The sequence below is a fragment of the Manis javanica genome, chromosome 6 (assembly GCF_040802235.1).
Source record: "Manis javanica isolate MJ-LG chromosome 6, MJ_LKY, whole genome shotgun sequence".
Lineage (NCBI taxonomy): Eukaryota > Metazoa > Chordata > Mammalia > Pholidota > Manidae > Manis > Manis javanica.
Window position 1 is genome coordinate 48,627,854 of NC_133161.1, and position 139,291 is coordinate 48,767,144.

Genomic DNA, 139,291 nt, shown 5'->3' on the forward strand with positions numbered 1-139,291 from the left:
CAGCTACGCTTCTAGGCCCGCAGCCTAATGCGCTGCGTGCTTGTCTATCCACGCCCGTTCCCCAGCCCCACACGCACGTATTAAACCTTGACCCAGGGCCGCTTCTGGACCCAGAGGCACGCGCTTCCACCCCAGCGGCTAGTTCCGGCACCTGGCGCCACTGTCCCTTCCCTCTCCAAACAGGGAGGTGGGTTAAAGCGACGGCACGTCCTCCCGGCAAATTTTAAAGGGCCTGCGGCGACTAGAGAGGAAAGGGGTCAACTAATGTGTGCGGTGCGTGCGGATAAAGCATTCGGCACGCGTGGGTTTCGCCCAGCCCGGCCGCGACCATTGGCCGCTCGGGGCTCCTGAGGCCTCGGCTACATCCACACCCGGGCGGCGCGTTGTCGCGCTCTCCCGGGCTGGGTGGCGGGGCCGGGGACCGCAGCGCCGAGCGAGCATCTTGCAGAACAAAAGCTCGGGTCCGGCCCTAGACTGGGAAACGCCAACACCGCCTCCTTCCCGGCTCCGGCGTGCCGAGCCCTCGCCATCCTTAAAGCCCAGCGGAGCGGCGGGGTCCCGCCTCCACGCGCGCTCACAAACCAGCGGGGCTCCTGCAAACCACCGAGCCCGAGGCCCGGAGAGTCACGGGTATTCAAAGCTCCTTCCAAACCAAACCCACCACCCAAGGACCCTGTGCATTATTTTTTATTATTTTCCAAGCAGCCAGAGTTGTCATGTTTTAATGACGGGGAGGGGGCCTCACGGCGCCCACGTTTGGAGCAGGTGGGGCAGGGGCGAGGGCGCTGCAGGTCTGTGCTGTAAATAGCTGTCTTTTTGCTGTTGTTGTTCCCACTCACCACCCGCCGCCCCCCTCCACCCGGGTTTTTTTTTCCTCTATCTTTCCGCGACGCAGTTGCTATGGGTTACCAAAGCGGTTGCCATGGGTTACCGGACCGAGGCCGGCTGGCTCGTTACCTGTCACCCAGTCGCCGCCGCCGCCGCCGGCGGAGCGGCCCGGGCGGGAGAAGGCGGGAGCGCGCGTGTGCGGGACGCGGCGCGGGGAGGTGGGCGCGAGCCGCCGAGGCGCCGCAGCCAACAGGCGGCCGAGGGTGCGGCCCCAGGAGCGCCACCGCCGGTGGGGTGGGGGGCAAGGCTATAAGGAAGACCCAGAGGTAAGAATCTAGCAAAAACACAAATTACCGCCCGGGCTGTGCCTCTGGCGGCCAAGACAAGCGGGGTGAGGTTTTGGTTGAATCTACACTTCTGGTGGGGGAGAAAGGGTATTTTCCTTTTTAGCATAAGCAATGTGCATAGTGGCTTTAGACCAGAGTTTAAATTCAGCAGAAAATTATAGCTTGATTTTTTTCTTCTCTTTTTCTCTGTATCATTTGAAAAGAAGTCTTTGGGATTTTGGAGAAAGAAAAGGATCATTAACTACCAGAGTTTGGGCAGCTAAAATAAATTAGTGACCAATGCACTGTTTTTAACAATGATTTAGAAAAGTTTCCAGCAAGAGTTAACAGCAATTTTGTCTTAGACAATTGTGACTCAATTGTGACATACATATGGTAAAGAACAGAGCCAAAATCCTTTGTAAATATTTCAAAGTTTAAAGAAACTGTTTATTTACACTCTAAAATCTTTGAACTCTATTCAAATGTATTTTCTTATGACCTTTATTTGCAAAGAAAATTGTATTTGGGCCTTGAATGTCAAGTTGCAGTAACTAATGTGAGACAGCATTTTGTATCTGAAAATGTGTTTATATATAATAAATTAGGAAAAGGTCTATATTCCAACACAAGCAGACAGCTGTATTGAAATAGTTTCCTCCATTGAAAAGATGCTTCATTGTATTCATAGGATACCAACTAAGCAATTTAATTATTAAGAGGAAAACTATTTAACCTTCTGTTTTGCTATTTTTGTCTTAAAATTTTAGAGGCCTTTCATGAAAAAGGGTCTTCTGTATAGCTGAAATACTGAAGACCTTATTGTACCACAGGACCTCAATAATGAATCCTTAGGTGCCAAAACACAAACTGAATTCAAAACGACATTAAATGTACTGTTCACTATAATGGTAATTATGAGTAAACTAAATGAATTTGTTTAAATTCTTAATAGCCATAAATGAAATTTTATTCTTTTACCTTAACTATCATAAAGTTATTACATTGCACATCACTTGTTTTTATTTAGTTATTCAATAGAATGTGAACTAGGCTTGAAAAGTTCCTGCAGGATATTTAATATTACTAAGAGACGTAGCTACTTAAATATTTCTGATTTTCCTTAGTAATTTTTAAAACTTGAAATTTTGACTAGAATCTAAATCACTTTTTACTTAGTAAGCTCTAACAGGTTGTTGACTTTCATTGTTGACACCTTTAGGTTATATATAAAACCAGTTCTCAAACAAAACACATAAAACTGGCTTTATAGGTGAAGAGTTTACCCTTTGCAGAATTAGCCAGGGAAATACAGTTTTGCTATTTATAAATCATTAAGCATCCGGGATTAGAACACTTTAAATTATTAAAAATAGTTTTAAGTAAACACCTATTTTATTTAGTTTACTTTGTTTAGTTACTTAATAATTATTTTCTTTTCCTAAAGAAAGCTTTATAAAAATATGCCAAAGAAAAGAAAGAGACAAAGCAAGAAAACCATTGGGGACTGAAGTTCATCTAAATATCTCAGCTCCAGGAAATCAGTTTTAAGAAGCCAGTGCTTAGATATCAAACCAACCAAACCAAGGCTAAAAGCTTCAAATGTGTACAACCACAGTGAATGCTAAACCAAATTTTACCGAAGTACTTCATTAAAAATTACTGGTCATTCAAAAAAACACTGAATTTATGTCTAAGTCAGAAGAAAAATATTCTCTTGTATAAAATAAGTGATCCAACAAACTAAACTTGATTTTTTCATGTTTAATGTGAAAACAATGATTCTCGTGAAGTTTACACACCACAGTAGTATCAGTATTGATGGCTATCTTACATCATCTAAAAATAATATGACAATTAGTGGCACACTACAGGCTTTTCCAAACTGCTAAAAAACAGAAATAACATGAATTCAAATACATATTGCCAAGGATCTAGGGATCACTCAAATGACTGGATAGCAAACTTTACTTGTTAGCAAGACAAAAAGAAATTGCTTTATTTCCTGTATTAAAATAATAAGTCTTAAATGATAAAATAACACAATTTAAGATACATTAAATCAAAATATTTACGAAGTTCAATAATGTTTTAGACCAAACATAAAACAAGAAGAAGAAATTAAGGAAATCATTCTTATTCTAAATTTAATTTTTTTTCTATGGGTTCTTAGTTACAGCATTTCCAAAGACTTTTTAATAATACAATAACTTTTAAACTCCTAGTTAAAATGAAAGGAGGTAACATTTAATTAAAGCAACAAGTTATCTCAGTTATGTGAAATTATCTATCTTCCTGTTAGTTTCAGAGATATTTTGTACCATTCAACAAGGAAGAAACGTGCATAATTATCTCAGGAAAATGCTGCCTCATCTGAAATTTGAAGTTCAATGTAGTTTATCTAAGACATTGTATCTTTGAGCATGGGAAAAAAAAGACATTTTATTAAATTATACATATAAGAAACGGCTTTTTAAAAATGAATGATAAATTCTGAAATGTAGTAAGTTGATACCCTTTTCTAAATTATGGAAATGTTTGCTGGTAAAATTAATTTCATAAGACCTCTAACTTAAACATATGTAATAAGTAACCATTACTGACACTGAAAATTATCTAGTGATAAGAAATTACACATTTAGTCAGAAAATAAATCATTAACCTGTAATTCTAATTACACAATGATAATGAAAACAAATGATTTGTTTCCAGAAACCATGTGTTAAAGCTGATTTTGGACAATGAAAATGTATTTCTGAATCTATATATTGCAAATGTAAGCAAAATTACTAGCACTTTTTCTGTTTTTTCTAAGATGTAAACATTATCTTAACATATCTCTATTCATAATACACATTCTCCATCTAAGCATGAAATAGAATACTGGCAAGTTAAACTTAAAATATTTCAAATGCCCAAAAGCAAAGCATTTTCCCAGTGCAGGAGAGGTACCCACAAAATATCAGCCGCATGTCTGAAAGAGGCAGTCTGGTCTCCGCTGTCAGTCTGCACAGTGGGTAAGATCATACTAGCTGTGTATACAGTAACACTGCCCCATTGATACAAGAAAGAATGTTCAATCTGGATTTTAAATGCTACATATTTACCTATCTTTTAAAACTCAATAAAACTAAGTAGGTTTCTTTAAACATATAAATCATTTCATTTAAGGATCTTTTTTTTTTTTACCAGTAATGTTTGCCTATAAAGAAGAGCATTGCATTCACAGGCTTTTAGCTTTTTACAGAAGCTTAGCAAAATAAGACAACATAAAAATACCACTAATAAACAACCCAATACCTTTAATAATTTAAATACCTAATATCATGACAGTGAGCTTTAGGTAAGAATATATTATCAGCAAGCTTTCTTCTCTATGACTGGACATAATTTGCTATTCCTAAAATGGTAACATTAGAATTATTTTTCAGGATTCCTGTGGAGCTGCGCTCATTTTACATCCATGTGAACTGCTGTCATCGCTACTATGTCCAAACCCAGAGGATGAACTGGAAAAGAAGAGAGGGGGAAAATAATAAAAAGAGGAAATTGGTTTTCACAACACACTCAAAGCCTGAGTAACAGAGGAGAACTTTAATTATCTCCAGTCACAAAGAGAGACAGGAAATTTGGACTTTTAATTAGCCATTTGGAGTGCAGTTGGATATTTTTTTAGCTAGATAATTTAAACGGGAATAATTCAAGTCTGACTAAATGAAAGTCACATAATCAGAATGCAGATAATTGAATTTCTACTGCATTCATTAATTCAGTGTGGAGGTGTGTGTGAAGACTACTATGATGAGCTGTCACAGCTCAATAAAATCTCAGTCAATTAATTTTTTCATTATCTTAGTATTATATCAAAAGAGTGAAGTGTGTGTATATATCTATACCCATGCCTATGTGCACTATGTGTTATATAAACACATATTCACTAAATTAAAATGCAAGGGAATACCTTTCTGAATCATAATCTATATCTTTTTCTTTTTTTCCTTCTTCATCTTCTTCAGGAAAACGTCTGTTCATCAAGGCAAACTTGTGGATGGCTTCTTCTACAGAGTACTTAGTCTGCCCAGAAACGCAAGCCTCCATGTCGTCTGAATTCAGATGGCTCTGCAAGAAGAGGTGAAGGCTGCTATCTGAAAGCAGAAGTGCGTTCTGTAGGACCCTATGTCACAGCAAAAGGAGAAATAATTGGTGAACAGGGATGGACGGTTATGGAGTAGGAGAGAGAAAAACATTAGAAATGTGCTACCAAAGTAATTTCTCTACTATGGCAAACTTTGCACCAATCAAAACTCTGCCTATTAAAGAGATGAAAGCATATGTTAACTTTTATTCAACTATTTGGAAATTTAGGTGAGTAAAAACATGAAGCTAATAGTTAAGAACATCTGTTAAAAGAATAAGTTCAGGGACATTTCTTCAATTTAACCATCTGTTGTGACCATGTGGATTAATTATGAAAATATTTTGCTTATAGTCATAGAAAATTATGCTACTTAAAAAAAATTTACTGGCAACCACCGAGTCGATTCTGTGATCTTTATTGGCTAGGCTGTCATGAAACATCAAAACCTTCAACTACTATTAAAAAGTAGATTAAAAAGTCAATATATTTCTCAGCATGTTTTACATTTAAAACTTTACAAGTAAAACATATTTACAAGGGCTCAGTTGAGAGGTGGCTTTTCTTGAATACCTAGAATTGACTAGAACTTTCTCCAAAATCTTCAGTAGCACTGTAAATCTATGCTGTTAAAATGAGCCAAAAAATAAAATCGTTCCCAGCCAATTTTACCATATATATTATTAAAATATGATGATTTTGTGGTAAGTACATACTAGCCTTCTCACATTCAAGATCAAAGTTTATAAAGAGAGTACAGACTTCAACTAGCACATCAGAACTACATGGAGGATTAAAAACTACCCCACAGCAAAATCCACACAGGCTCAAATTCATATTATCAGGGAATGTGGTTTTTTTCCCTGAAACGCAGGTCTTAGAACAGGCAATTTAAGTCAAAGTGGACCTTTATATTTAAATAAAAGTTGGTGCAAAGACTGTGATATATGATAATTTAGTCTTTCATAGTTTAGTAATCATATAACACAAAACACTAAGAACAGATATAGGGGACAAAACTAAAAACCTAAAACCCAAATATAATTTTGCACAACATGGGAGTTTTTATAAAGAGATTTGTGAAAAAGAGATTATGTATTTCGAACCAAATGAGCTGTACCTTGTATTCTGCATTTTTAAGCAAGTAATTAGAAAAGTAAATCTCTTTTGGCCATTCATATCAATTTTCTTAAAATACAGGGTCATTGAAAAATATAACAACATTGTGATATAAAATAAAACAGAATTATATCTTCAAGAAGGCAAATGTCTAAAAATGGTAGTATCAAAACCAAAATCTAGCTGTCCCCTTTGCTTCCATTGGGCTTACAAACGTAGTCTGATTAAATTTCTTTATTGGCCTCCTAAAGGGAAAAGGAAAACCTTTGTGCTTTCTTAAAAGGCAAAATCTTAAGCAAAGAAGCTAAATTCTCCCTCCATGTCCTCTGCCTTGGGCCCTCCCAGAAGATGGCCACAGCACGTAATAAAGATTAGTTTACCAGGTATAAGCAGTAAAGTAGTAAATCCTTGTTGCTACTCTTTGAGATTTATTTTCTACATTTACAAATGTTTACCACTCTTGTTTTAAATACTTCAAATCAAGAAAAGATTTATATAGCAACAACCCATCAATATTAACTTGCATTTGCTGTGAAGTTTGAAGAGTGTTTCCTGTACGCTTCTGCCACTGGTTTCCTGCCAGCCATGGTACAAGTAACTGTTCATAGGATTATACTGACTGCTTTATTTCTGTTGGAAATGTGTTTTATTTTCTTTATAAAATAATGGGTAATCTTTAAAATTGATTTTAGATGGTTCAAGGCATTACGCTACAAAAGTAATGAGCACTAATGCCAATGATATTGGACACAAATTCATTTTAGCTTTATTTCATGTCTAAAGCAATTCTACTGAGCCTTGAACTGCTCACGCGCTGTTATTAACTTGCTAGTAACCTAACACATGGGTACAGCAAAAAGTGATCAGAGTCCAGGCTGATCAGGACCTCAAGGCTACTGTCCTTTTTCTTGAGCTATAATTCAATTTCCAATTTTACTGTACATTAGACTCATTATTTCCCAGTGTGTTCTTTTCTGCTTAATACTGCCACCTGGAGGACACACAGGTGAAAAGCAAGAGGGAACAGGGTACACTCAGCTCACAATCCTAAGTGGGAGAAGGATGTGGCTGGAACTTCCAACACCCACACAGGCCCAAAGTGCAAAAACAGTACGTCTGCTAGACACGGTTTTGGCTTTCTGACTTCCCTGCCTGGCTAGATAAATTTATGCCACTGTGCTCCATGGTGTGAGTTTTAAATGAGCAAAAAACAATTTGTAAGATATTTATGATTTTTTCCCAGTCAGATATCTCATTCCAAAATTTAAAGAAACAGAAACTTTGAGTGTTTTCCCATCTGGTTCAATGAGCATAACTAGTTCATTTTAAGTAATATCTGCTCTACTGTATTTCAGAGAGTGTTGTAACTGCTGTCATTATATTAAATCCTATTTTTGCCACATTTTCCACAAACAAATCCAATAGCACATAAACAATTTCAAACTTAATATAAAGAGTACTTTGTAAAACAGTCAATAAAATGTCATATTTATAAGCCTCCATAAAAATAAACGTATATAATTTTCAAGGCTTTATAAAAGGAACAAAAAAAAGCTTCTAGAATTTTAAAGGAATTTCTGAAAAGATATTTACAATGTGTCAAAAGCTATTCCTTTCCCCCTAACAACTTTAAACTAAATAAAGCAAAACATGTTTTCCCCTTGGACACAGTTGCAAATCTGCTTTCCTCAACATGATTTTAATTCCACCTGTTTACCTCTTGCCATGAGAAAATAATAAAACCTACAAATCTTTACTGAAGACATTCATGATTTGTGTTGTGGTGCCCTCTATTGAACACAAAGACTTATAAAAATTGTGCATGTGTGTGTGTGTGTGTGTGTGTTCATGTATAAAAAGTAGCTGTAGGGTTTCCATGGTATCCTTCTATAAAATATTATATTATTCCTTACATTTTTAAGAAACACAAAACTGTGATAAAAAAGTCTATACTGTAAGGTAAATGTAATTATATTAATGGGATGGATTCAGTAAAATAGGAAAGCTGGCTCCCATTTGTGATACCAATCAAACATAACTACCAGAGTTTATAAATTTAGTCTATAACTTTCTTTTCCCCTAACTATTAGTTAGAAGTGACTTATAGTTTATAACCAGCCAAAGGGGAAAATCCAAAAGTGGGATTGTAGCCAAGATTGAAGGAAACTTACTGTATTTGAAAAACCCCACCATCATACCAAATTTAGCTAGCACTAAAGAGTTCTGCTAACTATAAACTCGCCATTTCCTGGGATTAATATAGAGCCTACACCTTTCCCATAATTTCTTTGTCTAGAAATTGAGATGATAGTCAACTCCTAATAGCTGTGGGCATTCAGATAAAAATATGTAAAAAGCTAAAAATACAGCATGTTCAATAAATGGCATAAATTAGTATTTGCTACCTAGTTAAAGAAACAACTTGCTAATTCCTTTGTGAAAATTAGCCTAGATATGTATTTTGCTATTAAATATGTATTATTTCATAAATTACCTTAAAAATGAAAAAAAGTATATTAAATATATGCACATATGCACAAAGACAGCAACACTTTGGTTTCATGGGGTTTGACTATATTTAGTGCTCTTGGTTCACAACTTCAAAACTTACATAAAAAACAAATTTTAAAAGTACACTAAAAAAGTCAGGCAGAAAAAGACAAATACCAAATGATTTCCCTCATTTGTGGAGTATAACAACGAAGCAAAACTGAAGAACAAAATAGCAGCAGACTCACAGACTCCAAGAAGGGACTAGTGGTTACCAAAGGGGAGGAGGGGTAGAGAAGGGTGAGTGGGAAGGGAGGGAGAAGGGGATTGTGGGGTATCATGACTGGTGCACAAGGTGTGTGCAGGGTCACAGAGAAGACAGTGTAGCTCAGAGAAGACAAATAGGGACTCTGTGGCATCTTATTATACTGATGGACAGTGACTGAAATGGGGTATATGGGGGTGGGGGGGAATCTCAATAATAAGGGAATAACCACATTGTTTTTCTTGTGAAACCTTCCTAAGAGTATATATCAATGATACCTTAATAAAAATAAATAAATAAATAAAAGTACATTAAAAATCTACAATACAAACATATTTTCTGCCTCTCAATTTCCTAAAGTCCTCTACAAATAAACAAGGTACAGGCTATTGATGGTGGTCCTTCATAACTGGTAACCAATGGGGCCTCAGAGAATGTCAAACTGGGGTCTGGGCACAGTGCCGAGATGGCTGATTTGCATGTTGCATCCAGTTTCCCAAAGTGGGCTTGGTCTGGGGGGACACCAAGGGCCAACATGGGAAGTTGCTACTTCTACACCAACTAGACAAGGAACAGGAGAGCTCTGCATTAGAATCTGAGGGACACAGGAAGGAGGATGGGGAGGATAAGAGGGACCACAGTATTAAGTCGTTTAAGTCAGGCCTGAATCTAACCATGTGATATTAGGCTCACTGCTTCCTTCATGTTCAAACCACGTAAAAACATCAACTTTCATTTTTAATGTAAAGCATCAGCTTGGAGACTAATGTTCACACACTTTGATGGAACAAATAACATCACAAGAGAACTTGGCGTCTGTTCTATGATTTGACTCCTGGATGATAATCCAGATCCAATTTTAATAATCCCACCCATCCTTGTATGAATATAGTACTTCCCCACTAGAACAGAAGCTTCACAAGGATGAGGATTTGTGTGCATTTTGTGCAGTCTTATTTCCCCACTACCTAGCCTGGCCCAAATTTGTCACTTAATAAACAGGTTTTCAGAGACCCTTCTGATACATCATCCAACTGACCCAACCACCCAAGTGAGGTCAGCAATGCATGTGTTACATTACCACACTCTTTACAGCAAAGCAAGGTACAGTGGAATTAAGTGACTTTTTCAAGGTCATATAGCCAGAAAAATTTAGGAACCAAGATTCATGGGAGACCCAGACCCTAGCTTCTTGAGCTTCTGATCCAGGACACTTTCCACTGTGAGATCTGCATCAAACCCAATCAGCAAACAGCCAAAAGACACAGCATGCAAGAATACTGGAGCATAAGCATAACCCTGCTATGGCCTAATGACACTCACTCAGTTATTGATTTGGTAGACCAACTGTGGAAGGAAAGGTGGTGCTCAAGACAATGAAGTGATTCCTTCTCAAAAACATATGCCTTGCACTTAACAAGCAACTTAAATACAGAGATGCATGCTATCCTTTGACCTCAAATAAGGAGACACCACTACAGAAGACAAGCAGCTCCCCAGTGCTGAAAAGGACTGCAGGATTTGGCTGTCCCTGTGCAGGCCTCACTGGCAACAGCCAGTCTGCAGCTTCCCGGAGCAGCATCTGGAGTGACAGACCACCCTGCAAACTCAGACTGCAGGGACCATGACTTAAGGGAGAAGCCATCAACCACCTGGGTCTCACCCAGACAATAATTAAAACTGGAGATGTCCCCAAACAGAAAGGGAAGAAACAACTGTCCAGGTTTTTATTCTGTCATGCTGTGATACCCAGAAGAACACCACTATAATGTTTTCTGAGTACGTGGCTCAGTTAATCGGTTCTTCTTGCCTCTTGTCATTTTTACTCCTCTGGCTGTTTTTTCTTTTCCTACTCTCCCTCAGTTTATAACCTTGGATGTTTTGTTATGTTTCCACGACCCCCTTCAAAGAAAGGCACTCTATCAATCTAATATTAAATAAATATTAATATTCATGTGCATACTTAATACCCAAACCCCTTATGAGTGAGCCATATGGGGAGAAGGCAGTATATTATTTCAGGATAGCTTTAAGATACCATGTACGGAACTCAAAAGGAGATTACTCCAAATTCTAAAACCTAGTAGAAAAGAGAGTTCAGGAGATTGGGTCCTGAATTCATGTCATGTGACAGCCTATTTCCTTATCTATGAAATAGGTAGGTAGAAAAATTAGCTCAAAACCATTTTATGTCTAAGCGCATGAAGATAATATTGGCTAATACTTAGATATCACACATTATATGCCAGACTGTTGTAAGTGCTTTAATCTATTAACTCATTCCTCTCTATAACCTTATAAGGGAGGTACTACTTTAGCCCCATTTTATAGATGAGAAAACACAGGCACATAGGAAATAAAAGAAAAGCCCAACCACCAGAAGTTAAGTAGCAGACCCAGAATTTGAGCCCAGGCCATCTGGCCTCAGAGTCTGTATGCAAACGCATGTGCTATTCCCTGGGATGAATATTCCAGTATTCCAGAATGGGGAAAAAAGAAATGAAAGAAATGTAAATTCAAGCCACTTCCATTGCAGTACCTACTAACACCAGGTAATCCAGAGATGATAATTCACTGAGACTATTCAGACACCAATCAAGCCCTTTACAAACATTCCGTCTAAAGCGCAGAGTTAAACTAGTCATTAAGAGATGCCCAAAAGAGTATCAGCAGCCCATGTAGAGCTGATTGTAAATAGAGACAGTTTTTAAGAAATATCATTTTTAATAAGGCATATTTGTTTCCTAGAATACTTTTCTTTTGTCAGCTAAACTCGCAAGCAATTTGGCTCTGAATTAAAGCTTAAGGGATCATAGATTTATTATGTGACTCAATTAGTTCATTGTTTTCTTTCAGGAAAATTTGTCTGAAATACGCACCATATGATATGAGCCACAAGATGGTGTTCTAATACAGGAAATGAACTACTGAGCTTGACACTAGAGAAGATTATTAGCACTTCAAAAACAGTACTGTTCTCCCCAACATGATCATGCAACACTCAACTCTTGCAAAGTACCTTGCTCACATCTGTCCAGCAGCAAGAACTTCTGGATACTTACTTTCTGAGGAAATCTTCCAAACCCTGACGACGTTGATCAACATGCTGGCGATTGTTCATGTTGAAAAATAGGTTCTTAGATGGAAGTTCCGGCAGTTGTCTTACGAGAAAGAAAAAAAAGTCAATCATCAAATCAAGGTGGTCTAGTTCCAGAAATCCTTCAAAGGAAAGCAAATTATACATGATAATTATTGCACAACTATCATATAGTTATATATATATGTTATGTGTTTTATTTATATATGATTATATAATTAAGGTACGAGAAAATTAACTTAAAAAAACATTTTAAAACATTTTTAGGGCTTTCATGATCTAATACTCAAAAAGTTGATGGAATTCAAGTGATAAATTTTGAAGTCAGATGCAGTAGCCACAAAACTAACTAAAGCTATATATATATATGCTACAATCAAGAAGAAAGCATATAAAATTCTCCATATTTAACACATATCAAATTTTAAAATACTGAATATAATAATAATAAGGTCCCCTCAGGATACTCTTTAAATCACTTACACCAGCAGTGCATTACTTTGGAGTCTCTGCCTCAGCCACACAAATTCTCTGTATCTTCTTCGTACGCAGGATGTTTTCATGGTAAAACATATGCTATTGGTCTGTTTAAGGAAAAAGAAAAATACAAGTCTCAGTTGAGGAAAAAATGCTTTTCTTATAACTCATTATATACCCCTGATATTCATTTTAAAAAAATACAAACAGGATTTTAAAAACCACAAGTACATCTGCACTGACACCAGACTCAAATCTTGCACATAGCCCACCAATATAACACCCTCTGACATAAATGATCAGTACAGTCCTGGGGCGAGGCATGACCCAGTCATTCATTCCCTGAGTCCTGAAGGAGCCTTCTGCTCACCTCTTACCACTGGTTTCAAAGACAAATCATGAAAATTAAACAAATTCTGGAGCATTAATGTCCAGTAAGAACTCAGGATCATCCACTGTATTTTACCACTATCCATCTAGCTGTGAAACTGGAGAAGCCTTTAGGGATAGAGACACCTTTTTACGGTCCTTGGTGACATCAAAGAAGACGTCATGTCCTAGACATGGCCACCACTACAGATCAGACAAATCACCAGGAACCCTGAGGTGACTTTTAAACAAGAGAACATTTCCCTTCTCTACCAGACATGCAAGGGTGATTCGAGTTAGAAGTGCATGGACCTGCATCCATGTGGGGGCCGATTCCACCCCAAGCTCTGCTTCAGGGCAAATCACTTCCACTCCAGTTTCCTGAATGGTAAAATGAGGATCAAACAGCACAACCTAATCATAGGGTGGTTGTGAGGACTAACAAAAAGCACTTGGGAAATGTTATCTTATCAGTATTATTATTAGTTACTGGGTATTGGTTCCTTTCCAGCTACTAGGGCAGACTTGGGAAAAGCCACTTTCAAAAGTCTCATCCTGAGCAAAACCGTAATGCTCCTCTTTTGTAAACACAAGACTGGTAAACAATGTGTGGTTCTCCTTTGGGTAAAACAAAAGACTGGCAAATATTTGTCTGTTGGTTTTGTAAGAGGATCTGTATCCTCTATATTTATTTCTAGATTCTATTTCACAATCTTTACATTTCCCAATAAGAATTTTTTGTCCCTAAGATTGGTATTATTTAAAAACTGTAATTATTCCACCAACTTAATAAGCATCTAGCAGTTGTTTTCCTTGGGAAATGTGATTATGTACATTAGTTCTTAAACTGTTTCCATGAAATGTATGGTACAATGTCTGGTATTCCCAAAGTTTGTAAAGTTCAGAAAACCTCAGGCTACAGAGAGGTTAAGAAACCTGCCCCCAAAGTAATTCCTGGTCTAAACCCATCATCTTTGATATGGCAGCAAAACACACTGGATGGAGTTAGTGGCACAGTAACATTCTGTATGTGGATTTCAAAGCACCCCAGGGTCTCACTCAAATGTGATCCTTGAGGACTAAGACAGCAGAATTAGTGCCCTAACAAGGCTTGGGCAGGCACCTCTCAATGCTTGCTCCCCTGAGTCCCAGCCACTGCAGGAACTCCCCATGCCTCAGGTACAGACCCAGACTATTTCAACTCCCCCACATTTCTCTGATAGAATCATTGCGCAAGTCAATAACTGGAGATCCATCTGGCCCCTACACTAAACGAAGATCTATCCTTAAGTCCTTCATTTGCAGGACGAGTTCAGGAGAGTATATATGACAGAGTACCCACCCTGTTAAGTGCACTAGTTTAAAATTCCAAGTAAATGCAAAGATTTCAGGAGTTACCTGATATCATTTCCCTTGTGGTTAATTTAAACGGGTTTAACACCAGCTTTCCTACCTGTGAAGCTCTAAGGGTACAGCGCCTAAGCAAGGCTGATTAGGACTCTGCAGTCCCCACTCCCTCCATTACTAATAGTACAACAGGTGGAAGCCTCCTCAGGCCCAGACTACACTGAGATCACTATTTTATAAAATTCTTCTAAATCTATTTGCTTGTTTCTGCTGTCTACCAAGCCCAGATTTATTCATTGTCAATTTAATTAGCATTTTAGAGAAATGCCAGACCACCACCAAATAATATTTGTAGAACACATCATTTGTGGCTCAAGATGAACATTTCTGAATCCACATCTATTTCCATAGCAGAGAAAAATCTATTCATTACCTCCCTGAGGATATTTAAATTTCATGCCTACCATAAAGTGTGTGATTAAGGACCCACAAATTTTTTTTAAGGAAGTTAAAAAGGCAACTAAAAAATGTCATCTCATTTTAAACGCTTAGTATTATATACTCGTGTTATAACTGTCCACACAGAATGCATACCTGGTGTGACATTATGAGTAAAGCCAAAACAAATTCAAAATACAAAGCACACCCTGGCAATGGCCTTCAACACAATCATCACAAAAGCAATTCTGAGTTTTTTACTTTGTTTATATTCTAAGTTGGGGAACCTTGAAAAAAGAAAAGAAAAAATAAGGAAAAAAAAAAGATTTATGGCTGGTGATTGGACATCCAAAATACCAATTCAGATATTTACAATGGGAAGATTAAAGGTGGCTAAATATTACTTCACTTGTGCTATGTAGTCACAGATAAAATCTAAGTCAGTTTCTATGTCCCCAAGAGAGGTCTGAACTCAATCAGATGGGAAAAGTGACTATCTTCATGATCAGGGAACAATAAGCTATGACCTGTGGGCCAAATCCAACCTGCCACTTGTCTTTGTAAATAAAGCTTTATTGGAATACAATTACACTGACTCATTTATTGTTGTTTATGGCTGCTTTCACCCTGTAACAGCAGAATTGAGTCATTTTGAGAGAGACTGTATGGCCCACAAAGCTGAAGACATTTACTACCCGGTCCTTTACAGAAAAAGTTTGTTGACCCTTGTTCATCATAGTCTTGGAAGGCCACATACCACACAACATTGCTCAAGGGATTATGATACCGTATTATTTCCAAATAAAGTACATCATGTCTAGTTATTTACTTATACTAATAACTCAGAATCTGACAAAGGGAAAATAATTGCACACATTCATTTCCTTTCTTATTCCACATAAAAAACAAGGTACATCTCTTTTCTGGAGAACTCTACAACCTCTCAAAACTTAAGATTCATCAGTCAGTATATTATCCAGAATTATGCTAAAGAGATCATAAAGAAATATCATTAATGAGCTATAAATACTCTTCAACAGTGAATATTAGATGTATCCACATCTTCATATATGAAGGCAATGAACATTAGAGTATTACTATTAACAAAGATATAATAAGAAATTCAAATAAGTAATATTTCAACTTTAGAAACCATGACCACAAAAATTACTATGATTTCTATAGACTATTAACTACATACTTACGTGAATACATATCTCATAGTCAATGTAAGAATGCCAAAAGTCCTCTTTCTGAATCCTAGGATCTCGAACCCAGACACTTACAAATTCCTGTAAGGGCATCACAAACAGAGAAACGTATTTCAGAATTGCAAGTAGGGATAGAAAGAGCAGAGAAAAATGACTATACTAGTACAAAACTGAAATGAACTTTAACCAATGTGATTGTAATCCTTTGAAAAACAAGAAGTAAAATGAATGAATCAGGCACCATAGGAAGTCCAAAAAAACACTTTTGCCACAAATGGAATTTTTTAAATAATGCAAAACCAAGCTGGCTGCACTTTTGGCTGGTTTTACAAGTTCTGTAAAAACAGTAAGAAAGTATACTCTAAAACTGATTTCTAAATTTTAATCTTGAAAAAATAGGTTCACATTTTTCTTGAATTTTAAAAGTGATGATTCCTTACTTTTGTCTTCTCTATAAATTAAAACCTGAGGTCCAGGTCCTGCCTGATAAATCACTTCTTAGAACACAAATAAGAAAAAGCAGCAAAGGTCATGTGAAAAGCAAGCAAGGAGAGTTGAAAATGACTTTGTGTATGCACCCCAGCCTTATAAGAATGAGCAATAGTAACATTAATAGAAAGATGAACACCTTTTACATAACTTTTCTATTTTTAAAATATACTTTCCCATACAGAAGATCATTTCACCTGCATAACCTCATGTTATAGGTCAGCTAGAGATGTTAAAAAAAATACATAGTGGAGAATTTTGTTTTTTTAAACATGAATAGGAAACATCTAAAATAATACTTTCAAAAAAGTGATTGTCACTAAATAAGTTTAGTTTAAAAGCAGGAAAATGTGTACAACAAAAAAGTGTTATGTTTGTCATGATAGATCTTAAAGTATAATTTATTATTCATTTGGTGATTATAAATGTGTAGTTGAATTTAATTTTAAATATTTGTGTTTAAAAAAGGAGGGGTTCTAAGGCTGAAATTTTAGGCATTCTTGCTGCTTCACTCTGGTACATTGAGAGGCAAACCTATAAATGCTCTAGGGCAGAAGCCAAAGAAAGACTATGGGTTCTCTGGACAAAGCACCTCCATTCTAGCAAGCAGACAATAAAATGAGAATTTTCAGTAGAGAAGATTTTTAAAAAGAAATAGTCCACATTCCCTGAAAATAACTTTTTCTACCTATCAAGTTTCACCTTGGAAGGTAAAATACACTTTGTTCTTGCATCTGAGACTTCTGCCCCACTGACTGACCTCAGTATACAGGTTATGAGTTAATGGTTCCAAAGTCGTATTTTAAAATCTTTTCATTATATCTTTTTAAAGTCATTTAGACAACAGACAATAAAAACAAGATAACGATATAGCAATGCTCTAAATGTTTTGGCCATTATTTCTCAAAAGCACATTTGAAATAATAAGAAAGACTATAAAAGTAACTGTCAAAACAAAGTCTCTAATAGCCCTCCTTACATGTAGTGTGACTGGATCAGGGATAAAGGAGTTCTGCACAGAGATGGAAACTGAAGCAAAACACAGGTACCCTGCCCTAGTCTGTACACACCTCACTTCCGTCCCTTGTCAGAATGTGTGTGTATGCATGTGTAACTCATTTTCCTGCAGTACTTTGCACACACACAGACAGTTCTTAGAAGGAACGAAGCAATCAGCAATAAGTCAGTGATCAGAAGGACAAATAGGTTAGAACAGAAGACCAGAGTCCAGAGTAGCCCACGCTTACCCTTCCAAATCTCCCCCCCCACCACACGCAGGGCCGCATTCTGACTTCCATGGGCCCTCAGAAGTTTTGCTTTCATGGGCCCTTTTAGCCACACAAAAAAATATTAAAAATCATACTTTATGATTACATGCCATAAAGATGAATATAGCAATATTACATATTAAAATATTTTTATCTCAAAGTTCATTTTGTTTTTCAGATTTTAGAAGATATTAAGACATTTTTTGTGCCCCTACAAGCAGTATTGGCCCCAGGCACAGTGTCTAATGGAGAAATGGGTGGAGCCTACACTGGGCAAGGCAGAATGTTGACAACAGCTGACAGAGCATCATGCCCCCACTTTAGCCAGAAGGCTCCTAGTCATCAGGTCACATGTAATCCATGCTCACTCACAGGGTGCTGCCAGCTCCACTTTTCCACTGGAGAGGCAGAAGTTCCTCAATATACCATAAGGAAAATTAAATATTTCCAACAGTTTGATATTCCATATTAATAGAGACATGCATCTGTTACTGAAAGAGTAGGCCTTTACACAGAGTCTACAAAAATGAAAAGACAAAGAAACCCATTCGTTGATTTGCTACAAATGTGTGATTTAAAAAATAAATGGTTTCTGAACTAAAACTATAAAATCCACAGTTACCAAAGTGTCACATACCCCCCAACCACTCAGCATCCTATTATTCAGTGATAGTAATGACAGTAGTTCTGAAAAAAGTCAGGATTTTTTCCCCCTATTTATTTGCTATTGCCCAGTTGATAAACATAAGCTTTGAGTAACATGTCCCTTTTCATGGAAAGACATTGAATTTATGGTCACAAGACTAAAGGTAAATTCTGATTCTCCCACTATCTAAATTATGAAATTATTCACTGAGACTGCTTCCACAACTGGAAAATGAGAATAATGCTTGTCTAACCTATCTGTTTGAAGAATCAAATTACAAAATATTGCTAAAAGCACTGGGAAATTTCTCAGTAAGTGCTACGTGAATGCAAAGTATTAATACATAGAGAGGAAAATGCTTATCACCCAAAGTATTAAGGTCTTCCCAGCAGCACTGGCCATAAGCAATGAAGACAAGCTAAACTAGCTACATATCTTTTTTTAAAGTAAAAATTCTTAAGAATCCAGTAGCAAACACCCTAACACTGTACTTTTTCAGTGAAAGGCAGAGTGATCTAAGGATTTCACAGGACTTGCTCAAAACAAGCCCTTCATAATATTGTAAAAGGAATGGACAGCAAAATGCAAATTACAGTAAATAATCTCTTTTCTTCCTGGAAATGCATTGGAATTCTCAGACTTTACCATTACTATCATTCATTAGGTCTCATCTTTACGTAGGCAAGAGTATGTTGAATACATATTCCAAAACCATGCTGGAAAAAAATGTCTTCTAAGAGCACAGCAATGCATTGTAAACGCACACTCAAAATTAACTATGCTGCTAAGACTCCAAATATTTTTTCAATCCCGTAACTCTTTAACTTGGTTGGGGTGCTAACTATCACTATTCTTCTATGGAAAGAATTCTTCCTTCTTGATCTCTTAAACACTGCCGTGGCCCTGAGAGCCACCCCAGGCTGCCGCTCTTCACACCCCATTGCCCTTCCAGGGTGGCCTCCTCCAGACACAGGGTTTCAAGCACCCAGCACGGGCTGATGATTTCATGTCCATTCGAGCCCAGGCACCTCTGCACGCATCCCGCCTCTTGCCTAGACTGCTCCATTTGAGTCCCACAAGCATGAAGTCCATACCCTTTCCCTATAACCTCCAACAAGAAACCCAGTTACCCCAGACTTCTTTGACTCACCTCTGAAATACACACCGACCAAGTCCTCCAGATTCACCTTCCTTTGAGCCACCCACAGTTGTATTCCTCTGCTACTGCTCTGGTTTAGGCACTGCTTGTGCAACATTAATGCAAGAGCTGCTAATTGATCTCTGGGCCTGTATCCAATTCATCTCCCATACTAGACAAGAATGGCTCCAAAGCACATATTTGATTATGTCATTTTCCTGCTGAAAATCCACAAAAACCTGCCCCATAACCTTCAAAACCAAGTGCAAACTCCTTAGCTAGGACAATATAGCCTTTCATGATTTTCACTCTATCTCCAAAGGCTAAGCTTAGGTCCCCATACACAACATGCCAGTCACACCTCCATGCTTTTAAATACGTTTTTCTCTCTCCCTGATCTGCTTGTTCCTACACTACTTTCTGCTTTTTTCTTCTCCATCATCATCTTCTTTCTTTCATGTTCTGCTAACTCTAACTCATTTCCAAAATGCAACTCAGACTCTGGAAATCCTTCTGGAATCCCTCTGGAAGTCTTCAGATTCACCAAGTCTGATTAATCTGACCCTCCTCTGAGCCCCTAATGCCTCTGGGCACACCTTGGGCACTGTCCCAGCTCCTCCCCTTACTGTACTGTAATTACCTTAGGCCTCCTCTATGAGATGTTAAGCAACTTTAGGGTAGCTCAGGCAGTTCTATTGGCTACAGTGCCTGGAGCATCCAATGCATTCCATTAATATCACCTAATTACCAAATGAATGCCTGCAGGAATGAATGAACTGCCTTCCAGAAAAAAAAAAAAAGATGAGATCAAAGTTCAGTTGAAATAACATCTCATCCACTTGGGTTCCTGGACTCCATGAATTAATGGTAAGTTATTCAGCAACTGGTCTAAAGTTTATCTTAATTTAACAAACCCCTTCCTCGAAGGGTGTGCCAATTAACAGCATATGGCCACAAGAGCAATGCTTAAGATCTACAAGAACAAACTGTTTTCTAGCACCCAAAAGAACTCTAGAAACACCTATTTACATAGAAATAATTGAAAAAATCATTCTGATAGCTTCAATAACCTGGGTCCCCTAAGACTTGTACAGCCAACAATTTGCCTACTTGGAGTTAAAATATGTACTTGAAAGTAATAAAAGTACATTTATTTTAAAATATTCTGTAATTCAGATGGGCCTTCCCTCCCCCACCCCACAATTAATAGGAATTAGTGAAGTTTCACCATACTTCCAGCTACAAACAGCACACCCAGGAAGCCAAGGTTCACCTATAATCTCTTAATTAGATGCATCCCTCACGATGCTGCCCACCATTCTTCAAAGGAATGTTGACAGCCTGTCAGCCACAAAGGACAGCTCCGAGTTCCATACCTACAATCATATGGATTTCCTATGAAAATTGCTTCAGCAGCAGCAGTTAGTCAATTTAATAACCTTATTAAACACTTTAATGACTTCTTGGGCCTAATGACTATATCTAGTATGAAGGAAGAAGCAGGCAGAGTGGAATTAAAAATTTAAACTAACTGATCGCTACTCTTCTCCATGTGAAAACAGGCTTCTGAAGGAAGAGAGACTGCTAGACTCTTTGAAAAGCTAATTTCTGTGTTCTCTTCTAATAATCACACTTTGATTTCAGTGTGCCCTGTTCTCCTGCCCCCATCGCTGCCCCAGGTTCAGCCTTTATCTATTCATGCACCTCCCCTGCCTTTTTTCCCTTAGCCCTGACAGGAGATGAAAGTAACAATAAAAACCATAACGCCCAGGGCACTGATTTATGCCAGGCACCGTGATAAGCATTGTACACATTTACCTTTAATCTTTACAACAATCCTTACTATAATTTAAATCCAGTAAGAGGTCAGTAATATTATCATGCCATTTTACAGGTAAGAAATATAAGGCTCCTAAAGTCTAAATCAAATAGACAAAAGGCTGAGCTGGATCTCAAACTCAGGTCTGCCTTGTTCCAAAGCCCGTGCTCTCAAACATGCTCTGTTTAGCAGTCCTTTCAATAATAAATCTCAAGTTATTTCCAATTTCATTGTAATTGCATTATTTTCCAGAGGAAAAATTATATTCTTTGCTATTAGCTAAAATGTCAGTTCAAACAACATGCTCTTCTGAAACTCTGCCCTGCTTGTCTCTCAAACGTTTTGTATTTCATTTTTATATTTCTAGGACCAAGTACAATACTTTACATAATAAGTGTTCATGAAATGTTTGAGAATTAATTGATTGATTACAAAGATTCAAAAACTCAGGATATACAGGTTCTGTACACTGAAAACTATAAGATGCTGTTGAAAGAAATCAAAGCAGCATATACTTCTTTATATCTATATATATATCTATACTGTTCATGTATTAGAGGACTTAACACAGTAAAAAGATAAATTCTCCCCAAATTGATCTGTATAGATTTAATGTAATTGCATTTTTAATCCCAGCAAGATTTTTTAAAAACATAGATGAGCATATTCTAAAATTTGTGTGGAAAGGGAAAGACTCTAGAATAGCCAAAACAATTCTGAAAAAGAGTAAAGTGGGAAGAATCCCTCTTCCCGATGTTAAGGCTCAATGGATAGCTACAGTAACCAAACAGTGTAGTACTGGTAGAAACACATATGTCAATGGAACAAAACAGAGAAACCCAGAAATAGACCTATACAAATATGCCTAAGTGATTTTTTAACAAAGGTATAAAAACAATCCAATTGAAGAGGGATAGACTTTTAAACAAGTGACTATGGAGTATTTGAACATCCACAGGCCAAAAGAGGAATCTCAACCTACATTGTACAAAATTAACTCAAAATGGATCACAGATTTAAATGTAAACATAAAAACCATAAAGCTTTTAGGGAAAAAAAATAGGAGAAAAATCCTTGGAACCTGAGACTAGATGCAGAACTGGAGTGCTAAAACTTGATGCCAAAAGGACAACCCATAGAAGGAAAAAATGATAAACTGGACCTCACGAAAACTAAAAACCTCTGCTCTGGAAACGACCCTGTGAAGAAGCTGAAAGAAGTGAAAATTACAGACTGGAAGATAACACCTGCAAATTACAAATCCCTCAAAGGACTTTTATCTAGAATATATAAAGAACCCTCAAAACTCAACATTTAAAACACAAAGAATTCAATTAGAAAAAAGGCCAAACACACAGACATTCACCAAGGAGGACATACAGATGGCAGCATGCACATGAAAAGATGTTCAACATTATTAGCCATTAGGAAAATGCAAATTAACACTACAATGATGTATTACTACACACCTATCACAGTTTCCAGTGGTATATCACTTTTTTATTTTAGCCATTTTGATAGGTGTATTTATTTCTAGTTTAGCTTTAATCTTTACCGTACAGTAAACTATGTGCTCATTATAAAAATATTCAGATTACAAAAAAGGTGAGTAAAGACAAAATAAAGCAGATTCTCTACATATGGAGTATTAATTTTTCATAGCCTTGATAAGAATTTTCTATTACAAAATGAAAATTTATTTCATTTTCGGCTCACTTTCTCAAGATATTCTTTTTCCTGTTCCAAAGTAGTATATTATGTATTTATTTGAAGACATAGGTGAGATTCATTCATCCATTCATTTATTCAGTTAAAATGAACTGAACACCAGCTCTATGCCAGGCACTGTTCTATACAGCTAATGATTACAGAATTTAACCAATGTCTTATCCAACAGGCTTCTGTTCAGGATTCCCACATAAATATCTCAAAACTGATATTTAGCCTGTTTTACACTTTTAAAAATAACAAGCTTGAAAGGCAGAGTGTACCAAATAACCTTCCTCTGTTCCCTAGTATTAGTTATGACAAATAACCTAAAAGACATATTACAAGGGATATTACCTGTCACTCTATAGCTTGGGGTGTGTTTAAATGCTAGGCTCAGACAGTCTTGAATGATGATTTTTAAGAAAGCTTTTATTACATGAGGATAAATAAGTGGATGAGATTTAGCTACATCTGCCTTTTACATGACTTATAATGGTCAATGATGTTGCAACTTTATACAAGTAAAGAAAATTAAGGAGGGTTACCTTTTTACATTTCATAACACATTAGGAAAAGTGCAGTGGAAAAAAAATCATCTTTTGCAACAAGAAATAATTGCCTAAATGTGTTAAACACCCCCACAAGGACACAATCAGCAAGATCCAGAATGTGAAAGCCCCCACAGGATAAAAGATGAAGTTTCTTAAACAAATAAATTGCAAAGGGGAAAAAGGCAGAATAAGACACTTCCAGCAGTGTATTAACCAAATGCAATCAATGCGTGGTCCTTATTTGGATCATAATGAGAACAACCAAACATGGAAATTTTTTTTTTCAACATTATCAGGGAACCTTGAACACTGACTTCGTATGTGATGATCTGAAGGAATTAATGCCTATTATTTAAGATGTGTAGTGCAGTTTGTTTCTAGGAAGGGTCTGTTTCTGAGAAGGATTGTTTGTTAGAAATGCAGATTGAAGTATTCAGATGAAATTACACAATGTCTAGAATTTGTTTCAAAATAATTCACTGTGGTAGGAGGAAATGGGTGGAGGTGGGGAGACAGACTGGTCGCAAATGAATAATGTGTGAACTGGTTGAGCACAGGTTCGTTATATTATTCTCTTTACTTTGTATATGTTTAAAATTTCATAAGGAAAAGTTAAAACCAGAAAAAGTAAAAGAAAAGCGAGGAAGAGAGGAAGGGAGAGACGTCATAGCAACCAGACTGCTTTATGAAAAGAACAAATGTGGTGCTTGAAAGTGAAAGTAAATGAGAAGCACCGATCTGAAAATGTAACCATTTGTTCAACATGTATTGGCACCAGTAACATAATGATATCCTGAAACTTACGTACCTTTAAAAAATAAGGTTTTTTTCAATATTATGAAACTGAAACATGCATTTGGTTAAGAAAAAAAGATACACAAAATCTCAAATGCAGATTGAGTACATCACAAAAATTAAGTTCCTTCCCTACCGGACTCCCAGTTCCTCGTCCACCTATCCAGGATGTTTATATATACATGTTATATTACATATGTAAAATTGGCATGTATGTGTAATTCTTAACACAAATGGAGCATACTACAAATGTTTTATTCACTGCAAAACCCTGTAAAAATCCTTGTATGTGAGCATATATAATTCAGTGTTATTTGTTTTAAAAAAATGATTTATTTTAGAACAGTTCTAGATTTACAGAAAAATTGTGAAGGTAGTAGAAAATTCCCATATATCCCACACCCGGTTTCCCCTGTTACCACATCACATTCCATAAGCAGGGAGGGAAGGAGGAAGGGAGAACAAATTTAGTTTTGGGTAGTGGGAATGTCCTGTCTTGTCACTTCCCTTCGAAGTCACCAGCATCAGAAGGACACCAGGTGGAAGCCCCACTTATGAGCTGTTCTTTAATGATATTCCTTAGTTCCAGCCTAGCTGTTTTCAAGTCAGTTTCCCAATATTAAAACCATGTTTTCTTAGTGCAAGCCCAAAATGCTCCCATAGGTCTGCATAAGCGTATCTTGAACACATAAATGTTAACAGCAAACGTATCCCACACAGGGGCACGTCCCTCCCACCTCTCCTCCCTCGGCAGCAGGGTCCTCAGGGTGCCAGAACCCTCCCAGCCCACCTGTGTCTGCCCCACTCAGTGTATCCCTGCCATGGAGCTGGTGGATTTATCATCACGCAGGTGTCAATAACTGGTAGTTGCTGTTTTATCCACTATGGCGCCTGCACATTTTGATTGAGAAAAAAAAAACCTTATCCTAAAGGTACAAATCTCTAAAGGCAAACTTCAGCCACCGCAATCCAGGAGAGCCGGAGAGATATACACACCCTCCCCACAAACACACAAAGACTTTCAGCCCACCTTTCTAGGCACATTACAGAGGAAGGAGTGTGCCATTCACACCAGGTGAGCCCTGGGCAAAGGAGCCAACCCAGCACCTTGGAGGGCAAGGAATGTCAGGCTCCACGAAACAGACTGCCCAGCCAGGCCGGAGGAAACCACTTATTCACACATCACAGATGAGCTCAGTGTGGCTAAAGGCAAGGGTCTTCAGTAATGCAGAAAAATCAAACTGCTCATTCTGGACATTAGAATATGGAAAGAACAAAAATGCCTGACTTCATAGAAGACACTGTCTGAACTGTGTTTCCTGTCACAGCCACCTGCCTTTTCATTAGGACTCTGGGTTCTATCTCATTAAGCAGAAGAGTTGATTCAGTTGGGTCCATCTAATTATTCTTATTAAAATATGTAACCATAATATTTTAATTGTAAATTAAAGTTGCATGCATGAGTGGATCTGAATTCATTTTAATTTTACCATGGCCCAATGCCAAGGTCTTTTTATGGGGAAGATCCATCAGCTCAGATACTGCTCTCTCGGGAATTCAGACCAATGTGCAAATGGAACATGTTTAACTAACAAGGGAGACTCTCACTCCCTGTTCTCCTCTCTCTAGATTTATTACAGTAATAAAGCTATTTTAACAAGAGAGACTGCATTTGATTCCCCACCCCTCAAATCTTTCAACGACAAAAAAAATTTACCCAACTTCTACGCTGGCACTACCAGTTATGTGGAACCAAGATATCACTCTTGGGCCTTTGGAATCCTGAACAAGGATAGTAAATGGGTTTCAATTCACATGCCAACCTCATGATTAATTAGCTATGTTGCCACAGGCGCCGAGTGGGAAGTGCTTTACACACAAACTGCTCCCTTGGTCTAGATTCTAGAACAATCAGTGATACCACTTTCAGCCCTTCCATGTGCAGTTAGATAGGACCTGAATTATTTTCCACAAAACAATCAGCCACTAGGATATTTAAAGGCTCAACCCAAACCTCCTCCACTTCTAACTGGTACTGACTACAGGGTGCTGTTAGGGTGGGCAGTGAGATAAAAATAGCTTTTAGAATTGAGGCTTTAAGAAAGCCTCTTTTTGACTTCCAAGCTGAGGTCTGAAGGATAAGGAGGAGTTATCCAGTCAATATGGTGTGAAGGCTGGGGGAAGAGAAATTATTCAAGGCAGTGGGAAAAAGACTGTGAAGCCCAGAGGTCCAGTGTGCATAAAGCATTCACATCCCCAAAGTAAGCTCTAAATCGAGTGAGAAGTGGACTAGGATGGAGGGAGGGGCAAAAGAGGAGCCTGGAAAAAGCAGCAGGGTCAGATCATACAGTCTCAGAAGCCAAATGTAGGCATTTGACTATTCTCAGAGCAACGTGTTAGAAACTAGATCATTCTGGCAACAGGTAGAAAATGGATTGATATGTGATGTACATCTATTCCAGTACATCCAGAATCTAGCCTTGCTATCCTTACTTCTTGCTGACAGAGGCAAAAGGTAAAATTCTGAATATTACACATTTTCCTCTTTATTATTTTCCTTTTCAGTTGAGGGACTTTTCAGTTTAAAATTCCTTCATGTTATAGTAGTATTATATAACCATTTACAATAAAGGATTTTCACAAAGTCAATGAAATGCTTTCTTTATGTAGTTGGTTAAAATCTATATGTAGTTTTTATTAATTGAAATGAGTTTATAATAAAAATCAAGTGATTAAACCAATCAAGCAAAAAAAAAGAAGCATCTTCTAATTGGAAAGAAGTCTTTGTGGCTTTCATTGGCAATTTTTCTTCCCCCAAGAGAACAACTCTTAAAATGTGCCTTTGGCAGGAATGGAAGTACAGCCCTGAAAATAAAACCACTACTACTATAGTATCTTGGTATGGTAACAAGGTAACTACACTTCCCATGGTGAGTATTTAATAATGTATATGATTATTGAGTCACTATGTTATATATCTGAAACCAATATAAGATTGTTTATCAACTATATTCCAATAAAAAAATACATAAATATAGATAAATAAAACAAAATGTGCCTTTGGAATAGTGCCGGCAATCAGTGCAACCCCAGTGGTCAGGCCAACGCAGCATGCCTCAGTGAGGAATTCACTTCACCCAAAGGGAGATCTGGTCCCTGCCTCTGGCTACCAGGAGGTGATATCTAAGTCCCTGGAATGTCCTGCCTGATGGGAGTTTCTTTATTTGGCCACTGGACAGTCCAACGTTAGTAGGATGGGGGTTTATGGGTCACACCAGACCAGCTGTCACCTCTAGAGGAACTGGAGACTAAAGCTATTCGCCAGACCCAAGGAGGAGTGGAGACTAAGTCAGCCATACAGGCAGCTGGTGACTGGGCCCCAGTAAAAACTCTGGACGCCAAAGACTCGGATGAACTCCACTGGGCAGGAGGGTCCTTAACCCACACAGAGAGGACGAGAAGCTTTGCGTGCGGTCCCCTCCCCGACTCTGCCCTATGGGTCTCTTCTTTTGGCTGCTTCTAACTTAAACCTTTCTGTGGAACAAACCTTAATCATGAGTACAATAGCTTTCAGTGAGTTCTGTGAGTTTTAGGAATTATCAAAACTGAGGGTGGTTTTAGGAACCCCCAGCCTTGTAACCGGTGTCAGAGGTGGGGGCAGTCATCCGGGGACTCACAAGTAGCCAACTTCACAACGAACTTATCTCCTGAAGCGAGCATCTTGGTTCCAGAATTATTTGATAAAAAGGACAGGGCAAAATTATACCTGGTCTTAGAGCTGTATGTGGTTCTCTCTGTGGGGCAACATAGAGGGACTGACTGGAAAGAGATACAAAGAACTTCCTGGGTGCTAGAAACATCTTTACCTTGACCCAAGTGGTGGTTACACAGATGTATACCTAAGTAGAAATCTACTGAGCTGATTAGGGCACCTCATGTATTTTTCTGTAGGTATGTTATACCCAGTTTTAAAGTTAAAAAAAAAACAACAACGAAAACAATATCTTTGAAAAGGAGGGAGCACAGCCTGGCATTAAAAGGTGGAAGGGAGCTGTATTACTAAGGAGAACCTGAACCCAAAGACAGGATTGAAAGAATGTGAGGTATAACAAGAAGTTTCTGGAAGGATTCTCCAAAATAGATTGTGAGTGCTTTAAACTTCAGTGCTTTGAACTAAGCACTAAGTGGCCACGTGACACTGTGTGTGTATGTGTGTGTGTGTGTGTGTGTGTAGGCTCCCTAAAATAGCCTGTCCAGTTTAGGCTCAGTTCGGATTAATCTCACCTAGTGACAATGTGAATGGTGCCATTGTACGTAGGGTAGGACAAACAGGTACTTCTGAGGGAGGACCCCCCCTTCAGCAAAGGGTTGGTATGTGGTTGTCCTACCCTCTTCCCACTCAGACGGAAGCTCAGGAAGTTGGGACTGGAGGCCTAGGAGGTCAGGCTGGGTTTGGAAAGGGGCAGCCTTCCCTAAAATGTGAAAAACCAAGTCAAGAGACCCAGGAGGCAACAAGCAGGGCAAAACTGAAACTAATGGCAAACAGTCCCCCTGGGTTGTTATCAGAGGATGGGGAATTCAGGTATGAGGCAACAGATAGGAAACCAAGAAAGCAGGTCAGAGGGAGACTATTCAAAGCAAAGGGTGGGAGGCAGAGTCTGGGAGATTCCTGATGATGGAAAAAGATACTTTTATAAGTAATGAGTGGAAGTGAGCTGAGAAAAGCTCAGTCATTAGAACCAAAGAATGGGGGCCAATGATGGGAGACGGGGGCAGTGGGTCAGGCAGGTGGGTATTTTGTTCTTCCATTAGCCCTCTTCTAGCGTGCCCTGCAGTGTCTTGACTCTCCACACAGACTTACTGGTCGACGAATGAAGAACTAACCTGCAGTGGGTCAAAACGCATGGATTATTTATTTTTGGACTTTTGAAGACATACCTCTTCCTGTTGTTCTGGAAACATCTTCACTACAGGACACAATCAATCTGAAAAATAAGAGACCAAAGCTCAGTGATGGGGAACTTCCATACTGAAGCAGGTATGAGCTTTCACGAGCCTCACCCAAATCCTCTGTGAGAGGGCCTGCCTCTCACATGGTCTCTGAAAGGTGGACCTCGGTTCCTCTGCCCCCCTGCCCACTGCCAGCTGGACCAAGGGGCACATCAGCTCACACAGGGGTTGGGGGTTCAAGACACGGGAAGTGCAAGGCGGCTGGGTGATGCGGGCACTCAGATGGGAAGGCCGGCAGAGCCACTGGCATCCTGGTGAATGAGAGGAGGCCACAAGGTGGGGAAACAGAGGGGCCGTGAAGAGCCGACAGGAGACATTGGTCAGCAGTGAGATGGAGAGAACAGAAAAGATGTCCAGAGAGATCCACCACTGAGAAGAGCTCTGACAGCTTGACCGGCAACCAAACCTTCAAGGAACAGGCTGTCCCTGTGACATTTAAACTAATACAGAGTTCAGACAGCAGATGGTGTGACCCCAAGAAGGATGAAGGTCAGAGCATGGTTCCAGTTGGTAGAACCAGCCGTAAACATCCCTGGGGTTGTCTGCTGTTCTTTAAGCTCCTATTTATTACATAAGCTTGTTGGAGTCGACACCTGCTCCCTGCCAAAGAAAATTAAAATCCTCTGACTACATCCACATGTACATATTCTTACATCCCAAAGGTGGCTATGACTGTGTGGTCTATATTTGCCTTTATATAGATAATATAAGTCTGACTCATTTTCCAGATACTTATTACCATACGCAACTATTTCCTGAGTCTCTACTAATGTCCTTGGCAATAATTATAGGGAATATCAGGAAGCAAGAACATGAGCTTCAGTCTCCAGATTCTCAGGGTGTTGTCGACAAGATGACATGCAGCAGGCAGAGGAAAAGAGCTCCTAAGGATGGCGGAACACCATGGGTAAGTGGCAGGTGGGCATCCCAGGGAGGGTGTCCTTTCACCTGGACAGGGCAGGAGGACAAGAGAAGGGAGGGATTTCAATGTTCATAGGAGGAAGGTCTTCCAGGAGCAAGGTGTGACATGGCATGCACAGAGGATAAAGAAAAGCATGATGGCCAGTCAAGAGATGGTGAGGGAAAGGGTTCATGGAGGGTGGAGTGGACTGAACTGCTGCCACCCAGGAGGTCTGTCCATGTCCCGACCACTGGAACCTATGAAGGCGATCTCACTTGGGAAAAGGATCTTTGCAGGTATGATTAAGGATCTTGAGATTTGATCAAGATTTAGTCAGTCCCTAACTCCAATGAAAGGGTTCTTATAAGAGACAGAAGAGTAGAAAACACACACACACACACACACACACACACACACACACACACACACACGGGAGAAGGCTGCATGACACTGGCAGCAGAGACCAGGGAGACAGAGACACAGGCCAAGAACACCTGAAGCTACCAGAAGGTGGAGGAAGCAAGGAGCGGTTCTGCCCCTTGGAGCCTCTGGTGGGAGCACAGCCCTGGCAGGACCTTCACTTAAAACTTCTGGCCTCCAGAACCGTGAGAGAATAAATTTCTCTTGTTTTAAACCACCAAGTTTGTGGCAATTTCGGCAACCAAAGGAAACTAACAGAAGGGGTTTGTGGGGACTAGACCAGAAAGACAGGCTAGGTTGTAACTGGGGAGGGAGGAATTCATTCATTCACTCATGCATCCACTCAGTCAATATTCATGCAGCTGCTTCCATGTGCCATGTGCTGGGCTAGGAGTGGGGTATGCAGTGAGTACAGCAGACTTGGAGCTCATGAGATGACTTCACAGTTATGATGGGGAAATGATGTGACAGGGAAGGAAAGGTCACCCTGATAGGAGAATGGAGGGACCAAGTGGGAAGGGTCAGGGGCACTGTAGGCTAGGAAGACTATACTGAGAAAGTGGCCTTTAGGATGGTGTAATTCAGCCAGGGATGCAAAAGAAGCACATTTCTAGCAGAGGGACTGGCATGTGCAAAGGGGCAGAGGCTGGAAGGAGCAGCAGCCCCAGAGTTCAGGTTACTGAAGGGATTCCTGCATCCTATGGAAGCTGGACTTCGGGCTGCTTCCATCTCAGCATCTGGCCATGTTCCCTGCACACACCACACTGTTCCATGCAGCCCAACCTCTGCCCAGGTGGGTCCTCTATCTTCATGCCTTCACCCCTTCCAGATACCCCTGTAAACTCCCATCCTCTTCCAGGATTCTGCCCTGGCTCTGCCCCAGTGCACAGTGCACCATACAGTCCCCCATTAACATCAACCTCACTTGGCACCATAGCAGTTGTAAATTCTCATCTCCCCAGTTGACTGAATTTCTCCAACAGAGTGTATCTGTGTTTCCTCATTGAATTAAACTTCACAATCACCCTGTGAGGGACATTTGAGTATCCTCAATTCACAGGTAAGAAAACAAAAGGTCAAAGGGATTAGTTGCCCCAGGTTACATGGAGAATAAGAAAACTTCATCCAGTTTCGACTCAAGGCACTCTGCTCCCCAGCCCTGTTCTTCCCGTTGCCTGTGGCTGCAACCATGACTATGTGATATGAACAGAAGGTGCAGAGTGTGGGTCTTAATTCTCCCCAAAAGGCTTGAGCTCTTCCCACCCAAGCAGAACTCTGCAATTCCAAAAGGGTGTTGGTCACCCTGAGATACTACAGATCAAGTCAAACTGTGAAAGTGGGAAACTGAGAAGTTTAAAACTAGTTTCAAAAGAGACCCACATGGTCAACCTTTAATATTTAAATCAAGGGGGAAGAAGGTGGAGATGGGGGTGGAGATTTTCATTTTTTACTCCATACACTTCTGTGTTGTTTGAATTTTTCTAATTAACACATTAATTTTGTACTTTTTAAATAATTGTTTAAAATAAATTAATACCATAATTCTATCAGAAGAATTAGTAACTCTAACAAAAATTATGGAAGATTTTTATTTCATGTAAAATAAACAGCAGATTCAAATGTATGAAGAGATGTTACCTTCATAACACAACAGAAAATATCATTTGGTACTAGGCCCTGTTCATGGCATTTACTGATGGAAAGAAGCAAATTAAATGATAGCATAATAGTATGGATAAAAGAGATGATCAGTTTTCTATAATTCAGCAAATCAAAGCATTAATCTGAAATTACCCTCTGGAAAAACTATGTCCAGCTAGTGGGTTGTAATATTTTAGATTTGTTTAGATTTCCAAGTTCCCCAGAGGAGCCCATGTATCTATCATAATAATGTACATAGAAAAGTCTTGCCTATGAAATATTTTTATTCCAACAAGTGTGGAAATCTGCCTCTAGATGACCATCAACAAGGCTGTCTTTTTACTTCCCCACCATCACTGGGAACCACAGCATACCCAAATGGTCACCCACTGAGATCCATTCTCCTTTCCACTTACCTTCCTCAAAAGAAGAATTAAATCTCACCACCATTCTAAGTAACAGGGATGACTCCTCAAACCTGTTGTTCAGGTGAGGACTGGGTACACACAGATGACAGGTATATGAGCTGTCCCCCTACTGGGAAACATGGCAGCTTCAGAGAATCATCTGAGAAACTCAATGTGTGTCTTCACAACTCTATCACCACCTTGAGAATTTGATTTGCCAAAACCAGAAACTTCAGGAGAAAATTGCCTCCATTTTCCACCTTGGAATATTTATCTATAAAATACAAAATGTGAAACAAAGACAGAAATCTATACAGAAGGAGTTGGCAAATTTTTTTTCTGTAAAGAGCCAGATAGTAAATAACTGTGGCTTTACAGGCCATACAATCTCTGTTGCAACTATTCAAGCCTACAATCTGTAGTGAGGAAACACTCGCAGACACTAAGTAAGCAAATGCACGTGGCTAGTTTCTAAAACTTTATCCACAAAAACAGGTGGCAACAGTTTGCAGACCCTATCTATGGAGCAATCAAGTACTGTGTTTTCAATTCTATACCTTAATAAAGCCATTTCTTAAGTCAAGAGGCAAAAAACCTATGCAGGGTAAGCTTGGTCTGTATGCCTATGGGCAGTCTCCTCTCTGACAAGCAAACTACTGGTCAAGAATTTACAGGCTGCTTGTGTGGGTGGAATGAGAAAGGATTATATACTTTTTCCAATGGGAAAAAAAGGAATAACAAGTATAGCTTATATCATTCTTTAAAATGGAAATGGGGAAGCAGTGAGGGTTATTTAAGTAGCATAGGTTGAAGTTTCCCTACCATCCCATGTCAAAGGCGATGAACCCAACAAACGAGATTTGGATTTATATCAAAGCCGCAAGGACATCTAAACAGAATGAAACTGGTTTTAGCAAATATCTACACAGAATTAGTGACCCACTGTAACAATATATAATTTCATAAACCAAGTAGACATGTTTTTCTGTATTTCCAACACAAAAGTGAAAAGAAATCTCATATGCTTCTCTAACAAAGTGCAAGTGAATTCATATCTAACCTCATGGTAGGCAGGGCCTTTCTAAGAGTAAGGGAAGATGAGTATATTTCTTAATGGGAAACAACTTCTATACTTTTCTCTCTTTTTATTGCTGTTAGAAGAAATAGTCAATCCTAACAAAATAAACCTCTTCCCCCTTCTGGAGGGGTGGCCAGGTTCCAAGAGCTGGGGACAGGTCTGCAAGCTGGATATGGAGAAAACAAATAAATAAAAATGATACCATTTGAGGCGGAGCCAGGATGGCGGCGTGAGTAGAGCAGCGGAAATCTCCTCCCAAAAATACATAGAGCTATGGAAATATAACAAAGAAAAATCTTCCTAAAATAGACACCACAGGACACAGGACAACATCCAGACCACATCCACACCTGCAAGAACCCAGCACCTTGAGAAGGGGGTAAGATACAAGCCCCGGCCCAGCGGGACCTGAGCACCCCTCCCACCGGCTCCCGGCGGGTGGAAAGAAACCGGAGCGGTTTTTTTTTTGGAGAGTGCTTTTTGGAAGCCTTAAAGGGACAGGGCCCCCGTTGCTAGGGAGGCAGGGTGGCAGACCGGTGAGCGGGTGCCTGGGACCGGCGTCTGAGGACAAAGAATATCCAGCATTTTTCCCTGCGGGACCGGTGGGCGGGTGCCTGAGACCGGCGCCTGAGGACGGAGGAAATTGCGCGTTTTTCCCCTTTTTTTTCTCTTTTTGGCGAGTGCTTTTTGGAAGCCTTCAAGGGACAGGGACCCCGGTGCTACGGAGGCAGGGCGGCAGGACTGGTGAGCGGGTGCCTGGGACCGGCACCTGAGGACAAAGAACATCCTGCGTTTTTCCCTGCGGAACTGGTGGGCGGGTGCCTGAGACCGGCACCTGAGGACGGAGGAAATCACGCGTTTTCCCCCTTTTTTTTCTCTTTTTGGCGAGCGCTTTTTGGAAGCCTTAAAGGGACAGGGACCCCGGTGCTAGGGAGGCAGGGCGGCGGGACTGGTGAGCGTGTGCCTGGGACCGGCGCCTGAGGACAAAGAATATCCCACGTTTTTCCCTGCGGGACCAGTGGGCGGGTGCTTTTTGGAAGCCTTGAAGGGACAGGGACCCTGGTGCTAGGGAAACAGGGCAGCAGGACCAGTGAGCGGGTGCCTGGGACCGGCGCCTGAGGAGAAAAAAATCGCATGTTTTTTCCTTTTTTTTTTTTTTTTTGTTTCTGTTCCCTCTCTCATTGTTGCTGTTGTTGTTTTGGTTTGGAGAGTGCTTTTTGGAAGTCTTAAAGGGGCAGGACAGGTCACTTAGACCAGAGGCAGGGAATCTGGGGATCCCTGGGCACTCTAACCCCCTGGGCAGCAGGGAGCACAGAGGCCCCTTATGGAGATAAATAGCCTCCCAGCCGCTCCCCCTCCAAAGGGGCTCCACCATTTTGGAGGAGCAGCCCCAGCCAGGCCACGCCCACAGCAACAGCGGAGATAAACCCCATAGCAACCGGGAAAGAAGCAGAAGCACTGTCTGCACACAGCTGCCCAGCACAAGCCACTAGAGGTCGCTATTCTCCCAGGAGAGGAAGGCCACAAACCAACAAGGGAAGCTCTTCCAGCGGTCACTTGTACCAGCTCTGCAAACTCTCTCTATCACCATGAAAAGGCAAAACTACAGGCAGACAAAGATCACAGAGACAACACCTGAGAAGGAGACAGACCTAACCAGTCCTCCTGAAAAAGAATTCAAAATAAAAATCATGAACATGCTGACAGAGATGCAGAGAAAAATGCAAGAGCAATGGGATGAGATGCAGAGAAAAATGCAAGAGCAGTGGGATGAAGTCCGGAAGGAGATCACAGATGTCAGGAAGGAGATCACAGAAGTGAAACAATCCCTGGAAGGATTTATAAGCAGAATGGATAAGATGCAAGAGGCCATTGAAGGAATAGAAGCCAGAGAACAGGAACGTATAGAAGCTGACATAGAGAGAGATAAAAGGATCTCCAGGAATGAAACAACACTAAGAGAACTATGTGACCAAGCCAAAAGGAATAATATTCGTATTATAGGGATACCAGAAGAAGAAGAAAGAGGAAAAGGGATAGAAAGTCTCTTTGAAGATATAATTGCTGAAAACTTCCCCAAACTGGAGGAGGAAATAATTGAACAGACCATGGAATTACACAGAACCCCCAACAGAAAGGATCCAAGGAGGACAACACCAAGACACATAGTAATTAAAATGGCAAGGATCAAGGACAAGGAAAGAGTTTTAAAGGCAACTAGAGAGAAAAAGGTCACCTATAAAGGAAAACCCATCAGGCTAACATCAGACTTCTCAACAGAAACTCTACAGGCCAGAAGAGAATGGCATGATATACTTAATGCAATGAAACAGAAGGGCCTTGAACCAAGGATACTGTATCCAGCACGACTATCATTTAAATATGATGGCGGGATTAAACAATTCCCAGACAAGCAAAAGCTGAGGGAATTTGCTTCCCACAAACCACCTCTACAGGGCATCCTACAGGGACTGCTCTAGATGGGAGCACCCCTAAAAAGAGCACAGAACAAAACACACAACATATGAAGAATGGAGGAGGAATAAGAAGGGAGAGAAGAAAAGAATCTCCAGACAGTGTATATAACAGCTCAATAAGCGAGCTAAGTTAGGCAGTAAGATACTAAAGAGGCTGACCTTGAACCTTTGGTAACCACGAATCTAAAGCCTGCAATGGCAATAAGTACATATCTCTCAATAGTCACCCTAAATGTAAATGGACTTAATGCACCAATCAAAAGACATAGAGTAATAGAATGGATAAAAAAGCCAAGACCCATCTATATGCTGCTTACAAGAAACTCACCTTAAACCCAAAGACCCAAAGATAAGCATAGACTAAAAGTCAAGGGATGGAAAAACATATTTCAGGCAAACAACAACGAGAAGAAAGCAGGGGTTGCAGTACTAATATCAGACAAAATAGACTTCAAAACAAAGAAAGTAACAAGAGATAAAGAAGGACACTACATAATGATAAAGGGCTCAGTCCAACAAGAGGATATAGCCATTCTAAATATATATGCACCCAATACAGGAGCACCAGCATATGTGAGGCAAATACTAACAGAACTAAAGAGGGAAATAGACTGCAATGCATTCATTGTAGGACACTTCAACACACCACTCACCCCAAAGGATAGATCCACCAGGCAGAAAATAAGTAAGGACACACAGGCACTGAACAACACACTAGAACAGATGGACCTAATAGACATCTATAGAACTCTACATCCAAAAGCAACAGGATATACATTCTTCTCAAGTGCACATGGAACATTCTCAAGAATAGACCACATACTAGCTCACAAAAAGGGCCTCAGTAAATTCCAAAATATTGAAATTCTACCAACCAATTTTTCAGACCACAAAGGTATAAAAGTAGAAATAAATTCTACAAAGAAAACAAAAAGGCTCACAAACACAATGAGGCTTAACAACATGCTCCTAAATAATCAATGGATCAATGAACAAATCAAAATAGAGATCAAGGAATATATAGAAACAAATGAAAACAACAACACAAAGCCCCAACTTCTGTGGGACACAGCAAAAGCAGTCTTAAGAGGAAAGTATATAGCAATCCAGGCACACTTGAAGAAGGAAGAACAATCCCAAATGAATACTCTAATATCACAATTATCAAAACTGGAAAAAGAAGAACAAATGAGGCCTAAAGTCAGCAGAAGGAGGGATATAATAAAGATCAGAGAAGAAATAAACAAAATTGAGAAGAATAAAACAATAGCAAAAATCAACGAAACCAAGAGCTGGTTCTTCGGGAAAATAAACAAAATAGATAAGCCTCTAGCCCAACTTATTAAGAGAAAAAGAGAATCAACACAAATCAACATAATCAGAAATGAGAATGGAAAAATCATGACAGACTCCACAGAAATACAAAGAATTATTAAAGACTACTATGAAAACCTATATGCCAACAAGCTGGAAAACCTAGAAGAAATGGACAACTTCCTAGAAAAATACAACCGCCCAAGACTGACCAAGGAAGAAACACAAAAGTTAAACCAATTACGAGCAAAGAAATTGAAACAGTAATCAAAAAACTACCCAAGAACAAAACCCCGGGGCTGGATGGATTTACCTCGGAATTTTATCAGACACACAGAGAAGACATAATACCCATTCTCCATAAAGTGTTCCACAAAATAGAAGAAGAGGGAATACTCCCAAACTCATTCTATGAAGCCAACATCACCCTAATACCAAAACCAGGCAAAGACCCCACCAAAAAAGAAAATTACAGACCAATATCCCTGATGAATGTAGATGCAAAAATACTCAATAAAATATTAGCAAACAGAATTCAACAGTATATCAAAAGGATCATACACCATGACCAAGTGGGATTCATCCCAGGGATGCAAGGATGGTACAACATTCGAAAATCCATCAACATCATCCACCACATCAACAAAAAGAAAGACAAAAACCACATGATCATCTCCATAGATGCTGAAAAAGCATTTGACAAAATTCAACATCCATTCATGATAAAAACTCTCAGCAAAATGGGAATAGAGGGCAAGTACCTCAACATAATAAAGGCCATATATGATAAACCCACAGCCAGCATTATACTGAACAGCGAGAAGCTGAAAGCATTTCCTCTGAGATCGGGAACAAGACAGGGATGCCCACTCTCCCCACTGTTATTTAACATAGTACTGGAGGTCCTACCCACGGCAATCAGACAAAACAAAGAAATACAAGGAATCCAGATTGGTAAAGAAGAAGTTAAACTGTTACTATTTGCAGATGATATGATATTGTACATAAAAAACCCTAAAGACTCCACTCCAAAACTACTAGAATTAATATCAGAATACAGCAAAGTTGCAGGATACAAAATTAACACACAGAAATCTGTAGCTTTCCTATACACTAACAATGAACCAATAGAAAGAGAAATCAGGAAAACAATTCCATTCACCATTGCATCAAAAAGAATAAAATACCTAGGAATAAACCTAACCAAAGAAGTGAAAGACTTATACTCTGAAAACTACAAGTCACTCTTAAGAGAAATTAAAGTGGACACTAATAAATGGAAACTCATCCCATGCTCATGGCTAGGAAGAATTAATATCGTCAAAATGGCCATCCTGCCCAAAGCAATATACAGATTTGATGCAATCCCTCTCAAATAACCAGCAAAATTCTTCAATGAATTGGAACAAATAATTCAAAAATTTATATGAAAACACCAAAGACCCCGAATAGCCAAAGCAATCCTGAAAAAGAAGAATAAAGTAGGGGGGATCTCACTCCCCAACTTCAAGCTCTACTACAAAGCCATAGTAATCAAGACAATTTGGTACAGGCACAAGAACAGAGCCACAGACCAGTGGAACAGATTAGAGACTCCAGACATTAACCCAAACATATATGGTCAATTAATATTTGATAAAGGAGCCATGGACATACAATGGCAAAATGACAGTCTCTTCAACAGATGGTGCTGGCAAAACTGGACAGCTACATGTAGGAGAATGAAACTGGACCATTGCCTAACCGCATATACAAAGGTAAACTCAAAATGGATCAAAGACCTGAATGTAAGTCATGAAACCATTAAACTCTTGGAAAAAAACATAGGCAAAAACCTCTTAGACATAAACATGAGTGACCTCTTCTTGAACATATCTCCCCGGGCAAGGAAAACAACAGAAAAAATGAGCAGGTGGGACTACATTAAGCTGAAAAGCTTCTGTACAGCGAAAGACACCATCAATAGAACAAAAAGGAACCCTACAGTATGGGAGAATATATTTGAAAATGACAGATCCGATAAAGGCTTGACGTCCAGAATATATAAAGAGCTCACACGCCTCAACAAACAAAAAACAAATAACCCAATTAAAAAATGGGCAGAGGAACTGAACAGACAGTTCTCTACAAAAGAAATACAGATGGCCAACAGACACATGAAAAGATGCTCCACATCGCTAGTTATCAGAGAAATGCAAATTAAAACTACAATGAGGTATCACCTCACACCAGTAAGGATAGCTGCCATCCAAAAGACAAACAACAACAAATGTTGGCGAGGCTGTGGAGAAAGGGGAACCCTCCTACACTGCTGGTGGGAATGTAAATTAGTTCAACCATTGTGGAAAGCAGTATGGAGGTTCATCAAAATGCTCAAAACAGACCTACCATTTGACCCAGGAATTCCACTCCTAGGAATTTACCCTAAGAACGCAGCAATCAAGTTTGAGAAAGACAGATGCACTCTTATGTTTACCGCAGCACTATTTACAATAGCCAAGAATTGGAAGCAACCCAAATGTCCATCGGTAGATGAATGGATAAAGAAAATGTGGTACATATACACAATGGAATACTACTCAGACATAAGAAGTGGAAAAATCCAACCATTTGCAGCAACATGGATGGAGCTGGAGAGTATTATGCTCAGTGAAATAAGCCAAGCGGAGAAAGAGAAATACCAAATGATCTCACTCATCTGAGGAGTATAGGAACAAAGGAAAAACCGAAGGAACAAAACAGCAGCGGAATTACAGAACCCAAAAATGGACTAACAGGTACCAAAGGGAAAGGAACTGGGGAGGATGGGTGGGCAGGGAGGGATAAGGGGGGGGGAAGAAGAAGGGGGCTTTTAAGATTAGCATGCATGGGGGGGAGGGAGAAAGGGGAGGGTGGGCTGCACAACACAGAGAGGACAAGTAGTGACTCTACAACATTTTGCTAAGCTGATGGACAGTAACCGTAATGTGGTTGTTAGGGGGGACCTGATATAGGGGAGAGCATAGTAAACATAGTATTCTTCATGTAAGTGTAGATTAAAAATTAAAAAAAAAAATAAGAAAGAAAGAAAGAAAGAAAAGGGGGATTAATCCTTGATAGGATGAAACTATTGGTAAATCAAAGATCAATGCATGCTTTAAATATCCTTAATGTTGATCACTTAAAGGGTGTCAGATGATCAGCTATGGAGGTACTCTTTTCTGATAATATTCCTTTCTCTTAATAAAAAAAAAAAAAAAGCTGTCCCTGTGTGCTGACCTCCAATGAGTTCTGCACAGTGGTATAGAGGGCATGTCAAAGTGTTTCTATGCAGAAGATCAAGGCCTAGCTTGGATACCTAGAAAATGAACTAAGATAGGATATGAGGAGGAGCTTCTGGCATCAGCACTCTCTGGAGGACTTGTGCCAGGGGATGATCATCAAAAAGCCTCCACAGGGATCCGGACGATGCTGCGGTTGTGGCTGCATCCAGCCCACCGTCTCCTGGACTTGCCATTGGAATGAGGAGGGAGATGTCTAGGCTGGCATGTGCATGCAGTGAGACAACGAATTTGACCGGATCTGTACTGTTGGAACTCAACCAGGAGTTGGGAGGGGTGCAAGTTGTAGCACTCCAAAATCTCATGACTATAGACTATCTATGGTTAAAAGAACATATGGGATGTGAACAGATCCCAGAAATGGGCTGCTTTAATTTGTCTGATGGTTCAAGTACAGTTGGACAATATCCATCATATCATAGATAAATTTTCACAAATGCCTAGGGTGCCTAAATGGTTTTCTTGGCTTCACTGGAGATGGATGGTAATTATAGATTTGCTTTGTTTATGTCACCGTATTCCTATTATGTTAATATCTGTGTGCAAATTAGTTAGTAGTTTAAAACCTATACATACTTAAGGTACTCTACAAGAAGATATGTCAAAGAAATAATCAATCCTCCCATGTTTCCTTCCATATGCTACATCTATAGCTTTTCTTCTTCCTTCCTAATTACAACCCTTAAATAGAATTCATGCCTCATATCAAATTTACCGAGTATCATAATTCCTCCAGGTGGTAAAGATACCTCAAGACAAGTGCTGGGCATAGAAGCCACAGGGCATAAATCTGCAAAGAAGTAAAAAGCTAACCTTTTCAAACAATATGGCTTCTCTCTCACTTACCAACTTTACATTTCCCTGTATGGCCCCGGAAGATGACTGGTTAGCCAGAGACGGGTAAGATTCCTCAAGGGAGGAACAATCTAAGACAGGCACAGTCGCAGGGGGGCCATCAGGTGAGAATTTGGGGATCAACAGAGGTGAGGCTCAGAACCTCACCCCCCTGCTTTGAGAGAAATCTTCTGCATCCGTGGATGTCTTGCTGCCCTTGTCTAGCCTGGATTAATACTTAGTCCATAGGCACACACCTGATCATCTGATCATCTACATTTGCCCTCTTACAGCACTAAACTATGTTTTCTACCTTTATCTTGCATCTACCTATCACTTCAGCATTTTATTAAAAATAAAAATAATAATAATAATAAAGGGAGAAATGTAGGATCAACATATAATTCAAGTACAAAAATCAAACGAATATTCATATTTGACCTGATTGTTTATAGGTCATAATGCGTGATCAAAACCGAAAGTTTCTGTGATGAACGCCCTTGTACTGTTCACCATGTAAGAATTTATTCACTATGTAAGAATTCGTTCACCATGTAAGAACTGTTCGTTATGCTTCAGAAGATTGGAGACTGACGAGAATTAGGCTTGAGATGGATTAATGATTGTACATTGAGCATTGACCCCCCTATACTGAATTTTGTTGTTAACAACCATTTGATCAATAAATATGAGAGATGCCCTCTCAAAAAAAAAAAAAAAACTTTGGGCTATCCTATAAGAGTGCTAATAAACTGGACTTACTTTACCATGTTAAAAAGAAATGATACTATTTTTCTATTATTATTCTCCATGTTTCACCATGTTGCTTTAACACTGCTTCTTCCAATGCATCTTTAACCTTGGCTTAGAGCCTTCACAATACATTTCCTTTTAAAATGTTGAAGAAACTCCACTCTGGGACAATTGTGTTTAGGGAATGCATCTGTCTTTCCTTTCCTACTATGATTCTGTCTCCAGAGAGAGCTATTTTATAAGACAGTGAGACAAGATCCTTGGTATAGAGAGAGGGGAAAGGGTGTGATGTAGGAACCCCTGTGAGCACAGAGGAGAGGGCCCAGGTAAGAGGCTGGCTAAATAGCCTGGGTGGGTCTCAGAGGTATCTAAGAAGGTGCCAAATACCCAAGAACTGTGTTCTCAAAAGCTTATTGCCCACCCTTTAAGAGGAGAATTTCCTCCCATCTGTACCCAGCCTTGGGCCTGTGGCTCCTCCAGGGTACACAAGAGGAGGGAGCTGTGTTTTGTCCACAACTGTGTCTTACCAGCTTACTGCCTAGGAGAGGCTGGTGATGCCAGGGAATTTATGCTGTGGCCACAATGCTGCCCTGTGAAGTGCCCTAGGGTACTCAAGCCACCAAGAGTTTTCCAGGATACCCAGAGGAACTGGTACTAGTAACAGTAAACACCTGTCCGCCCTCACATAAACATAAAAATAGAAAAAATTTTGAGAAGTGATAGGTGTGACCATATGAAAATTTTAACCTGCTCTGTTTCAAAAGGGATGCAAAGACAAATGTCATATCATATTTATAATATATATGAGAAAAGATTAGTATTTCTTAATATATGAAAAGCTCTTATAAACCCATACCAAAGAATATTCCTGTAGAAAAGTGAGCAAAAGTTATCAATAATCGATTCACAAAGCAAAAATAATAAAGGTCAAACTTAACAACAACAAAAAAACAAACAACCTGATTAAAAATGGGCAAAGGACTTACATAGATGTTTCTCCAAAGATGACATACAATGGCCAGAAAGCATATGAAAAGATACTCAATATCACTAATCATTAGGGAAATGCCAATCAAAACCACAATGAGTTACTATTTCACATCCATAGGATCACTATCCAAAAAAAAAAAACCCAGAAAACAGAAAAAATGTAGAGAAATTAGAACCTTTGCACTGATGGGAATGTAAAATGGTACAGCTGATATGGAGAACAGTAGAGAGGTTCCTCAAATTAAAAACAGAACTACTATATGATCCAGTAATTCCACTTCTGGGTATATATCCAAAAGAACCAAAAGCAGGATCTCTAAGAGACATCTGCACACCCTTGGTCACAGCAGCATTATTCATAATAGCCAAGAGGTAGAAGCAGCCCAAGTATCCATCAACAAATGACTGGATGAGCAAAATGTTATGTATATACAATGGAATATTATTCAGCCTTTAAAAAGAAAGAAATTTTGACACATTCTACAACTTGCATGAACTTTGAGAGCATCATGCTAAGTGAAATAAGCCAGTCACAAAAAAACAAGCACTTTGGTTCCACTCACTTATATGAGGTCTTTAAAGTAGTCAAGTTCATAGAAACAGAAAGTGGAATGGTAGTTGCGAGGGGCTGGGGAACTGTAGTTCTTGTTTCATGGGTATTGAGTCTATTTTGCCAGCTGAAGAAGATCTGGAGATCTGTTACACAGCAATGTGAATATACTTAACACTACTAAACTATACACTTAACATGGGCAAGATGGTAATGTTATGTGTTTCTTACCACAATTAAAAATAAAACGTTTTTGCAAAAAGGTCAGTAATCTATTTTAAATGTTTACCCTTGCTATAAAAATAAATGCAAATAAAAATAAGACACCCTATTTTTGTCTATTAAATGCAAAAGTTTCTTTATTGATAACACCCACCACTGCAAGGAATGTGAGAAATGGGATGTGGATGCTTCTAGTAGGAATGAGCTATTTCGGTATTTCTGAAAGACATTTGGCTGTATGTTTCAAAAGCATTTTTAAATTGCTTATGTCCTTTGACTCAATTATGCTACAGCTGGGAACTCAACCTCAAAAATCAGTCAGACATGACAACATGGATGGAGTTAGAGGGTATTATGCTCAGTGAAATAAGCCAAGCAGAGAAAGACAAGTATCAAATGATTTCACTCATCTGTGGAGTATAAGAACAAAGAAAAAACTGAAGGAATAAAACAGCAGCAGACTCACAGAACCCAAGAATGGACTAACAGTTACCAAAGGGAAAGGGACTGGGGAGGGATAAGGGGAATAAGGGGCATTACGATTAGCACACATAACGTGGGGTGGGGGGCATGGAGAAGGCAGTGCAGCACAGAGAATACAAGTAGTGATTCTATAGCATCTTACTATGCTGATAGACAGTGACTGTAATGGGGTATGTGGTGGGGACTTGATAATGGGGGGAGTCTAGTAACCACAATGTTGCTCATGTGAATTTATATTAATGATACCAAAATAAAAATATTTTGAAAAGAACACTGGTTCATAGTACATAAAACAATGAAACCACTAACTTGTTAATCTCAACAATATATGGGTTCCATTTATGGTCATGAAGATGATGCTGGAACAAATTTAGGTTTTCAAGTCCAGGAACAAGAAAAAAATACATAGAATTTAAACTCACAACTATTTTGGTGGCATTTGAGAAAAATGCTACCTTAAACTTAGCCATTGTGTGTGTGCTGGGCCTGACCTCCACCTCCCTTCATACACATACTAAGGAGAGCCACTGAGGGAACAACAAAACATGACCAGAATAAAGAGAATTGAAGGAAAGAAACCATAAAAAGCAGATGCAGGATGCAGGCTGACCACTAGAGCAAGGACACAGGTAATACTGGACTTCCTAACTTGTGACGTTCCCTCTCTCAAAACAACCCTACCCTCCCCAGACAAATTGAAAAACATTTTTCACACTGCCCAAATGATCTCCTTCCTTTTTTATGTTACTAAGTTTCTCCTAACCGATGATGCATCTAGGCTATTCCTTTTCCTCTTTTAGAAAAGCAGGTAAATCTCAGAAACTGGGGGCGGGGGCATTTGTGATGTAAATATTTGTGTGATTAGTTCAATCAGACTGCATTCCAATCAACAGAAAGCTGTCTATCTTCAGTTCCTTACTCTTCTCCCCCACCCAAATTACAACACAGAATTTTTTATTAGGATGGAAAAGAAGGGAAAACAATGGTAATTGAGGGTATGGAGTTCTTCAGAGGCTGAGGTATCCCTCAGCCAGAAAATCATCAAAGACCTTAAGTCCAAGCTTTTGAAGAACAGCAGAAAATGCATGACCCTTCTTTCCTGCCAACAACTGGAAAGATACTGTCTCAACTGCTCACTCCACCATTTCACCTGGAAAGAGGACTTCATGGAAATACTATGACACATCCCATCAAAATGCTGCCTGAAGGACAGCATCAAAAGAATAAAATACCTAGGATTAAATTTATAAAAGAAGTACTAAACATATACTCTGAAAACTACAAAAGTGTTGAAAGAAATTAAAGAATATCTAAGTAAATGGAAAAATATTGCCTATTCATGAATCATAAGACTTAACATTGTTAGGATGACAATTCTTCCCAAACTGACCTATAGATTCAATGCAACCTCTATCAGAATCCCAGATGACTTCTTTCTACAAATTGATAAGCTGATTCTAAATTCACATTTAATTGCAAGTGACCTGCAATAGCCAAAACAATCTGAAAAAGAAGAGCAAAGTAGTAGGACTCCCACTGAATGATTTCAAAACTTACTACAAAGCAACAGTACTCAAGACAGTGTGAAACGGGCACAAGGATAAACAAATAGATCGATGGAACAGAATTGAGAGTCCAATAAACTCATACCTCTATGGTCAACTGATGGTCAACAAGGGTGACAAAACAATTCAATGGGAAAGGAATATTCTTTCAACAAATGATACTGGGATAAGTGGATATCCACATGCAAAATAATGAAGCTGGACCCCTACACCTTATGATGTCAGGCAGCTGTGTCTAGGGAGGTCTCTTCTTGAGTACTAGGTGAAACCGCAACCTGGACAGGAGAGCGTTCTTGATTCTGATTAAGAATTCTCGGACAGGTCAGAGGAATGTAGGTAAGGAAGTAATTCATTAAAGCAAAGGTAGCAGCGAATGGCAGCAGCCACACAGGCTGTAGAGAGCAAGGAAGAGCAGAGGAAAGGGAAGCTCACTGAAATGCTCAGCACACTCAAAGAAAGGGGAGTGCAGGCAACCTCAAAGAGGAGGCACACTTAAGGGCTTAGGATTCTGTCTTTTAAGGCTTTCAAGAATGGGGCAAAGGGTGAGGGAGGGGAGTGTGTAGGCCTGACATGTGATCTCATGATGTCTACCTCCAGTGACATTATGTCACTATCCATAGTCTGTCCTCTAGATACTCCGTAAGATAAACTTAACACGAGGAATTTCTTGCCTGTTCTTCTCCAAAATAGTGGTTACCCTCAAGCAGTGGGGACATATCATTTAGGAATTCTCTCCCTGCCTTAAGATAGGGTCGGTTACTGGCTGATCTCTGTAAAATATGTTTGGAATCTTACCTCCAAACTTCCTGGTTTTTAAAATGGAATCTTAGCCTTAAGATGGAGTCCTACCTGTTCTTACTATACTATTTATATCTTGGTATTTTTTCATCATAGGCAGGAAAAATTAACCATGAGGGTTGTTCCATGTCTCTGCCCTATCTCATTTATACCATATAGAAAAATTAACTCAAAATGGATCAATCAAAGACCTAAATGTAAGAGCAAACTCTGTGAAACGCTTAGAAGAAAACATAAAGGTAAATATTCACGGCTTTAGATTTAGCAAAGGATTCTTAGGGATATAATACCAAAAACATGAGCAACAAAAGAAAACACAGATAAATTAGACTTCATCAAAATTAAAAACTTTTGTACTTTGAAGGACCATCAAGAATGTGAAAAGACAATGCACAGAATGGGAAAAAATATCTGCAAATCATTTATCTGGTAAGGGACTTGTATCTAGAATACATAAACAACTCTTACACCTCAATAATAAAAAAGACTTAAAGATTTAATGTATAACATGGTGACTATAACTGATAGCACTGTATTACAAATTGAAATTTTCTGAGAGTAGAACAAATATTCTCAAAAAAAAAGTGATGGATGTGTTAATTAACTCAATGAGGAATCCTTTCACAATGTATATGTATATTAAATCAACACACTGTACATTTTAAATATCTTTCAATTTTATTTGTCAGTTATATCTCAATAAAGCTGAAAAAATCATAAAAAAAGGTTAATAATTCAAAAAAGGGCAAAGTACCTGAATAGATAGTCCTCCAAGGAAGATATACAAATGGCCAATAAGCCCATGAAAAGATGCTCAACCTCATTAGTCATCAGAGGAAAGCAAATGAAAACCACAGTGAGATACCACTTCACTCCCACTAGGCTAGCTAGAATTAAAAATTTAGATAATAACAAATGATGGCAAGATATAGAGAAACTGGAAGCTTCATACACTGCTGGTGAAAATATAAAAGGGCTCAGTCACTTTAGAAAACAGCCAGCTGTTTCTCAAGTAATTAAATATAGATTTACCATTTGACCTAGTAATTTTACTCCCAGGTATATACCCAAGAAAAATGAAAATATATGTCCACCCAGAAACTAGTATATAACTATCAGCATTATTCATAATTTCCAAAGGTGGAAATAACCTTAATGTCCATTAATGGATGAATGAACAAAATACGGTATATTCATACCATGAAATATTATCCAACAATAAAAAGGAATGAAGTACTGATACATGCTATAACACGGATGAACCTTGAAAACATTAGTCACAAAAGTCCACATATTACACAAGTTCATTCACATCAAAGTCCAGAATAGGGAACTCTGAAGACAGGAAATAGATTGCTGGTTGCTTGGGGCTTGGGTGGGGCAGTGGAGGGTAGAGGTTAGAAGTCTGGGAAATGATAGCTAATGGGCAATGAAATGAGGTATTGAAAATGTTCTAAAATTGGCTATGGGGATGGCTGCATATATCTGTGACTATACTAAAAACTACTGACCTGTACACTTTAACTGGGTAAATTGTATAGTATATGGATATTTCAATAAAGCTGGTTTGTTTGGTTTTTATAAGTGCTACCCTGAAATTCTGGGCCTGATCCATTTCATTCACAGCCCTGGTGTCCCTCATTTTGCAGCTTGAAGGCCCTCCAGGCATCATGCATCCCCTGGGATCCTCTCATGCCTTTGTGGCCCTGACCCCAGCCTTCCCCTGCCATCTCCTCTTCTAGCTCTTGCTTCCACTATGCCTCAGGGACTCTTAGCCTAGAGCCAGCAGAGGCCCCACATTCACACCTATCTCAGCAACTCTATCTTCACTGGGCTCCGGCTCCTCCACTCCTCTCTTCCCTTGTAACTCTCCCAGCTTAAAGCTGCCCATTTCCCAGGACCAGGAGAAAACCCAATTTCCCTGGTCACTATTATCTCCAGACAATAGGCTACCAAGAAGTGCCTAGGACGTAGGAATGTGGCCCGCTCTCTCCTCCTTGCTTCCTGACGTGACTTCCTTCTCCTCAGATTCCTGTTGCTTGTTCCTACATTTTCAGGGGCTTCATCTGCACGTTCTTCCTCACTTCTTCCTGACCTCTCCAAGAAGGACCTCATTCATGAGGAATGACCTAACATCCCCAAATATGGCCCTAGCATATCTCCTTCATTCCTGTAACCTCACACTTCATTTACCAACGTGTTTCCCATGGGGCCACATCCCAACCAGGAACTGTTCTTTGAAGTATAAAACTCCAAGTCTCCTCCGAGGACCACAGCCCATCTTTCCTTTTCTCACTTCCACATTCTCGCCCAATCCGCTCCTCTACTCTAAAAGGCCACCAGCACTTTGATCCTAACCCCTCCTATTCTCCCTGGGGACCTCACTTCCTGTACCATTCAAACATTCTCCCTCCACGATGCTTAGTTCCCTCTTAGTTTCCTGTCCCCTTGACACACAGGCTGCTTCTCCCTGTCAGTCCCCAAGCTCACCTGTCTCCCCCACTTCCTGCTATCTTGAAGAAAAGCCCTTTCTGTGACTGGCTCCATCACCAGCTTATGAGCTCCAAGTTCAGTGGGGGCCTTCCAGGGTTCAGGAGCCTTTCCACTCATCCCACAGCTTCAGACCTTTACCGCCCACCACCAGCCACCTCCTCCCAGTCTGCTCCCCTTATCATCTGTCATCTGATAATTGTCATCTGGTAACTCTATTGCCCACATCATCAAAACAGTAAGACCATTAGGTTGACACTCTTCTCCTTGGTTCTCTGCACCCTTAAAATCTACCCATATATTCATCCCCTTCCCTCATCTCAGTGGTGGATGAGGAAGACACACTCAGAGAAGGAGGCAAGAGCCTGGTTACATAGGCCCTGGGGACCACAGTGAAGAATCTGGAAGCCTCTGGAGCATTTTCAGCAAGATGGAATCAGACGTGTTTTGACAGGATCCGCCAGTTGCTGTGTGGAGAATAAACTGTAGGGGGCAAGAGTGGGGCAGGCAGACCTGCTGGCAGGCTACTGACACACTGCTAGCCAGAGGGGATGGCGGCTCACACATGGGAGCAGCAGCAGAGGCACGTGCGAGGTACGTGGTTGTTGGTCTATTTCCTCATTTGTGCTTCTCCAGCAGAGAGAGCAAGTGATGATACACGGTTGCTAGGAGAGGATTCTGTGAGACATGATGCAGGGGAAGGAGATAGACACTGATGCAGCTCTGGTCTAAAGGTGACCTCGTGATGCCAACAATGGGAAAAAGGGCATCTTCCCCCAACTTTTGCAGATACCATAAGGCTGCCCTTGAGGGCTCAGACAGCAAGTGGCATGTTTGTGGGTGGGCGACATGAGCAGTTTCCACGGTAAGACACAACACATGGTTTCCAGCAGATGCCACAGACTCAGTATCATGTCTACTTTAATTATGGCAGTTCCCCAGTGGGCTACCAGCTGCCCTCTTCTCTTCCACTCTACTCTTATCCTCTGATACGGCCATCACTTCTGTATCACATGCAAAGGAGTCCAGAATCAAAACTGCCTTTGAGGCTAGCCTGGCACCTCCTAGAGACTATTTCCATCGAGACATCCTACAGACACCGCACATTTATTGTGTCCAATCCAGGCCAAGTGTCACGATACCTTTTCCCTGCCCTAACATGAACTAGCCAATTCTAGCACCTCCTGTGTTGCCCATTTTAATTAACAGTCAGAAACTACACAGTGACTCAGGTAGGAATCCTAGACACTGTCTTCGATTCCTTCCTTTCCCAGTCCAGTGAGTCATCAAGCCCTGCCAGTCCTCTCTCTAAATGCCTCCATTCCTTTCTTCCAGCCTTCAACATCACTGAACTAGTTCATGCTCATATCATCTCTCCCCTGGACCTTACCTAGACTAATGGTAGATTCCCAGGGCCCACCACACTTAGCATATGCTCAATAAAAGATTCCTAAATAAGCAAGAGAGAAAATACATGAACGAACAAAATGACTGAGTGAACAAATGAGTGAGGAAATCAATGAATAAATAAACAGAAGAAAAAATGCATACTGTGTAGAAATTAAGAAAACTATGGACATATCATCCAATGAAGGAGATGCAGCGAAGCAGGTACAAGACATCCGGTGATAATGAACAGGTGTTATAGGGGTTGGGGAACAGAAACTAACACTTGCTGAATGTCTTTCATTTGTCAAGTTTTAAACCAGGCACTTCACACACAGTTCACACATGTCTCACCCAGCAAGCATGTGATATATTGCACTCCAGATAAGGAAACCAATATTCAAAAATTAAATAACCATCCAAGGTCACCCAACTCATATGTGGCTGAGTTCAAATTCAAACCTAGGTCTTGCAGGCCCCAAATTCCCTCATGATTAGTGGACAGAGGCTTACAAAGTAAGCTGGACTTCAAAGGACAGTAATAACCAACACACAGAGAGTGCTTCTGACTAATAGTCCCTAGTCTAAGAACTTAACATATAAACTCATAAAAATCCTATGAGGTAGGTATGAATATTAGCCTCATTTTACATTTAAGAAAACAGGCACCAAGAAGTTAGTAATTTGTCAAAGGTCATACAGCTACTAAGCAGCAGAACTGGGATTTGAATCCAGGCAGTCTTGCTCCAGATCCCATGGTGGTCGTCCCTTTATATGTTTTGCCTTAATGACAGAGGTAAATGTCAGAGGTAGGCTCCAGGTCAGGGGGACAGTATGATTATAAGCAGGGAGGCAAGAAGGTGCAAGTCACATTTAGGAACAGAAAGTGGTTCACTGTGGCTGGGATGGAGGTAGGCACTGGAAAGTGGGACTGGAGAAAAGATGGGATCAGACACATGGCTTCCATTAATTGGTCCAGAGTCATAGGCCTTCTTGATATTTAAAGTGCCTCCATCTTTCACAAGGTAGTGAACAGCTGGAGGAGCATGTTTGCTCTTGTTTTCTTAACCAAGGTATACAGTTTTCTTGCATTTGAAGGTGGAAAAGCTAAAAGGCAAAGGAATAACTGATTTGTTCAAGGTCCTACTATTAACTGACAATACAACCTCCCCTACAGTTAATGAAGAGAAAGAGTGGCACCCTAACCTGCTGGCATTTATTTCTGATACAGTTTTGGCCTGAAAAGAACATTTTTTAAATCTAATTTTGTTTCACAGTACTTCAAATGTAATCAGATAAACTGCCATCTTTATGCCTCAATACTGTGAGGTTATATACAAATCAGTCAAATATAAATTCATATTTATAAAACTTTGCTAGGAAAAAAATTAAAGGCAGGCCCCAAAAACTAACATTTAACTCTAATACTGCTTTGGGAAAGGAGAAGAGGCTTGTCGAGTAATCTAAACAAGACTATAGGTCATTCTAAACCTTCCAAGATCCTAATCTCATCTTGAAAAAAATGTCAATCTTGGAATCTGTAAGTGCTATTCTAGTTCCTTCCTTCAGAAGTATCTAGCGTGAGGAAATGATCACAGCTTCAAGGCCCCCCAGCTTAAAGGAGACCAACACTGTCATTCCTGTCCATCAGGGGAGAAACCCAAGCAACAAAGAGCTAAGTATTAAGTAAAAGATCCCAAAGAAATGTTCTCTGACCTCTGAAAGTAAATATTCTAAAGTAAAATAATTCTTTTTACATATTTGTATGTAAATTAAATTAAAAACAATACAATTCAGGAAGTTGGAAAAACAGAGAAGTAAAAACGTCACCCATAACTAGGGTGAGCACATACCCCAGTTTGCTCACGACAGTCCCAAGTTTATACCTGTCACAATGTAACTATTCACAGTGTGCACACGCAGACACACACACACACACACACACACACTTTGAGAGTACTCAAAAAGTGTCCTGGTTTAAATGATAAATTATTTCTGGTCACTGTTTATAATCAACAACTATAAATAATTAGCATCACAATTCTGGTGTATTTTCTCACATGTTTATTTTTTTATTGCTATAATCATGTTTTCACTAGCCTATATCTTCTTTTCTTCAATTTTCATTACAACAAATATATCATTCTATGTTTCTAGATAATAGGTCAGCATATTCCACTGAGTAGACATTACGTTTCCTCTATTATTAAACATAAATAGTTTTAAAGGAAATGAATTTGTGGCATACTTAGAAGACCAGCATATGATCCTCAGGAGAAATTTCGACCTACGTGAGGGAGTGACAAAATTAAAAATAACTAGGAAGAAATTTTATGAATTACACTTTTGGGAATAGGGTAATCCCATTCCCTTCTAGACCAAATAACTTCTTCATTCTTCCCTTCAACAAACATTTATCGAGCACCCACCATCTTCAGACACCAAGGCAGGCGCTGTACAGAGACACACCTTCTACTGGCACTACTTCCATATGTATCCTAAGTCTCACCACCATCTGTGCTGGGCAATCCTAGTTCTGAACATCATCATCTCTCAGCTACACTGCCAACAACAGCCTCCGTAATGACTTCCATTCTTGCCCCGTATAATCTATTCTCCATACAGTCAGAGTGATCTTCTCCATGCAAAATTCTTATCAAACTCCTCTCCTGCACAAAATTCTCCCATGGTGCCCTACTGCAATGAGAATAAACTCCAAATCCCCTGCGAGGACTCAGAAGCCCCACGTGGTCTGATCGCAGCCTACCTTCCTGCTTCACCATCTTCCCACTCTCTTCTTTCTGCCCTGCCGCCCCGGCCTTCCCTCTTTCTCATAAATAACAACATACCATACCTCCCATCCCAGAGCTTCTACACTTACTACTCCCTCTTTCTAGAATGTTTTTCCAAAGATCTTTTCTAGCTGAACACTCAGCCCAGATGACACCAGTCACCTCTGCTGCAATACCTTAAGTTTCCTCCCCTAAGTCATTCTCTTTCCAGTTACATTATTTTCTTTTCTTTATGGCACTTAACATAATCTGAATCTGTATTACTTATTTGTTTCTATTTATGAGTTCCCTGTAATGTGAGCTCCAAGAGGGCAAAAATGCTGAACTCACTGCTGCATCCCAGCACCCAGCACATAATAGCAGATGGGAAAAATATAATAGGAACAAATCAACACACAATGGACAGGAGAGTCACTATCCTTGAAGTATTATAAAACCTCTGTTATTCTGAAAAATCTACTAGTACTACTATGAAGACATAATAAAATAAAATATTCAGCCAAATACATGTCATCAACACCAGTAAGTAATATCACCTAATTTAAAGGGATTAAATTTTTCTTTCTAGGACCTCCCAAAATATAAAACCTCTAGCAATCTGAAATTTACAACAGGGTTCCCGACATGGCACACAGGTCCATGACCAAGTTTTCAATGGGTCACAGCAAAATGGGAAAAGGAAAACAACACACTGAACTTTTTATAAAGCTAAACTCTTTCCATTTAAAATCTAAAATCTTTCCATTTAATTTATGTTTCAAATTAAAACACACTCTTTATTCTTAGATTATGTTTTTCCTACTACTTTGGGGTTATCAAAATATTCTCTTTAATAAAATGAAGAAATTGTACCTGATAGGTTTTGTGGAGGTTTTTATGTAAAAGGTAAAAAGTTAGTGATCCTGTGTAAGACCACAACCTTCTTTTAAAAATTTTAGTAATCTAAGTATCCCACAAACCTGGTACCATTCATCCCTGCATTCCCCTTACTTCTTCTCAAGTGTCCTTTGCAGGTTTCACCAGGCTCACAGTTACACCAGCTCTCATCCAGTAATGCCTGCTGCCTGGAGTACCTAAGAAAGACCTTGGAAAGGCTTATTTGGATCTAAGGGAAAGGGGCACAATCAGATTAATCAGCAAGTACATGTCTACCATGGTGGGGAAGAGGGTGGAGAGGAGATGGGAAGGTGATGTGAGCCATGAATTAAACAAAACTAACCCCTCCTTGAGGACAAGTCAGAGCCCAGTATTAAAACCTGGTAAGTTATAACTGAACATTTTAAGTGACTTGTTCAGCCCATTAACATAAGTTGTTATTATTCAACACTGAGAAGTAAAGGACAATGAGGGTACCCAGGGGTCAGCTGGCCTTATCCACTACCTCCTGGGTATATGATTCATTTTCTGCCTCAACGAATCCTTGGGAAGCTATCAGTGCTGAATCCATAGCTTCACAGGTCTGCAGAGTATCCAGAAAGGAACTGTGGCCAAGGTAGTAATTTGGACAGAAAAGGGCTCAGGGGGAAGGAGTAACAAAACTGACCAAATTAAACAAAGCCAATGGGAATCTTTTTCAAAAAAAGATTATCTTGTGGTTTTATCAGCTGTTTAAAGACCAAAGATTAACAAAATACCAAGCAGGTCTTAAAACAAAAGCAAAAAACCTCATGCAAAATGTTGTCAGGAAGTCCTGAAGGGGGAGCTCTCAAGCATGTACCACTCATCACAGCTTACTTGCAATCACTTGACAGCAAGGGGCTAACTTTACTACTCCAGCAGCAGGAAGGAAGAGTTTCTCCTTGCCCAGCAACAACCCTGCCAATGAGAAGCACTGCATCGCAGCCAGTAAGAAATCACCACAACCTGGAACTCTTGGTCTCCCCAAACAGCCCCTCCCAACTCATTCTTTCCTCTATAAAATATAAATGCCCCTCCCTTTGTTCTCCAGACTTGCCTATAGTTCACCACAGTTTGCATGTCCTGAGTTGCAATTCCTCTGCTATACCTAAATAAACTCATTTTTTGATTAGCTAACTGGCTATTACATTTTTAAGGTTGACAAAAGAAAATAAATGAAGGCAGCTAGGGAGTAGGAAGAACACCAAGACTGGCTTTATTCGAACAGCAGACTTGATATATTCAAGTTCTCTATGAATACATCTGGATTGAAATAGAAGTCAAGATTTAAAAATTGTTACCTTCAAATACCACTCACAAAAATTAACTTGAAATGGATTACAAATCTAAACATAAGATCTGAAATCCTTTATAATTAAAAAAAGATCTGAAATCATGAAACTCCTAGAAGAAAACACAGGAATTAAGCTCTTTGACATAGGTCTTGGAAATGATCTTTTTGGATATGACACCTAAAGCACAAGCAACAAAATCAAAAACACTTGGGATCATCTCAAGCTGAAAAACACTGCACAGCAAAAGAAACCATCAACAAAGTAAAAGACAACCTACAGACAGGGAAACAAACCACATATCTGATAAGGGGTTAATATCCAAAATGTGGAGGGAACTCATACAATTCAATAGCAAAAAAAATAAATAACCCAATTAAAAAATGGCAAAGGACCTGAAGAGATACTTGTCCAAAAAAGATATATGAAAGGCTAAGAAGTACATGAAAAGATGCTCGACATCACTAGTCATTAGGGAAATGAAAATTAAAACCACAATGTTATCACCTTACTCCTATTAGAACAGCCATCATCAAAAAGACAAGAGATAACCAATGCTGGCATGGATGTAGAAATAGGAAATCCTTGTGCCCTGTTGATGGGATGATAAACTAGTTCAGCCACTATGTAAAACAGTATGGAGGATCCTCAAAAAATTAAAAATAGATATACCAAATGTTCCAGCAATTACATTTCTGGAAATATATCCAAAGGAAAAAAAACACTAACGCAAAAAAAATCTGCACCCCCATTTTCACAGCAACATTATACACAATAGCCAAGACACAGAAACAACCTAAATGTCCTCCGATGGATGAACTGACAAAGAAGTTATGATATATATATACTATGGAATATTATTCAGCTATAAAAATGAGGAAATCCTACCATTTGTGACACCACAGATAGACCTTGAAGGCATACTAAGTGATAAGTCACACAGAGAAAGACAAATACTGTATGATCTCATCTGTATGTGGAATCTAAAAAAATATCAAACTAAAAGAAAAAGAGTTCAGAGGTATAGTTAGCAGAGGTGGAGGGGAGGGGAGGGGGCATTGGAGGAAGGTGGTCAAAAGGTACAAACTGTCAGTTTCAAGATAAGTAAGAACTAGGATGTGCTGCATGACACGATGACCGCAGCTGACACTGCTGTGTGATATAGAGGCAAGCTGGTAATAGAGTAAATCTCAAGAGTTCTCATCACACAGAGAAATGTCTTCTTCCTTTTCTTCTTTCCTATCTCTATTGCATCTATATGAGAAGATGGGTGTTAGCTGAGCTTACTGTGGTAATCACTTCACAACATATGTAAATCAGACCATCATGTGGTATGCCTAAAACTTACACAGTGACATGTGTCAATTATTTCTCAATAAAACTGAAAAAAAATTTTTTAAGTGTCTCCTTCATAAATTTGTAAAGGGTAAGATAGCTAGAAGACTCATCATGCCCACGAGCTAGCACCTGGCTCTGGGCCACATGCTGGCCTGCCTGCCTCATGGAGGCAGAAAACGGCACTTAAGACATGATTCCACTGTTCGCACTTAGACCTCACCCAGGACACAGGGTGACTGACTCCAAAGTCTAGAGCTCACACACCGTTCACTCAGCATCCTTATTTCTTCTAGGAAGGAATCCTGGAGAAAGACTAGCACCCACGGGCAAAGCCCCATGTGTGAGGCTGCACACGCCAGCTGTTTATAACTGAAAAAGCTGAGCAACCTGAATGCCCATTAGTAAGGGAAAAATTAAACAAAGATGCATTTGTGGAATACTTTGTAGTTGTTAAAAAAAAAGAGAGAGAAATATCTTTTTAAGTGCTGAGATGGGGGTATATTCATGATGCACCAGATAGAAACAACAAATTGCAGAACAATATGCAATGTGATTCCATTGTTTAAGAGTATATATACATGTTTATGTCTGGAGATGCATAGAAAAAGATTCCAGAAAGATATATGTCAAAGTGAATGCAACTGGGGCTAGAAATGCTAGTGTGAAAGGCAGCGTCAAAGTGTTTAGAGCTCAGCTGAAGTCATTCCCATCTGGGTTCAAATCCCAACTCTGCTACTCATGGCTGTGTGACCCTAGACAAGTTACTGAACCTTTCTGTGCCCCCATTTTCTTGCTGGGGACTTCACTGAAGAAAGGGGACTTCTTTTCTTCACTTGATGTACTCCTGGAATATTAACAACTTCTATTTTTTTAACTATATTACTTTTGTAATTTGAAAATATAGATAAAATAAATATGTAAATACATAAACAAGAGCTCCACAGTTATCTTTAGTCCTCTCTTTTGCTGAATCAGGAAAAACAAAAGGAAGCAAGGCCTGAGAAGGGAATGCTCAATCTCTCCTCTCCAGCAGTGTATGGTGTCTCTCCCTTCCTTAGCTAACACATCAGGTTGTATTTTTATTCAGTTCTGATCAGTCAGTCAAAAACAACACTTAATTTTTGAAGCAGGATTTGCATTAGCAGAAAAACAAAACAAGAACTTTAGAGCAAATCCAGATGGTCCAGTGGCGAGCTCAGCCCAGCCCAGATGGGCTCTATGGAAACCTGTGGTGGTAGCAGGCACCCAGCTTTCCTGCCGGCTCTCACTGATAGGTCTTTCCAACCTATACTGCCTATACCCACTTATGAATATATTACTTATTGACAATTCACCTTTTTCAAGCAATTCCCACATAGATTTAAGGCAGCAAATAACAGTTGATCTGAAGATGGTCAACTATTAACATAGGAATTGAAGTACAGAAATGGTAAGAATGAGGAAGAAGAAAAAATGCTCTTTTAATTATAAACTAACAGTCCTAAGCATATTTAATTTTTGCTTGATATGTACCAGTAGCATCATATCCTTAAGGTTTGTACTGTAACACCAAGGCTTACAACAATCAGGGAAAAATCCAGAAAGACATTGCTACAATATCCACTTCTACTGATTCAGTGAAAAAATCTAAACTGACCAAGCTCCTCCATGCTTTTGAGGCCACCGACATTGTCTATGAGCCTTTCTCATGACCATATAAGCATAACAAATCTTTTGACACATACCTTGCTGACATGGGTTTGATGATCTTCAATAACTAGACTTGAAAAGATGCATCAAAGTGTTTAGAGCTTAGATTTGGAGCCAGTCACATCACATCAAATCTCAACTACGCCATTCATGTTTGTGTGGCCTTGGACAAGTTACTTAGCCTCTCTGAGCCTCCATTTTCTCATAAGGGAAAACAGAGTCTTAATACTGCCTATTTCATGGGGTTACTACAAGGATTAAATCAGATAATGTACTCAAAGCACTTAGAAAGTGTGCAACAAAAATTAAGTGTAACCACTGGCTGAATTCTTGGTATCTTTTCCTTCAGAATGTAAGAACAATGGAAGTTGCAAAAATTGGTATTACTCTAGTAAAAAGCTAGATCAGATATTTGCATATACATTTATATCTCCACAGAATGAGAGAAAAGCAAGAGTTTCCCTTCTTCAAGGATGCACAGGGACTCAGCACATTTAGCTGTAATAAATACCCACACATAACTATAAACACCACAACACAAATCACTGGGCAGAGAGAATAGACTTTGGCACAGAGAATACACATTAGCACATCTAATCAAGATTGACTGCCATGAGAAATGCAGGAGGTGTGACCTCATGATACTGTGTCTTAAAATTCCAGTATATTACACTTGCTTCCAAGGCAGCCCCATTCTGACTGTGACTTCACACCAGCAGCTCTGTAAGGGCCTTGCCTGCGTGTGAGGACACTTGGCCTATTTGAAGCCCATCTTTAATAAAATCTCCCTGGAGGCCTCCACTACCCAAGCTAACTGTCCTCAGGTATTTAGTGGCTCTTGCTAATGAGAATAAGGAAAGATTCAGATATGTGTCATTTTAAAGTTTTTAAAAAATTGACAAGAAAACACAGATAGTAATAAAAACAGCTACCACTTAATGATTGTCAAGTATGTGCTGGCACTGTGCTTAGTATATCATGTGCATGGCCTTGTTTAATACTCACATCCATCCATTTTACAGATGAAGACAGTAAAGGCCTAGAAAGGTGAAATAATTTGTTCAAGGTCACCAGCACAAGGTCACCAACATGCCCAAGTGAATGATGGAATTCACTACTCACTTTTCAGACCTCCTTTCCAATTTCCAGTCCAGGGCACTTGCCCTAACTCCCTCCAGAAAAGCCAAATCCCCCTTAGACTTCCCTTGCACGGTTGTCTTCCTCTGTAGTTCTGATCACAGAGGTATTTTTACTCTTATTTGTATAAATATAGAACCCATGTCTGTTTCCCTACCAGACTGAAGGCTCCAGGATGGCATAGCTCCTGGCTGCTGCCTGTGCTTACCTCTGACCTCTATCATAGCACCTGGCACATAATGGGTTCTCCACACACATTTACACTGATGGAATAAATAAATGGGGAGAAACAGTTCAGAAATCACTGCACTAACGAAGCACAGGCAACCCGTGCTCACCCACCTGTGGACCACAATGCCAGCTGCCCCTTCTAGGGGGGCAAGATAACGATAAGGCAGAGGTCTTCTCCAGAACCCAAGTACGACCCCTCACAGTGGTGACACAGCACACCTTCCCATTTGAAGGGCAATACAAGGTACAGACTCACCATCAATCCAACTAATAGGTTACTAATAATAAATCACCTTTCTGTTTCGTTTTGGTTGACTCCACTCCACATGGCTTATTTCTGTTTTATTTTTCTTACTTCAGTCCACTTTCTAGTCCCTTCCTTAAATACCTTTATTCTTAAAATACTCAAAGCAGAATCACATGCCATTCACAGGCTATTTTAACCCTCAACTATGAAACTGAAAGCAAGTAGAAATAAAGGAAACTATATACACAACAAAAAATAGTTATTAAATCTCAGCACTTCACAAGTCACTGCCACAAGGATAAGTCCAAGAGTTTCAGAGCAAGCCCCACAGCACCAGCCCATATTATACTCATTCAACATACAAAAATACTAACACGGGGGAAGCAGGAAGGAAGTCCTTCAGAAGAATGGACTATACTTTGAAAACATGTCCACAGCAAGCTACTTAGTCTAACAAGACAAACAAGGAATGACTTTTTTAAAAAGAAAATTACATTTGCTGCCTGTCAAAACTTCAGGCTTTGGGGGCTCCACATCTGGTTAGCAGCTTCAATTTCACAGGTTTTTTGTTTTTATACCACAGGTGCACAATGAACTTTGAGAGGAGAAAGTCCAGACAAGCAGGAAGTAGCTTTTGTTACATAAATGTCCAGGATAAAAGGGGGAAAAACAAACTTAGCCACATCATTTTGGCAGAGCCCCAAATTCAGGTAAGGCCTAAACAATTTAACCCTTTCTTAACCTACAGTCTTTATGAGTATATAATTCCTCCAAGTATTCTTTGCAGAGCCACAGATGTAACAAGTCCTCCCAGGCTGGCAAAACAAGTATAGCAAGCCAGTTAAGCAACCTTTTAACCAAGAGGAGTGCTTCAAGTGAGTGAAACATTAGCCTTAGGGAGGAAAGACATCAGTTTACAGGTTCTAAGTAAGATCAGGTATCTCCTAGATGAATAAATTCTAGAGATCTGCTGTAAAACATTGTACCTACAGGTAACAATGTTATATATTTAAAAATTTGTGAAGAGGTAAGATCTCATGTTAAGTGTTCTGACCACAATAAAATACATTTTTAAAAAATGATCAAGTATCTGCTAAGTGCTTTTCTAGTTCGCCCTACAGAAGGACTGACAAACTCCAGGATCCCTAAAATGCTGCAGACACAGATTCCCTTTGTGCCTCTCTTCTACACACACACACACACACACATACACAAACACACACACACATACACAAACACACACACACACACACACACACACACACACACACACACACACACACACACACACACACACCGAGCTGCTTCCCCTTTTGTCAGTTAATATCTACAGCTTCATTCCTATGTGTGCTTCATGTATCTTTTTAGTGTACTCAGTCCTTTTCTGAGAGATGCAGCATGGCATATAAAGGAAAAAACTAACGCTCTGTTCCTGGGTCAGCTACCACCTGTGTTACCAAGTCTGTTTACTCAGTTGTAAAATGATAAAGGCAGAGGAAGGGAAGGGAAGCTACCATTGTGACCTCCAGGGACCTGCACAAGTCTAACATGAAAGTTTTAAGAAACTATGTGGCCCACACTTTGGATGAAGTAATCCATAGCCAGACCCACACACAACCACTGGCATCTTGAGTTTCCTCAGAATCTCATTTTAAGCAACTCAAACTGCTTCACCACAATGGTCCTACACCTTCAGTTACTCCTCCTGATGACTGTAAGGAGGCCCACAGTGACAAAACTGGTCATCTGCTGCAAAAGTGGAGTTCCTCTCCCACTTCCTCTGACAGGACTGGGCAGCGGCCCCAGGTCAGGTGACACACCTGGTCGCCACGCTCACCTGTCGAGGAAGGTGATTCCTCCTGCTCACATTCCAAGAAGGCACGGATGGGAAGGCAGCGCCACCCAGACACCAGCTGTATGCCCTGGCAGAGGGGATAGAGCCTCCACCCCTGCCGCATGATTAAGCAAAGCCAAGCGCTCTTCCATGTTTTCCGACCCACCACCCAGGACCAACAGGATCACAGCCCAGGCCACTGCTTCATGGCAAACCAAAGGCCACCATTTAAAATCATGACTCTGTCCAGTCACAGACATGACCACGTACCCATGAACTGTTATCACATAAGCTCTGCTCGCCTGTTTGTTTTGTCTCCCTAAGAGCAGGGCAGGCACTGTGTCTGTTTCAGCACCAGATTTCACTAGTTGCTGGGCACAGTACCTGCCACTAGGTAGGCACTCAATGAGTATGTAATGGATGGATGGATGGATGAATAAATGCATGAATGATTTCCAGGTCACAACCACCCTCTAAGGCCGGGGAAGTACTATGATCTGTTTCTCAGATAAGAAAGACACCTAATGGCAGGGATGACTTGTGCAAGGACCAACAGGCCGGGACTGCTTCACATGGCCATAATAAATCCACCACCTGCCCCTCTGAACAATTTCACTTTTCAGATAATGTAGCAGAGAAGAGGCCTTGGAAGACTGACATGCTGTCATCTTCCTTTTGAGGGGGTAAAAGCAGAAGCTAGAGGAGGGGCTGAAGGGTGAGGAGAGCCAGAAGCATAAAGCTCATGGGTCGGGGGGGCCTGCCTGGCGGCCCCTTTTTCAGCAACAGTCCCTGAGAGGGATCTGAGCAGCTGCGAGGGAAGAGGGATTTCCAAAAGGCAGAGAGAGATTGCACAGCGAAGTGACAGCCGATCTGGAATATCCAAATTCCCACTTCTGCTTCAAGTGCCCCCATCTCAGGATTATTTTAAGAACCCCAAGGATTCTGGTGGCTCATCTGCTCAGAACCAGCTGTACATGCTGAAAGGCCACAGAACCCAAGTGGCCAAGGCCAGCAAGGAGCTGGCTTCAGAAAGACAACAGGGAGAGGCCCAGACTCACCCCGGGGGCCCAGCCACCAGCCTGTGGGGACCTGCCAAAGCCACACAGTTCAGGTGTCTGCTCCTCTCTCTGTATTGACACAAAGAGGCGAAAAACTGGCTTTGAAGAAGCAGGTAACTCTGTGTGTCCACATATGAGATCCAGCTATAATTCTCTCCCTGGAGACACTGAACCCTGGTGATCCAGGGCTGATAAGGAACTAGGTGGTGGCCCCTGGATGGAAATCCGCCCACAGAATGGCACAAGGAGTACAGAGGGCAAACGACGAGTAATCACCTTGGTGAGAGACCAGGCCACTCCGAGTGAGGGGACAGGGAAGACAGAAGGGGTGGGAAGAAGATTCTGGAGTCAAGGCTCAGAAACTAAGCTTCCCTCCTTTCAGAGACCTAATCTGTGCCGTTACTGTCACTGTCATCCTGCCTGTGTCTGCAATCCGTTGGCTCCAGCTTCAAAGCCAGCAAAATATCATCTCTCTGACCCTTCTTCCATGGTCATGTCTCCCTCTGGTCACAGTCAGGAAACGTTTCCTTCTTTTAAGGACCCATGTGGTTAGACTGGGTCCACCTGGATAATCCAGAATAATCTCCCCCTTGCAAGGCCCTTAACTTGACCACATCTGCAAAGTCCCTTTGGCAAAGCATGGAAACATATTCACAGGTTCTGGGGTGAGGACGTGGACATCTTTGGGGACATTATTCTACCTACCATGAGCTTTGTATATAAACATTGAACACAGTGGTCCCCAGACAAGTATGGAACTGAGGCCCAATCATACTTCAGCTGCACCTGCCTCTGATTATACGGCTCTTCCACTGGCCTCTGATTGTAGTGAACATTAGCTTTATATCCCAAATTGACCAAGAGCTCTTTGATGGAGAATGTCCTCCCTTTCAATAGCCCCAGACTGAAAGTGATAGTACATGTGGTCACATAAAGATGTCTAATAACCTGGTGATTAAACACAATATTAATGAATCTACAGCACTGGTTCAATCCCCTATCTCAACTGGTTTTTCATTTTATTTTATTTTCATTAATTTTTAAAATTTCACACTTATTTTAAAATCTTTAAAAAAACCAAAATGGTGTAGAATAAAAACGCTCCCCTCTTTCTTCTACCTCCTAGTCATTACTTGTATCCATCCTTCCAGATAGTTATGAACATGCAAGTATATTCACGTTTACTTGCCTCCTCCTTTTCTGTAAATTGTAACATACAGTCTTTCTTATGCCTAGCTCTTTACTTAACAACATAGACTGCACCACAGCTATCTAGGGTCTGCCTCCTTTTTGTGGCTGTGTACTATTCCACCACGCAGATATACCCTACTTCACCAGCCCCACTAACAGACACTCTTTTGCTTTTAAAAACAGTGCTCACACCAGAGACGGGTAAGATTCCTCAAGGGAGGAACAACCTAAGACAGGCACAGTCGCAGGGGGGCCATCAGGTGAGAAATTGGGGATCAACAGTGGTGAAGCTTAGAACCTCACCCCCCCCCCCCGTTTTGAGAGAAATCTTCTGCATCTGTGGATGTTTTATTGCCCTTGTCTAGCTTGGATTAACACATAGTCTACAGGCACACACCTGATCATCTACAATTGCTCTCTTACAACACTAAACTATGTTTTCTACCTTTATCTTGCATCTACCTACCACTTCAGCATATTATCAAAAATAAAAATAATAATAATAATAAAGGGAGAAATGTGGGATCCACATATAAATCAAATATAAAAATCAAACGAATATTCATATTTGACCTGATTGTTTATAGTTCATAATGCATGATCAAAACCAAAAGTTTCTGTGATGACTGCCCTTGTACTGTTCACCATGTAAGAACTTATTCACTATGTAAGAATTCGTTCACCATCTAAGAACTTGTTCATTATGCTTCAGAAGATTAGAGACTGACGAGAATTAGGCTTGAGATGGATTAATGATTATGCATTGAACATTGACTCCCCTATACAGAATTTTATTGTTAACAACTATTTGATTAATAAATATGAGAGATGCCCTCTCAAAAACAAAAAACAAAAAACAAAAAAAAACAGTGCTCACAGTTAATAACTGTGAATTTACTTGAAGGATAATTCCTGTAAGTGGTAATTCTGAGTCAAGTAAGACCATGTGAATCACTTACTCTGAAATTGGCAAGGTGACCTCTGCAGGGAACTAATAATATACATTCACCATGTGTGTATGCGTGAGGTCTGTTTTCCCTCATCCTCCCTAATATGGGTGGTTTTCAATTTTTTTTTTATCTTTTTCAATCCCAAAGAGGCGAAATGTGTATTTCACTGCAATTTAATTGGTATTTTAAAAATTATGTGTGAGGTCAAGCATTTTTCTTGTGTTTAGAAGCCACTAATTTATTTTATATGGACTATTTGTTCATATCCTTTGGCCACTTCCCTTGTTCTTTTCCTTACTGATTTGTAGAAGTTCTTTCTGTATTAGGGAAATTAATCCTTAGTATGTAACATGAAGTACAAATATATTTTTTCAGTTTGTAATCTGTATTGTTTTGCTTACAAGGGTTTTGCTATGGTAATGACTTTTACCCATCTTTTTCTTACAGGTTCTAGGTTTTGTATCATATTTAGGAAGTCCATTCCTACAGCAAAGTTATAAAAATATTTTCCTTCAGATTATTCTAGAGACCAGTCAACTGTAAGCAGTGAAAACTTCTCTTCTATGGTCATGACTTACATCCTGGCTGTAATACGCTATTGGCCATAATGTACATAATCAAAATTAATTTTTTAAGTAACTTATTTTCTGATACTCTGCTGTTTATAAACGACTATCCCAGGACAGTTGGTGAGGCAGGTAGCACAGGACTTGTCTTATTTTACAGAAGAGGACATCAAAAATCAGAAGGGTTAAATGACCATGCAAAACCACACAGTGTGGTCCAGATTTACATTGGGGACCCCTGACTGCCAGAAGTTGTTCTCTCCTCACCCCTACAGTACCTCTCTTACAAAAGGACAACACCCACAGGCGTAATAATCTTAAAGGATGACTCCAAAGTAATTTCTAAAAAACTTCAAGAGAATGTGAATAACTTTCTATTCAAAAAACAGTATTCAGTTATTTAAGTGGGTCACACAGTGATCCACTTAAACAATGACTCACCCTCAAATGGCCATGCCAGTGTTCTCACCAACTGACAGAATTCCATATTCCTACAGTGTGCCTAAATAATCCTACAAAATATAACTGAAAAGTACAAGATGTAAATGGTGCCACCTCCCAAGGCTTCTGAGGGGTCATGAAACCAGAGCTTCCTAATTCAGGGAGGGGCAGGGGATGTGTACCCAAAGCACAGAGGGCTCTTTCCAAACCACACCCTATCACCGAACCTCCCCCAGGCCCACCCAGGAGCACACTGCACACCCCGCCATGTGTAGTGAGGATAGAACATTTTTGAAAACCACTGTTTCAGAGAACAGGGTCTGTATCTGCAGCCCCTACAGACCACATTCCCTTCGTTCTCCGATCATCCCCTCGTCTCAACTCTTCTGCCCACTCACAGTGTCCATTAGCACTAACCAGGTGAGTTCTGAAAGTCAAACTCAGGTCCTCTGTGCTCCTTGTCCCCTCTGATGTTCCCCACCTCCCCACCCAGCCCACCAACGTGGCTCCTTCCCAAACTGCAGATCTTGGTTTAATGCCACCTCCTCACAGGGGCCTTCCCTGGCCACCTACTCACCCAGCAAACTCCCCTGGTAATGCTCTATCCTTTTATTCCTCTTTAGAATTTTACACAGTCTGTATTATGTTACCTATTAACCGATTTTCTTGTTTATTGTCTGTCTTCCCAAAAGTCCCACAAGGGCAGGGACCTTGTCCAAATCATTCCTGCTTTATAACCCTAGCACTTAGCAGAGTGCCTGGTATATAGTAAGTGCCCAATAAATATTGGGTCAATTAAATTTGATTGAAATTAGTCCCAGATAATTCTCTTCATTTCTGTATCACTGTCACGTTTTTAAGCAGCCCAACCACATAGGCTGGGCGGATGGGCTTAAGAACAGCAATGCCCTGCCTCTCCTGCAGCCTACCTCCACTCATCCACGGCTAATCATTCACCTGGGAGAAAAGAAAGATTTCAGCCAGCAACAGCCCACAGTGGAATGTCTTGGAGTCCACATTTTCCTCTACGGTTTTCTATCCTTCCTCCTGCCCTAACTTCTGGATGTGCAGGATGAGATTGGGGAATAAATTTAAATTATGCCACTAAAACCAAAAGTAGCAATCAAAGCAAAAATAACTGATTGCTAACTATACGCTAAACACTGCAAAGTTTGTGACATGAATCATCTCATCTAATCCTCAAGATAGACCCACAAGCCAAGTATTATCATGCCTATTTTGCATATTAGGAAATAATGCCCAAGGTCAGGCAGCTAGTAAATGGTGGAGCCAGAATCCCACCCAGGTAGCCAGATTCAGGAAAGCCCTCAAATGTAGATAGACAGAGAACAACTGGGTACAGAGCATGATGGGAAAAAGGCAGTCAAGAATGCCTCACTGGCCGGGTGACTGGAGGAAGACTGGGGTCACCAGCAGAAAGAGGAAGATGAAAGGGGGCCCTGTTTTTAGACGTTAAGGGAGAAAGTAGGTGAGTTCAGCTGGGATTGATGGAGGACATCCTCCCAGCACAGCCTTTAGGCATCTGGGTACCGATGGGGCTGAGATAAGAAAAGGGTACAGGCATGCAAATTAGAGACAAAAGTCAGCATTAAATGTTCCTATTTTAAACTGAGTGACAAATTTCTCTTTCAAAAAGGAAAAGCATTGCAACACATTGGAAATAACAATCCTCCCACCAAGCTCCACCACCCCTGTCGCAAAGAACCACCACTGGGGAGACAATCTGAGTTACTGTGAAAACAGCAACACAGGAATTGTGAGCTGCTGGCCTAGTTTACATCTGCTCAAAGTGACATCAATCCAGATATGAAGAACTGGTGAGTAATCTGAGGTACAGGCAAGAGGGAGATTTAGCTTTTGAGCGAGGAGCATCCCCCCAAAAGCAGAAGGGCAGGTGCACTGAGTGGGAAAGGCAGGACCGCTGTCCAACAGCACACAGCCCAGTTGTGGATTCTTACCCCACCCTTTGCCCAGGGACCTCGTGTTGCCACTCCGTGCCTCGGCTTCCTCATCTGTGGAAGGGGATAACCACCTAACTTCATGGATCTGCTGGAAGCATCAAATGAGCAGTCACAGAGGCGTTTATCAAGAGTTCACATGCCAACTATTATCACTGTTCATCCTCCATCCTAGACTTTTCCAGGACCCCTGAGGGGGAAATGCTGAAGTCTCGTCCTCATAATCACAGAGCACTGCTCCTTTACATAAATGTTTCCCTTCAAATATCTTTTGTGATGGAATAGAAATATTTGGAGGAGCAGAACATTTTAGATCTATAGGCTCTGAAACTCAGCCCCTGCTTGTGAAATGAATACCTTGGCCATTCCCTGCAACAAATCATCACCTGTGGAAGTCCAACACCTGGCCTTGATCCAAGCAGGCTGAGCGAAGACGTACAGAAAGTCCTCTTAAAAATGCAAAAAATACCAAAGTTATTATTCCTTAAGTGATTTGCCTGAAGTACTGACTGTAATCCAAACACATCTGACATGTGTTTGTTTACAGACTTGATTTGACAAAATTCTCAAAAACACAGGTCCCAGTTTTTCAAGGTTTCCCAACCTCCAGGGAAATAAGCTGATGAGACAAAGCCAGCATGTGGTCTGTGCCTCCTTGTAAATTATTAAATTGATTTCCTGGCATAAGAGTTTTCATGTGCATTTGGCCAGAAGGAACCCAGATTCTCAGAGGCTGACAATCCATAGATAAATGATAAAAAAAGCTCCATGTCTCCTTTTCTGGGACACCAAAGTCCAGAGCTCCAGTAACACCGTCCTGCAAACTCGGCGGCAACCCAGGTGCTGCCTTCTCAGCTTTTCCAAATGCTGCTCTAAAGTATGAAGAGTTGCTATGTCAGTAAGAACAGGGACAATAACTACCATGTAATAGGAAGTTTTTTTGTGTTTATATTTATAATTTCTAAGGAGCACAGGTTCCCTACATAGAGAGCCCCTTGTTCTGCTCTGCACTTTGAGACATTTGGGTTTGGAGTGTCAGAGAACTGGGTAGTACCGTAGTCATATGAAAGCAAAGACTGGAGCTCTTGGGAAAGGGAGGAGAGAGGGAGGGGCATGGCTGAGAGGTGGAGAGAAGGACCCAGGAGACAGCAGGTCAGAAGTCCCACGTGGTACCCTCTCCACTAACACAGGAAAGTCTACTGAACCAGCAAAGCACACGGTAGGGTGGATTCTCCATCAGAGACAGATTTCTCCACCAATGTCAGGGCTGACACCAAGGTAAAACAGCAAGAGCACAGGAGCCTCCACCACCAGCACCTGGGGGGTTTTGGAATTTCCCAGTCATGGGCTTGTGAGTTCTCACCAAGGGAAATTAGTTCTCTAAGGAACAGAAAGCCCCCAGATGACACCTGGGTGAAAAGAGAGTGTATCTTTCTTCCCCCTAGCTGAGTAAATATAGTCTGATTTTGCCATGTAACATCAAAACACCACAGGAATGCACTGAAAAGCAAAGAATGAAGGGACATCCACCGACATTTTGCTTGCATTTCACAGGTCTTAACATTACCCAAGTTCTCCCAGGGAGCAGTGGTAAACCAGGACCACACGACCACACAAACACACAGTGTTGGACAATGTGAGTGCACCTTCCCAACACAGCCTGCACTTCTTTGAAATTGGTCCCCAGAAGATCAAGCTCAGGCGGTGTCACCCCACCCTGACCCTCTCCCATCCACCCCATACTCGTGGCCCTGCCACCAGTCTCAGGCATTTATAGAGACAATCCAGGCCACGTAGTGGAGCTAAACAAATCTGGGGAGCAACATGTCCCAATTTATATTCTTTAAAAGATTATTCTGGTGGGGCGGAGCCAGGATGGCGGCGTGAGTAGAGCAGCGGAAATCTACTCCCAAAACCACATATATCTATGAAAATATAACAAAGACAACTCTTCCTAAAACAGAGACCAGAGGACACAGGACAACATCCAGACCACATCCACACCTGCGAGAACCCAGCGCCTGGCAAAGGGGGTAAGATACGAGCCCCTGCCCCACGGGTCCCGAGCGCCCCTCCCCCCAGCTCCCGGAGGAGAGAGATCTGAACCAGAGGGAGAAGGAGCCCAGGACTGCTGAACACCCAGCCCCAGCCATCCGGACCAGAGCGCAGACACAGTACATGAGCGGGACACTGGATACTAGGGAAACAGGGCAGCAAGACCAGTGAGCAGGTACCGGAGGTCGTTGCCGGAGGACAAAAGAAAAGCGAGGGGCCACCTTTTTTTTTTCTTGTTTTTGTTGTTGTTGTTGTTTTGTTGTGGTGAGTGCTTTTGGAAGACTTAAAGGGACAGGGACCACAATACTAGGGAAACAGGGCAGCAAGACCAGCGAGCGGGTATTGGAGACCGGCACCAGAGAACAAAAGAAACAAGAGCGGCCACCTTTTTTTCTTTTTTCTTTTTTTTCTTTCTTTTTTTTTTTTTTTTTTTTGTTTTGACAAGCGCTTTATGCAAGTCTTAAAGGGATAGGGACCCAAATACTAGGGAAACAGGGCAGCAAGTCCGGTGAGCGGGTGCCCAAGGCTGGGACGGGAGAAAAAAGAAAAACGAGCAGCCATTTTTTGTGTGTGTGTGTGTGGTCATTGTTTTGTTTTGGCAGGTGCTTTTTTGGAAGTTTTAAAGGGGCAGGGTGGGACACTTAGTCCAGAGGTAGGGAATCCCGGGATCTCTGGGCATTCTAATCCCCTGGGCTGCAGGGAGCACAGAGGCCCCTTATGGAGATAAATAGCCTCCTGCCCGCTCCCCCTCCAACCCAACTCCACCACTTTGGAGCGGCAGCCCGAGCCAGGCCACGCCCACAGCAACAGTGGAGATCAACTCCATAGCATCCCGGCAGGAAGCAGAAGCTCTGTCTGTGTGCAGCTACCCAGCACAAGCCACTAGAGGTCGCTATTCTCCCAGGAGAGAAAGGCCACAAACCAATAAGAATGGAAGTTCTTCCAGCCGTCAATAGTCCCAGCTCTGCAAACTATTCCTATCATCATGAAAAGACAAAATTACAGGCAAACCAAGATCACAGAGACACCAGAGAAGGAGACAGACCTAACCAGTCTTCCTGACAAAGAATTCAAAATAAAAATCATAAACATGCTGCCAGAGATGCAGAGAAATACGCAAGAGAAATGAGATGAAGTCTGGAGGGAGATAACAGATGCCAGAAAGGAGATCACAGAAATGAAACAAACTCTGGAAGGATTTATAAGCAGAATGGATAAGATGCAAGAGGCCATTGATGGAATTGAAACCAGAGAACAGGAACGCATAGAAGCTGACATAGAGAGAGATAAAAGGATCTCCAGGAATGAAACAATATTAAGAGAACTGTGTGACCAATCCAAAAGGAACAATATCCATATTATAGGGGTACCAGAAGAAGAAGAGAGAGGAAAAGGGATGGAAAGTATCTTGGAAGAAATAATTGCTGAAAACTTCCCCAAACTGGGGGAGGAAATAATCGAACAGACCACGGAAATACACAGAACCGCCAACAGAAAGGATCCAAGGAGGATAACACCAAGACACATAATAATTAAAATGGTAAAGATCAAGGACAAGGAAAGAGTTTTAAAGGCAGCTAGAGAGAAAAAGGTCACCTATAAAGGAAAACCCATCAGGCTAACATCAGACTTCTCGACAGAAACCCTACAGGCCAGAAGAGAATGGCATGATATATTTAATGCAATGAAAAAGAAGGGCCTTGAACCAAGGATACTGTATCCAGCATGACTATCATTTAAATATGATGGCAGGATTAAACAATTCCCAGACAAGCAAAAGCTGAGGGAATTTGCTTCCCACAAACCACCTCTACAGGGCATCTTACAGGGACTGCTCTAGATGGGAGCACTCCTAAAAAGAGCACAGAACAAAATACCCAACATATGAAGAATGGAGGAGGAGGAATAAGAAGGGAGAGAAGAAAAGAATCTCCAGACAGTGTATATAACAGCTCAATAAGCGAGCTAAGTTAGGCAGTAAGATACTAAAGAGGCTGACCTTGAACCTTTGGTAACCACGAATTTAAAGCCTGCAATGGCAATAAGTACATATCTTTCAATAGTCACCCTAAATGTAAATGGACTGAATGCACCAATCAAAAGACACAGAGTAATAGAATGGATAAAAAAGCAAGACCCATCTATATGCTACTTACAAGAAACTCACCTCAAACCCAAAGACATGCACAGACTAAAAGTCAAGGGATGGAAAAACACATTTCAGGCAAACAACAGAGAGAAGAAAGCAGGGGTTGCAGTACTAATATCAGACAAAATAGACTTCAAAACAAAGAAAGTAACAAGAGATAAAGAAGGACACTACATAATGATAAAGGGCTCAGTCCAACAAGAGGATATAACCATTCTAAATATATATGCACCCAACACAGGAGCACCAGCATATGTGAAACAAATACTAACAGAACTAAAGGGGGAAATAGACTGCAATGCATTCATTTTAGGAGACTTCAACACACCACTCACCCCAAAAGATAGATCCTCTGGGCAGAAAATAAGTAAGGACATGGAAGCACTGAACAACACAGTAGAGCAGATGGACCTAATAGACAATTATAGAACTCTACATCCAAAAGCAACAGGATATACATTCTTCTCAAGTGCACATGGAACATTCTCAAGAATAGACCACATACTAGCCCACAAAAAGAGCCTCAGCAAAATCCAAAATATTGAAATTCTACCAACCAATTTTTCAGACCACAAAGGTATAAAAGTAGAAATAAATTCTACAAAGAAAACAAAAAGGCTCACAAACACATGGAGGCTTAACATGCTCCTAAATAATCAATGGATCAATGAACAAATTAAAATAGAGATCAAGGAATATATAGAAACAAATGACAACAACAACACAAAGCCCCAACTTCTGTGGGACGCAGCGAAAGCAGTCTTAAGAGGAAAGTATATAGTGATCCAGGCATACTTGAAGAAGGAAGAACAATCCCAAATGAATAGTCTAACATCACAATTATCAAAATTGGAAAAAGAAGAACAAATGAGGTCTAAAGTCAGCAGAAGGAGGGACATAATAAAGATCAGAAAAGAAATAAACAAAATTGAGAAGAATAAAACAATAAAACAACAGCAAAAATCAACAAAACCAAGAGCTGGTTCTTTGAGAAAATAAACAAAATAGATAAGCCTCTAGCCAAAATTATTAAGAGAAAAAGAGAATCAATACAAATCAACAGAATCAGAAATGAGAATGGAAAAATCACGACAGAGTCCACAGAAATACAAAGAATTATTAAAGACTACTATGAAAACCTATATGCCAACAAGCTGGAAAACCTAAAAGAAATGGACAACTTCCTAGAAAAATACAACCTTCCAAGACTGACCAAGGAAGAAACACAAAAGTTAAACAACCAATTACGAGCCAAGAAACTGAAACGGTAATCAAAAAACTACCCAAGAACAAAGCACCCGGGCTGGACGGATTTACCTCGGAATTTTATCAGACACACAGAGAAGACATAATACCCATTCTCCTTAAAGTTTTCCAAAAAATAGAAGAGGAGAGAATACTCCCAAACTCATTCTATGAAGCCAACAACACCCTAATACCAAAACCAGGCAAAGACCCCACCAAAAAAGAAAATTACAGACCAATATCCCTGATGAATGTAGATGCAAAAATACTTAATAAAATAATAGAAAGCCGAATTCAAAAGTATATCAAAAGATCACTCACCATGACCAAGTGGGATTCATCACAGGGATGCAAGGAAGGTACAACATTCAAAAATCCATCAACATCAACCACCACATCAACAAAAAGGACAAAAACCACATGATCATCTCCATAGATGCTGAAAAAGCATTTGACAAAATTCAACATCCATTCATGATAAAAACTCTCAGCATAATGGGAATAGAGGGCAAGTTCCTCAACATAATAAAGGCCATATATCATAAACCCACAGCCAACATTATACTGAACAGCGAGAAGCTGAAAGCTTTTCCTCTTAGATCGGAAACTAGACAGGGATGCCCACTCTCCCCACTGTTATTTCACATAGTACCGGAGGTCCTAGCCACGGCAATCAGACAAAACAAAGAAATACAAGGAATCCAGATTGGTAAAGAAGAAGTTAAACTGTCACTATTTGCAGATGACATGATATTGTACATAAAAAACCCTAAAGACTCCATCCCAAAACAACTAGAACTGATATCAGAATACAGCAAAGTTGCAGGATACAAAATTAATACACAGAAATCTGTAGCTTTCCTATACACTAACAATGAACCAATAGAAAGAGAAATCAGGAAAACAATTCCATTCACAATTGCATCAAAAAGAATAAAATACCTAGGAATAAATCTAACCAAAGAAGTGAATGACCTATACTCTGAAAACTACAAGTCACTCTTAAGAGAAATTAAAGGGGACACTAATAAATGGAAAGTCATCCCATGCTCGTGGCTAGTAAGAATCAATATCGTCAATATGGCCATCCTGCCCAAAGCAATATACAGATTTGATGCAATCCCTATCAAATTACCAGCAACATTCTTCAATGACCTGGAACAAAGAATTCAAAAATTCATATGGAAACACCAAAGACCCCGAATAGCCAAAGCAATCCTGAGAAAGAAAAATAAAGTAGGGGGGATCTCACTCCCCAACTTCAAGCTCTACTATAAAGCCATAGTAATCAAGACAATTTGGTACTGGCACAAGAACAGAGCCACAGACTAGTGGAACAGACTAGAGACTCCAGACATTAACCCAAACATATATGGTGAATTAATATTTGATAAAGGAGCCATGGACATACAATGGCAAAATGACAGTCTCTTCAACAGATGGTGCTGGCAAAACTGGACCATTGTCTAACCCCATATACAAAAGTAAATTCAAAATGGATCAAAGACCTGAATGTAAGTCATGAAACCATTAAACTCTTGGAAAAAAACATAGGCAAAAACCTCTTAGACATAAACATGAGTGACCTCTTCTTGAACATATCTCCCCGGGCAAGGAAAACAACAGAAAAAATGAACAAGTGGGACTATATTAAGCTGAAAAGCTTCTGTACAGCAAAAGACACCATCAATAGAACAAAAAGGAACCCTACAGTATGGGAGAATATATTTGTAAATGACAGATCCAATAAAGGCTTGACATCCAAAATATATAAAGAGCTCACACGCCTCAACAAACAAAAAGCAAATAATCCAATTAAAAAATGGGCAGAGGACCTGAACAGTTGTCCAAAAAAGAAATACAGATGGCCAACAGACACATGAAAAGATGCTCCACATCGCTAATTATCAGAGAAATGCAAATTAAAACTACAATGAGGTATCACCTCACAACAGTAAGGATGGCTGCCATCCAAAAGACAAACAACAGCAAATGTTGGCGAGGCTGTGGAGAAAGGGGAACCCTCCTACACTGCTGGTGGGAATGCAAATTAGTTCAACCATTGTGGAAAGCAGTACGGAGGTACATCAAAATGCTCAAAACAGACGTACCATTTGACCCAGGAATTCCACTCCTAGGAATTTACCCTAAGAATGCAGCAATCAAGTTTGAGAAAGACAGATGCACCCCTATGTTTATCGCAGCACTATTTACAATAGCCAAGAATTGGAAGCAATCTAAATTCCATTGGTAGATGAATGGATAAAGAAGATGTGGTACATATACACAATGGAATACTACTCAGCCATAAGAAGAGGGCAAATCCTACCATTTGCAGCAACATGGATGGACCTGGAGGGTATTATGCTCAGTGAAATAAGCCATGCGGAGAAAGAGAAATACCAAATGATTTCACTCATCTGTGGAGTATAAGAACAAAGGAAAAACTGAAGGAACAAAACAGCAGCGTAAACACAGAACCCAGGAATGGACTAACAGGTACCAAAGGGAAAGGGACTGGGGAGGATGGGTGGGTAGGGAGGGATAAGGGGTGGGGGAAAAGGAGGGGTATTAAGATTAGCATGCATGGGGGAGGTGGGAGAAAGGGGAGGGCTGTACAAGTCAGAGAAGACAAGTAGTGATTCTACAACATTTTGCTATGCTGATGGGCAGTGACTGTAAAGGGGTTTTTAGGGGAGACCTGGTACAGGGGAGAGCCTAGGAAACATAATATTCTTCATGTAAGTGTAGATTAAAGATACCAAAAAAAAAGGAAAGAAAGAGAAGGAGGATTACTCCCTGTTAGGATAAAATTAACTGTAAATCAACGATTAATGCATGCTTTAAATATCCTTAATTTTGATCACTTAAAGGGTGTCAGATGATCGGCTATGGATGTACACTTTTCTGATAATATTTCCTTCTCTTAAAAAAAAAAAAGCAGTTCCTGTGTGGTGAACTCCAATAAGTTCTACACAATGGTATAAAGGGCATATCAAAGTGTGGGCAAAGGATCTGTTTGTGTTTATACAGAGGATCAAAGCCTAATTTGGCTACCCAGAAAATGAAGTAAGATACGATATGAAGAAGAACTTCCAACATCAGCACTCTCTGGAAGAGACATACCAGAAGATGATCATCAAAAAACCTCAACAAAGATCCAGGCGATACTGCAGTTGTAGCTGCATTCATCCCACCGGTTCCTGAACTTGCCATTGGAATGAAGAAGGAGATATCTAAGCTGGCCTGTGCATACAGTAAAACAGTAAATTTGACTGGATCTGTACTGTTGGAACTCAACCAAGAATTAGGAGAAGTGCAAGTTGTAGCGCTCCAAAATCTTACAACTACAGACTATCTACTGTTAAAAGAACATATGGGACATGAACAGTTCCCAGGAATTGGTTGTTTTAATTTGTCTGATATCTCTCAGACTGTTGAAGTACAGTTGGACAATATCCATTACATCATAGACAAATTTTCACAAATGCCTAGGGTGCCTAACTGGTTTTCTTGGCTTCACTGGAGATGGCTGGTAATTATGGATCTGCTTTGGTTATGTAACTATATTCCTATTATGTTAATGTGTGTGCGCAATTTAATTAGGAGTTTAAAACCTATACATGCTTAAGTTACTCTACAAGAAGATATGTCAAAGAAATAATCAGTCTTCCCATGTTTTCTTCCATCTGCTACCTCTATAGCTTTTCTTCTTCCTTCCTAACTACAACCCTTAAATAGAATTCGTGCCTCATATCGAATTCACCGAGTATCGTAACTCCTCCAAGTGGTAAAGATACCTCAAGACAAATGCTGGGCATAGAAGCCACAGGGCATAAATCTGAAAAGAAGTAAAAAGCTAACCTGTTCAAACAATATGGCTTCTCTCTCACTTACCAACTTTACATTTCCCTGTATGGCCCCGGAAGATGACTGGTTAGCCAGAGATGGGTAAGATTCCTCAAGGGAGGAACAACCTAAGACAGGCACAGTCGCAGGGGGGCCATCAGGTGAGAAATTGGGGATCAACAGAGGTGAGGCTTAGAACCTCACCCCCCTCCCCTGTTTTGAGAGAAATCTGCTGCATCCGTGGATGTTTTGTTGCCCTTGTCTAGCTTGGATTAACACATAGTCTACAGGCACACACCTGATCATCTACATTTGCTCTCTTACAACACTAAACTATGTTTTCTACCTTCATCTTGCATCTACCTACCACTTCAACATTTTATTTAAAAAAAAAAAAAATAATAATAATAATAATAATAATAATAAAGGGAGAAATGTGGGATTCACATATAAATCAAGTATAAAAATCAAACGAATACTCATATTTGACCTGATTGTTTATAGTTCATAATGAGTGATCAAAACCAAAAGTTTCTGTGATGACTGCCCTTGTACTGTTCACCATGTAAGAACTTATTCACTATGTAAGAATTTGTTCACCATGTAAGAACTTGTTCGTTATGCTTTAGAAGATTGGAGACTGACGAGAATTAGGCTGGGGGTGGATTAATGATTGTGCATTGAGCATTGACTCCCCTATACAGAATTTTATTGTTGTTAACAACCATTTGATCAATAAATATGAGAGATGCCCTCTCAGAAAAAAAAAAAGATTATTCTGGCTACCTTAGGGAAACTGGATTGGAGGGGAGCAAAGTGGAATGAGAGACTCCATCAGAAGCTAATGTGAAAATGCATGACTGGGCTGAGGGGAGGGGAGAGGGACAATCAACCAAGACTTTGAAATGGCTCAGATGTAGGATTAAAACGAGAAATGGCTCCTAGGCCTCCAGGCTGGACAAACGAGAGGATGGCAGTAAGCATTTATTCAGACGGGGAAGGCTGAGCACATGTCGGGTTAGGGTGTGAAGCGGAGGAGAAATGACCAGGAAGCTGGAGATGCTTTGTCAGCTTCCACGCGAACATCTGCACAGGCACCTCCGTAGCCCCGTACCTCATTTTGCAATTACAATGCTGTGTTCTCATTTTTAAGGAAGGTCCCAAATTGTCTAAGCGTTAGGCCCTTCAGAACTGGGGAGGGGACAGACAGTAGTGCTGGGTAAGTGAAATTAACTGTGGCACACCACACCGAAGGAGCCATAGTCAAATTCAATGTTCCTTGTGTAAACCTGGAGCTTTCAAGACACAGCTGGACATCTTCATCAAGGAATTAGTGGGTTAAAGTTATGCAAATAAACCAGCATGTCCAGTGCTTAGCGTTGCACCCGGATCACCGGGAACTACGATACAGATTCCAAGGTCTCATCCCAGACCTACTGAATTAGAATAGCTAGGAAGTGAAGCCCAGAAATATGCTTTATCAAGTTTCCCAGATAATTCTTATGCACAAAAACATTTGGAAACCACAGGTCTAGCGAGAAAGTGGAGAGAAAATGAGAGGACCTAGGTCAGGCCCTGAGGAGCTGCCAGTTGGGGGGTCAGGGGAGAGTGGACAACAGGCAAGAGAACAGACAGGAAGCAGCCAGAGAAGTGGAGGGAAACTGAGGAGTTTGGGGCCACAAGGCCACAGAATAAAAAAGCAGGGCTGGGGAGAGCCCTGGGAGGCTGCATCAGAGCAACTGGAGAGAAAATCGGGGCAGTCAGGGCCAGGTCAGCAGTTTCGAGTCACATGCAAGTAGCTAAATCCCAGTGAGAGGCACAGAGGAGGGCATTAGAGACGAAGCCCTTGGGAAATGAGGGAGAGGACAACTGCGGCTTCTCACCGTCCAGTTTTAAGTGGTTGCCTTTGAGTTACTGTGATATCCTTACAATAAGCCCCCACTGCCAATGCCAGCTTTTGGGGGTCTCTCTGCTTTATAACCAGCAATGGCTAAAGCACAAAGGGATGAATTAGGGAGAATACTATAAACCTTGAAAGAAAAGTGATACAGCCTTTCAAAGTCCATAGATGACCTGCCACCAACAGAGCTCATATTAATGCCCTCCTACTCCCACCAGCTGACTTTAGGGGAGGAGAATCCCGATCAAAAGATGACTTCAGATCTCTCTGCCTTAGGGTTCTTTTTCCTTCTCTCTCATTTTTGAACTATCAGAAATAGATTCTGCCTAGAGATGTCAAAACTGGAGGGTGCCAAGCCCAGGCCAAAGGGTCCTAGGCCCAGGGTAGCAGAAAGTTTCAGAGATGGTGGGTGTGCTGGCGAAAATGAAGGCTAAGACCAACACACAAGATGAGTAAGACATCACCTGGGGGGGCCGGCTGTACCTACTAGACAGAAAGGCCAGACTGAGTTGTACTGTGCTTGTTGGGGAGGCTGACAGAGGTAGGCCTGCTGAACGGAAAACACAGAGCTAATGTGGGTTCCTCCGGAGGCAGCATGGAAGGTGACTCCACTGTCACTGTATCTGGCTGGGTGAGGTCTACTTCTGTGTGCAAAGGAGGTGGCTTTCAAGGCCAACAGGGCAGGTGCCCCACATGCATAAGGGCTGTGCAAGGTTCTGAACAAACGAGGCTTAAGTTGTATCTTTCCAAGTTTTCTTTGATGCCCAGCAAACTTTGGCCCAATTGCTGCAGGGGCCTTAGTGAAATCAAGGAAGCATGAAGAGTCACAAAGAAGTAACAGGCACACCTCAGATGAAAAATGAGGAAGAAAGTCGAAAAAAAAGAGAAGAAATAATCCGGAGCCATTGATTTCAATATTCTTAAGTTTTATCTCTACTTCATGGTTTTATAAAATAACCAGGACAAAAAATTTCAATCACAATAAAGTTGGTCACGGGAATGGAAGCAGCATGGAGAATATAGCCAATGATTCTGTTAAGATCTTCCAGTGTTGACAGATAGTAACCGCACTACTGGGGTAAGGTTTTAATAATATGGGTAACTGTTGAACCACTGTTATATACTCAAAGCCAATATAAGATCATGTATCAACAATACTTAAATAAAAAGAATAAAAATTAAAAATTAAATTAAAAACAAAAAAAAAACAGGACAAAGCTCTGGTTGCCTGTGATATCACTGAAAAACCTTATGATAGCCTAGCCCTCAAATCACAGCCTTCTATTACCTGCATGGAATATGTCTGAGGCTCAGAAGGAGTAGCCTTGGAATCCCACAGCTAATCAGGTACCCGGTATGGCTTTAAAACTTTTCCCTTAATTGTTTTATCAGATGGAATGCCATCTTGGCCCTAAAAGCAAACACTACGGTGGAAATTTTAAAGTAGAGTGCTAGGGGAAAAAAAAAAATGGGCCTGGGAGCAGCTGTGGGTTCAAGTCATGAAGTATCTCCAAACAGTAGAAAATGGCTATAACAATTCCTATTTCACAGGATTAAATGATATACTGTAAATAAAAGTGCCCAGGGCAGTATGTAGTACATGGCGAATACTGCATAATTGTTGGTGCCCATCTCTTTCGTAAAATATAGCATCATGCCGAACATACATAAAATGTTCTGGAAACAAATCAGAAAGCTTTATCACATGCCTGGACACAGGGCTGGTCTAAGCAAAGTTTGTCTTGTCCTTGGTACCCCTTTTTCTTCCCCTCACCCCCTTCTCTGCCCATCTCCAGGAATCCAGGGGTCCTTAGTGGAGGAGAACAGATATTAGGAATTTAGTTAGAAATTTCCAGTCTGAATCTGAAAGGGGTCCAAGACTTTCCTTTCTTTTCTTCCTAAGGGTATCCAGGCTGTCTAGGGGGAAAAAAATTCAAGAACATTTACTTATGTAAGTCCTGCTACTTCATGAACCACATTTCTTGCATGCAAGAGAATACACACGTTTTCAACTACACAGGTGGATAATATGAGATCTGAACCATCCAACCCAGAGACCCCAGGTTAAACATTTACTGGGGATGGAGTAGGGAGCAGGGAAGGGTATGCTAGACAACATCAATGACAGGGTAACAGAACTAGCTGTGCACTCTACCCAGGAAACAAGACTAAATCAAAAGACGAAAGCTGGTATTTTTTAAATGCTTAAAGACCACATAATCTAGGATAAATGTACTTCTGAATTGAGCAATTTTCTTGCTAAACACAACTCCTGCTTCCAGGAATGCAGTTTGGGGCAAATCTTTGGAAAGCATAACAGAAAAAGTGCTAGGAATACTCACCTGGAAATCCAGAGGACTGGAACCTCCACAAAAGGAGAGATAATCCCCTACCCAGACAGGAGGGCCCTATTAACACTAACAGGAGGCCCTATTAAGTCACTTTGTCATTTTGTTATTACAGACATTCTTAAGTATTGCTTTTTTTTTTCAGTACTACATGCTCATTATACTTAAAAATATTTATTATTTTGGTACTTTTTCTAAGTTTAAAATTATTTCAAAATTTAAGTTTAAAAACAGAAATCCATTAATGAAATATTTGATGCTACCCCATTCTAATCCTATTCCCCAAAGGTAATAACTGTCTACAACTTGGGGCATATCCTTCCAGACATCATTTTTCAAAAAAAGAGATCATACTATACCTTCTGTTCTGCACTTTTTGCTTCCATTACTTAATATATAACATATATTCTCCAGATCAGCTCATTTATAGCAACCTCCTCCTTTGTTCATGTAGGCAAGTATATATAGTATATATGATGGTTAAAGTGTTCTAGAAATGGAACTAATGCATCAGAAAGTACACAAACTTTCAAATGTTATAAACACTGCCAAAATGGTTTTCCAAAGGTTGTACGAATTCACAGTCTTCACAATAGTATATGGTAACAATCTATTTTCCCATACCCTCACCAACATCAGATACTAACAACCTAAGCAAAAAATGGTTTCACAGTTGTTTTTAATCTACATTTATCCAATTATGAATGAGCTTAGACATTTTTATATACACGTGAATTGCCTAGTAACAGCCTTTGCCCCTATTTCTAGTGGATTATTTTCTTTTCTTCCTATTGATTTCTAAGAGTCCATGCCTGTTATATCACTGCAACCATTTGCTTACTTATTTGTCATCTGCCTTTTAACTTTGTTTATGGAATCTTTATTTTTCATAGTGGTATAATGTTTCATAAAGCTTAATCAATTCTGAGTTTTATTATAAACTTGGCAAGGCCTTTTCCTACTTCAAAGTCATTTTTAAAAACCATTTTATATATGTATGTATTTTAACATCTATACCTGTTTTTTGACATTTAATCTTTCATCAAAATGGACCTTACTTTTGTGAATGGCATGAGACAACTGTCTCAAAAGACTTTACCACAAACAGTCTAACCATACATCCAATTCCTACCCTTACCATGGAATCATTTCTGGACTTCCTATTCCTGGTCTTACATGATATACTTGAAAGTCTGGCTGAACAATACATTTCAAAATATACTCCCTATTACTACAAATCTATTTTTCCAGATTAACTTTATCAGTTGGTAAGAATTAATTAAGCTAAAGGACTGGCCTAAACTAGTAAAGATCTCTTGACCTATTATTCTTGTCACTGTCACTGTCTTGTCATTGGAGCATCAACCTTTTCCTAGGAAGTGGCCTTACTTCCCAGTGACTCACACTACAACAGAAAATCTGACTTCATAGACTTTTGTTTGAAATTACAAAACCTCTCAGCAAAACCTTTCCGACGCTAGCAAATGTGCCAAGATTTCAACTCTGATGAGTCTGAAACCAGAAGTTGTAACTACTACCTTGTATAATCTCTTATGTGAACAGGACTAGGATAGCATAAAAGCTGATTTATATCTACTAGATACTAAGAGAAAGAGATTGGTGATAACAGTCCAAAATTTGGGGTATTCTCCATGGCATCAACCATGACTGGCCAAAAGCCCTTCTTTGCAACTCTTAGAAATGAAGGACTGCATAGGCTGGATCCTGGTCTCAAGCAGTTCTAAGCCCTGTGGTTGTCAAACCACAGCTCTGACACCTAAAGAGGAAAAGAAACCATTTCCCAAAATTGCTTCACTAACAAAGTGAACCTTTTAAAATGAAAGCAGAGATCCTAAAGCTGAGAAAAGATACTGTGTTCCAAAATCATGTAGAATTGCTATAATAAAAAATGTTAGTCATTTGGATAAAATGAAGGTGTTTGTTTCTGTTTTTCTGATACCAAGCTCCAAGAGGCTTTTCCCGAAGTAAAGAGGAAGCTGGCACCATAGCTGAGAGCAGTGGGGAGAAGGCAGAGTGCAGGTCAAAGAGAACCCTGGAGAGGAGCAGTGTCATCTAAGCAAGTCCTTGGTCTTTCAACACCTACTTCCTCCCCAGTGAAATGGTAACCTCTGACGTGAGAATGCAGTCGACTGGCGGAAGAAACATGATGATCGGTTAAATGCAAGTCAGTGCTCATCATGTTACTTCACTTCTCCTTATATTTACTTCTAAATGTATTCTATTTGTGTATCTTTATTCAAAACAGCCCCATTAGTCAATCTTAAACCCACCACTTCTTAAAACAAAAAGGGCCTTAGGAACAGGCACTGGAAGTGATGGCAGAAGTGGCAGGAGCCCCTCAAGTCACCTCACCTCCATTCTGGGCCTGGGGAGCTGAGCCTGGTGGAGGGATGGAGGTGGCAGGTTTCACTGAAGGCCCCCTCAACCCCTCAGCCTCAGCCCACTCCCAGGGCAGAGGGAGTTCTGCATTCCAAGTCTACCCCCACCCTACGTCCCCAGTGGCAGGGAGAACTCTGCCGCCAGACTCAGAAGCCCACCAGAATCTAGGCCTGTTTCTGCTCCCATCTGACTCCCCTCCTCTAGCCTTAGTCTCCCCATCCTTACAATGAAGGGTTGAACAAGATCACGTGAACGCCTCCTTCCTGCTCTAAATTTCTACTTCCATTATTTTCCCATGTAACCTGTATGGCAGAAATGGATGCCCTTCCTTTCAAGTAGGACATATTTCATCCCTGTAACCATTCCGCCTACTAATACAGAAGTACGATGCATCAGAACTGAAAAACAGGCTGTTGCTCTAATGAGACACCAAAGCTGGTATTCAGTCACCGTGGATTTTCTCTCGGGCCACTGGCCTCCATCCCCCAATCCCACGAAAGACCCCTGCCTACCCCTCCCAATTTCTAAACTCAAAGCTACCCTTTCACGAACACAAAAATACCCACCCACAGCCGGCCAAGGGTGAGATGCCACAGCACTTTTCCTGGCATCCAGGATACCACCTCTGCTCCCCCCTCCCCGGGGTGTCCTTTTAGCCGTGAACCCCTGGATCACTACATCCCAAGCCCTCCCCCGGCAGACAAGCCCACTATTTCCTCCTCCCCTGCACGCCTCGGCTGGAAAGGAGGAAGCTCCCAGGAGACCCAAGCCCCTTCCCAGCCCGCAGGGAGGTGCACCTGCGCGCCGCGGGAAGGGCCCCACGCTCCTGGAAAGGAAGGGGCAACCGGCTCGCACCCCTAACCGGGCGCGGACCCCACCCCCCAACACACACACACACACCGGGGCCCGGGGGACCCCTCCCCCACAGGTCTCCTGTCACTTACGGACGGCTCCTCCCGGTAGGGCCCGGCCGGCGGGCTGGCAGTCGGCGGAGTTTGCTGACTCAAAGGCGCGGCGGCGGCGGCGAGCGCACACGAGCGCACACGAGCGCAGCCCCGCGCTCCCCGCGCACGTAGCGGTCCCGCGCAGGGCCTCCCCTCCCGCTGTCCGCGTGCGGCCGGCGGCGTGCCGCGCCCAGCCCAGGTGGGGCCGTGGGGCCATGGGGCCCCGAGCTGCCGGCCGGCCCCGCCCTCCCGCCCGCCGCAGACTAGGCGGACCCTCGGCCGGCTCAGTTCGGGCGGGCTGAGCAGCCAGCCGCCGGGAGGCGCCGGAACCCGAAGTGCGTCTGCGAAATCCAGGGGGCAAACAGCTCCGCTGGCTCGGACACTGAGGCTGAAGGTGGGCAAGCGGCACCCCTTGGAACCACCGCTTGAAAGCAACCTTGAGCTTGCTAGCGCCGCTCTCTTAGTCATGGGGAGGATTGATGAATGAGGAGAGAGATGAATAGATACTGTAATCAAGAATGGTAGCTTGTTAATGGCAAAATCTCGCTGGTGAGCATATGGGTGTTTATTGTAAAATTCTTTCAATTTTTCTGTATGTTCGAAATTTTTCATAATATAACTCTTGGGGAAAAGAAATGAGATCTGCCAAGGGGCCTTTATCGGGAAACCAGTTACCAGGTGGCACCTTGCGCCTGACCCACCTGTTTAAACGGAAAACCACAACAATCACATAAACAGCTAACGGATGAATACGTGACAGAATAATACATGTGACCTAATAATTCATTTTTCAAGCACGAACTTCCCTGTTACACACCCGCCTGCTCATCATCGTTCAGGGCCATTCTGGGCCCACCTGAAAATGTACAAGTCTATCCGCCACACCTAAACCGACTTTCCATTACACAACTTCTAAATCTACAATGCTGTGCTTAGCATCTTGGATCCTGAATATGCATCGCTGAATCTGGAATCACTGGTGCTAAAAAATAAAATGCAACTGAGTAAATTTTAAAGATCTTACGGGCTTTATTCAACAATTCAGAATCAGGCAGCATCCCATCTAGCAGATAGAAAGGAGCTCGGAGGAGATAAAATGGAAGGCTTTTATAGGCAGAAGGGAGCAGGATAAGGAAGTTATACCAACAAAAGGTTGATTCGTTGTGGCAAGGTCACTTTCCTTTGGGGATAAACAGTGTATCAAGCAGATTACCTCACTAGTGCTGATTAGGTTATTCCTGATGGACTGGTTTAAGATTCCATTTTAGGAGAGGCCAAAACTATAATTAAATTCAATCTCAGTTTGGTGACATGGGGCTGAGAGTAAGTGACTCCATTTTGGACCTGTTGTCCTGTTTTTAACACTGGTATTTAATTTCCTAAAATTGCACCCCAGTCATTACACACAGTGCACATAAGTAAACATGATTACTTTTGAAAATCACAATGTGTTTTTCAAATTCTTGTCCCTACACTCCACAGTGAAAAGCATTGACTGGGAAACAAAATGCAGTATGTGTCAAAAAGATCTTAAGTGATTCTATGGAATTGAAATATTTCTGAATGGATTATTGTCAAGAGCATGATCTTACAACTGTGGCCAAAGCAGCAAAAAACCTTTGGAGAATCTAGAGGAGATCATTTAAATATGTTGGAAGTATGGCCCTAATTGAAAGGAAGAATATATAAAGAATTCAGAACAGAATGAAGCAATAATAGATTATTTTAATCCACTCCATCAGTGTTACAGCTGGGTGATGTTTCTGGCTTAAGAATTGTAATATGCAACTGGAGTCCAGGGGTCTCAGTTAAGTGACCACCACCTTTTTTAGGTTGTGACTTTTTATTATGCTATCAGTAGGCAGATAAAAACCTGGGACTGTCTAGTGCTTACAAACCCTAGCCTGATAATAAAATCATCTTAAAATTGCTTAAGAAGAAATAATTTTACCTGCCTAAACAGTGGCTTCTAAAGTCAGGTCAATTGGTTTCAAACCCAAACTTTGATCCTGGGAAAATAAACTTTTTCAAAGAGCCTCATTTTCCTATCTGAAAAAGGGGGATGATTATAGTACCAGTCTCATAGAATTGTTGTAGAGGTTAAATGAAATAACTCACATAAAGCTCTTGGAACTGTGCTGGATACATAGTAAGTGCTTAAATTTCTTACTTATTATTATAACTTGATCCTTCTCTGTAATCTCTTTCATCTCAAAGCTAAGTGCCCTTAGTTAGACATATTAAAGAAAGCCACCTCCATCCCCTGCCTATAACACAAAAGTCAGTAAGAAGACACTGAGTTCTTCCTCCATCTCCTGGAAAAATTGCCAAGTCTACAGATAGTAAAAATGGAAGTTGCCTGGACTTGTTCAGAAATTATAATTAACTGATACTGTACATCATTACATTAAGAACTCTATCTGTAAATTTACATGAATGGCTCTGCCTTCTTGGGAGAAGCTGTCATGGTAGATATTCATAATGTACAGAAGATGGTTCACTCATCAAACAGCTAAGAATGTAATGTGAACAAAAAATTTAAGCAAATGACAAATAATTTGGATTTTGATTCTGACCTTACAATTAAAATCTCTTTTTCAATAGTATGGAGACATACAGATTAATATGAATAAAAATAGTCTTTCTTGAGTCGCAGTCTAATGTGTTCTTTTCAAAATACCTCTCTTATGCATCCCTCCCAAAAAAAGACTAGGAGCAGGTTTTGGGTCTGATTACCTATTTGTAAGATAAAGCTGTTTATACTCCTCACCCATCTGCCCACCTCTCCATCTTCCTTATTTTGGTGGACTACTGTTCTCTCAGTTAACACCCCAAACCTGCTGTCACTGCCTTGACTCACTCCCTTCCCCTGATCCAAGTGGTCATTTTCTTGTTGTTTCATTTCACTGTGGTCAGATCTTGGTGTTACTCCCCTCTGCTTTCCATTCTCTTTTCCTAATCTTGACTCTCTCAGAATCCTACAATAGCTTCTTAACTGGGGTCCAATTTAGTGGTTTTCAAACTTTTTTAGCAACGGACTCCTTTCTCCAAACGAGCCCCATTTATAAGATAGAGAAAAGCAGTATCTCATTCCTAAACATTTATTTGATAAATTTGATCTTGTCACCTTTGTTTATCATGAAGAAACCCATGACCATCCAGGCTGCTACGATGAACACCAACGATTGAAATCAGGGGTTTGTGAATGATCGTTGGATTCTCCTATCAATGTCACTATCTAATTTATTTCTCTATTTGATTGCTCTATATTGAAAAGAATCCTAATCTGCTCAGATAAGTACTTGTAAATAGACACAGTTTATAAATAATTTAAGATTTTCTTTAAACTATTCAGAAATTTGAAAGAGAAGTAGTTGAAATTTTTGTTTCACAAAGCATTAAGGATAGCTAACACATCTTTCCGCTTTATCGCAAATAGAAAATGCAAGTAAGAAGATCAATATTACAATAAATATTATCATGGCTATAATGGGAATTACTATGTGTTCACTTGTCTTTACACAACTGTATAAGAAAAAAGTCCTGTGTTCATCCTTTATTCTTACACTACTACCACACTCACACAGCACCTTTGACACAGATGGGTGGGTTTTCCACACATGAGGCAGTGCTGTGACACCAGCTGTGTTTCCTACAGTTCAGTTCAGTTCTGCGATACCTGCCTGGAGTTAGCATGGGATCCCACAGGTTGTGGTCAGTCCTGAGACAGGGACTGTGGATGTAGTCATAGTAGGGTGAAGGCGTCCAGAAAAAGCAAGGCAGGATATTTACAGTCAGAGCAATGTAACTACATGCAAGGAAACCCCCTACCAAAACTCTGTGTTAAACATTCAGCTCTAGAGTCATTCTTCAGTGAAATCAGTTAATATTTCCCAGATAAAGAAGAGTAGCACATATTTTTATTATGCTAATCATTTATAATCATGTGTAAGATTCACCTAAGCATGCTAAAAGGCCCAGGCCTATGTGCTGTCTTTCTTCCTTCAAATCTGAAGAAGTAATTTTGCAAACTGGGCAAAGTAATTTAGCAAGTAAGCCCAGGCAAGACAGTAAAAGGCAAGAAGGATTCCACCTTAAAGATAAGATTGCATTTTAATACCCAATAAGTTAAGACATTAGAAATTCTTAACTTATTCTTCAGCAAACAATACCTCAGCCCACCTTGGGGGCTGAGCAGGTGGCCTTGCTTCATATGCCTCCAGACCAAGATGCTGGCAACTCAGGGAGAAATCAGCAGAGCAGGAAGTTACTTGTGTTAAATTAATTCTAAATATTCTGGGACCACTTAATAAGTTCACACCCCTCAGCTTCTTTTCCTGTTCTCAAAAAATCCTTAACTGCCTATAAAACCCCTAGGTAACGCAGCACTCCAGACTCTCTTGTCCCCTCCTGGCGTGAGCCAAGAGCTCTATTCTCTCACTTTATCTCTAAATAAAGCCAGCCTGTACCTTGCTCTCCTACCTTGGGGGTTTATGAAGCTCATTCTTTGGCTTTGTGAACAAGAACCCTGGCATCAGTCCCGCAAGGCTGCCTCCACTTCAGATGCCAATTACACGTTCCAGGGTGTCGCCTGTACTTCTTGAAGGGTCCCCACCAGTAAGATGGCAAACTTCCGGCTTCTTTTTGGGGTCCTCGGTTCCCGCCGGCGCCACCTGAAGCCCAATCACCTCTCGCCCCCCTCCCAATCCCAGCACCTAGCCAACAGCCACCAGCCCCGTAGAAGTAACACCACAATCACCCTATGCCCCTTCCTATATAACCCAGCACCTTTCCCTAATAAAGCGGAACTCTCCGGTGAATTGCTGCTGTGTGTCGCTCCTTTCCTTTCATTGGTGCCAAAACCCAGGAGACGGGACACCCCAACTGGGCCCCGTCTTCCCCCCGACACCAGCAGCAGCTTGCCCTCGTCCTCTTTTTCCGGCCCTGGCTCATCACACTCACCACTCCTCTCTGGCCTTTAGGTAAGTTTTCCCCCCGGAGTGGGCCACTCTTCCCCGAGCTATCGCAGTGCCATTGACTGTGATCATCTGGCAAGGCCCTGACGCTCGGGGACGGGGACGAGGAGGGAACTCTCCCCGCCTCAGGCCTTCACGGCTGCGGCAGACCCTCAGGCCCCTCCTCCGAAAGCCATAAATCCCCGCCTCAGGCCTTCATGGCTGCGGCAGACTCTCAGGCCCCCCCCTCCAACAGCCATAAACGAGGTGACTCCTTTGCGGATGAGAACAATCCCTTTCCCCGCCCCCTCCTCCTTCTGTTCCGTCCGCTGAAATCTGTTCTGTCTGCCAAAAACGCCTAGCGCTAGGTACCTCGTGACTCCGGCACTCTGCCTTCTTAGGGAAGTCTGGGTGACGACCCACACTTCCTAAGAAATTCCAACTCGTATACGAGTTTCCGCAGACCACCAAGGATCATCGGGGATGCCCTTTGTCTCCTTGCGGTCTGCTTCCAGTCCGAGGATCTCCGTTCGTCTTCCCCTGTTTGTCTCCATCTCTGTCCTTTAGCCATGGGAGCCTCCTCATCCCTCCCTGAAAGTTCACCTCTTGAATGCCTGCTTAAGCATCTGGCTACCCTCTCCCTGACGCCTGATATAAAACCAAAACTTCTCCGTAAATATTGCTCCCAAGATTGGCCGACATACCCCCTAGACAATAACAACCAATGGCCCGCAGGGGGAACTCTTGATCCTAACATCACTCGCGATCTTTTTAACTACTGCCGGCGCCTGAAAAAATGGAAGGAGATTCCCTATATGGAAGCTTTCCGCCTCCTCCTCCCCCCCCACCCCCTCCCAAGTTCTCCTAGCCTGCAAGCTGCCGCCCCCACAGAAGCCTCCCCTTCACTCCTTTCCCCTTCTTCTCCTACAACAGCCCTTCTCCCTTCCTCCCCAACCATCTCCTCCCCCATCTCACCTCCTCCACCTTCATTCCCTGCAGATTAAGCCTGAGCCTTTCAGCCCCCCTTTAACTAGGTCCCAGAGGCCTCCTCCGTCTTTGCCCTCATCACCTGTTTCTCCCCTGTTAGGGACCGCCTTTGTCTTCTCACATGTTTGTAGAGAGAATGGGAAAGCACCTTCCCCCATGTCTGAACACAGCATGGGAAAGCACAAGCTAAAGAACAACTGGTGCAGTCCTTAGAAGTTATCTGTCCACAAAAACATGTGCAGTCCTTAGAAGTTATCTGTCCACAAAAACATATCTTGCCAAGACTCCTCACTCTGAAAATAGGGAGACCTTGAAGATGTGTAGAAACACCGCCCCTGCTTCTAAATATGCCCTTCCCCCACTTGCGGATGTGGCAGGAATGGAGAACAAAGAACATTCTGTTTATGCATTCCATAAGCAATTAACTGGAGCCCTGCTGTAGCTCAGTTAGTAGAGCATGGGACTCTTAATCTCAGAGTCATGAGTTCAAGCCCAACTAGAGCAGCAGAAGTAAGCAGCTGGGCTGCTAGCTGGTGACATGTGGGTCCGATTCTATCTTTCTTTATTTTCTTTGCCCCCCTTCTGCACTTCAGAACCTGCTCGACTAGGCACGGCTAGACTGCATCACTCCCCCACAGACTGAGCCAGAACCCTTCAGTCCCCCTCAGACTCAGTCCCGAGAGCCTTCCAAAATTATCGCCCCCCTCCGGGAGGTAGCAGAATCCGAAGGCATCGTGCATGTTCACATCCCTTTCTCCTTAGGAGATTTAGCCCAACTAGAGAAACGCCTAAGTTCCTTTTCCACTGATCCCATGACATACATCAGGGAGTTTCAATGGACCCTCCAGTCTTACAGCCTCACACATCATGACATTTTCATGCTCCTCCCTGAAGAGCATAGACGAGTTTGGGACTTCGCCCAAATGCAGGCTACCGAAACCCACAGGACTGACCCCACCTATCCCCCTGGCCCCACTGCTGTCCCCGAACAAGACCCACACTGGGATTATAACACCGCCATGAGTCTCCACTCTCAAGATATTTTTGCCTCCTGCTTAATAGCAGGTCTGAAAAAGGCAGCTTGTAAAGTAGTCAATTTTCAAAAGCTCCAAGACATAATCTAAAAGAGAGACGAAATCCCCTCCGAGTTCTTAGACAGACTCACTCAAGCCCTATTACAGTATACCAGCCTGGACCCAGAAACACCTGAAGGAAGACATGTCCTTATGACATACTTCCTAGCTCAAGGCTACCCCGACATTAAAGCTAAACTCAAAAAGTTAGAACAGGGCCCCACTACCCCACAGACTGAGATCCTAACAGTGGCCTTTAAAGTCTTCCATAACCGGGAGGAGGAGAAAGAACGCCGTAAACAAAAGGTTGATCAGGCCAATTTCCAGATGTTAGCCCAGCTGATAAAACCACAACCTGGGCACCCCTCTACAAACAAGCCCCCCCCAGGAGCTTGTTTCAAGTGCGGAAAAGAGGGACATTAGTCAAGGGTGTGCCCCTCCCCCAGATCTCCTACCACCCCATGCCCCAGATGCCACAAAAAGGGCCACTGGAGGTCTGATTGCCCAACCACCAGAAGGGGAGGCTGGACGAACAACCCCCATCCTAAGGCCGCCGTAGTGGGGCTGGCAGAAGAAGATTGACGGGGCCCGGGGGCTTCTCGCCCGACCATTTCCATCACCAAACAGGAGCCCAGGGTTACTTTAACAGTAGACAGTCGCCCCATCTCCTTCCTCCTAGACACAGGAGCCACCTTCTCAGTCTTGCGAGAATACTGGGGCCCTACCACACCTGCCATTACTCCTATAGTCAGGGTAAGAGGTAAACAGATTTTCCCATTAACCCCCCCCCCCCCTTTTATGCACAATCCAAGACAATCCCATACCTTTCTCCCACTCCTTCCTGGTTATGCCCCAGTGTCCCATCCCTTTACTAAGATGGGACATCCTTTCCCTCCTCCATGTTTCCATAACTATATCCACTCCCACAGCCCCCAGTACTCCCTTTCTGATGGCCCTCATAGCCGACGACCCCCCTCTACCCAATGAAAGCTCCGGTTCTGCCCTCATACACCCTGTAAATCCCCAAGTTTAGGACATTACAAGCCCCTCCGTGGCCCTATGTCCCCCTGCCTCTATCAAATTACGTGACCCTTCTCAGTATATCTGTCAGGCCCAATACCCCCTAACCACTTCAGCCCTCATAGGCCTCCAACCCATCATTCAAGATCTCTTAAACAAAAATTACCTCAGACCCACTCACTCCCCATTTAATACCCCCATATTAGCTGTTAAAAAAACCAACAGATCTTTCCGCCTTGTCCAAGACCTTCGCCTCATCAACATAGCCATTGTCTCTATCCATCCCTTAGTTCCAAATCCATACAGCCTTTTATCGCAGATCCCTGCCTTGGCTTCCCACTTCTCAGTCCTAGATCTCAAGGACCCATTTTTCTATCCCTCTAGACCCCTGCTCCCAAGATTTTTTCATCTTCACCTGGACGGACCCATACACAAGACATTCTGAACAACTCACTTGGACAGTTTTGCCACAAAGCTTCCGAGATAGTCCCCATATTTTTAGACAGGTCCTAGCTCAGGACCTCAAACAGTTTCATCATGATCATTCCAAGTCCACCTTTTTATAATACATGGACAATCTTCTACTCTGCAGTCTCTCATGGGAACAGTCTCAACTTGACACTGCCTCCCTACTTAACCTTCTAGCTTCCAGAAGTTACCGAGTATCCCCCGTCAAAGCTGAAATCTCTTCCCCTCCTGTCACTTACCTCAGATTCCTTCTATCTCAACAAAGAAAGTCCATTACCTTAGACAGAAAATAGCTCCTCTCTGACCTGCCCATTCCCAAAACCAAGAAAGAAATCCTTTCCTTTCTAGGCCTGGCTAGATATTTTAGAGCGTAGATCCCTAACTTCTCCCTGCACCCTGTTGGCAAGACCCCTATACGACCTCAGCAAGAGCCCCCCTAAAAAACCATTATCCTCCTCACCCCGACACTCCTTTATTAAGCTCCGTCAAGCCCTTGTAGAAGCCCCAGCTCTCCATCTTCCTGATTTGTCGAAGCCCTTCTCATTATACATTCATGAGAGGTCCAGTCAAGCTCTAGGAGTCCTAAGCCAATATTATGGCCCATCCTTTGCCCCAGTAGCTTATCTCTCCAAGCAATTAGACCCCACAGTTCAGGGATGGGCCCCCTGCCTACGAGCATTAGCCGCTGGGCAGCTCTTGCAGAAGGCAGCTCATAAACTGACATTCAGGGCGCCCCTTACCATTCTGTCCCCACATCACCTAAAAGATCTCTTAACCTACAAAAGTTTACAGACTCTCCTTCCCTCCAGACTCCTGACCTTACTGTCCTCTTTCCTCCAAAATCCCATTCACCCCCTTTGCCATCCATACCCGAATCATGACTTTCCTCCTTTACTGCTCTCTCGCTTTTTTCCCTCATTCCTATTATCTTCCCCGCCACCCCAGCCTCCTTTGTATGGCGATTCAAAGTCAGACAGACTTACACACAGCATCAAACAAAAGTTACTGCCCTCATTGCCACACCAGACTGCCCTCTGAAAAGCTGCTCTGAGCCTTTATACCTCCACTTTCCTCCCTCCACTGAAGTGTTCACTAGCAGCTACCCTTATTCTCCCTACCTCTGCTTCCTCTATGACCAAAAACAAGCCTATTGCAGGCGATAGCCAGACACCTACAAGAGATGTCCCTACTAGTCTTGCGCCATTCACTACATGGGTAACTTCCAGTACCCACAGTATTACTCCTCCAACCGTTTCATGAAATATCCCAACGGCTCATTCTCCTTATCAATCCCAGATCCCTGGGACTCTCAATGGGCTGCCAGAGTCACAGCCTCAGTTTACTACAGGGGGTCCTCGACCCCCCACGGTACCCTTCATATCTCTCGAAAGTATGTTCCCTCTCATTCCCAGATCTCTCAAGTTGCATCAGATATCAGACATTCAGAAAAAGTCATTATCCAAACTCTTGACGGCGCCTCTTCATCTTCTTATCCCCACCCCACTTCCCATTTCTCCTACTCTTCATTACAGCTCATTCAGGACACCACCATCTTTCTCAACCACACCCTTAACACAGCCAATTGTTTCTTGTGTGCATCACTACAGCGCCCACTGCTGGCCGCCATGCCCCTTAATATTTCCAACTGCTCCTTCCATGCAGAAAGACAACCCCTCTCCCCCCTGACAGACATACCCCTATGGGAACCAGAATACGCAGATAATCTCACCATCCACCACTGTGTAGGCCCAACTCCACCCCCCTCCAGCGCACTTCACTGCCTCTCTATCTACACCCCTACCTCCGGCTCTAAGACTTTTACTCAACCGAGACACTTCTTTTAGTGTAATGGCAGTCTTTTCAACTCAGTGCCTCTCAACTCCGATCCCTGCATTCTCGTCACCCTAATCCCACAGTTAACACTTTACAGCATGGCAGAATTTCTTGAGCTCCAACCTCCCTTGCCCTTGTGCACAAAAAGGGCTGCTTTCCTTCCCATCATGGTCGGTATCTCTTTAACCACCTCAGCCATTGGGGCAGGGTTTTTGGGAGAAGCCTTGGGTCACTCTCTATAGGCAGTTAGAGATCTCAACGCCAAACTTGAGGGAGCCCTGACATCCACTGCCGATTCCCTAGCCTCTCTCCAAAGACAGGTCACTTCGCTAGCTAAAGTCACCCTTCAAAACCGGCAGGCCCTAGATCTGCTTACAGCCAAGAAGGGCGGCACCTGCATCTTCCTCTGGGAAGAGTGCTGCTATTACATCAATGAATCTGGCATTGTAGAAACTGACATCACCAAACTCACCGACCTTGCCTCCAGTCTCCACTCTGCTTCCAATTCCAACCCATTCTCTTCAATACTAACAAACCCCCTCCTTACCTGGGTCTGGCCCATTGCAGGCCCCATAATAGTCATTCTTCTCGTCTGTCTCTTCTTACCCTGTATAATAAAGTTCATCAAATCCCAAGTCGGAAAAATCTCTAATCAAGCTTTCAACCAGCTTTTACTCAGGAACTATCAGCTTCTGGCCACAGAAGATCCCTCACCCTCACGTAACCTCCTCACCACATGCTGAGATGGACCCCTCTCTCCACTGGAAACTGTTCCTGGAAACAATGGCCGCAGACGCCTGGCTCCTGACACCCATATCCTCTTGGCACCATTGGAATCAACAGGTCCTCGACCTATGGTTACAGGGAACCTTCATTGATTTCCAACCTGAAGAAGTCCACATCTACTCGTCCTTACTGTAGAGAGTCCTATCAACCCTTTCCTCTCAATCCTCAAGCCCTCACTCCCTTCTACGCCTCTGTTCAGCAAGAAGCAGTCAGAGAGAAAGCAACGTCCACAAACCCATAGAGGAGAAAGGGGGGAATTAAGGGTGCCCACCAGTAAGATGGCAAACTTCCGGCTTCTTTTCGGGGTCTTCGGTTCCCGCCGGTGCCACCTGAAGCCCAATCACCTCTCGCCCCCCTCCCAATCCCAGCACCTAGCCAACAGCCACCAGCCCCGTAGAAGTAACACCACAATCACCCTATGCCCCTTCCTATATAACCCAGCACCTTTCCCTAATAAAGCGGAACTCTCCGGTGAATTGCTGCTGTGTGTCGCTCCTTTCCTTTCACTTCTGACCCACCAGCTATAAATCAAGCTTCCTATGACCCCCTCCTTGAGTTTTATAATTCTCTAGAATGGCTCACAGAACTCAGGGAAATACATTCACCAGCTCACTATATAATAAAGGATATGATAAAGGATACAGAGAAGAGAAGTATCGGGCGAAGACTGGGAGGGTCCCGAGAACATGAGCTTCTGTTGCCGAGGAGCTGGAGGACGCCAACCTCCCAGCATGTGGATGTGTTCACCCACTCGGAAGCTCCCTGCACCCCTGCTTTCAGGACTGTACTGGAGGCTTCTTCACACCAGCATGATCTGTGTTAATTCAGTCTGTAGTCCCTTCCTTGGCGATGAGGGAGGTGTGGGGAGTTCAAGGTTTCTACTCCTAGCCTGGTCTTTCTGGCAGCCAGCTTTGTCCTGAAGCTATCCAGGAGCCCACCAAGAGCTGCCTCATTAGAACAAAAGCGGCTTGCTCCAAGGGATCTTGGAAATTCCAAGGGATTTAGGAGCTCTGTGTCAGGGACTAGGGTCAAAGACCACGTATTAGAACAAAAGATCTCCTGATGTTTTTATCACTTAGGAAATTACAAGGATTTTAGGAGATCTGTGGCAGGAACCTCAGGCAAAGGCCAATATGTGTAGCATTTTCTATTATTTCACAACAGCCAATGGGAACATACGCCAAGCACAGCAGTGGGCACCTTGCCTAGCACCCCATAGAACCCACCCACGGGTGCGTGCTGTGGTGATGTCCTGTCCATTCTGCTTTATCAAAATAGCTTCACTCTCTAGAAAAAAGAAAAAGGTTTCCCAATATCAAAAACTGCATTTTGAAAGAATTGACTTTAGTAGTGGATTTTATTATTACAAAATAAAAATAATGATTTGGTTGGTAAAGCTGACCAAGAACAAAGAAATAAAGCTTAGCATTTCTGAATATATCTTGAACATAAATCCAGTCCCAACTCATCTAATGTCTCGGCCTTTCATACAAATTGCAGTATGGTATAATTAGCAAAGAGCAAGAGACTGGTGGAGAAGCCACTCTCCCAGATGGAGCAGCTAGAAGTTCCTGCTCTCTGTGTGCTATAGCCTTTGGTGCTTATCCTGGTTCATGGGTGCATTACAGTCAATAGCCATGTAGAGGAGGTAGGATGCCATGGTTAAGGCTCCAGGGCCCAAAATTCCATTCTAATGCCATAGCTTCTACTTAGTAGCCAGATGACCTTGGGCAAGTCACTTCATCCCTCCAAGCTTTCGTTTTCTTATCTGTGAAATAGTATCTACCCAACAGAATTGAAGTTAGGAGATAATGTATATGAATAACTTACAGACAATGTATATAAATAATCCAGTACTTACAAACAGAGTAAGAAAGAGTTTCATAAATATTACTTAGATATTATTGTCTCTAATGTCTCATCTTTCCAGAATACATGGTTACCTAATACACAAATCTCATTATGACAATTTTTGCAGAAGTATGCTTATACTCATTTATACAATTTTCTGTGAATGGATGTGCATAGGCCAAATCTTTAAAAATAATCAGTCCATGTATATATGTATAAAATATCTCTGAAAGAATCACTTTGGTGAAGAGAAATAGTGAGGGGTAGAAGAGAATGTGGGAGGAAGATTACTTTTCTCCATATATCCTTCTGAATCTTTCAAATATATGTAAACAAAGTTAGAGACAACCACTAACGATATGAGCAGACAATTCACAAAAGAGGAAGTACCAGTAACTAATAAACCATAAAAGGAAAATCTGTTTTTTCAGTGGTTAGCTTAATCAAAATTTTTAATTAAGAGTATCACATGTTGACAGTAGGTATTTTCATAATTTGCTCCTGAGAGTAAACTGGAAAAACAATTTAGGAGAGCAATGAGGCAGTGTCCTATCAAGTCATGCATACCCTATAGGCCAGCAATACCACTACTCAGAGTCTCTTCTACAGAAACTCTTACACATCTACAAGACTGGCATTGCACCATTGTTCCTAACAAATGTTCAGCAAAAAACTGAAAGCAAGTTCAATGTCCACCAATATGGGTGAAGGCAGATTCTGGCATGCTAAGACCCCCACCCCTTAAGATTCAATCATCAATGACCAGATGGTCGCCCACCCCTTAAGATCCAATCACCAATGCAGAACACACCCTACCCCTACTCCTTAAAAACACACTTCCTCACCCACAAGCTGCTGCTCCCTCTCTCTGGGGACAGCCATTTTCTCTTTCAGATAATAAAATCTCTTGCGTGGGCCATGTCTCCTGAGCCATTCTGGGGTAAGGAGGGTCACAGCGAGATACCCTTTCATTGGTGCCATGACTCAGTTGAGGTCTCCCATTGACTTTGCTCTTCCTCTGGGAATCTGAGCTGCTTTGGGAACCCTCACTGCCCGATCCTCCTCCACGGGCTCACCGTCCATTTCCCCAGTCACTCATCTTCTTGCCCAGCACCAGCCTTCAATTTGGTAAGTCTCCCCTTCATGGTTGACTTAAATGTCCCTTTGAAACCTGGGAAGTGATCATTGAGCATCCAGCACCCCCAAGGGCTCCTCCGGGGCAGGGGCACCCCCAACCACAACTTTCAGAGTCACGGTTGATCCCCATAGTCGACCCTTCACTACCTCCTCATGGTGAGAATCCTCATTCACTAAGGCCCGGTCTCCCTTTATATACTCGTAAACTCCTGGTACCAGGTACTGAGCCTCCTTGGCGTTTTCGCCTTGACTGCTCGGTTAGAGGTGGTGACAATCCCCTAACTGTGTCTAGTCTTCTCCACGACCTTCTCAATTTCTCTGGGATGCCTCAGTGACTTGTGAACAGTCTCATTCTCACCATGGGATCTGGCCCCTTCATTCCTGCAGATTCACCGCTAGGGTGCTTACTGTTTACTCAATGATCTAAAACACCTTCACCTCACTCCAGACCTCAAACCTTCTAAGCCTATTCGATACTGTAATGAGATCTGGCCACAATATTCCTTGGATGATCAGTCTAAATGGCCACCCAATGGCTCGTTAGATCCTAAAATTCTCCGCGACTTATACAACTTCTGTGAGCGCACGAGCAAACGGAAAGAGATCCCATATATCCAGGCTTTCTCCTACCTCCGAACCAAGCCCACTCTCTGTCTCCCTTGCAATCCTAAACATCTTCTCCTCACTCTAAAAACTTCACCCCACCACCCACTAATTCCCACCACGTCCTCTGACTTTGACCCTGCTGATGAACCTCCTCCCTACCTATCTCAAACCCCTATAGCTCCCCCTCAACCACCAGTTCCTCTCCTGCCCTAACCTCCTTCTCTGCAAGATCAAAATCCCAACTCTCCCAGCTCCCCTAGTGCTGTTGCAGGAGCTACAGCACCTTCTCCTCCTCCACAACCAGTTCCCCTTCCCTCACCCAGTCCTGTGCCAAGCCCTCCAGTCACTCACTCTTGAACCCAGATCCTAGCCCCACTATAGGAAGTAGCTGGTACAGAGGGCGTCATCCAGGTCCATGTCCCTTTTTCTCTCTCCAACCTATCTCATATTGAGAAAAGATTAGGCTCTTTCACCTCCAACCCAGCTACTTACATAAAAGAGTTCCAGTACCTCACTAAGTCATATGATCTTACCTTTCATAATATTCACATGATCCTATCCAATACACTTTTCCCCAAGGAGCGTAGGTGAGTCTGGGAACAGGCTAGAGCTCTTGCCAATGAGGTCCACCAAACTACTTCAGCTCATCCAATTGGTGCTGAGGCGGTTCCTGACCGAGACCCTAATTGGGACTATAATACAGCAGGGGGAGTCACCAGTCGAGATCAATTCATCACCTGCCTCATGGCAGGTCTCAAGAAGTCAGCCAATAAAGCCATTAACTATGAAAAACTCCAAGAGGTTATTCAGGATAAAAATGAGAATCCCTCTATGTTCTTAGACTGTCTCACCAAAGCTCTTTTACAATATACAAACCTAGACTCTGAGACCCCAGATGAGAGACAATTATTAATAACCTACTTTTTCACCCAGAGTTTCCCCAACATTAAGGCTAAATTTAAACATCTAGAGAAGAGACCCTTAACTCCTCAGGCAGAAGTCCTGGCAGTGGCCTTCAAAGTATATAATAGAAGAGATAAAAAGGCCTGTAAACAAAAATATCAAATGCGGGCTAAGGCCTTTCAACCTACCCTAACCACTGGTGCTCAGGTATTATCCTCACTTCCTGAGAAGCAGCCAGGAGGACCTCCTGGTCCATGCTTCAAATGTGGTCAAACGGGTCATTGGGCTAGAGCCTGCCCAAATACCCAGAAGCCCCCCGGTCCATGCCCTAAGTGCCATCAGGAGGGACACTGGGCTGTTGACTGTCCTCACACACCAAGAAATGCCAGGCCATCCAGCTCTAACACTCCACACATAGACCTTCTGAACCTGGCAACTGATGATTGAGGGGGCCCGGGACTCCTCCACCCGACCACTACCATCACTGTACAGGATCCCAGGGTAACCATTGTAGTAGTGGGTAGGCCCATCTCTTTCCTTTTGGACACCAGGGCTACCTACTCAGTCCTGAAGGAGTTTTGGAGACCTACCTCCCTCTCACAGTCCTCTATAGTCGGGGTAGAGGGCACACCCTATCAGCCTTTACAAACTCCCATGCTTCACTGCCTCTTTAAGGGCATTGCTCTCTCTCATTCCTTTTTAGTTATTCCCCATTGTCCAGTTCCCCTTATGGGAAGGGACCTATTGTCTAAGCTAGGGACCTCCATCACCTTTACCCTTAGCCCGTGCCTCAACCCTGACTCGCCTTCAATCCCTTCTCTGCTTGCTCTCCAAACCATTCCAGACCCACCTCCCTGCCCTTTTCCCTTCCCTTTGTCAAGTTAACCCCATAGTCTGGGACACCTCTTCCTCCTCCATCGCCACCTGCCCACCCATAACCATCAAACTCAAAGACCCCACCTCCTTCCCCTCACAATCTCAATATCCCTTCTACGAAAGGGCCTTTTGAGACAAGCAAATTCCCCTTACAACACCCTAATACTAGCTATCAAAAAACCTAATGGTTCTTATAGGCTAGTTCAAGATTTAAGAATTATCAGTGCAGCTGTTATTCCAATCCATCCTGTGGTCCCTAACCCCTATACTTTATTGTCCATCATTCCTGCTTCCACCACTCACTTTTCTGTCCTTGACCTCAAAAATGCATTCTTCACAATTCTCCTCCATCCTAATGGGACCACTTACACCTTCAACTCCACAGACTTACAAATCCTCCAGTAATCTACTCTACAACCCAAACAGGACCTCCTTAAAGCTGCATAAGGTGGCATATGTGCCCTACTCCAAGAACAATGTTGCTTCTACAACAATAAATCTGGTCTCATCCAAGATGGCACAAAACACCTCCATGAACAAGCCTCCAAACTCCTAGAAAATACCCCTTCAATTGGCTCCTGCCCCTCCTAGCCCCTATTGCCTTTATTCTTCTTCTCCTTTCCTTCCCTGCTTCATTAACCTATTTCAAAAATTCATTCAAAATCAAATTTTGAAAATTTCTAACCATACTGTCAACCAGTTACTCCCCCAGGGCTATCAAAACCACAAAGAATAACAAAACCAGCTAGACAACATCAGGAATCATATCAAGATGCCTGCCCTTCCCAACTCTACAGCAATGGCCTCGCTAACCCCAGAATCTGCGCCCCCTTCCAGCAGGAAGTAGCTAGAGAATGAGATTCTTTTTTTTTAAATTTTATTTTGGTATCATTAATCTACAATTACATGAAGGACATTATGTTTACTAGGCTCCCCCCTTCACCAAGTCCCCCCCACATCCCCGTTCACAGTCACTGTCCATCAACATAGTAAGATGCTGTAAAATCACTATTTGTCTTCTCTGTGTTGTACACCCCTCCCTTTGCCCCCCCACACTATACATGCTAATCATAATGCCCCCTTTCTTTTTTTCCCACCCTTATCCCTCCCTTCCCACCCGTCCTCCCCAGTCCCTTTCCCTTTGGTAACTATTAGTCCATTCTTGGGTTCTGTGCTTCTGCTGCTGTTTTGTTCCTTCAGTTTTCTTTTGTTCTTATACTCCACATAAGAGTGAAATCATTTGGTACTTGTCTTTCTCCGCCTGGCTTGTTTCACTGAGCATAATACCCTCTAGCTCCATCCATGTTGTTGCGAATGGTAGGATTTGTTTTTTTAGAGAATGAGATTCTACACCCAGTTACCCAGAGGCCCAGTTAAGAAAAGAGAAAGATGGGAATGAAGGCAAATTCTGGTGCTAAGACCCCCACCCCTTAAGATCCAATCACCAACGCAGAACACACCCTACCCCTACTCCTTAAAAACGCACTTCCTCACCCACAAGCCGCTGCTCTCTCTCTCTGGGGGCAGCCATTGTCCCTTTCAGATAATAAAATCTCTTGCGTGGGCCCATGTCTCCTGAGTCATTCTGGGGTAAAGAGGGTCGTGGCAAGACACCCTTTCAATGGGAATGTTTAAATCCTATATAGCAATGTCTACATGCATTGAAAGATCTTCAAGGCATATTAAGTAAAAAATGCAAAATAGAAACTAATACAGTGTGGTACTATCTATACACAAGAAATTTTAAGCTTTACAAAACTTGTTCTGTTTCCATATACATGTATTTATGTATATGACTAGGTGGCCTAGGAGAGCTTCAAACTTTTAAGATTATCTCTGGACCCAATACTACTTCTAGCCCATGTAACACCACTGGGAGAAGTTTTTAAAGGCTCCCTACCTTCCAAATAATTTACTGCCATCTGCTGGAAAATTATCATTTAAAAATGGAAAAACGTACTACCTTGTGACTTGTGCCCCCTAGGGTTGTTCAGGGCACAATCTGCATAGTTCATACTCTCTGGCCCTAGAGGACATGGCTTTTATGTGTAATGACTAAACTTTTTACAGTGAAACTAAGATCAAGTTTTATCCTAACATCAGTATAGAATAAGTTAACTTGGCCACATGAATAAACATCAGCTTGTTTCCAGTGTGTTAAAATTTAACATGTAACACATTGCAGAGTACAAAGGTGGCTAAGTGCCAGCGTGGTGAGGTCTGTGGGTTATGTCATTGCCACCATTAGAAATTTAACTTTTTCTAAAGGCAGGGAGGATTTGAATAGCAGCAGCCTCGGGTACGGGCAAGACAAATTAATTACCTCTCAAATCCTTCCTTTTAGATGGCAGGAATGCAATAAATTCTTACATAACAGTATTATTTCTCAGTAGCTCCAGGCATCCATTTTCTTGCTTCTCTTTATGTTCCAAATCATGTTTTAGAGACACCAGGAATTGGAAAGTGTTTTCAGCAAATGCTCATGGCAGCTTAGAATGTTTTTGAAATACTAATTCAAATTACTGTCAAATTTTTGTGTGTGAGTTTAGATATATTTGAGTGAAATATGACACTGATTCCTTATACTGGCAATTAAATTAGCATTGTACGTTAGAATTGTGAAGAAGTTTGTATAAAAATGTTAAATAAGATATCATTAATTTTTTAAAATCCAATTAAAAATTGTTTATTTGAATAATTTAACAAATTTTATGTTTATTAAATATATTTTTGTTTTGCTTTGTTATATTTTATTTTGTTTTTGCCCATGATTCTGTGGTTCAGAAAACTCAAATGCGGCTCAGATGAATGGCTCTTATCCACATATGCTGGCAAAGGCAATTCATTTGGCTGGTGGCTTGGCTAGCCTCTCTCACTTGAAAGTCAGTCACACGTCACTTAACCTCTCTGGTATGGTTCTCCTATCTTCCCATCTTCAGTGCTCCCCATTTCCAGTAGCACATGTGGGCCCCAGGATTTGGAAGACTGGGGGTCCTGGGGCCCATTTCTAAGAATAACTATGGAGCCTCCAGGGGGAGAATTCATCCTTACCTGGAGCATAAGGCACCTAAAGTGCATCTCTGCAGCCAGAGCCTGTGTGCCCATCACAGGAGCCCCAGCTTTGCAAGCTACACTGGACATCACTGGCCACTCCTCTCTCTAAAACCACTGGGCTTCTGAGGTCTATTTTTGCTTTTTAACTTTAATAAGTGGTATTGAATGTTTTAGAAGAAGAACAAACACCTGAAACTTTTGATAAAAATATATTCAAATTTTTTCATTTTGACTATAGTCACATCTTATTTTTAATTCTTTATATCATTTTTGTCAACAGAAGGCAAATGATGTGAAAAATCTTCATTGCAATAAATTAATGATTTGACTAAAATTAAGACAAATAATTTCATGGAATAAATATGTAATAATTTATGAATTATGAATGGATTTATTTATCCCTGATACAAACATCACTAGTCCATCAACAGACACTTAGACATGCCCATAATAATTACATTTAGTCATGTCTGATATTTTACCAAATGTCAATCACATAAAAACATGACTATGAACATATTTCTCAATTGGAAACTATGAAGGTAGATCTGTCAAGGTAGAAGAATAGATTATATTTCACTTAACAGCTTGTCAGCTTGATTTATAACTTGTAAATGTTTAGACATACGGTAAGTATGTCTCTATTTTACTCTTGGCCCATGACTTTTAATGTTAGGGGTGTGTGTGTGTGTATATTACATATATATTATGTGTAATATATATATAATATATAATAAAATTAACATCACATCACACAGAAATATTTCAAGATGCATCGTAGACCTAAATATAAAAGGTAAAATTATTGATGAATATTTAGGATGCTCTTTGTTGGGTTTAAAACAGGGCATAAAAAACATTAATCATCAAGAAATATTTGATAAATTGGACTACATTAAAATTAAGAAACCTTGTTCATCAAAGAACATCATTAAGAGAGTGAAAAAATTAACCAGAGTGGGAGAATATATTTGCAATATATAAAATCTGACAAAGGACTTGTATCCAGAATATATAAGCCACTCCTTAAAATCAATTTTTTCAAAAAGCAGACAAGCCAAAGATAAATGGGCAAAGTCTTGAGCGTCTCAGAAGATGATATTCAAATGACAAATAAACATATAAACACATCACAAGGTGTTCAGTTATCAGAGAAATAAACATTAAAACTACTAACCAGAACAAGATTAGCAATACTTAATTTTGCTGAGGATGTGGAGCAACTGGAACTCTCATAATTCATTTTAGAAAATCCTTTGGTATTATTGACTAAAGGTGAACATACCCATACCATAGGGATGTTCAGTATATATAGTATATGTACTTCTGGATATATGGCCAACATCAATGCACACATGTTTACCAACCGTGTATAGGAATGTTCATAGCACCACTATTCATAATATCCTCAATGTGTCAACAACCCAAATGACTATCAACATCAGGAGAGATTAATAAATTGTGGGGTATTCATACAACACTGAGAGTGAATGCATCTGTTGCTGTGCACAACAACATGAATGACACTTATGGTGTAATGGCCCAAAAAAGAAGCCAAGCACAAAACAGGCGAAGATATCTATATAGCATTATTGGTCATGGCAGTGGGAGGTTGGGACTGGAAGCAGCATGAGGTAATATCCTCTATCTTGATCTGGCTACTGTTCTCAAGGTGCAGATGCAGAATGGATGCCTAGAGGGAGACAGAAGATCTGATCTGATTCCCCTCACACATCTTGTAGCTGGGTCCTGCCCAACCAAGAGACTACCATATATAACCTCCCTCCTGTAAACTCTTTAAACTCCCTATGAAGGTTCTACCCAGCATTCCCTCTGGAGAAAGAAAAACTGATGGCTTCTAAGCTGGAGCACTTTGGTAATTCTCCAGGACAAAGTCCCCAGGGAGAGTCACATGCCAGTGTGAGATGTCTTTCCCTTCCACCCATAGCGACCCAGAATGACTCTGAAGTCCCATACCTCTGTGGTTTTGCTGCACCTGACAGCAATTCCAGCCTCCTTGTCATGAGAGTATGTTTTCAGTGCGTCAGTGTTTGGCAATTTTCTTTTCACTGCCTCACAAGTGTCCTGATAAGCATCACTAGAAAAGACCAATGGAGCTTCAGGAATTTCCCTGCTCAACATTTACATCAGCATGAATTACAGCAATAAGAACTTGAGCAATCTGACTTCTGTGAAAGTCTTTATTGACCACAGGTAGGGTTTTCCCTGGGAATGGCCCCATGAAGCATGGTTGAGCCAGTAATGAATGATTTTATTCTGTTGAATCCATCAGAGTGGAATCAATGGCCTTTGTGGGCAAATTTTCTGCAGTCCCAACTAGATATTGACTATTACATTAATTCCTGCATGGTGTTACATTTTTTTCTCAATTAACACATTTTATGCAGTGCCCTGAATGCTGCCAAGTCATCTTGGCCTCCTGATCCAGAGACACACTGAGGAACCTACTGCAGGTCCTAGCAGTATCATAATCTGCAGTACTGGGAGCAGCTGCAGGAGCAGCTTGCTGAAGCTCACATAGGATGCCGCAAGGCTCAGGGATGGGGGCGGGGGCAGGAGGGGTCTTCTGAGTATCTGACTCAGTTCTTTTTTTAAAAGAAAACTCGAAATTAAGGGTTTGCTATTTTGTTGGCACGAAAGTATGTTATGTCAAAACATCAGCATCAACTTCAAATAGCTGGCATCAAGACAATTATGTTAACAGGGTCACATATTGTAAAAAAGCCTCCTGACTCCTTTTTTTTTTTATGTTTTCTGACAGCTTTTAAGTCTCATACCTTCCTTTTCCCCTTACGTTCCACATCTGGGCAAGTCACTAAGAAAGCCTGGTGTGCCCCCCTTTAACACCAGCAGCAAGTTCAAACATACTCAGAATCCTCACCTGGCCTTACCCCCTAACAGACCCTCAAGACAGTCTCTTTTCCCTGCTCAAGCTATTTTCAGGCCTGCTCAGGAGCCACCCTGTTCACCCCATTGAGTAATAAACTGTTTCATGCCCTCTAGTGGTGGTGGTAGGGGGAGGGCATGTTATCAGTCTCAACAGCCCAACCAAATTTTGGACAGGGGTCAGTCTATTTCTTCTGGGGGGGTCACAACAATTTACCATTAACAGGTATCTCTTTTCTCAAATTCTTAAGTAATTAACTTGTACAGATGAGTTACAGATGCACTAGGGCTTGAAATAACCCAGATGAAGTTCAGGGCAAGTGGAAAGGAGTGCTGTGAAGAAACCCTGCCAAGAAAGTCACAGTTGGCTGATCCTCAGGTGTGTTGACTCTATTTTCTTATTTTTTATATTCTTGATGCTGTGACATTTATGTCTTGATCCTGGAGAAACTGTCCTTAGGGCTCGCTAATTTCTAGAGATAAAAAATAACTCCCCTGCAAGTGTGTTTTGATAAACAAACCATCTGATCCAAAGCCATACCCCTAACCGTCTCCGTTATCAAGCCCTCATGCACCAAGCCAATACTCCCCTGCCCTAAGTCACCCAGGGCCAGGAGCGGGACAATGAGGGAACACCCCTGTAAACTAGAGCCTGCCAAAATTATTCAAATTATCTGATCCTAAAAGTACTCACTGTACCTAACCTACCTTGCCCGTTCCTTCCTGAGAGAACCCCAATAAAGGCTCTGGGCCATGTTCTGCCTGCTGTTTCCCTCCCTTCTGCCTCCTGACAGGCCCTGGTCCTTCCCTATGTGGCCCTGTGTGGTGGGGCATGCCTCCTCTTTTCAGGATCTGTGAATATAAACTTCTTCCTTCATAACAGTCATGTCTGTGTTTGCTGTCTCACCCACACCTGATTAAAACAAATCCCAAGCACATTCTTAACACATGAAGATAATTTTTTTCCATAGAAATACATCTCCAAATAAGTAACAGAATTGTGTGGGGAAGAGAGATAGGATATGTGGATTTTTCCTGTAATATCTGTTCCATAAAGCAAAAGGAATCTTGCAAAAAATAAAACAAAAACAAAACCGACAAGTTTTATGAAATGAAAACAAATAGCCTGTATCTTTGCATCAAGGCAGAAATATGAATTGTTCAAAGAGAGGGTCTCTTCTTTTCTTCCTCAGATAAAGCTTGATCAAACCCTAAAGAGATTATAGCTTGATTCTTCAATTTGTAAAAATTTTACTATCCAGAGAGCCTGTTTTGGTTTCCAGTTGAGAGAAAATGAAATTAACAACAGAAATATTCAGTTCCTTTTGTAATCAATACAAGCAGCTTTTAATTGTGTGAGGCAGCAGTGAGACAAAGTTAATCACAGTCTGTCCTGTTCCAGTGGCTCATTTGGAATATTTCTCTTTCCTTCAGTCTCACTGTTTGTGATTGACATTTCCTGGAAATTAGTGTGGACCAGATGAAGCCAGTGACAGATTGTCCTGCAGTATTTTTCCTATACAGAAATCAATATACTTCAGCTGTATGCCAACACCCTAGTAATAAAATATCAGTTATATACTTAACTTATTTTCAAAACAATATTGAAATGTATTTCTTTGTTCTCCACAATTCCATCTGTGTAAGAAAGGACACCAAAGTAAACCAAGAGCCACAGGTGATCATGACACTCTCCACTGCCTTTATTGATATTTATCTTCTTAAAGGCTATTCATTTACTCAAGAGGTATTCATTGAGTACCTACAATGTGTCAGTTCACAAGCTAGTTTGTTCACTAGATACCATACCTTTCCTCATGGAGCTAACATTCTAATAAGAGAGATAGATGTTAACCTAATAACCGTCAGAATTGATAAACATAATCTGTTAAGTGCTATGAAGGAAAAGTATTGAATATTATGAAAATAAAAACCATGAGACCTGATCTGGGGGAATCAGGGAAGGTTTCACTGAGAAATGGGATTTGACATGAGATCTGGAAGTGTGGGAAAGAATGTGGGAGAGTATTTCAGGTTTTTGCAATAGCATGTGCAAAGGCCCTGTGGCTAAAGCAAGGGGCTGCAGATGACAGAAGGGGATGGTTGTGAAGGTGGTTATATGACAGATAATGCAGAGATGTGGAGCCAGGTTAGGAATTTGGGGCCAAATACTAAAACATCATGAAGCCAGTGAGGGGTTCTAGATAGGACATGAATATGATCAATTTTCTATTTTGAGAATATCATTCTGGATTGTATTTGGAAGGGGGATGGGAGTGGGAAGGAGAGGAGTGAATGCAGGGAGAAGTTAGGAAACTATTACAAATATTTGGGTAGGAGATGATGACCTAGGGTGTTGGCAATGAACATGGAGAACATGTAAAGTTCTGAGAAGTGTTTAGAAAGCAAAATTGACAGGCTTGGTTAACCATAAGTGGTTTTCATGGCAGTAATTTCAGAAAAGAAGAATATCATTCTCATAATGCCTAAGGTAACAAGTTAGGATAGGAAAGACCTGAGTTGTAGAAGAAAAAGTACATTGAATTTTTAGCTCTGTTGCTCATTAGTTTGCTGCTTACTATCTGCTTTGCTGTATAGTCTTCAAGTTATTACTTAACTTCTCTGAGCTTTCATCTGTTCATAATTAAGCCATGTTCATGTTACTCTATAAACTTATGTGTGCAAGAAATATTTTGACTTTCTTTAAATCAACCAACTAGCCCTCGTTCCCCATTTCACTTGACAGTGGGAAATTCAATCTCAGTTATTCTTGGGGATACCTCTGCAATGGTTGGGCAAAGGTCTTAGGGTCTTACATAGTGTCAAGGCACCAGGGAGGCCTTGGGTCATCAAATGACAGTATATCATAGTAACTACCAAGCCACCATTGCTTCAGAGTCAGGGCTCTTACACTTTCAGGCCTTGCAGAGGAAAATGATCTTTGGTAAAGCCCAGAGGCCATTTGCCAAACTACCCAGCCTGAAGTCTCAAAGGGGACCTGGAGCCCTAATGTAAACTCATGTAAAGATTTTAAGCTAGTCAATCTACAGATTCAATGCAATCCCTATCAAAATACCGACAGCATTCTTCAATGAACTAGAACAAATAGTTCTAAATTTCATATGGAACCACAAAAGACCCTAAATAGCCAAAGCAATCCTGAGAAGGAAGAGTAAAGCAGGGGGAACCTTGCTTCCCAACTTCAAGCTCTACTACAAAACCACAGTAATCAAGACAATTTGGTACTGGCACAAGAGCAGACCCATAGACCAGTGGAACAGAATAGAGAGTCAAGATATTAACCCAAGCATATATGGTCAATTAATATATGATAAAGGAGCCATGGATAACAATAGGGAAATGATAGCCCCTTCAACAGCTGGTGTTGGCAGAACTGGAAAGCTACATGAAAGAGAATGAAACTGGATTATTGTCTAACTCCATACACAAAAGTAAACTCAAAATGGATCAAAGCCTGAATGTAAGTCATAAAACCATAAAACTCTTAGAAAAAAACATAGGCAAAAATCTCTTGGACATAAACATGAGCATCTTCTTCATGAACGTATCTCCATGGGCAAGGGAAACAAATGCAGAAATGAACAAGTGGATCACCCTAAATGTAAATGGACTGAATGCACCAATCAAAAGACACAGAGTAACAGAATGGATAAAAAAGCAAGACCATCTATATGCTCCTTACAAGAGACACACCTCAAACCCAAAGATATACACAGACTAAAAGTCAAGGGATGGAAAAAGATATTTCATGCAAACAACAGGGAGAAAAAAGCAGGTGTTGCATTACTAGTATCAGACAAAATAGACTTCAAGAGATAAAGAAAGACACTGCATAATGCTAAAGGCGTCAGTCCAACAAGAGGATATAACCATTATAAATATATATGCACGCAACACAGGAGCACCAATATATGTGAAACAAATACTAACAGAATTAAAGGAGGAAACAGAATGCAATGCATTCATTGTAGGAGACTTCAACACACCACTCACTCCAAAGGACAAATCCACCAGACAGAAAATAAGTAAGGACAAAGAGGCACTGAACAACACAATAGAACAGATGGACCTAATAGACATCTACAGAACTCTACATCCAAAAACAGCAGGATACACATTCTTCTCAAGTGCACATGGAACATTTTCCAGAATAGACCACATACTAGGCCACAAAAAGAGCCTCAGTAAATTCAAAAAGATTGAAATTCTACCAACCAACTTCTCAGACCACAAAGGGATAAAACTAGAAATAATTTGTACAAAGAAAGCAAAAAGGCTTACAAGCACAAGAAGGCTTAACAAAATGCTTCTAAATAATCAATGGATCAATGACCAAATTAAAATAGAGATCAAGCAACATATGGAGACAAATGACAACAACACAAAGCCCAAACTTCTGTGGGACTCAGCAAAAGCAGTTTTAAGAGGAAAGTATATAGCAATCCAGGCACACTCAAAGAAGGAAGAACAATCCCAAATGAATAGTCTAAAGTCACAATTATTGAAATTGGAAAAAGAAGAACAAATGAGGCTGAAAGTCAGCAGAAGGAGGGACATAGTAAACTTCAGAGAAGAAATAAATAAAATTGAGAAGAATAAAACAATAGAAGAAATCAATGAAACCAAAAGTGAATCAACACACATCAACAGAATCAGAAACAAGAAAGGAAAAATCACGACAGACCCCACAGAAATACAAAGAATTATGAGAGAATACTATGAAAACCTATATGCTAACAAACTGGAAAACCTAGAAGAAATGGACAACTTCCTAGAAAAATACAACCTTCCAAGACTGACCAAGGAAGAAATGGAAAATCTAAACAGACCAATTGCCAGCAACAAAATTGAAGACATAATCAAAAAACTACCCAAGAGCAAAACCCTAGGGCAAGATGGATTTACCTCAGAATTTTATCAGACATACAGAAAAGACATAATACTCATTCTCCTTAAAGTTTTCCAAAAAATAGAAGAAGAGGGAATACTCCTAAACTCATTCTATGAAGCCAGCATCACCCTAATACCAAAACCAGGCAAAGACCCCACCAAAAAAGAAAATTACAGACCAATATCTCTGATGAACATAGATGCAAAAATGCTGAACAAAATATTAGCAAACCGAATTAAAAAATACATCAAGAGGATCATACACCATGACCAAGTGGGATTCATCTCAGGGATGCAAGGATGATACAACATTTGAAAATCTATTAACATCATCCACCACATAAAAAAAAAAAGGACAAAAACCACATGATCATTTCCATAGATGCTGAAAAAGCATTCGACAAAATTCAACATCCATTCATGATAAAAACTCTCAACAAAATGGGTATAGAGGGCAAGTACCTCAACATAATAAAGGCCATATATGACAAACCCACAACCAACATCATACTGAACAGAGAGAAGCTGAAAGCTTTTCCTCTAAGATCGGGAACAAGACAGGATGCCCACTCTCCCCACTGTTATTTAACATAGTACTGGAGATCCTAGCCATGGCAATTAGACAAAACAAAGAAATACAAGGAATCCAGATTGGTAAAGAAGAAGTTAAACTGTCACTATTTGCAGATGACATGATACTGTACATAAAAAACCCTAAATACTCCACTCCAAAACTACTAGAACTAATATTGGAACTCAGCAAAGTTGCAGGATACAAAATTAATGCACAGAAATCTGTGGTTTCCTATACACTAACAATGAACTAACAAAAAGAGAAATCAGGAAAACAAATCCATTCACAATTGCATCAAAAAGAATAAAATACCTAGGAATAAACCTAACCAAGGAAGTGAAAGACCTTTACCTTGAAAACTATAAGACACTCTTAAGAGAAATTCAAGAGGACACTAACAAATGGAAACTCATCCTATGCTCTTGGCTAGGAAGAATTAATATAATCAAAATGGCCATCCTGCCCAAAGCAATCTACAGATTCAATACAATCCCTACCAAATTACTGACAACATTCTTCAAAGAACTGGAACAAATAGGTCTAAAATTCATATGGAAACACCAAAGACCCTGAATAGCCAAAGCAATCCTGAGAAGTAAGAATAAAGTGGGGAGGATCTTGCTCCCCAACTTCAAGCTCTACTACAGAGCCACAGTAATCAAGACAATTTGGTACTGGCACAAGAACAGAGCCACAGACCAGTGGAACAGAATAGAGACTCCAGACATTAACCCAAACATATATGGTCAATTAATATATGATAAAGGAGCCATGTATATACAATGGGGAAATGACAGTCTCTTCAACAGATGGTGCTGGCAAAACTGGACAGCTACATGTAAGAGAATAAAACTGGATCATTGTCTAACCCCATACACAAAAGTAAATTCGAATGGATCAAAGACCTGAATGTAAGTCATGAAACCATAAAACTCTTAGAAAAACACATAGGCAAAAATCTCTTGGACATAAACATGAGTGACTTCTTCATGAACATATCTCCCCGGGCAAGGGAAACAAAAGCAAAAATGAACAAGTAGGACTATATTAAACTGAAAAGCTTCTGTACAGCAAAGGACTGCATCAATAGAACAAAAAGGCATCCTACAGAATGGGATAATATATTCATAAATGACAGATCCGATAAAGGGTTGACATCCAAAATATATAAAGAGCTCATGCACCTCAACAAACAAAAAGCAAATAATCCAATTAAAAAATGGTCAGAGGAGCTGAACAGACAATTCTCCAAAGGAGAAATTCAGATGGCAAACAGATACATGAGAAGATGCTCCACATCGCTAGTCGTCAGAGAAATGCAAATTAAAACCACAATGAGATATCACCTCACACCAGTAAAGATCGCCACCATCCAAAAGACAAACAATAACAAATGTTAGCGAGGTTGTGGAACCCTCCTACACTGCTGGTTGGAAGGTAAATTAGTTCAAACATTGTGGAAAGCAGTATGGAGATTCCTCAAAAGCTCGAAATAGAAATACCATTTGACCCAGGAATTCCACATCTAGGAATTTACCCTAAGAATACAGCAGCCCAGTTTGAAGAAGACAGATGCACCCCTATGTTTACTGCAGCTCTATTTACAATAGCCAAGAAATGCAAGCAACCTAAGTGTCCATCAGTAGATGAATGAATAAAGAAGATGTCGTACATATGCACATGGAATATTATTCAGCCATAATAAGAAAACAAATCCTACCATTTGCAACAACATGGATGGAGCTAGAGGGTATTATGCTCAGTGAAATAAGCCAGGCAGAGAAAGACAAGTAGCAAATGATTTGACTTATCTGTGGAGTACAAGAACAAAGAGAAAACTGAAGGAACAAAACAGCAGCAGACTCACAGAACCCAAGAATGGACTAACAGTTACCAAAGGGAAAGGGACTGGGGAGGGTGGGTGGGAAGGGAGGGATAGGGGGAATAAGGGGCATTACGATTAGCATGTACAATGTGGGGGGAGGCACGGGGAGGGCTGTGCAACACAGAGAAGACAAGTAGTGACTCTACAGCATCTTACCACGCTGATGGACAGTGACTGTAATGGGGTATGTGGTGAGGACTTGATAATGGGGTAATCTAGTAACCACAATGTTGCTCATGTATTGTATATTAATGATACTAAAATTTTTAAAAAAAGATTTTAAGCTAGTTTACCCCTGCAAGAGGGGCCCCAAACTTTTCTACCAGTTAGAACAAAGTTTTGGTCGCCCTTCTTGGAGGACTCACATGACTTCCATTGGGATCCTTTCCTTTCCATTACATGACATCTCAAAGGTGCCCCCTCTTTCTTTTTTTTTAAGTTAAAGTATCATTGGCATACAATCTTATGATGGTTTCACATAAACAACACAGTGGTTTCAACATTCACCCATGTCATCAAGTCCTCAACCCCTCCATTGGGGTCACTGTCTGTCAGCATAGTAAAATGTTATAGAGTCATTAATGGTCTTCTCCATGCTGTACTGCTTTCCCCATGACATACCTATATTGTGATTGCAAATTATAGTGCCTCTTAATCCCTTACTTCCTCCCTTCGCACCCATCCTCCCCACCCTCTTCCCTTTGTAACCATAATCGCTAGTCCCTTCATGGAGTCTGTGAATCTGCTGTTGTTTTGTTTCTTCAGTTTTGCTTTGTTGTTATACTCCACAAAAGAGTGAAATCATTTGGCACTTGTCTTTCTCCACCTGGTTTATTTCACTGAGCATAATACCCTCTAGCTCCATCCATGTTGTTGCAAATGGTAGGATTTATTTTTTTCTTATGGCTGAATACTATTCCATTGTGTATATGTACCACATCTTCTTTATTCATTCATCTACCAATGGACACTTAGGTTGCTTGCTCCCATACCTTGGCTATTGTAAACAGTGCTGCAATAAACATAGGGGTGCATATGTCTTTTTGTATCAGGGATCTTGTCTTCTTCAGGTAAATTCCTAGGAGTGGAATTCCTGGGTCAAATGGTATTTCTATTTTGAGTGTTTTAAGGAACCTCCATACTGCTTTCCACAATGGTTGAACTAATTTACATTCCCACCAACAGTGTAGGGGGGTTCCCCTTTCTCTGCATCCTCGCCAGCATTTGTTGTTTGTCTTTTGGAGGGCAGCCATCCTAACTGGTGTGAGGTGATATCTCATTGTGGTTTTAATTTGCATTTCCTTGATGATTGGCGATGTGGAGCATCTTTTCATGTGCCTGTTGGCCATCTGAATTTCTTCTTTGGAGAACTGTCTGTTCAGGCCCTCTGCCCATTTTTTAATCAGGTTATTTGTTTTTTGGGTTTTGAGGCATGTGAGTTCTTTATATGTTTTGGATGTTAACCCCTTATCTGATCAATCATTTACAAATATATTCTTCCATACTATAGGATGCCTTTTTGTTCTGCTGATGGTGTCCTTTGCTGTACAGAAGCTTTTTAGTTTGATGTAGTCCCACTTGTTCATTTTTTATTTTGTTTCCCTTGCCTGAGGAGATATGTTTAGGAACAGTTGCTCATGTTTATTGTATTCAAGAGATTTTTGCTTATGTTTTCTTTTGAAAGTTATATAATTTCATGACTTACATTCAGGTCTTTGATTCATTGTGAGTTAACTTTTGTGTATGGAGTTAAACAATAATCCAGTTTCATTCTCTTACATGTAATTGTCCAGTTTTGCCAACACCAGCTGTTGAAGAGGCTGTCTTTTTCCCATTGTATATTCATGGTTCCTTTATCGTAAATTAATCAACCATATGTATGTGGGTTTATATCTGGCCTCTCTAGTCTGTTACATTGATCTACAGATCTGTTCAAGGTCTCCCCTCTCCCTCTGGGATACCTTGAATAAGGTCTCCATAAATTATCTGGCAATGAATAGAATAACTCCTTCTCAAGGAGGCAGGGAGGGTAACATGAGTAAATCTAGGCAAGAGTCTGACACATTGTCATTCTCCTTACCTTAAGATTCTGGAAAGGTGATTAATCTGTTTAAGACAGAACAATGTACTGAAGATAGTATCTATCAGGGCAGAAGTTAAAACTCTGCCAACCTCCGCTGAACACAGTGGCCACATGGACATAGTATTGTGGAACAGAACCCCAAGAACCAAGTGAATAGGATCCTGTTAAGGCTGAGGCTAATTTCTACCAGTCAGTGAAGTAACAGTTGTTAAAAGAGGAAGTTCAGTAAGGCCTATGTCTGAGCAAACACAGGGTTAATCCTGACAGGGAAACATGAGAAGCCAGCTAGGGTAAGGAGGAAAGGAGAGCTGGCTGGGTAATTCTTTCCAGAAAGTATCACTCTTTCCTTGTTTCTCTAAGTGTGTCTTTCCACACTCCAATATCTAGTCAGATTTTTCTCTACAGCAATTTCAACCCAACATGAAGAGTCTGGGAAACAAATTATATCCTTGGGTTGTTTAAGACTTATTCAAACTTGTTTTGAATTCTGGGCGATCTGGTCAATTCTCAGGTCTCTAGCCAGGTAGTGGAGAGGCAACTGTAGTGGCCAAAACGATGACACAGAGAGGTGGGAGCTGGGCCTGGGAGTCAGCTCCATGCAGGGTGGCCTCCATGCTCTGGCTCTCAGCATAATGAATCTCTGTGACAGGATAATGCTTGAAATACATTATCTTGTATTCTTCCTTCCCCTCCCCAGCCCCTTCCCTATCCACAGTGTTTTTCCTTTTTCTCCCCCTTTCTCCCCATTTATACAAATTTCAGAAATACCATTAAGTTTCCTGGGTTTGGTTTCCAAAACCCAACCCCACTGAGATAAAGCTAAGTGTCCCTGAGTGAAACATCAAGAGAAAGAAATATGACAATTAAGAATGCATTTGACCCAACAAACAATAATTTAATAAAGAGGAATTTCTTTTTTCTTATGATAAATCAAAAACTCTAGAGATTGAAATTTTCTGAAATGAAAGGGTTTACTGAGCCTTACAGATGCTAGCCAAAAAAGGACTGAGTCCTGGGACATGAAGTTTCTGCTTCACCAACAGTGAGGCCAGTTAACAGAAACAACTTGTCTGCCAAACTGAAGAAATAGGGCACATTTACAAGGGCGTCTCAAGGAAAGAAAGTTCTTTCAATTTACCTTGTGGGCTGACATGATGTGAGGCAAGTCCAGGGGAAGGGGGTTTGTCCACAGAGAAGGTTCGTGAGTTGCTTGTTGATGACACACAAGGGGGATTAGGTGGTTCTGGGACCTTCTAGATGATTGTTGGGAAAACTTCATCCAGAAACATGGAGTTCCTGGTTAGCTGTGGCCCATGGCTATTGACTGATGACCCTTGTCTCTCTCCTTCATTCTCCAGCCCTTATGTGACTTAACTTAGAATATTTCAGAAATTTTCCTTACCAGTAACACAACAGGGAAGTCCTGAGGTACAGCTTTATTTTTTGGGCTTGGAGGCCATTGGATATCAGAGTTCAGCATCCCCGTCTCTGAGTCCTTCCTCCTTCCTGTCACGGCTGCAGAATGGCTGCAGCAGCTCCAGTACTGCATCCTCTCACAACCATTTCCACAGGGGAAGCAAGGTGGGTGTCTCAGGTGCTGGCAGGACCCTGCCCATATGCCCATAGCATGTACCACTTTCATAAACACTGGCCCAACATCCCCCTGCTAGCAACCTATTCCCTTCCCCCGACCAAACTCTCTGGGAGCAGAGCTCAAGCAGTAATAGCTGATAGGAGTTGGTGAGTAAATCCTGCTCCCTTGCCAGTGGAGAGGTGATCACTCTGGAGTTAACTTCCCCGTTGCTTCCCCGTTGGATTATGCCTCAGTTACCCACATCGGGAATTTGCTTGATAACTCATCTTTTATTGGCTTCTCACCCTTCCTGGTCTCACTTCTTCACTACTCCACCAATGTTTCCTAGGAACATCTCTCAAATAAACTACCAAATTTCTTAACCTTGTTTAAGAGTCTGCTCCTAGGAGAACACAAACTAGGACAGTGGTGAGTGACAGTGGTGGAGGCTCTCCCAGTTGCTCTAGACTGTGACCAGGGAAAGGGCATTTCCCAGAAGCCTCTGCAGAACACCCACAGCTATTGGCCCATAGCGCATCATGTGGAAGAGATGGCACGAGCCAGCCTGTCGGAACATGGATGTGTACTGTTGGGTTATACTTAGTGACAAGGGAGGGAAAACCCCAAGCAAGACTGGCTTAACAAAGGGAGCAATTTTCAGTCTCTCAGAGAAAAACTGACAGTCAGTCACTCCATGTTGGTTAGAGAACCACACTTTTATTTTGTTGCTCCACTACGCATGGTTTCCAATGTCAAGACCCCCCACGGTCCAAAACAGCTTTCCTACGTGGCAGGCACTGTTCTGCCTCTAATATGTATTATTTCATGTAATACTCTAAGCAACCGTGTGAGGCAGGTGCCATTATTACCTCCATTTTACAGAAACGGAGATAGGAGTTAAGTAACTTGCCTACTACCAAGTGTCAGAGCCAAGGACAGTCTGGATCCAAAGTCTGTGCTCTTAAATCACATTTTTAAAATAGTATCTTCCTAGCCAGGAACACGGCTGTGTCTAAATTAACTTAGGTCTTCTTGAATTCCTCGTACATCTTTTATTAAATGTACTACTTGAGTCTCTATTTTGCTATTGTTCATGGTATCATTTTGGAAATTATGTTTTCATTGTGGCTGTTGTATCTAAATACAATTAATTTTCTATATATTGACTTTATATCCAACCATCTTACTAAACATTAATTATAATTTGTCTTAAGAATTTTGGGTTTTCTAGTAAATATATCATCTGTGAATAAAACCAATTTTGTTTTTTTCCTTTCGCTCCTTGTACATGCCTGCCTTTCTTCCCTTCCTCCTTCCTTCTTTCCTTTTCTTCCTTCCTTCCCTCCTTCCCTTCTTTCCTTGTCTTACTGCACTGGCTCAAACCCTGAGCACAGTGTAGAATAGAAGTGATAATAGCATCTTTTCTGGAGTTACTCTATCTGGTTAAGGACATTCCTCTCTGATCCTGGATTGTCAAGGGTTTTTTCCACAAATGCTTTTTCTCAAACTATTGAGAATATATGAATTTTCTTCTTTAACTTATTAATGTAATGAATTACATTTATAAAACTTTTTTGTTAGGTCAAACTATTCTACACATTGCTGCATTCAGTTTACTAATGTTTTGTTTGGGTTTTGCACCTATGTTCACACATGAGGCTGTCTGTAATTTTCCCTCCTTGCACTATCATATTTAGTTTAGTATTAAGATTTAACTAGCCTCATAAAATGGATCAAGTGTTTCTTCTGTTTGTATTTTTTGGAATCTTGTATCAAATTGGAATGATCTGTTCCTTGAAAGCTTAGCAAAATTGTCTTGTAGGCATGGTCTTTATTTTATTTTTTTTAACATTGCCTCAGTTCTTGTTTTTAAATAACTTCATCTTATAGAAAAGTTGCAAGTACACTACAAAGAATTCCCACATATTCTTTACCCAACTGTTAATGTTTTATCATGCTTGCCTTATTATTCTCTTTATCTTGTATTACATAACTCTTTTGTGAAGAATTTGAGAATATGTTGCAGACATGAAGTCTCATTACCCTTTAATACTTTAGTGTACATTTCCTAAAAATAAAACACTCTCCTACATAATCACATGCAACCAAAAAAATAAATTAATGTAGATATTTTATCACCATCTATCCACAAACCCCATTCAAATTTCACTAATAGTCCTGGTAATGTCTTTTATAGGTCTGGGATCCAACCCAAGGTCAAAATTGCACTTAATTGTTATGTCTCTTTAGTATTCTCAATGTGGAATATTTTGTCTGTCTTTCATGTTTTTCATGACCTTGATATTTTTCAAGAGAACAGTCCAGTTGCTCTGTAGATTGTGCTGAAATTTGGATTTGCTTGATGAATCCTCATACTAGATTCAAGCTAGGCATTGCTGGCAAAAAAATGTATATACAAGTGATGCTGTGTTCTTCTCAGCATAACATATCAGCAGCACATAGTGTCTGTCTGTTCCATTACTGGCGATGTTAACTTTTATCATTTGGTTAAGTTAATGTCTCCCATGTTTTCCCACTGGAAAGTTAATTAATATGTTGTCTTATTTGTAAGTAGTTAATGACTGTTTTTGTGAAGAGATTCTTTAGACTACATAACTATGCGGTCCTCATCCAACTTTCACCCATAAATTTTAGGATTTATCGATGATTCTCATCTGAAACCTTTATTACTATTATAGTGATTGCCAATCAGTGATTATTTAATCCTGTCATATCTTGCACATTTACTGGTTAGCATGCTGCTGAAAGGTAGAGCTTTACTTTCTCTTCTATTTGTTTATTCATTTATTTTTATCAAAATGGAGTTGTAGATTTTATTCAGTAGGTTTGAAATGATATAATGGCTTATAGAAATCAAATTATTTTTATACACAAATTATTCCATATTTAATTGACAGTGGGAACCCCCTAATACTGGTTTCTGTGACCTTTTGGCAAAGCCCCCATAATCCTTTGAGCACTTCCTTATTTTTTGGCACAATAAGATATTCCAGGCCCGTTAGTAGTTTCTCTGTCCCAGCCCTGAAGTCAGTCATTTCATAAGATGTCCTGATTCCTTTTCATGTAGAGTAATATTTGGTTCTGTTAAAAATGAAGACCTGGGTGCTAGGTGTGTTCATTGCTTCTGGTGTGTCTTACTTCTAGTCACTTTCAATGGACAGAGTTTGGAAATACATGTAGGCATATACACACATACACTTGTATTTCTATTTTTAATATATCTATTTGTATTAAAATCATGAATTACATTAATTTCTCCAATTCCAATGCAATACCACAAACATTATTTTACCTGCCCCTCCATTTTGCTCCCTTTTGTCTACCCTGTACACATACTTAGGACTCAGGAGGTATCCCAACTAGTTCAACATAATCTAGAGACTTAAGAACCAAAAGGAAATCAGAGAGGTTTTAAATAACTTACAAGGTATCAGGCGTCTGGGAGACTCCCAAAAACTCAAAACTCAAGGTTTGATTGTGACTAGTGGGGCAACAGTAAATGCTCTGTAGTACAGACTCAGTACTACAGACTCTGTACTCCAACATACATAGTAACTGCTCAAGCAGTGGTCATACATATTATTAATATACATAGGATTGAGGAGGGGATATTTGGAATTTTTCTTCCATCTCATTGTAAGTCCTGTGCTATGGTCTTATGCATTTGTTGCAGATGGAAGAGACAATTCTGGTCTTAGTTCCAAACAACTGGCTGATAAATGAACTATTAGTACAAAACCTGTCCATAACTTAGAACCTGCTGGTGCTTTTTACTTGTTATTAACATGGACATGAAACAGTTGTGATTTCCACATATCTCAATTTCAAGGGTATACAGAGTCTAGATTGGTGAGGAATGGGAATTTTCATCTTATAACCAGAAACAGGATTCTAATTGTTCCTTTATTAGCTCAGAAGCAAATAAGAATGGCTGGACGTGGACTTTGCTTCTCAGTGACTGCCTGCTCTTTAGAGCAGTGCTCCCTAAGGTGAAACCCAGCACCAAAAGAAGCCAACTGTATTAAGCAAAATGCCCTCTGAACTTAAGACTGTTTCTTTGCATGTCCAAGATTTTATACCCTTTTCACTCTAAGACAGGTACAAACAAGACTTGTTACTATAGATTAAATTAAGATGTCTGTTTTAATTCTCTATACTGGATTTTAAGTAACCTGACACCGGATTGAAGCTACCAGCCTACGCAATGACTATTTTTTATAATAACAACAATAATAAATATATAATATGTAATAAAATGCAATCATAATAAAATATAACATGTATAATATAAATGCAAAGTAGTAGTAAAATGTCATCTGTCAAGTGCACTCTCTTAAAATACAAATTAATTCTTCTGAACAGATTTTTAAAAAGACAGCTGAGTTTCAGTTGTCTCATCTTTAAAACCAGAAAAAGAAGTGCTTATCTGCACACCTCAAAGGTTAATTTAGAGAACCAAATGAAATCATGCATGCTGAAGAGGTGTGTGAATAGTAAACATATGTACAAATGTAAAGCTTCACTTTTGACTTATGAAATATTTCAGATCCATGAGTATTCATTTCTGTGGCTATGATGAGCTCCAACTAGCTATTTTTGTCAAGCCAACAATTACCATCTGGGAAATAAAAAGATTATGGTTACTTAAGTAGAGAATAATAGTATCAAATACTACCTGCAAGCATTATTTTGAGTACTTTATATAAATTAACTTGTTAAATTTTCATAAAACTTTATGAAGTAGTAGCATTATTTTCCCCATTCTATTAAAGAGACTAATGAATCATGGAGAGTTTAAGTAACTTGTTCTAGGTCCCACAGTTAGATCCTTGTGCAAACAGAATTAAAGAAACAAAGAAAATAAGGGGACCTTCTGATATGATGCAATCAGAAATACGCAATGCACCTGTGCAGTATTCTTGCTAAATCATTATGCACAGAGTATTGCATTTCTTTATTTTCTCTAAAGCAACCTAATTATTATGAGTTCTCATCCACAAGGCTGGTGAAAAATTCTACCTCAGTCATTGTTGGGGCTCCCTTACCTCCCACACAAAAGTGGGGAGGGTTCCAGGGCCTCTGGAAAACAAAAGAAGACATTAGATTTCTAGGTCATATCCCTTGCATCAGTCAACACTCATATACTCATTGCCAAGAGCTGTGGTTCAAGTCTGGACACCCTACAAAGTTGAGGTGGGAGATAGGCAAAGGCTAGGATCCCTGTGTCCACGTCTAGCCTGCCTGGCCCCTACTAAGGACACTACCAAGTTTGGGGCTTGTTGCCCACCTCTCCCAGGATCTATTCATCTTCCTCCCTTTCCCCTCTTGGATTCTTAGCATAATCTCAACACAAAAGGCAAGAATGAGCCATTTTCAAGCAGTTTCTTTATTCAAGTCTGACAAAAAAGATGTAAGAAGACAAGTACATTTCAAGAGTCTAACTACTGGCCTGGTGTGCAAGAGTGGGGAAATCAAGGAGAACAAAGCAGAATTTTAATAAGCCCTTTAGAAATTATCCAGCCCGGAATCTAAGTGGTCCAACTGATAATTCAAAACCAGATTATTGATGGTTCCAACCAAACGTGAAATCCCCTGTAAGATGATGTGTTGTCCCGATCTTGTGTGAGCAGATCCAGCCACAGCCACACCATACAACATAAGCATCAAATTTAAAAAACAATCCTGCATATTAAATCTTGACTGATCTATTTAACAGCTTGAAAAAGATCTAAGTAGAGGCTTCTAAATATACCACCAACTAACCAGGTTCTCACAAAACCCTTTTTGAGCTGAGACCAGTGAGCAAAGAACAATTCTGCACTTTTTATCCCCTTAATGATCTTCTTTTGATTGAAATCCTTCAATACTTTCCCACTGCAGTGTAAAAGCCAAAGTCCTTTCGATGATCCACAAGGCTCTACATGCTCTTCCCTCATGTAACCTCTGTCAATGTTAGCTTTAAAACTTATCAAAAGAATAAGGCACCATCTGTGATGACCAGGGTCTTGATGTGGTCACAGCATTGTGATCCCATGTATAGACCTGTGATTTCAGAAATTGTCCATAACCCGGAGTTACACAGACAGAGTTAGGTCAACCACGACCATGTCTATTTGTTAATTTTACAATGGAGAGGACATAACTTTCCAGAGAAGAGGACAGGTATGTCCTTTACCCACTACATTTGTTTTCTTCCCAAGGGGCAGAACTCCTGTTCTGTGTGGAAGAATGGGATCAGTGTTTGGACTGTGGCAGGTATGGGAGTGGCTGACTGAAGGTGTGTTTATGTAATCCACAAAATGAATACTCTCATCACTTTTGGTGGGAAGGCAGATTGGCGTACCTTGGAGGGCAATTAGGTACAAGCTATTAAACTTTAAAATGCTTATGCCCTTTGATATAATTCACTACTAGAAATATAGTGTGGCTTTCACTTATGCAAAGGACTTATACCCAAAGAAATTCACTTTAGCATTGCTTAAAAACAATCTAAATGTCCATTACCAGGGATTGGTTAAACAAGGAAATGGAATATCAGCTGATAAAAAAGAATTTGTTAATTATGATCTGAAAAAGAATGACTTCTAAGGTGAATTTTTAACCACTTGGTTAAAAGTTACATAGAGAAACTATTCCTACACTTATAACTTAGAGCTCTATCTCCTTCGTAGCTGCTTCTTACATCCGAGAAAGGACATATAGGAAATGGTGAAAGTGGGCAGCTGTGGACAAACCACTTGGGTCCACCCCTGCCATTCAGGCAGCCACACCTTAGGGGTTGGGCAGATGAAATTTTCTTAGCATTGCCTTTAATAATAATAATGGGAATAATGCAAAGCCCTTTGGCCCTTGTCTTGTGTCCAGAAATTTCCACCTCACTACCATGAAAAGAACTTGGGGTAGTGTGATTAGATTAAGTAAACAGGCTGAGAAGCCAGATTGTCTGGGTTTGAATTCTAGCTCCAATTCTCATAAGTTGGACAACCTTGGGCAAGTTATTGAACTTTTCTATGATACGATGTTCTTGTCTGAAAAAGGAGGAGCTTAATAAGAACATATTCAGAGACTTGTGGGTGGTTTGAATGAGTTAATATATGTAGGAAAATTTAGTCTCTGAAACATAGTAACCACTAAAAATATCTGAGTTATTATTATTAGTGTTATTAGACCCAGAGGGATAAGGAAAGCAGTCTCTAACTCTGGCAGTCTTAAGACAAAGACACTTGCTTTTGCTATGTAAACAGTAGCAATGGTTGATTTTTTTCTTTTTAGCCATGAGTGTGATTTTCTTTAGGGGGAAAAAAATTATTCTGCTTAAAAAAACAAAACCCATTGTACGTTTGAATGAACTATCTAACTTCACCCTAAGGTTCCCTGGAGCAGGTCATGAATGTTAGGGCCAGATTCCCTCTCCCTTCCACAAAACTGGTTAAATACACTCAAATTTACTATACATATCATCCCCCTTTTTGTTAATTCCTTCCTAAAGTAAAATAATAAATGATTAAGTTTATGCTTTCTTAATTTTCACCACATCAGACCACACTCTTGAGATTTCATCCAGATTATCTTAATTGGATTTGACTCCCCTGAACACTCTAATCTGACTACACAGCCTGCTGCAGACTTGAGTACTTCTCACCTGGTCCCCCTGCTCTAGGTCTCCCCCTCAACCCCACCCTTACACTGATGAACAAAGTCCTTCCCTGCTCAAGAACTGCATTGGCTCTCTCAATTGCATCTAGAACTTAGTGCTAATTAAAACCAAAATAAAATATTAATGAGTGGGATTTTATATCTGGCAAAAAAAGAACAAAAAGTGCCTATTTCAGTAAGGAAACTTGAGAAACAAGAATTCTCATACCCTATTGGTGAGACTAATTATATTTTCTAGGATAAGTCTGGGAATATGTACCAGCATTCTAAATGTCCATGTCATTTGCCTCAACATTTTCCCTTCCAGTAATTTAACTTAAGAATAAGAATGATTGTACAAACATTAAATGTAGCTTTAAATAATAATAGAGGATTGGTTAATTACTTAAGATGTATTAAACAATGGAATACTATGTATCCAATAAATGATTATGTGGATTTGTATTTATTGACATGGAAAAATATGTAGTATCTAAAACAATGTTTGGCACATGGCAGAGATTCAATAAATACTTTGAAATGAGTCGCTATTTATAATATATTAGGTAAAAAAAGTTATAAAATAGTATAGATATTCCTAGTTTTTGTTTTTAAAAAATATATGTATCTCTGTGTTATATTACATACATATATTACTGTATCTTGTCTCTCTGTCTTTTTCTCTCTTTACAATAACATTTATCATCTATCTGAAAATGCCCTAGAAAAATAGTGGCAAAACATTAGAGAGCTGGGAGAAGCAGGGTTTTCACTTTGGACTTCTGTACTGCTTAATTTTTTTAAATTAACATTTATTTTATGATTTCTTTCAATTTTGAAAGAACAAAACCATATTGTGTGGAATTTACAAATAAATAGGGGTGTATATGTATGATCAAAGTATAAATTCTACAATCTATACAAGGATAATTTGATACAATGTTTCAAAATCCTTAGAGTAGGATTTTGAATAACACCTGATGCAACAATCTCACTTGAATCAATTTGTATTAAGAAAGCAAGTACAAATTTTTATTAAGATGCCTAATAGTAGAAGGTGGTTAAACAGATTTAACATCTACATGATGTAACAATATGAAGCTGAAAAAAAGCAATGTGATTATATTTTTGAGATATTAAGAAAAGGTCCTCCACATTCCCTAGAACCATTTGCTCTCTCCCTATTCAGCATGCGGTAGTAGTGATCTCAATAGAAGACAAAAATATTTTTAAGATTCAAAAGATGAAGAAGCCGGTGTGACAACATGAAAATGAGCTCAAACCACACACTAGCCTTCTCTTCCCTCTCCTCATCCCCAGCCCTCCCCACAACCCTGGGCAGGAAAGAAGAGCGAGATTTAATTGAATGAAAGTTAATTTCTACTCCTAGATAGAAGGGGACTCAAAAAAATATTAAGTTCAGTTATGTAGCAGAATTTTAAAAGTTATAGTTCTTGCACAGCTGAGCTTGTATCTAATATGGTTGACTCTAAGATTTTAAAAAGTATGCATGAAAAAGATAGAAGAATCTGTATCAAAATACAGTTGACCCTTGAACAACAGGGAGTTAGGAGTGCCAACCCCAGCAGTCAAAAATCGAGCATAAATTTTGACTCCCCCAAAACATAACTACTAATAGCCTGCTGTTGACCAGAAGTCTTACCAGAAACAGTTTAACACATATTTTGCATGTTATATGTATTGTATAGTGTATTCTTACAACAAAAAAAGCTAGAGAAAACAAAATAATTTTCCAAAGTGTCACAAATCTCCAAGTTTTCCAATATATTAATTTTTAAAATCTGCATACAAGTTCAGATGTTGTTCAAGGATCAACTGGATTCACATAGTGAATTTTTTTTATTCTGCATTTCTGTTTTAGTATAAATAAGAATTGCCTTTCAAAATGAAAAAAAATGTTCTGTTAGAAATGCTGCTGAGCACTTTTCCTGCTTTGCTTTTAATAACATATTGTAAATGCTTAAGTTCCCACTTTGCTCTCACTATGAAAACATTTTATATTAATAGGCATTGATTTTACCAAGCTTATCTTTTCTACTCTGTATTAAATCCAACTGGGGGTGGGGGTTCTCTCAATTATGTTGGTGGTGTTCTATGTTCCTATGGTGCAAGCAGAAGTAGGCCCTAGAACCTGTTGTCATGGATATAGATGACACGAGGTTGGCTTTAAACATATGGGAGAGCAAGATTATGTAAAGTAATTATGTAGCCTCTGAAACAGAATAGTTCATTAAAAAAAAAATTAGGTTAGTAAAAGGAAATTTGACGATTTCCATAGAATGTTTTACGCTTTTGGTGTTCTTTATTTAATCATAAGGCTCTGAGAAGAGCTGTCTGGTGATGTGAAGGTCAAACCTGGAGGTGACTCAAAGCTCTAGCCTCAATTCTGATCTTAGTTCCATCACTAATTCACTGTGTCTGAGGCCCTCTGAGCCCATTTCCAAAAGGGTTTAAAACAATGACCTGGGAAAGCCTTCCAGTGTTCAGAATAGGGCCCTAAATCCAGCTTTCAAGATCTTTTTGCCTGCCGATTCTTGTGTTTTTCTCAAGAGTATTATGTATTCTGAAAACAATAAAGTATTTGATTTACAGATGATGAAACTGAGAAAAAGATAGATTGACAATTGGCCGAGGTTGCTCAGCTGGGTTGTGGGACAACAGAGATTCAAACTGGGAATTTTCTGCCCCTGGAACACTAATCACCACAGAAAAAAGACACGAGCAACAAACATTTGTGAACTGCCTCCTACAAGCAGACACTGCAACAGGAGCTCACTTACAGCACTTTGAATTTCCTCACAACCATGAAGGCAAGGAAGCATTATTATTCCCATTAAACAGATGATGAATGTGAGGCAGAGGCAGTGAGTGTTTACAGTTAGTAAAGGGCAGATCTCAGGTAGGAACCCAGGACTTCAGACTCAAATGTTCTTGAATAGATTTTTGAACAACCTTTAAACTTCAGCATTATTGTTATAATAATACTGATGGTCAGAATCATAGTTATCTCTGGGATAGGGGGAGTGAAGATGGACTGGAAATGTGCATGAAAGAACTCTTTGGGAGGATGGAAACATTTTTTATCTTGGCCTGGATGGTGATAAACACATGTAAAAAGTCATTGAGCTTAAGATTTATGCAGTTTATCACATGTAAAGTACATCTCAATAAAGTACTATAAAAATATCACTTACTGTCATATCCCTGCAATAGCTTCTATCTGCAATCTTTAACAACCTAATCTTGGAGGTGACGTACCATCTTTTCTACTGTATGGTGTTGATCACACAGACAAAGCCTGGAACCATGTGTAACAGAACTACCTAAGGGTGGGAATACCAGGAAGCAGAGTCGTAGTGGTCATCTTGGAGGCTGTCTACCAAAGCAACTAACCAATGCTTCCTCCATAATGAGCTCATGTCTCCTGCAGATCAATGCAAACAGGGGAACACAATTTCATTTTTAAGCAGGGAGCTTCCTACTCAGTCACTCTGGGAACTTTAGTTTGCCAAGCTCTATGTGGTTTGTAGAGGCATATGTTGCAGGGAGTAAAAATTTCCTTGATCTCTTGGTGGTATTTATTTGGCACTTAATCACTTTTTCTGTTGTGCTTAGCTGACATTTGGATATTATATACAAAGCACTATGGGTATTAGTTATTTCCCTATTGAAGTAACTAACTTTATAAAATTCCATCAGCTCTCTACTTATAAGACGACTGGTGTCTTTTCTTTATATTAAATGCTTCCCCCTCTCCAAAGGTCTCCTACTTTAATAATTATGACATCTTTTCATAGGTCTTTGTTTTACTCTGGGCTCAAATTCACATACTCTAGCATGTATCAGAAAAGAAACATTGTGAGCACCTGAAAATCCATAAGAATGCACTTATATAATTTATTCTTAAATTTTCCTGTGCCTAAATAAAAGTTTCTATTAGTTAATCTACAATTTAACTTAAAAATCTGTGAATAAAAAGTATTTACCAGTAATATTCTACAAAAATTAATGAAAGATATGGCAAAAATACTAACACTTTCATTTGTACCCATGGTACAATACATTCTATTTCTCACAAAGGACACAACTGCCCAATAAAGGATATTAATCGTGACAGTAATAATGGGATCTTGGGTAGTTGCTCTTTACCATTAAGGGATTTACAAATAGAAGCCAACATTTTATTTGCTTTTTGACTTAGTTTTCTCTTCTTTGGCTGACTAGGATTTTTGTACAATACAGGAATTAGTGCACACTTTCCCAATACATGCAGTGTTGCAGGTCTCATGGGATTCCTTCCCAGGTCTTTCTGCAAATGGAGAAATGACTCCTGATTTCTTCTCAAGCACTGAGCTGTCCTCATTGAGAAGGTTTGTCTCACAGCCTGGAGCTTTCTGCTTTCTGCACTAAGTGTCTAGTAATGCCTCTGAAATCTGAAATAGCCACACTCACCAGCTACTTTTGGCCTTTCTTCTGCTGTCCCATTCTTACTTTCCCCATTAACGTTAACAAATTCTTAGCCCTTCTGCTCCAACAAGTCCTCCAGGCTGGAGATATCTGCTGGTCTTTTGCTTTCATGTCCACCCTCCACATCTGGTCATCAGCAGGCCCCATTAGAGGGGCTGCAACTGGTATCTAGTGGGTAGAGGCCTGGGATGCCAACTAACAACCTAAGCACACAGAACAGCCCCCACCACAGAGAAGTAACAGGTCCAAAATGTTGACAGTAACACGCAGTGCTATACAGTGTCTCATTTATTTCGCACAAATGCCCTGCAGGATATTATTGGGCTCCTTTTCCAGGAAATTGAAGCTGAGAAAAGTTATTTGCCCTTTCTGAGAATCTGCACTCAAGTCTCTCAGCTCAGAAAGGCTCTGGTCAGTTTTTGACGACTCTGCCTGGAGCAGGTCTCTACTGACTGCCTTTCAGGAACAGGTGGGGCAGGACTGAGGGTGCTCTATGCCAGTGCTGTTCAAACTGCAGCCTCCCACCTATTAGTGGGTTGTACATGAGATTAGTGGTGGTCTGGGACCAGCAAAATACTAATAATTCTCATAATAACATAAGAGAAGAAAGATTGGAAGTATTGTTTTATGAAACTTTAGTTTCAGGGTCACTGGGTGTGTATACTGTATCCTAATAAAAAATTTATTTTGTATTAAGATTGGCCATCAAAATGTTTGAGAAACCTGCTCTATAGAGCTGGTTTCTCTGAGTTGTGGGTAGAATTCATTAAGAAACTCTTAGCCATGATCCTGTTCTGCATTCTGTAGCTAACCCATGGAGGATAGGAAGGAAAAGGTCAAACTGGGTTAATTATGTACTGGAAACACTATTGCCCCAGTGATCATTCATTCATCAAATACTTACTAAGTATCTGCTCTACCTGGGCCTACTCCAAGTGGAAAGGTAGAGATGGTGGAGAACAAAGCAGTCATCTCCACTGGATCTCACATTCTGGTGGGGGAAGGCGATAACAGTCAGGGAGATAGAGTAGAAATGACTCCCTTGTTAGAGAAGGTTATCACTTTCCAAGGTGCAGTCTTTATGGGCACTTCCTCCCCAGCTGCTCCAGCAAGCCATTCCAGTCACAGGCTAGACCCTGGTTGCTACTGATTCCAATTCATATTTCCCTTCAGAATTAATACTGTGACCAACCTCTGTAAAGGGAAAATGGAAGTTCCATGGCCAGGATCCTCACCTGACCCTGGTCTGTTGCTCACTGCACACGTACAATACTCGTGGGTGGAGGCTTGCACATGTGTGGGCAATGAGCTATTACTGACTCTAGATAAAGAGCTCCACCCATTGCTCTGAGGCTGTGGCCACGGAAGGGCCAGGAGGTAGAGCTGGACTTGCTGCATGAAGACTGCCCTGGAGGTGGACGTGATTCTAGCGCTGGACCTGCCATCACGAGATTAAAGCTTGGTGTAAGACCTTTTACCCCAAAGTCGTTCCATTGTCATTTTTCTGTCTCAGGGAATCCAGAGTGAACTTGCCCAGGGATGAAACCCTCAGGTGAGATGCTCAGCCAATAGAGAATTTAGAAACAGGAAAAATTAGAGAAGAGAACTGGGAATGAGATTGAGATTGGATAGTGTAATCCACCAACCTTACTATTTACTGGAGCTTTAAAAATACTGTTAAGATGCTTCAGAACTACCAGCAAGTCATTGAGCTTTTAGCCCTCTAGTTAAAAATATTACAAATTCAAGCAACTTGTCCTTCCTCCCAATTTGTCTTTATTGAAGAGTAGATTTTCTTATAGCTTTTTGGGCAACCATCTCATGTTTATAGATGACTCTTCCTGAACAAAGCATTCTGTATATAGGAGCAAATGGGCTATGAATTATTGATATGGAGTCAATAAATAATCAGACTAGTGCTTCCTTTGTTGCTATGATACAGTAACACTGTATGATATAAATGTACTGTTATAATATATTAGAGACACTATGAAATTTTACAAGACATCATATACATACATGAACTGCATCTGTTTAGGTCTGGAAGTGAGGTGGGTTGAATTTTTGGCAGGTAAGGACATTTCAAAAAATGAGTCCATATACTTAGGTGGAATGGTCTTTAGGCTCTGGGAGTATGTGGATGTGGGTGGTACTTGAACAGGTAACTGGTTTGAGATTTTATTTGTTTCTGTGTCATATGGTTAATCAGAAACAACTGGTTTGTGTACTAGACACTGAGGCTCAAATAGTGAACATAACATACTTTGTGCCCCAAGGAGCTTGTCATAGGAAGACAGGAAATTGTAACAGCAATTATAATACTATAAGAGGTACGAGGTGTGAAGGGGTGGAGACAGCAAGCTCATGGCAGGAAGTTTAACTCATAAATTTCTTCTGAGGGGGAAAAATGTAAATTAGAAAATAGAGAGTACTTGAAGGCAGAAAGAAGTAGGTAAGCAATCAAGTAAGAAAAGAAGGGAAAGATCACAGAACGGAGGGCATGTCTAAGACTGTACATGAGCATTCTAAGAGGTACCACAAGACCCCCAGCCTATAAGAAAATGTAATTGCAACAGTGAAATTTATGTTTGTCATTTTTAGAACACTGTTGAAAGTGGGCATATATTAAAAGGATGGGGAAGGAGAGCAAAGTAGTTCCTAGTTTACCTATTTTACTTTGGAAAAATAGTATTTTAGGGGTGGAGAATATATAACTTTATTTTCAACATTGCCACCACAGAATAAAGATACTGTGGGCTTCTTTCCTTTTTTTCCCCATTTAGTAAGTACAAGTGAATAAAAATACTTTATTTTTGCAATGAGACTGCCTTTCTTCCTTGTAGATTGCATGGAAGCCCCCAGCAGGCACTTGTTGATGTAGCTGCAACACCCACACTCCAACTCAATCTGGGGCCAGAGCCACAGTCATGTCCATATCCATCCCTACAGACCACTTTGTCCCACTTTATGGAAAAGGCTACATTTTGTTTAATATACCTGTAAATCCTACTTAGGTATGGTTCTGAAAGGTAGGAAACAGGACATGTGGGTTTGAAGAATGCTGCAGAAAAGAACTAAAGCAATAGGTTTAAACCAACTTTTGGTCATGGAATTAATTATTTGAGAATATACTGCAATTATGGACTATTTCCCCAGAAACATACATGCCACAAATTTTGCATTAAATTCATAGATCCTCTGGCCTCAGGTTATGAACTACTGGTTTACAGCATACATACATGTGAGTGGTCCCAGTGGAGTGCCATGTAGGAGACCCTGGTCAGCTGTGGAGGAACCAGCAAAGGGGAAGGGAAATCTCTGGAACTGGGGAGGAGGGGCTCAAACAGAAATTTCATGATTTCCCAAACACTGACCCTGGAAGGTAATAGTGTACTATGAGGAAAAGAAGCAATACCATGTTGAAAATTTAAGGTAAAGATACTTAACCTTTTTTTTTTTTTTTAGAGAAGTTCATCTACACACTTAATCCTATAGAACAGGGATTGGTAAACTACATACAACATTTGAGCCAAATCTGCCTGTTTTTATACGACCAGCTGCCTATTTTTCTGTGAACTAAAGGCAAAGAGTGGCTTTCAAATTTTTAAATGATTGAAAAAACATCAACAACAGAATATTTCATGTGAAAAGTACATGAAATCCAAATTTCAGTGTCATTAGTTTTATTGCAACATAGCCACACTCCATCTGTGGCCATTTTCATGCTATAGCAAGCAAGGTTGACAGCTACAAAGGAAATTGTATGGCCCACCATAGCCTAAAATAGGTACTATGTGGTCCTTTCCAGGAGAGGTTGGCAAACTTTGCTTTAGAATAAAGCTGGTAGGTATTAAAAGACCTAAGTGGTAATGTAAGTTATTTGGGTCAATATCAATGAAATTATTATTCTCATAAAAACACATCATTAAATTTCTTAAACTCTAGTTGGACTAGAGAGAGATTTTTAAAAAGGTCTCACGTGCTCATATTTATATTATTCCTTAGTGAAAATATCACTAAAGCTAAAACTATTTAAACTATGCAATAAAGCCAGGCGGAGAAAGACAAATACCAAATGATTTCACTCATATGTGGAGTATAAGAACAAAGGAAAACTGAAGGAACAAAACAGCAGCAGAATCACAGAACTCAAGAATGGACTAATAGTTACCAAAGGGAAATGGACTGGGGAGGATGGGTGGGAAGGGAGGGACAAGGGCAGGGAAAAAGAAAGGGGGCATTATGATTAGCATGTATAGTGCATGGGTGGCACGGGGAGGGCTGTGCAACACAGAGAAGACAAGTAGTGATTTTACAGCATCTTACTACGCTGATGGACAGTGACTTTGAAGGGGTATGTGGGGGGGACTTGGTGAAGGGGGAAGCCTAGTAAACATAATGTTCTTCATGTAATTGTAGATTAAGGATACCAAAATAAAAATATATATATATATCAACAATGTAAAAAAAAACACAATAAATCTATACATGAACTATTAATAGAGGGTGATTCCTTATTTCAAACAGAAAAACAAGTGATACCAAAATAGAGATATCTTGTTATAGTTAACCCACTCCATCTTCTGCTTCCTAACTGTAATTCTCTGTTCAGTGGTTCGTGTGCATAGAGCCAGATTTAGTGTGGTTGTGTTTATTTTAGCATCTCTAGCATCTCCCATGCTACAAATCAGCACAAGTCACATGTTTTTTGTTTTTTTTCCTTCTAAAATTTAGTGGACCACTTTAGTACAAGAGTCCTTTCAATGAGCATGAGATGTGAAGCCTCTCAGGAAAATTTCTATCAAAGTGTCTTGCCAATGAGTTTCAGCCCAGGCAAGTTTCTATGGATTCAGTGTGACCAAAGAAATTGACAGCAAAACGTTCTTTGGGGTGAAAGGGTTTATTACCCGGTTTGTTCTCCAGAGGTAGGTCAAGCACTAGCATCTCTGCCTCTGCACAGAGCACTGGGCCGAGCTCTCTATATAGCACAATAATAGCTCTCTATATATAGCACAATAATAGCTTATTGCCTAAAGGTATGGGAGCGGTAGCCTAGCTCCCATCATCATCAGGTGGTTTAAGTTCAGTGAGGATACCCTTAGGTATCCCAACTTCCCCACACAAAGTCCAAGAACTTTTCTATGATTTGTGATCTTCTAACTAGAGTCTTTTTCCTAAAGATCATTGTTTCTTGTGCTTGGGAATTAAACTTCTAACTTCTTGCTGCATAGGAATGAGTTGGTAATAATGATAATTAACTTTACATGTTAGGAGAAATTATTCTAAGAATTCACCAGCTTATTTTAATAATTTATTTTAGGGTTTTCTTTTGGGATACCTTAGAGATTGCTTTGCATTTTGACTTGGAATTTCTTTTTTGGGGGGACAAGGAGAAAACAGTAAAATTCGATCTGTAAACAAGTAGTAAAAGTGGATTTTTAAAAATTTTCTGTTGAAAAACTGGAAAGTCCACCAAAGTTCAGAAATTATTTGGAAGGTACATTTCATGCTGATTTATCTCTTTTGATGGGCACTTTGGTTTCTAATCTGTAGGAAATCACTACAACCTCTGGAGGTTCAGAACAATATACAGAGGCCCCCAAAAGGTTTAACCTGTTAAGTTGTAGTAATGAATCCCAGACTTGATAGCCAAGGCTGTGGTTGAGAATGTGAAACAAAATTCAGAGTCCTCTTGACAGCTCTTGTACATAGTATCTGGGTTCTCTGTGGTATAAACTACCAGACAGCACAAACTACATTTCCCCAATAGTTGATTGGGAAATCTGCCTCTAAGAATGTCTCTCATCCCCAACTCAGCCTTGTGGAGTGGAGGGCATCCCAAGATTCAGGTGCTTAACTTATGCAGGTCACTGTGTACCAAATGCTTTCATAATTGTCCCATTAATTCTGTGAGATGGATAGTATCCTGGCTATTTTACAGATGTGACACCATATTAAGTATGAGGAAGTGAAGATATGGGGGCAAGAGTAGGAGAGAACATTTTAAGGAGGTGACAGGAAATGATGGCATGATCAAATTGAGTTTATGAAGGAGAGAATTAAGAGACATGACATTCATACCTCAGCTTTTTCTTAAAAAAAAAACAGCTTTATTGACATGTAAGTTGCATGCCATGCAATTCACCCACTTAAACCTACAATTCAATGGCTTTGATTATTCTTACAGGTTTGTCAAGCAGAGGCATGGGTCTTAAATGTGACATATTCTTTTGGCTGGCTGAACAAGGTGTCTCAATTGCACATCTATTTTATTCAGGCCAATCTGCTAATAGTGTTCTCACCAGCGTCCATCTTAAAATATAAATGCCACCAGAAAGAGAAATATGTCTGTCTAAAATAGACCTGGCTCCAATATCTAGGACAGCACCAAGCAAGAACAGAGCAAATAGTCAACACTTATTTCGTAATAATTGTACCATTTTAAATTTGAGCCTGTTATCCCTTCCAGGAATAATAGTAATTTTCATCATGAATTTAATTCATCCTAGAAAATGAACATGAACTCACAATTTCTGAGTTTTTACTGCTCCTCCTTCCTCCTACTTCTTTGAGGTCAAAACAACAAAATAGGACCATTCAAATCCACTTTCCTTGGAATATATACCCTAAATGGGAAATACATACTTGCTACTGAAGGTAAACACTTATGCTTTCAGTTGGACAAATGAGAAGTAAATAGAAGGGGAAATTATCAACAATTTAGAAAACAATGATAAGCACAGGGAAGGCTACTGCAAACTATGGGGGTAAATTAAAGAAAGTAGACGTCATGATTTTGAAAAAAAAGAGTAAACATTCCCAGCCCTGTTCTAATGCAGGTACTCGACTCACCCAAATGACACTACTTTAAATTTAAATATGTATAATTTTGCTCTTAATATGTGATTCATATACTGGGCTTGCTTTATTTTAGGGGTTTACTCTTTCATTGACAGATATTTTTTGAAATTTTTTATGGTAGAAAAACTATATTTCAAGCCCAAATTTAAAATCATGGGCTACAGTAGCAAAAAAGACAATACTTGGCCCCATGACACATTCTAAGAGAGGGAGAAAGGAAAAAACTCAGTCCTCTTCTGCCATCATTTGAGTAACCACCCCCTGTAGAGAGATCAGAATCTTACTTATTTAAGATAGTATAAGAGTGAAGTGTAATTTAAGAATCATCTCTTATTAGATACGATGTTCTGGGGCTAGAAAGTAACTGAGCATGGCTTTCTGTGGAGAACAACTGGGATTTTAGAGTAAAAATGAATTCTTCATTGTGTTGCCACTCTGTATAACAAAATGCAAGACTACATCATTCCTTTTGCAAAAAAGTCCAAATTTTATCCCTTTCAGCACATCAGAGATAAGTTTCTATTAGAAAGTTTTCCTGGTACAGAGGAATCAGATATCCATGAAAGCTGCACAAAATGATTAGAGTGAGAAGGTATAACAGGAATCTCATTGCGGTATTATTTGCTAGAAGGATGAATTCACTTTAAAGTGAATCCATCTTGGGACCTATCCAAAGGTAGTCAGTTACTGAAATGCCAAAAAAAAAATCTTCTTCAGTGGTGGCATGGATCCTGAATGTAATACGTATTTTCTAGGGTTTGCTAATCTGTTTGAATTTCCCAGTGCCCATTCCTATCTAGATTTTTCCTCTGGGTATCTGCCCCTCATTTTTCTTCCCATTTGATTCTCCCTTGCTCATTCTCCCTTACTACATTCTCATCAAAATGGCTTAGAGCTTTGAGACAACAAAAGTGGCTTTTGGTGCTCTAAAATTATTAGCTAAAAATAACAGGTCGACCAATTCAGGATATTAGAGTGTTACTGGCATCCAATAAATGCATCTGGGGAACAGGTAGGAGTTGGTGGATACTACTGAGCTTAATCCTTATAGTAGACATTTAAACATCATGGTAAGGAAAGGGTTGCTATGAAAGGTCACCTAATACTACCTTGTG

General features: G+C 40.6%; 1 protein-coding gene across 3 annotated transcripts; it reads right to left on the reverse strand.

The window, feature by feature from the left end:
* Positions 1-2,903: 2,903 nt before the first annotated feature.
* Positions 2,904-85,923, reverse strand: SNX10 (sorting nexin 10). Of its 3 annotated transcripts, XM_073238681.1 has the most exons (8): positions 85,690-85,816; positions 34,178-34,246; positions 29,457-29,503; positions 16,097-16,183; positions 12,744-12,844; positions 12,226-12,324; positions 5,116-5,328; positions 2,904-4,663 (listed from the first exon to the last, which is right to left on the reverse strand). In XM_073238681.1, the coding sequence occupies exons 3-8, from the start codon at positions 29,478-29,480 to the stop codon at positions 4,582-4,584; spliced, it is 606 nt and encodes a 201-aa protein (XP_073094782.1). In that variant the 5' UTR covers positions 29,481-29,503; positions 34,178-34,246; positions 85,690-85,816; the 3' UTR covers positions 2,904-4,581. The 3 variants fall into 3 exon arrangements, with proteins under 3 accessions (XP_073094782.1, XP_036846448.2, XP_036846447.2); XM_036990553.2 differs by lacking the exon at positions 34,178-34,246 and having other exon boundaries at positions 85,690-85,828; XM_036990552.2 differs by lacking the exons at positions 29,457-29,503; positions 34,178-34,246 and having other exon boundaries at positions 85,690-85,923.
* Positions 85,924-139,291: the final 53,368 nt, after the last annotated feature.

Coding starts and splice junctions, on each gene's coding strand:
- SNX10 (XM_036990553.2), bottom strand. CDS start 29,480: ATGTTTCCAGAACAACAGGAAGAG. Junction 12,325..12,743: donor CAAAGTAATGCACTGCTGGT/GTAAGTGATTTA, acceptor CTTTCTCGTAAG/ACAACTGCCGGAACTTCCAT. Junction 4,664..5,115: donor ATAGATTATGATTCAGAAAG/GTATTCCCTTGC, acceptor CTTCTTTTCCAG/TTCATCCTCTGGGTTTGGAC.